The sequence below is a fragment of the Lacerta agilis genome, chromosome 11, assembly GCF_009819535.1.
Source record: "Lacerta agilis isolate rLacAgi1 chromosome 11, rLacAgi1.pri, whole genome shotgun sequence".
Taxonomy (NCBI): Eukaryota; Metazoa; Chordata; class Lepidosauria; order Squamata; family Lacertidae; genus Lacerta; species Lacerta agilis.
This window is the reverse complement of record NC_046322.1, coordinates 29338240-29465801: the sequence shown is the minus strand read 5'-3', so window position 1 is coordinate 29465801 and position 127562 is coordinate 29338240. Positions and strand designations below refer to the sequence as shown.

The 127562-nt window shown below is 43.0% G+C and overlaps 3 protein-coding genes across 6 annotated transcripts; 1 reads left to right on the top strand and 2 right to left on the bottom strand.

Annotated features, from left to right (window-relative positions):
- Window positions 1–12356: 12356 nt before the first annotated feature.
- On the bottom strand, window positions 12357–64623 carry MRPS27 (mitochondrial ribosomal protein S27). Of its 2 annotated transcripts, XM_033163734.1 has the most exons (12): window positions 64500–64575; window positions 62993–63043; window positions 61332–61409; window positions 54328–54398; window positions 50088–50146; window positions 27506–27620; window positions 26002–26080; window positions 24826–24941; window positions 24540–24642; window positions 20575–20717; window positions 18425–18571; window positions 12357–12804 (listed from the first exon to the last, which is right to left on the bottom strand). In XM_033163734.1, exons 1-12 carry the CDS (start codon window positions 64558–64560, stop codon window positions 12565–12567), a joined length of 1263 nt encoding a protein of 420 aa, XP_033019625.1. In that variant the 5' UTR covers window positions 64561–64575; the 3' UTR covers window positions 12357–12564. The 2 variants fall into 2 exon arrangements, with proteins under 2 accessions (XP_033019625.1, XP_033019626.1); XM_033163735.1 differs by lacking the exon at window positions 62993–63043 and having other exon boundaries at window positions 64500–64623.
- Window positions 64624–64631: 8 nt separating this feature from the next.
- Window positions 64632–79187, top strand: PTCD2 (pentatricopeptide repeat domain 2). The gene is made up of 10 exons (XM_033163736.1): window positions 64632–64822; window positions 66596–66688; window positions 68416–68545; window positions 69602–69719; window positions 71053–71131; window positions 73427–73518; window positions 75429–75542; window positions 76676–76750; window positions 77978–78091; window positions 78905–79187. Exons 1-10 carry the CDS (start codon window positions 64717–64719, stop codon window positions 79127–79129), a joined length of 1146 nt encoding a protein of 381 aa, XP_033019627.1. The 5' UTR covers window positions 64632–64716; the 3' UTR covers window positions 79130–79187.
- A 19505-nt stretch (window positions 79188–98692) lies between these two features.
- On the bottom strand, window positions 98693–127295 carry ZNF366 (zinc finger protein 366). Of its 3 annotated transcripts, none has more exons than XM_033164410.1 (6): window positions 127119–127295; window positions 111751–111819; window positions 109629–110950; window positions 108471–108662; window positions 100759–100933; window positions 98822–99339 (listed from the first exon to the last, which is right to left on the bottom strand). In XM_033164410.1, exons 3-6 carry the CDS (start codon window positions 110937–110939, stop codon window positions 98822–98824), a joined length of 2196 nt encoding a protein of 731 aa, XP_033020301.1. In that variant the 5' UTR covers window positions 110940–110950; window positions 111751–111819; window positions 127119–127295. The 3 variants fall into 3 exon arrangements, with proteins under 3 accessions (XP_033020303.1, XP_033020301.1, XP_033020302.1); XM_033164411.1 differs by lacking the exon at window positions 127119–127295 and adding an exon at window positions 119904–119924; XM_033164412.1 differs by lacking the exons at window positions 111751–111819; window positions 127119–127295 and having other exon boundaries at window positions 98693–99339; window positions 109629–110939.
- Window positions 127296–127562: the final 267 nt, after the last annotated feature.

Below are 127562 nucleotides of genomic sequence, written 5' to 3'. Positions count from 1 at the left end.
TTTTTTTTTTAAAGTAGTTTTGTAAGACAAGTGCGTAATGTTATTTTGAGGTTCTGGTGAGAATGAAGTACTGTATTTATTGAACATAGTTAACTGCCGATAATAGTTTTGCAGGGAACACACTAAAAAATGCTATTATGTGTCAGTGATTAAAGAACCCGAGAACTGAAATGCAGGCTGGATTCCTTTTCGCCAGGAGACGGCCTCGGTTCTGGGCTGGCCCAAGGGCACAAGCACTTGCTTGTGGCAATGTTTTTTTGGGAGGCGGGATGTATCAACGAAAGCAGCTTGTGATTGGCAGTTGCACCGAGGCATTCTTTGGGATGCTGCTGCAATGCACTTCTCCAACTGTTCAGGGCTACTAGTTGGGGCAGCAGAAGAACTGGCTCTACCTACTGTAGGTTTTCCTTTCTCCTGGTACTGTCTTAAAATTAGCTCAAGCAAGTTCGTGCTCCCAGTATTTACAGATCCCTTCCAAAAGAAAAAAAAAAAACTAGGATTGTGTGAATGATGCAATTCTGTGAAGGGTGCAGAAAAGCTGATTGCAGAATTCAACTTTCTGAGAATTTCAGCGCTCTTTCTCTCTTTTTAACCCTTGTGGTTACAGGGAGGACCCAGAGGAGTGGCTGGCAGGGACCTCAGTACCCTGTGGAACCTTTTGCATTTCCCCAAGATTAGCAGTCAGAAAATTAATTATGCAACATAAGAGAAGTCATGCAGATGTGCATAATTTATGCATCTTGCAGAATTAAGCTTCAGTTGTCACAGAATTTGTGTTACCTTGGGGCAGAAGTTTTGATTTTTTTAAAAAGCCAACCATCACACATAGCTTGAGGTAAGCCTACTCATTATTAAGACAGTTGTCAAAGAGTTAGGGCATCACAGAACCTGTGGTAGTACCTGAAGCTTCATGGAAATCTTACTGGTGCTGGTAGAATATCTTGAGGACGGGGCCCCGTTATCACTGCATCTAACAATCTCCATTATGCTTTACTTTGTGGTTTTGTAAGGAATTTACACGGCCGCCATAATAGGAATTTGCTTTGTTCTGTGCCAATTGTTTTTTGTTTTGCAGAAGGCTTTGATTCCCTAAATAGTGGATTTTATATCGTTTTATTTTCTATTATAATTTATTTCAATGGTTAACATTGTTTATTTTTATTTTATAGATGTGTATTTGCACTGCTAATTTTTAAAAATTATTTTTTCATACTACTACAACCCCCCCCCCCTTTTAATTTGGGCTGTGTTAGCCCAGTTAATGCTGTGAAATATTGTTCGTTAAATGTTTTGTGCATTTTTTTAAAAAAAAAGTTTTAATGTTTTATTTTTGTTTGACTTTTGTAGTGATGCTACTTTATTTATTCTTTCACCCAGGTCATTCAAAAGCTTGTGTTCTTGTGGTCTCTTTGATTTTATTGGAACAATATACATGGAAGCAACTAGTAGTAGTTTGGGACTCACGTCCTTAAAAATTCCATATGATTGTGGTACGAAAGACAAAGGGAAATGTACTGTGGGAAGAGGCCGAATTTGTATGTACAATGCTTCTTTCCTAATGTGAACAGCTCAAACCTAAAGAGGAATTTGCACCACAGCACAGAGTGATTTGTCCTAGTATAGTTAAAACAGAATCCTGAAATGGGGGAAGTTAGTTCCACTACCTGTAATTTGAAACTGCTGGCATCATGAAGCTGAAATGCTACATAACTGATGAGCTCTGAGTATTGCTCCTGCTTGCCACTTTTGCAGCTCAACAATAGCTTTTCGTAGCCCAGCTACACAGCATCTCTGATGTGGTGCATCTTGGACTGTGCCCTCATCCACACTGGATGAGTTAGCACAATACCATCAACAGCACATTAACTGTGCTGATGCGCTGGCCACAGCTGTTACTGCACCACATCCTGAGCTCGCCTTGTTAGCAGAGGGTCAAGGAGGATCGGCCTTTTACAGTCTTAATCCCGTTATGGATCGAGCAGCAAGTCTTGCTGAGTGCAGTGGGGCTTATTCCCAAGTAGGTCTCCAGGGTTCTCTGCAGCTTTGGGTCTACCAAGTTACTAACACAATATTCCATTTATCAATGAACTGTGCAGAACTTATTTGTTTTATGATCTGCCCCTACTTTATATGTAAGGAGAAATTAAATCATTTTTAGTGGGAGTATATTTTATAAACATCTTGCAAGCAAGCAAATAAACAAATAAATAAATAAATGTCGTTAACAGCAAGCGAGTATGTGAAAGTAGCCACTTGGCCTGTTATCAAACAAGCTGCTTTGTTTAATTAAAAAAACAAAGACTTTCTTTTAGTTCAGCCCTAAATAGCAATATTAAATGAATATGTACAAAAGAGAAGCTGCCATCTCTCCACGCCCTCCGAGAAGTGGCAGTCTTTCTAGTCATAAACACACCAGCAGTCCCATAGGAGATTAGTTGAAATCAGCATAGCAGTGCAGTCCTATGTATGCCTAACTCAGAAGTAATCCCTACTCAGTTCAAGCGGGGCTTATTCCCACACAGGTGCATGTAGGATTGCAGCCTCAATGGGGTTCAAATCCGGCCTTAACATTCCTTCACTCTAAGAACATCCTCAATCGTTCTCATACATATTTTGTTGTAGGAACAAAAATTTAATCGGGTATTTATGTTGGGTGCACTACTTCTTCTTTTAAATGCCTCAAAAATGCTTGATAGCCCCATTCAGCTCTTGGATATCAGTAAACATTTTCCTGTATAAAAAAAATGGTACTCTGTATGGCTTTGTCTCAAAGATCTCATTGTGCATAAGCCATGTCCCTGACATAGCTGTCAACTTTTCCCTTTTTTTAAGGGAAATTCCCTTATTCCGAATAGGATTCCTCGCAAGAAAAGGGGAAAGTTGACAGCTATGGTCCCTGATCAATCTGCACACAGAAACATGTGCACAGGTCTGCAACCCAATGTGCTTCTTGAGAACTGGCTCTTAGGGGTTCGAGAACCCTCTGGAGCATCTTTTCAAGGATACAGGGCGATGGAAAGTGTATGAGATGGATACCCATCCCCCCACCATGAAGGGGAGTGCCTTCCTCTTGTACAACAATTTCTTGGATAGCCTGTGCTATCCGTTTCAGGATTCTGAATAAGATTGCAAAAGTGGGGTATAATTTTTCTAAACAAATCTGCTTTTTACGCACACACAAGTTTTAAATGGCAGCCAATTTTGGTGTTGTTTTTTTAATAAAAAAAATCTCCTCTTGACCAAATTAATGCCTTTCTTGCCTGTGCAACTAGCCTAATTGTGTTAGTTACAGCCATACACAATTAGCTTATTGACAGTCAATCAGGAAATGCCATGGATACTGATACTGAGCTCTGTTGCTCAGCACAGATTACTAGGTGCATGGTTCAATATTGATTAGCCTAATTTTAATGTGTCAATATTTGAGTGCTGGTAGCACTCTAGAAAATGATGGTATTACCCATTGGTAACATTCCCCTAATCGTAGTCTTTATGATACTATTCCATTGAATGAAATTCAGTGACTGTTGAGGCAAGATGACAGTCCATTTCCCAACTTGACAGTGCAGTCCTATACATATCTACCCAGAAGCTAATCCCCAGAGTTTGGTGGGATTTACTCCTAGGTAATTGTGCATAAGATTGTAGCCTAAAATGGATCTTCTTTTGCATGCCTTTTCATCTTCATATGGTGGGTCTGGTTACAACAATTCCTACCTTTTTGATTCCATTCCCATTCTTTGTCTCTGAGTTATTTTTAACTTCTCATACTGTGGTGAATGGATCCAAATGTGTATATGAATGTATTTAGCTGTCTGCAATAGCTTAAGCAGTTTAGGAACCTAAAAACACTGAACTGAGAAAATAAATTTGCTAGGGGAAAAATCCAAGTCTCCCTGCCCCAATGCTTCCCGCTCCAAGGAGACGCTCTGCATTTTAAATTTTATGTCCTAGGCCTCTTCTTTGTAACCAGAAGTTCTTGCTCAGAGGAAAATAGTAGTTTTTGTGGTCTGGCATTATTAAGCAATGGGGGAAAATACTATCTTTACACTTACAGAACAAAAAGAGAGTTTCTGTAAGTGATAATCTTTTCACTTAATAGTTGACAACTCCCCCCCCCCAAAAAAAAAACACCAGTCCAGGGACAAGCAGTTCTTCAAAACGCATTTGCAAATTGCATTATTTGCCTTGTTAAAGATGCTTGCTATTTTAAAAGAAGCAAGTTCGCTGTGATTTTAACAATATAAATAAATAAAAATGCAGCATCTAAACCTTGAACATTTATGGGGGGGGGGAATGCTTCTCTGCACTTAATTAGCTTTAGGAGCTCCATTCTATTCATACAAGACTGGGCTGTACTCACATCGGTAAAAGCGCAATTCTGAAGTCCCAGGATGCTTTCACATGTTTGCATGCAGCCATTTATTCTTCCAAACCATGGCGAGAAAGTCTTGTTGCTGGCTGAGAAGCTCCTCACACACTCCTCTCTCTCTTGTTCCGAATGGTCTTGTTTGTGTCGGTCTGCAGCTGTGTATGGTTTTATGTCTTATAATCCTTCATCACCTCTATTCTATCCAGTCATATCTAATGTAGAAAATTAGTTTCCAGTGAAAGTAATATGTAGTGCTTTTATGATATTTGTGTGCAATATCCCCTCTTCTGTTGAGGATATTTGATGTAAAGGAAACAAGCTCAGTTCCACAATAAAATACAAAAATAGTTATAAGTGTCATTGTGGGGTTTTTTTTTTTGTATTTATGAGGATGCACTTTAAATTCTCTTCTCAAATTACATTCCTGGAAACAGCAAAGGAAAGAAAGGGTTGCAAGATGTAATTATTCTGTAGCAGATGAATTATGTTAGTAGATATGGGAGACAAATGGGATGGAGGTGTGTGGAATAGCCATCACAATCACAGCCTACCTGTGAGCTTCCCGGGGCATCTGACTGGCTGCTGTTGGAAGTACTGCAGCTGTCATTGAGTGGTTGGATGCAGAGGTGTGGTGGGAGGAGGGTTCAGAGCCCAGGGATTGGTGGTGCGATGACAATGAGTGGTCAGAGGAAGAAGAGGGAGCAGACTGGGAGGAGGAGGTGTCAGAATCCAAAGAGGCAACAGGGTTTAGTGAGCAGGAAGAGGCTGTAGCAGAGAGCAGTTCAAACTCAGAGGCAGAAGCAGAGGCTGGAGAGGAAGTGGACCAAGAGGCAGTGATGAGGCAGGCTGCTGAAGAATCTAGGGAATCTCTCCCTCCTGCAACCAGCTTGCCTCCCCCACAGGTCTCCTAGAACATGCAGAGAAATGAAAAGAGCAGAACAGAGATTGGTTGTGCACAGACACCATGACTGCTTGGGAAAAATCCCTGGAGAGGAGGTGACTGTGGGAAGGCGGGGACCTCACAATTGTGTCATTGGACAGTTATGATTATGGCTGTTATGATCAGTTTGGCACATAAAACCAGTAGCGGTTACGATGAGTTTCCCACACAAAACCAGTGGCTGCTGTTGGGGGGCGGGATAAGAAAGATTCTACTCCTCATCAGCTACAATTGGTATTATTCTTCAATATATACACTTGGGGGGGGGGAGGAAGGAGCCTTCCATCCAATCAGTTGTAATTTGGATTGTTCACAAATTCAGGCATAAAATAAGCTGGTAAAAAATGCTGGTTGTGCCTGCCAGTATCTCTTTCAGGGTATGTGAGATCCCTTCTGGTCTTAACTCTATTGTTGGACTGTCCCTGCTTGAGTAGTGAGTTCATAATCTGGATACCCTGGCTAGCAAATGTGGATTTTTTTTGGGGGGGGGAGGAGTGAAGGAGCCGAGGGTTAAACAGCAATATACACTCAATTAGCTTCTGCCAACCTGATTCCCTGCAGATGTTTTGAACTACAACTCTCATCAGGCTACCTACTACAAAACATCAGGACACCAACTTGCTGAAGGCTTCTAGGCATCTCTTCACAGATTTCCAACCAAAATGATGTATTGATCTCCGTTGGCCCTGATCAGCATTGTAAGACCTACAATAGAATACAATAGAGGAATGACTGCATCTTTTGATTCAGGGCTTTAATATTGATCATGGCATGTTTGCGATGTATCTGCAAGATCTGTCAGACATTTCAAGTCTGCACTTGAGACTGCAGCAGAGCTTTCAGAGGGTGGCAATGGGGGATTTCTCAGGTCCTACTGCTCTCTCTTTTAGATTCTGTTCCCTCAAGGTTTTATGTCATCCCCTTTTCAATGATGAAACCACTGAGCAAAAACCAGGTGCTAACAGCATGCTGAGGACACTCAAGTTTCCTCTTTCCTTCCTCTCCTTACTGCTCCTGAGAGCTAATTCTGGCAATCTAAACCTGTTTAAGCAAATCTGGCGGGGGGAAACCCCCCCCCCCCAAGATTGTGACAAAATAGATCAGTAGAAATAAAATGTATTTGACTATCTGTCTTGCACATACCACCTTGCACCCAAAGATCTGTAAGTGGTGCACAATAAAAGGAATAAGAACATCTAATTCAAAACTAAAATTGATTTAAAAAAATACAAAGGACAGGAGCAAGAACACCAAAACAGCACCTTTATTGCTCAAATAAAGCTAAGAGCCAGGCTTTCAGCTGGCACTGGAAGGCCAGAAATGCAGGTGCCAGTTGAATTTCAGGAGGAAACGTGCAGGAATGCTTACTTACAATATGCATATTTTAATCTCTATTAAAAAGTACCGGTATATACTGACCTATCAAAAACCATCAGGGGGGCATACAACAAAACAGAAAACACCAATATAAACAGTACCAATAATAATCAGGCTTATACATCGACTGCATAACACAGAATTGACTCCCCATTTTCCTGGGATCTCAGTACTGAAAGATGCTTAAATGATTGCAGTTCCAAGTATGAAAAGATTGAAATAAAATTGCCAGGCTATTCTTGGGGCTTTAAGATTCTGGGTCCACACAAACCGACATCAGTGCAAAGGACAAAGGCAAAATGATACTGATCGATTCAACAGCACCTAGAAAAAAAGCCAGGGTACAATGCAAACTGTCTGGCACGCCAGTCATATTCTATTTTAACCAGCTATAATATCTGGAGGCTGGATCTTGCTGTTTCACACTGTTCTGAATGTGAACAGAATTATTAATGCTCTTTTACCAGCTCTGCTACTACTGTATCTTGATTCTACGACAGGGAAATACAGACTAGCCTTGATCTGAGATGGAGGGAATTACATGTGCAATTTCCCTCTTGTGAATAATGGATACTGACCTTCTCTATTGGATTGACAGCACCGTGAATAATGAAGGGAAGGGAGGGAAGTTGTATATTTGCTTACCTACTCATTAAAGTATTCGGAGGCTGCTGCGAATTTGAATCAGCAATTTGCATTTCAAATGAAACAGAACTCTTAGTATGCAGATATTTTGTATGCATTGCTGGACACACGAAACACCCAATAAAAAGCTGCCAATGCAGATTGAAGCAAAGAGGTTTCTTTAAAGGCAGGTTGCCCTTACAACTACCCCCACCCATCTTGTAAGACGTGTTTGTTTGTTTGTTTAATTTGTATACTGCCCTTCATCCGCAGATCTCAGGGCGGTTCACAGCATAAAAATACAATAAAGGTAAAGGGACCCCTGACCATTAGGTCCAGTCGTGTCTGACTCTGGGGTTGCGACGCTCATCTCGCTTTATTGGCTGAGCAAGCCGGCGTACAGCTTCCGGGTCATGTGGCCAGCATGACTAAGCTGCTTCTGGCGAACCAGAGCAGTGCACGGAAACACCATTTACTTCCCGCTGGAGCGGTACCTATTTATCTACTTGCACTTTTGACGTGCTTTCGAACTGCTATATACAACATACAATACAAAACCACAAAATACATGATAAAAACAAGAACCAGAAACCCCACAAAGAAGAGTTTGGATTTGATATCCCGCTTTATCACTACCCGAAGGAGTATCAAAGTGGCTAACATTCTCCTTTCCCTTCCTCTTCCACAACAAACACTCTGTGAGGTGAGTGGGGCTGAGAGACTTCAAAGAAGTGTGACTAGCCCAAGGTCACCCAGCAGCTGCATGTGGAGGAGCGGAGACGCGAACCCGGTTCACCAGATTACGAGTCTACCACTCTCAACCACTACACCACACTGGCTCTCACAAAGGAATACCACCACCTCCCCCAAAAGAGACATGTGTTCTTTCTATAGCAAGCTCTTTGCTTATCCATCTGCCACTCATGAATACTATGGATGGAAGAATACATTCCACAACTTATAAAAAGATAAGAGGGAAAAGGCTGAGGCTACAATCCTGTGCACAGCTAGGGATGGAGGAGAAATTAAAACAGTCTGCATTTTAATAGGAACTTACCTAATAGACGCTTCTATAAACCAGAATAGAGCTAATCCTTAGAAATTTGCACTTACCTGAATTTAGTAGTGCATCCCAAAATTGGGAACAAAAAGAAAATGCACAAAAAAGAATGTACAAGGATGCTTACAAAAATGTGTGTATTGGGAAACTGCAATTGACAGATACAGCTACCCCTAAGCACACTTGCGTAGCAACAAGTCCCACTGAACACAGGAGAACTTACTTCCAGTAATCATGTATATTATTATTACTACTACTGAATCCGTACAAGCTCTTCAATTAATTTGTAGTACAAGTATGCATGTCTTCATAAAACAGGATTATTGTTCCAACTTTAAGAAAGGCCAAAACCAAACGAATAGATTGAATACTAGCACTGGGCATGTATTTCATCCTCAACCAACTTTTATGCCGTTATTCAGTGATCTCCATGAAAATGCTCACATTCTACAAAACTGGCTCAGTCATGCAAATTGTCAACCAGCAGTATTGCTGCTCCATTACTATTTATGGTCGAAACAAATTACACACATATGCAGCCCATTCTATGTGCCTGTCACTTTGCACAATACAAAATGCACTCCCTGAACCCAAGGCCAAACCAGGGTTACCAAAACTTTTCAGCAGACCCTTGCAGCTATGCTTGTTAACCGAGGCATGATCTGAAGAGAGCTGGAAGTGGGGAAGTTTATCTCTCTGCTATGTACCGTCATATCTTGTGTTACGTACGCTGCGGGATGCGTACGTTCGGGATATGCACTGCGGTGACCTGGAAGTAACAGAACGGATTACTTCCAGGTTCACTGCACCGCGCATGCGCAGATGCATGCAGTGACGTCACACACATGTGCAGAAGCGCCAAATTACGTCGCACACATGCGCAGACGTGGCACTTCATGATACGGACGTCACAGGTTATGAACAGGGCCCCGGAACAGATCCCGTTCGTAACCAGAGGTACCACTGTAATGCTTTCCTTATGGAGTCCTGAAAAAAAATAATCAAACTTCTGTTAAAGGAACAGGAACAAGCCAATATCTCTGATCCTACATTATAAATTTATTGGTGTGTAGGTAACCATTTAAACATGTGGAATAAATACACAAAATCTGGTAATTTCTGAATTGGCAGAGAGCTTTGCTGGGCAAAACAGGGCCAGATTTCTCCTATGGCCTTCATTGTCCATTATCACAACACTAATGTGCAAATGCGCTGCTCTTTAAAGTCTCACATTAACAGCATGGAGAGCCATGTGAAACTTGTTACTGCTGTGAGAGACGTTTTTGAGGATCATGGTGCTTGTGCTATCTGAAAGAGGCCGTTCAGGGCTCTATGGAGGGTATGAAGCTGCTAGAGGAAGCAGAGAACCTGGGGCTTTGTGGCACCTAGTCTCTGTGCAACCTGTAACCACAGGCAGAAATTCCCCAGACATCTTTGGAAATGCTGGAGGACAGAATAATAAACACATCATTATGTAAAGAAGAAGGCATGGCTGTTAATTCCTGTAATAGCACCTGCACAACAGACCGCACAAGGGCTGGCTTAGCATCTTCCTTTTAGTAGTAAAATTTGCATCTCAAAAGGGTAGGATTAATCTGCTAGGCAAATGAGTAGCATCCACAAGTTCTTCACCCAGTGAAAAGTAGACAAATGCAAAGCAGAAAACTCCATTGTATAGCCCGAGTTCTCTGCTTGTGGATTACATCATCCTTATGTGTACATTAGATGACTGCAGTGCCTAGAGACAGACAGGTTGTGTATCCATATCAGTGACCAGAGGAGGAATGACCGCTGAAAGGAGCGCAAAAAGAAGAAACCTTGTGGTGGATCTGCAGCAGCACAACCAGACACCTTCATCTGCCCCAGCGGCAACAATACATGTCACTCTTGTATTGGTCTCTACAGCCACAGCAGGCACTGCAACCTTCCAACAGTTTTTTACCCCCAAAGGTGCACTCCTCCCGAGACAGATGGATGCAAAAAATGTGTACATTTTGTTGAAAATTTCTCCCCAGAAACTTTATTGTACTGTGGATATTGCATGTCAGTGTCGCCTATACAATGGTCGTCCTCAAGGGATCTGGAACAACTGGAGGCAGCTGTAGGAGACACCATATGCACAGATCAGATGTCCTCACCCAGCACATATCTCCTAAATGAGAAGCATCCATGCAGCTAGATGACTTCTCTCTCCACACCAAGGAGCTTTCAGTGTCCCAGGGCCAAACTGGAAGCCCCACTCTGTAGTAAGCTTGCCTTAACAGTTGACCCAGGCAGGAAATATATATTAAGTATGTGAGTAGAAAGGAAAAGGTTTAAAGGGAGTCTGAAATGGGCAGTGGGGGCTCATGGAAGGTTTGGGAGAGATACAATCAGCTTATTTGGCTGTGAAGTTTTCTGAACAAGGAAACACCCAAGAAGGCTTATTCTTCTATAAGAGGTGGGCAGAAGGGACGCGGGTGGCACTGTGGTCTAAACCACTCAGCCTTGGGTTTGCTGATCAAAAGGTTGGCGGTTCAAATCCCCGCGACAGGGTGAGCTCCTGTTGCTCCTACCAACCTAGCAGTTCAACAGCATGCCAAAAAGTGCAAGTAGATAAATAGGTACTGCTCTGGCGAGAAGGTAAAACAGTGTTTCCGTGCGCTGCTCTGGTTTCCGTGTTCCGTTGCGCCAGAAGCGGCTTAGTCAGGCTAGCCACATGACCCGGAAAAACTGTCTACAGACAAATGCCGCCCCCCTCGGCCTGTAAAGCGAGATGAGCGCCGCAACCCCAGTCGTTTGCAACTGGACGTAACTGTCAGGGGTCCCTTTACCTTTACCTATAGGAGGTGGAACACTACAATTACTGTAAGACTGAATATATGAAGATATGAAGAAGAGTTAAAGCTTTAGCAGACAGGCTTCACCCTAAAACCGCTATCTTTAATAGTAGTTATTAATATGATGCAGCCTGCAAAACAAGTATAAAGGTTCCAGAGTCCCAAAAGTTCAGGTTTACCTTACAGGAGTGACAGATTTGCCACTCCAGAGTAGCTCCATCCCACAAAGGTCCATTAACACACAAGAACCATGGGGGCAACGAAGCTGATCTTGTGCACTGAGAATAGGGCCTGATGTATCGTGACAGGTCTAATTACATTTACAGTCATGCACATAGACTGCTATGTGGGTTGGAAAGTACAGCCACAGCAAGGGGCAAACAGCCAACAGAAAAGATAGAAAACGAACTGCAAGAACATTCACTCTGTATGCACATAATCTGGACATTTTTGTTTGTCTAAGCCATAGAGCTGTGAGAGTATCAATCCATCTTGCTCACTGGGATTATAGGTACATTTAGCCCTAATAGTAAAAACCCAATGAAAAATGGGTTTTCACCCGGCATCTAAAAGGCTGAAGAGAGATTACATACCTGTGGAGTCACCACCAAAAAGGCTCCTAAAAGGCCTGTGTCCTATTAACCCTGGGGCAATGGCTCCTGGTGAATGAACTTTCTACAGGTGAGGCCCTGCTGCAGATTCCATCTTAAAGGTAGGCTAGGTCAACTTCTGGAATAAACAAAATATTTTCTATCACAGCCCCCATCTTGTGGAATGCCCTCTGCACAGGGAAGTACCTATGGTCCTTTACCAGCTGACCTAGCCTCCTGCTGCCGTATTGACCGGGCATGGAGAAGAGAGCAGCTCAACGCATGGTGACAGCTTCCAATGCCCAGGATGCCTAATAGCAGGACTAGAAAGACCCTGCCTGAAACCCTGGGGTGCTGCAATCAGTCTGAGGTAGTCTGACCTGATACAAGGCGGTTTTATGTGTGCTGCCTCCAAATCTCCAGATAGACTCCAGATCTTAACTCACCTGGTTACTGCTTGTGATCCCTTGAACAAAGCAAGCAGATAACATTTTGAACTCCTGTTGGCATCCTTTTTTAAACAGCAGATACTGACTGTGGCCAGAGCATTTGGAATGTACTGTCTCACCCAGCCTGTTTTAGAAATGAATCACTTTATTAGATGACAGGTAGACATAACACATAACAGGCAAAACTGAGACCTTCAGAGAAACAATCATAATTACAGTGGTTTTTAAGGGGGTTGGGAAGAAGCACTTTTGCTGCAAGATGGATCTGGAAAGGTTCCATCTGCACGCAGTCAAGGCCACACCACAACCGAGCCGCTAAGCCGATCTCCTGCGTTAAAGAGATGCTTTTGCTGCATTCTGGGCTTCCAGCTCCTGCCTGGCCTTTTCCCTCAACTGCCTCTCCCTTTCAGCCAGCAGCGTCCGCTCCTGCTCCCACTCCTTCAGCTTCTCCTTGTGTTTTGCAATGTCTTCCACTTCAAATGCTGGCTGCTTTTCCTCGACAAGCTGGGTGGTCAGTGTCAACAAGCTTGCAGATTCCACCTTGCCAAGCGACTGCAGCTTAGAATTCAGCTCCTGTCGTAACAGGGGTGAGGGGGAAAGAAAAGAAAAGAATAAATAAATAAATAAATAAAACCCGCTAATCAACCAGTCGCAATACATCAACAATCCACTTGCCCAGCCTGGGTAATCTGCTCTCCCCCCCTTTCAATGGAACTGGAATGTGAAATTCTCTACAAGTCGGCACCGTGCAGCTGACTTGCGTTTTGTCCTGGAAAAACGTGTCAGCTGCATTAAAGGAGCGCTTCTCCATTCCTTCCCTCCTTCCCCAAAAGAAAAAGAAGAAGAAGAAAAGGTGGGGTGATGGAACAAGCAAGGGGCAGAAATGATTTATAACTAGATTTTTATGATCTAGCAATAACAAAGCAGAAACAAAAAAAAGAATCAATCTTTAATTCTGCTAAGTGCTGGGATAGCTGAACTTGCACGATGACTGAGAAACTTCATTAATAAAGACTTGTTATGGTAACAAATGATGAATGGCCAGCCGGCAATCTAAACATCCTAGGGCTCCCCCCGCCCCCACTGCTGATCCAAGGACTCGCCTTGAGTCTCTTTGGCTAACCTTCCGCTCAACATGGGAATCATTTAAATAGGCTTGTCCTAATGGCATACTAAACAGATCCCACAAGCCCCTGTGCAACTGCCCAGCATACATTCCTCTATGGCCCCCTTTTTACTGGCTCCTGTGATTTCAGGCTCAGCTCACTGGATGCAGCCCCTTTACTTCACTCTGATTCTGCTTGTGGGTGCACCGGGGTGGGCTGCATGTGGGGGTACTCCATTGCAGGAAAGCAGGATTCGGCCAGGCAGCTGGGCAGTATATCACAGCAGAGTTCCACTTCTATCTGTGGTGTAGTGCTTCTTGTGACACGCCCCGATGCATCGTAAAAAAGTATTAATTCACTTAAGTGCTTTGAGATGCGGGGCCATTTGTGGTTATGGAAGTTTTACTGGACAGCTTGATGTTCCCCAGACAAAAGGCAAATTAATTGCCCTAATGGAGAAGCCTCCAGGAAAATGAATGGGAAGAGAGCAGCCCTGGCTAGGAAGGATGCAGCATGACAGCCGGAAGCTTCTAAACAGCCCCGCTTTAAACCAGGAATAATATTATCCGCGGAAGTGCCTTTGTACCAAAACTAGAAGATACCCATAATTTAGAAAGATACAGGTTAGCTAGAACTTACTATTAATGAGGTGAAATAAGATGCACAGTGAGCAGGACTCATTTATTTATTTGTTATCCCATAGAGGAATTCAGGATGGCATCAATCAGGGCTGCAGAATCTGTAGCTCTCCAGATGCTGAACTCACAACTCTCATCAACTCATGCCAGCATGGCTGTTACTTCGGAGTGAATGTTTTGGATCTTTTGATATTAACTTTTGTATATCATCCCCCCCAAGCTTTAATAAAATCTAATTTGGGGGGGGGGGAGTTGGCATAGCCAAATGTCAGGGGCCAATAGAAGCTGAAGACCCAGAGCGCTAGGAAATTGCTCAATCTCCCCCCCCCTTTCCATTTTATCCTCTTTAGGCTGAGAGATAGTGACTGAGCAAAGGTTAATCAGTGAACAACATGGCAAAGTAGAGACTTGAACCCCTGGTCTCTCCAGTTCTAGTCTGAGGAAGGAATTCAAGGTAGGGTTATAGCAATCCCTGTTAGTGTGTGCTTTTCAGCTTGCCAGATCAAACAACCCCCTTCTCCTCCCTGGGGGTTTCCCCTCCTGAGCCAGGAAATGTGGGGGGGGGGGAGAGAAGGGAGGGAAGTCCCATTACAATAGTAGAAGTCCTTGTGTGGGCATCTGCTAACGAGACTAGTTAACTGAATCCCACCCTGCTATCCCACCCTTGTGAGATTCACGTGCAACACAGAAGAGAAAAAACCTGTCAATCCACAGGGCAGTTCTACTAAGGAGAGTATCTCTAGACTGCAATTCCTGCTGTCAACAAGAGTTACCACACAGGCTGTTTCAAAGACCTCCTGGGCTTCTCCACTCCCCCCATTCTTAGTTCATGTAGCCTATAATTTCCATAAGCCATGCAATTTCCATCTCCATGTTTACTCACAACCACCCTCCAGCATGGGGCCTGGACGCAGTAGAGAGCTAAAGCTTTGTAGCCGCTGCAAAGCAGAACTGTCTGTTATGCAACCACTGCTTGGGCCTCCCACCCAAGGAAACATCATCGGGCAGCTCCCACGGGGAAAGAGCAATTTTGTCATGTTCTGGACCATTGACCTTCACCAAACTATTTGCTGAAGCAACAGGCTATGTATGAATTCAGTCGAGCAAAACCCGAAGATAAACAAATGCACAGAGTTGGCCAGACCCACAAGAGAACTGCACCATATTGGAGTGTTTCAGAACAGTATCGGTGGAATATGGAAAATCCAGTTCGTATGCTGGCAGGTTCTATAGAAATGATACACTTCCAACTCTTCTCTGGCTGCAGGGCTGAGGCTGCATAAACCAACCCCCAGATTTTTTTTCTTCGAAGTAATTTCCATTAGTCCTCCCCCACTCCGTAAGTAATCTTCTTGATCCTTTCACTCTCCTGGCAGAAAAGCATTTGCACATCTCAGTGGCCAATAGCAGGGGACTTTACCCTTGCACAAATAATATAATGCAAATTTAGAAGAAGAAAAAAAGAAGAAGAACTGTATTTAGTTTAGTGGAAATTATATCCTCTTTAGAAAAGTGACCCTGTTCAGAAAGGAAATGAGCCATCACACTGGGCATCTTGCTGAACAAACATACCATTAAACCTTGCTCAACTGCTATCTGAGTCTTATTTTTTTTTAAATTGTGCTATTCCTGCTGCTGTTCCTCGGGCTTTGTGGGCAGAGTGTGAGAGACACGGCTTTGAGCAATCTTCCCAGACAGAGAGCCAGACCATTCTGCCATGAGGGGCATGTCTGGAGGAGAGCGGATCAGTGCAGAAGACCCAGATGAAAAAGTTATGCAACTATATACAGCGTTAACAAATGCATTTTCACTTTATAATTATTAAACATTAAGTTTAGTCTATAGCCTGACAGTTATCCTTATGCCTTTCACTCCTTAGCATAGAAATAATCCAAGGCAGCTTCTTACTGTGTCATTGGGAAGAATGTTGCCTCCGCATTTTTTGTTAATCTTGACAAGCAAGAGGAACAGAAACTTATTTTTACCTTTAATGAAAGCTGAAATTTCAGGGAAGGGGCATGGAATGATCATAGCTGTCAACTTTTCCCTTTTCTTGCGAGGAATCCTATTCGGAATAAGGGAATTTCCCTTTGAAAAAGGGAAATGTTGACAGCTATGGGAATGATCCTGCAAACCCTCATCCTGCCCTTTCAGTGTTTCCGGCCTGGTAGAAGCTGTTCATAGAACAATTAAAGGTGAATCATAAATCCAGTTACAGGTGGGTAGCCGTGTTGGTCTGCCATAGTCAAAACAAAATCGAAAATACCTTCTTCAGATAAGGTATCTGAAGAAGTGTGCATGCACACGAAAGCTCATACCAGGAACAAACTCAGTTGGTCTCTAAGGTGCTACTAGAAAGAATTTTCGATTTTGTTGTGAATCATAAAATTCAGCTGCATACTGAGTCACTGGAAGCTACAATTCCTTCCAAGCATGCATGTTATCAAACCTACTGCTTGTCTTGTGACAGAGGCATAAGGGTGGACGGACTATCACATTTCTGTAGGCTTCCACTGCATTTGCAAAGCTGAAAAAAGTATTACTTGGGCAAAATGGTGCAGAACTCAAAAGACACAAAATACAATGCTAACTAAATAGCTTTAATCCAGGGGCAGGAAGTGTGTGGCCCCTCCAGATGCTGTGGGACTCCAACTCCCATCAGTCCTAGCCAGTATGGCCGATGGCAAGGGATAATGGTAGATATAGCCCAAAACGTAAGAGGACCACAGGCTCCCCATCCCTGTTCTCACATTTTACCACTGGGGAAAAAATTTCCTTATCTACTGCCGGCCTATACTAACCAGTCCACCAGGTCTCTTACAGGCTCACTAATAAAAAGCTTTTCTTTTTACCTCCTCTACGATGTAATCAGAGGAGTCCCTCCCTGGTTCATTTCAGAAAGAAATGAAGCCTACATTCCTAATGCACACCCAATAAAAAGGCTTAACATCTGTATAATACATTCCAGTCTTCAAGCTCTCTTCACATGCACTATCTAGCTGTAATCCTCACAACATCTCTGTAAGGGTTACAGATGGAGGGAGCGTGTAACTGAGGCTGAGAGAAAACAAATTTCCCCCAGCAAGTTCATGGCAGGGACAAGATTTGAACTGGGGAGAAATTTCCTGATTCTTAGCTCAGTCTCTACGTGGCAAGTCCCACCGAAATCTGTGGGGCTTACTTTCGAGGAAACATATGCAGGATTGAGCTGCACATTTCATTCAGCAAACCTGCCAAGACACAAGCACCTCACCAAGGAACAGAGCCTTAGAACAACACTGAAGATATAAATCTGTAGAACACTCTCTGCCATTTCTATAAAAGGGTGCTTTTCCCAGTGACAGGGGGATAAATCAAGCAAAAACCACAATGAGGGAAAGGGAATGCAGGAAAAGGCTGGGTCTCAAAACAAAACAAAAACCCCAGGCAAACCACCTCATTTACTCATTTAGTGGACCTTCTTAGAACTAAACACAGGACCAAAATTGCAACCGCTTTCTTACAGTCATTAGCAGGCTGCGTAAGGGGGAAAGACCTATTAAACCTGCATTGACCCAAAGAGGGGAATGCATCTAAGCTGTGCCCATAGATGCCAGAGATTGTGCAAGACCAAGCAACTCATCAGGAGTGACACTCCATTTTAGTTAGCAGGAGTTTGGCTTACCAACTCTGATGTATGAAATGCAAAAATAACATCCCTGGATCCAGGCATCCCATGGATCCAGGCATCCCATCCAGGCATCCCATGGACTGCAAGAAGATCAAACCTATCCATTCTCAAAGAAATCAGCCCTGAGTGCTCACTAGAAGGGCAGATCCTGAAGTTGAGGCTCCAGTACTTTGGCCACCTCATGAGAAGAGAAGACTGCCTAGAAAAGACCCTGATGTTGGGAAAGATGGAGGGCACAAGGAGAAGGGGACGACAGAGGATGAGATGGTTGGACAGTGTTCTCGAAGCTACTAACATGAGTTTGGCCAAACTGCAAGAGGCAGTGAAGGATAGGCGTGCCTGGCGTGCTCTGGTCCATGGGGTCACAAAGAGTCGGACACGACTGAACGACTGAACAACAACAACAATCCAGGCAGCAGACAAGGGACACTTTTTAGAAAGGCAAATTCCAGTTTGAAGTAGTAAGAAGATAGCTCAGTTGGTAGAACATGAGACTCTTAATCTGTGGGTCGTGGGTTCGAGCCCCACGCTGGGCAAAAGATTCCTGCATGGTGGTGGAGGGGGGTTGGACTAGATGACCCTGGTGGTCCCTTCCAACATGACAGTTCTATGAATTCAATGTCAGCATGCAAAAGCCCCAATAGCATTCCAGGTGGGACACCAATGGAGCCTTAGTATCACAGAATAAAGGAGAAGAAAGGTGCATTCTCTTTTTTTGCTACAGACAATAATGCTAATTAAAACCAGCTGGGAAGAGGGAAAGCTGAGAAGCTGCATACCCCAAATCGGTTCAAGTACTCAGGCAGTCGTGACATCTCTGCTTCTTCCAATTGTGCTTGCTTTGGTGTTTCTTCTGAGTCCTTGGTGTCCTCCGGGGAAACATCTGTCACAGGGGTGGGCTGCAAAGTGGCTGCCAGAACATCAATCTTTGCAACAGAAATGAGAAAAAGATAGTAAGTGCCGTTTAAAAAAGCTGAAGGGCATCATTGTTGCCTAAATTACAGGGATGGTCAATATGCTGCTCCTGTGGGCCTTTTTATGCAGCCTCTGGATTCTTGTTAAAATTCCTGAGAATACCACCTTAGTTTAAAAAAGGAGGGGCATTTCTAACCTTTATGGATCAAATTTGATCACACAAGAGCAACAAAGCTAGAGGGTCATAAACAGAAGGCCAAGCAGACAATACCCTAATTCACTGCTTTTCAAATTCAAGACTTTCCTGTCCTATTAAGGCTGTACATTTTTTTTCTCCAGGTCCTACGGCAGAAAAATAGCTCAGGGTCTCCGAGACTGTCTACTGTAGACTGAATGCATAAACTTTAAAACCATAAAGGCACAAACAAAAAACGTAACTTGATAGCATCAGCAGTGAATTATTTTACCATTGCTACAAAATGAAACCCTGGGAAATTAAAGGCGAGTCTTGTTTTTCTTTTTTTGAAGTGCCTGTACGGTGGCCCAAGTTAGTGAGAGAAGCTATGTGATTAAGCTCAGCCTTTCTGGAATTACTATTGATTTTATGATTGGCTCTGGACAGATCACATAGGCTCTTACTGAAGATGAATCAAATATTCCACAATTATTACATGTATATTGGAAGAGATTATTATATGCTTATGTAAAGTCAACTGGCATCTCAATTCCTGTTTTGCTGAAATGCATCATGAGCTCATTGTGTTCATTTGATTTTTTCAGTGGATTCATCTATCTGCTCCCTCTCTTTGATAAGGGACAGGAGAGAAAGGCAGGTCTGGATGGGATGCGGTGAGCAGACTCTGCGATGAAAACTACCTGGGGGACAGGGCAAAAGTTGTATTTTGGACAAGACAGAAATGCAGAAGAACAGGAACCTTGCAAAGTAGCTGCTGTTCCCTTTGTTCAATGCCAAATCCAAGGTCACTCAATGAGGCCATGTGAGGAGTATGGTGGATGTGGTTATCCAGGACTCTCCTGGGCCATGCCCCCTCCCAAGTCCATACTCGCCTCCAGCCCTCCTGCACACCCTCCAGTGGTTTCACTTGGCTGGAATGTGCCCTTGATCTGTGACAAGGCCTCTTGCTTGCCCCGGGTTTGTGTGTGTACATGGCTGGCATGTTTCCTACTGCACAAAGATAAGAGTTGCATGCCTGTCTCTGCCCACTCTTGCCTCTGGCTCCGATAATCACTGGCACGCAGGATGCCCAAAAAGCAACATGGACCAGACTGAAAGAGGTTCCCCAGCCATGCCAACAGGAGAAATGATTACTTCATACATCTCAGATGTCTAGAGAAGTTGGAAGGGGAAATCTTTCTCTATTAACTTTACTCTCCCTGCTGAAATATGAGAGGCCCCATCAGCATGGGCATTCCATGGGCTCCTAAAGACAAACCTGTTTAGACAAGCATTCCTCTGATGCCCTGATTTGAACATCCTGCTTTATTTGCTGTTTTAACTCTTTCAACAGGGTTGTTTTACTGTACATTTCAACTATGGCTGTTTATTTTAATGCTTTGATTGAATTGTTTTATGGGTGTGTTTATATGTTTAGTATTTTTATTTATTTATTTGTAAACTGCTTAGCAGCAGTATAAATAATCTAGACTGTGTTTTGACTTGAGTCCAGAATACCCCATTTATTCTCCCCACTACATGAGGAGCAGAGGGTGAAAAGGAAAACTCTGCCAGGCACTTTGCCTCTTTGGCACCCTCCAAGTCAGAAACAGAAGAAGCTGAAAAGTGTGCACCTCTAGTCTTTTGGAAAGGATGTTCCTCCTCAAGGTGAAGAAAAATGCCACTGAATGCAATCAGATCAACAGAAGTTTGAGCAATGCAAAACCTTAGGGCAAACAGCAGTGGCCACCAGGCTGCTGGTCTCCTTTGAAAACCCATAGGCTCTCTTCTAAAAAATGCACAAGGCCCTGCTTTGTAAAACAACAGTTCTCCACTTACAGCTTCCTTGCAGAGCTTTGTATCATCAGGAAGCAACGTCACTTTCTCCATCACTTGCAAGGCTCTGTTCAGGTACCCGGGGGTCCAAATGAGCGGCATTTTGTGGTACACAGCTCGTAGCCCCTTGTGCAGCTCCACTTTTCCTGTTGTTGTTATTAAAACAGACACTGTGAATGTTACTGCATTATTTAAAGTAGAAAGCACCGTTAAAATTGGAAGCCTATTTCCCGTACTCAAAGTAGACGAGATGCTAAACACATCACTGTGAATCATGTCAGTGTCTTTACTTGGACAGCAGATCCAGGGCGCCTGAGTCTTCACTGGGGCTACAGCATGTTGGAAGGGAAAGCTTAATTATTTTCTCCCCTGCTGTGGTCCTGATGAAAATCTCCACTTGTTTGCTATCAACATAGCACCAAGGGAAGAGTTTTGTCAGGACAATGGTGTGAGAGGAAAGAGTTAAACCTCTGCTTCCATTCCCACCTCAGTTTGGCCTCAAATAGTGGTTGTTTGCCCCTGGAAAATGAGTAGAAGTCAGTCAAAAAAGCAACAATGGTGTCTTCCTGTCTCTTTCTTGCCACATTACCCCCCTCCCCCACAACAAAAACCCCTCTTGAGGCCAGGTAGACCTCAATAACAGCATGGAGGCTTCAGCTAGAGGAGTGGGAATCCTTACAGTCTCCTTCTCTGCTTGATCATATTTGTAAGTTTCCTGAACTCGGAAAGAGCAAAGCAATGTTCAAAATATTCACACTAGTTTGTGTATGGTGAGGGGAGTTGGAGGATAGTGTTAGACTTAACTTGCACATGACATATTAGCGTCCTTTATTACCTAGAGACAATATTTGGTTTCCTTGATTATTGTATACTCATAGCACCAAGGGCTGCAACACATATTACTGTTTTCCCAAGTACAGGAAGTTACACAGATGTCTTCAGGCACATATCTGTTTTTCTATATTGAAAGACCTTGTAACACTTCAAGTTGTCCTAAACTATGTGTGGATTAAAACCTGAGCAATGGCTAACCTAAAATTATTTATTAGCAGGATCCCCCCCTTGCTGTTGTCTCTCTGGTGAAACCCAATCATTGATGTTAAACATTTCAGATGTGGCCTTGCTCGTCTTTCTGGAGTTTCTATCACCTTTAACTGTCTACGTTAATCACAAAGGTATATCTAACAATGCAAACCACTGTGACACACCTTCATCTCTCTTCCCCAAACAGGGAGGCCACAGAGAAGCACGGGAACGTGTGTGCAAACAAAAGCTCGTTGGGCGATTGCTAAATATAAACTGCTAAGGTGCTCCAGGCCAGTCTATGCCCACAGACATCTTTCACTCTTTGCAGAAGTCTAGTCCATTAGATCTGGCAAGACTGCAGAATGCGTGACATAGCAGAAAATAGCTTTTGATCTTCTGAATCTCAATGTCAGCGGGGTCACTAGCACACAACAGTAAAATGATTTGCTAAGTGCAATGCCTTCCTAAATTATTTGGGCTATATTTAAATATACATACATACATACATACATACATACATACATCTGCAGTAACCAAAGAGGGGAGGAATGCATTTATGTATCAATAGCTCAAGGGGGGGGGGAACCCCACAGTTCTGCCAATTTGCAGCAGTTTTCATCTTGGTTCTTACTGCATCTGCAGTTTTGTCTTTAAGTCAGGTAAAATCAGAATCAGCGCCCTAATCCTGACCTGTCATGGCCATTATTATCATTGTTAACAAGCTGTGAAACTTAGAGAGAGAGCAACTATCCAACAATTATTATTATTTTTTTGACAAAAACTGTATTGCACCTAAGGGTAAACATGCCATTAACAGCTAGGAATGGAGAAGGGCAAAACTTTCATGGACTTTTAACCTCGTATGAAATAAAATCATAATACAACATAAGAAGGGTCTTGAAACACGGGACTTCAGACACCGTAGCCTCAGAATTAACCCCCCCCCCCGCAAAGGTGTGGAATCTCAGTGGGTTTATGGAATCATGTGGAGAGACAGGATGAATAATTGCTCTGAAGTTGACACCCTTCCCTTTCCCTCCATGTCAATATATGTAGATTCTTATACCTGCTATTGGTATTCTGATGAATAGGAAGAAAACCATTCTTTATTTTAGGGATAGCGTTTCCGTGTGCTGCTCTGGTTAGCCAGAAGTGGCTTAGTCATGCTGGCCACATGACCCGGAAGCTGTCTGTGGACAAATGCCGGCTCCCTTGGCCTATAGAAAGAGATGAGCGCCGCAGCCTCAGAGTCGTTCGCGGCGGGACCTAATGGTCAGGGATCCCTTTACCTTTACCTAAGTTTTTAAAGGTGTGAATTCAAAATGCACCACAACCTGAAAAATCTGGTCCCATTCTGAGCTGGGTCCTGCCTCCTTCAAGCTTGGCCCAATTCAAAATAAACGCCACACCAAACCTCTGCTGGTGCTCTGCTCTCCCACTTTTCTTAAGGAATAAAAGGTCTTAGTCTGATACAGAAGAAACCTCACAAGGACTCATCTTAGATGCAAATGATGCCTAGAGCGTCATCTACTGCTAGGGATCATGGTGCTTGTAGTTTGAAAAACGCAAAAGGAAGGACTTCTTCACAGCACAATTGGGAGTCACAATATGTAGCAATAGCCACCAACTTGGATGTCTTTAAAAGGGGATTAGACAAATTAATAGAGGATACAGCTATCAAGGACTGCTATTTTTTATTAAAGTTGTATACTGTCTACACCTCTAGATCTCAGGGCAGTTCACAACATAAAATCAAAATATAAAAAAAGAAAATACATAATAGAAACAAAAACAGACAACCCAACTAGTCCTAAGGACTCAAGTACTTAAAGGACAATTACACAAACACACACACGCCATACCAGGTGGCCTTGCTCATGATTCCCTCGATGGACATGGTCTATAGGGCTGCTACACATGGCAGGGCCTTTTAAGTAGTGGCACCGTTGCTGTGAAACTCCCTCCCCACGGAGTTTCTTTTGTTGTTCAAGTAACAACTTAAAACACATTTATTTCATCTGGCCTCTGGACAAAATCAGAATTACTTTACTCTGCCATATCACTGTCTGTTAATACTATATCCGATGTTTTATTTTACTGTTATGTTTAATTGTGCATTTTTATGATGACTGTTTTTAGCAACCTCTGAGCTCAGCATGATGAATAAATAAGTGACCTTTGGTATCAAAGGCATCAGTGTATCTATGAATATCAGTTTATGGGGAGCACCAAAAAGGGGAGTGATGCTCAGGTCCTGCTTGTGGGCTTTCCAAAGGTATCTTTTTGGCTACTGTGGGAGGCAAGATGCTGGACTAGTCTTTTCTTATGTTCTTACTAGCTGCACACCCAGAAGAAAATGGCACCCTGTACATCACTTGCAGTAGCCTTGTAGGCCCTGTTCTGTGTCGAAGTGAACCATCCATCACTTGTTACCCTTTACTCGTTTTCCAAGGTAAGTATTCCTGCCCGCCCCCAACCTTGGGGATGATGGGTGGGGGTAGAGAAAGAGAGAGAACTTGGCAGGAAGCAGGGTTCATACATACAAAGCTCAGTTGATAGAGCATAAGACCCTTAATCTCAGTGCCGTGAGATCAAGCCCCATGTTGGGCAGAAGATTCCCGCATTGCAGGGGGTTGGACTAGACGGTCCCCATTGTGGTCTCTTCCGACTCTACAATTCTATGATTCAACCAACTGGGATTTTCATGCATTCAGCAGAAATTTAAAGCAGCAACAACATCCAGTTGATTTTTGAACCTCACACATCTCCGATTTATTTGGACTGCATGCCAAAACACAAAGCTTGATTTAGTTCTAATTTTGCAACCCGTCAAAGGCTGTAATAGAATTTAAATCAAAGAATCTCACTAATCCAGCTACTTTTAATCAACTGATTACAAGCAGCATGGTAAAATGCTTGTAATTAAACACTATATAACTTACCGAGAAGTGCTAAGCCATACAGCTGGGAACTGAATCCGACCGTGTTCGTCTGCTTCAGGCCTGCCAAGAAGAGGGACGCTCCGAGATTCCTCTCTTCCTCCCACTAAAAATAGCAAACATTGCTGTCACATTCGCTGTCATATTTGGTGCTTGGTTTTCACCACCATGCAAAATATATTCTCTGATACAGGCAGGCCCACATTGACTCTTCTGTAATGGAAGCTGCTAGTCAGATGAATGGAGCACGTACCCCTTTGTGTATCTTACCATCTGAGCCACAGCTTACCGTAAGTTCTGATTTGGTTGTCAAATACTTGTACATCACGTAGAGTGAGAGAAGTTGTGTAGAAACTTCATCAAAACTTTCCTGTATCATTATCTCAGTGACCACAGCCATCGCATCTAACAATAAACAAAACATTTAAAAATTAAAGGAGTGGTTTGCCAAGAGACTCTTCTTTCCACATTAGTTTCAAAAGACACGAGTGTGCTTTCCTCTTTTACACCGGAATCTTGATGTGCAAAAAAAATGCAGCATCAGAAGAAGAACTCATTTGCCTTTTTGCAGAACCAGGAAGCACATAAGGAAAACATCTGGAAGCAGTCACAAAGCTGGTGTATCTTATCTATGCAACAGTTCCGCTCTGTGCCAGGAGACCTTCCTCAAAATTAAAATGGGAGTGAGAGAGGGTAAGAGTCATGGTACGCAAGTGGGAGGCAAGACCACAGTACTTTACACATAAGGACTTTAAACTCACAAACACCCTAATCAAAGAATACTTCATGGACTGTGTTAACAAAGCTAACTCCAAAATGAATTCAGGGGCTATCAGCTTAAGGCAAGGTCTCTTGACAACAAGCCCTAAGTCTGCTGGAGGGCACAGCATCTCAATACCAGCAACAATGCACAAATTCTTGAATGATGTATCATCTGGAATTATTTCCTGAGTGGCTTTAGAAGTGCTTAAAGAAAGGATGGCACTTTCCACTAGGAGGCCGTGTCAGCTAAAAAACTTTGGAAAATAATGTTGCTACAGAGGAACTCTCAGTCAACCTTTGTTGAAATGCACTGGGTGATTTGATTACAGTAATAACCCCCCCCCCCCAACCTGCTCGATTTTAACCTCCTCTCTTGCAGAAGGGCTACAGAGGCTTAGTAGTAGACGAGATGCACTAGGCATGAAAAAGATCTCTGGCTCATGATTGGCACTGGGGTTGAGAAAAGAATCTTGCTGGAAACTCTGAAACGCTGGTGCCAGTTGATGTCAGAAATACTGAGCTGGAAGGATCAATGTCCTGACTTAGTAGAAAGGCGGGTTTCAGTGTTCTTTACTTTTTTTGGCTCCTCCCATTAAAACCATGGCAAATCAGATGAACAGAAAGAGGTCCAAAGGCAGCCATATATAAATAAGAAGAAACAGGGAAGATCATGATGACCAGCAGCTGACATATGCTTACTTACCTTCAAAATTCTCATCCTTTATAAAAGAATCCAACAATATATTGAAGGTAAAATAATCTGGGATAATTCCATACTGAACCTTCAAAAAAAAACAAGCAGAAAGCACAACAGTTATACTTCTAGCATCTCATCTCATTTTGGACTATGATACAATTGTGTAACACAGTACAGCAAGGCCAAGGGCATGCCTGGACCAGTAAATCTCCCACTTCTACTTGTCTTTCATTGCTTGAAATGGGACCAGGATGAAGAATGTCCTTTGGAACATACCACTGCCCAATACTGACCAGGCAAGTAGAAAACTGCAACTGCATGTAGCTGGCCATTCATCCCTTACTGCCTATCCACTTGGGCCTTCAGGTGTTCAAAACTGGTAGCACGGATTGTTCTGAGCTTTGTTCTTCAGGGGCAAAAAAAACCTAGTAAAGCCAAGTTTGCCGACTTACAGCAATGTCTCTGCTCTTAAGGTAGTCCTTTAACAAGAAGGAAGACAGAGCTCTACATGCAGCAATGATACTGCTGCCACAGCTTTTCTTCACCACCATGAAGTCTTTGTCTTGCTTTTCATTGATCTGGAAGGTGCTCTGGGAGCCTTTAAAGCTGAAGAGCAGGGTTTTAAAAACGCTTCACAGAAAAAGCAGTTGTAAACTTGTGCATTCATGCAACTAGCCCCCTGTATGCATGCATCCTTCCACCGTTCCCTATAGTTACAATTTTGCAGTAAGATTGCACAGGGATACATTTAGCGATGTGCAGTGTGGAAGAGCCCTTTATACTCTATGCCAGAGGCAAAGATTGCTCAGGGATGCCTGTCATTTCGCTGGGTTTCTTGCCAAACAGTACATTTTAAGGGTATGGCTCCTGCATAATTTCCCCCACAAGCCTTTCTTTCGGTCCTCTTAAGAATGTCTCTGCATCACTAAAGCAGGAGACATCATCCACTGCCAACTTAAAATCTAAGCTAAAAGGAGAAGCCAAAAAGCTAAACAATAAATGCTGCAAGGATCATGTGCCTCTGGGAATGCAAAGATGGTTATCTACGGGCAATTATTGCCCACTCCTGTTCAAAGCATTTCTGAGTTGGGTAGAAAATATCTTGTTGATGCTGCCTACAAGGCTCACAGCAGTTTCCACAATGCCATACTCGGAATAAATTAAATAATTCATTCAACACAGAACTTTAAAATAAGCAGTGGGCACAATCCAGACAATAAAGAACATTTTCAGGTCTGACTGATTCCAGCAGGAGATAAACATATAAGCATGGGTTTAACTCCCCACCCGCACCCTGGAAATAGCTGGGACTTGTTTAAATTTGGCTGGTCAGCTCCACTACGAAAAGGAAACAGCAGAGATTGCATGAAGTTTATTCAAAATTCCACACTTTCATCGTAAACAAAGAATGCAGTCTTCCGAACGGGAGACACATTCACACAAAGGTTTCAGATGTAGCTAACTTATGTATGTTTAACAACATTTGAAAAATGTCTTGTTAAAACATCACCTTATTTTGCAAAGTGTACAAAGCTTTATCCTTTCCCCCAAACTTCAGACATTGCCTGATCCAGCTATGGATGATCCAGTCTCTCAAGTAAAAGCAATTTGGGCTGTGGCGAAACCTAAGGGATGAGACAAAACATAAAGAATTCAAAGAGACCCAGGCACATGCTGGCCTACAAAGGTGTGTTAATTTATTAAACATAAGCAGTATAAAACACAGATTTTCTTTGTAGTTTCAGGGGGTAGATCTATAAAGAGAGCTGGATCCAGACTTATCCATATTTAGTGCAGACCTATTAAACAGGGCCTTGTTTGTTTAAAAGGAAGGGGGAAACATGAGAAAACTCTCTTCTAGCCGGTGTCATATAGAAAAGCACCACCACCCCTGCCTTCAAAATGCATTTTCACCTCTACCCTTGTGGAAGTGGCAGACATGTGGTGTGCATGTGTGAGCTTTTCGGCCCAGTGCCAGATACCTCCATGTTGTTTTTAAATGGCTACAGAAGGACCTAGTGCGGAATTCGACTAAGTTGTGTGCATGGAACAAGGTCCACTTGCATAATTGGCTTTCCCCCTTCCCTCCCTCGCTGCAAGCCTCCCACGACCTAAATATGTTCTGGAGCGGGATGGGACCCATAACAAGTTTAGGGGGCACATGGAGGGGGGGAGAAGAGTCCTGTTGATTTCATTCTGTATACACACACAGAGAGAGAGAGAGAGAGAGAGAGAGAGAGAGAGAGCGCTATGTTGAATTCTACCTTCATGTTCTATGAATGAGTTAGTATGTAAAGGTAAAGGGACCCCTGACCGTTCGGTCCAGTCGCGGACGACTCTGGGGTTGTGGCACTCATCTCGCTTTACAGGCCGAGGGAGCTGGCGTACAGCTTCCGGGTCATGTGGCCAGCATGACTAAGCTGCTTCTGGCAAACCAGAGCAGCACACGGAAACGCCGTTTACCTTCCCGCCGGAGTGGTACCTATATATCTACTTGCACTTTGACATGCTTTCGAACTGCTAGGTTGGCAGGAGCATGGACCGAGCGACAGGAGCTCACCCCGTCGCGCGGATTCGAACCACCGACCTTCTGATCGGCAAGCCCTAAGCTCTGTGGTTTAGACCACAGCACCATCCGCATCCCCTGAGTTAGCATGTAGGATACATCAAAATGGAGTTATGCAGGAGATGTACAAAAATACTGCCTCTCACATGTTATTCAGTTGTGAAATGGAAGTGCTTTGCAAGTAGGAAGCTGTGGAAACTTGTATGACAGCAGCATAATATGGAAGTTATTATCTGAAGCGCCTTCCTAAACTGAGGTAGCTATTTAGAAAGCGGGATAACAAAAGAAACAAACCTATTTCAGAAAGGTAATACTAATATTCCATAAACTATCAGGCTAAACAGCCCCTCGCATTGTCAGCTAATGGATTTTAGTATTCAGAACAAGCTGCAGCAGATCAGCTTCTGCCATTGTGATCTATCTATTATTATCACCGTGGCTAGGGTCAGGGGTTCGGCATTGCTGGGCACTTGCCAAGGCTCGCTGCCCAGCAGGGGCCCACTGCCAATCCCGTCAGCCTTCTTGAGCTGCTGTCGCCGCCTGTTTCCTTGCCCTCTCTCAAAAAGCAAGCAGTGAAATGAGTAAGGAGAGGCACTAAGCTCCACGTGTCTTCTCCTCTCCCGCTAGCAGCAAGTGCAGACTGGGCCCAGAGGGAGAAGCAAACAAAGGAGCAGATCAAGGTGGGTGAACTGTGCACATTCAGGGAGGGAGGCCTTCCGGGAATGTATTTCCCAAGGCAACCCTTCTCCCATTCCTTCCCACTCCAAAAAACAACAACACCCTGCACTGATTGTTGTAGCCTATTCTGTGCTGTCTTTTTATTTATTGTTGGCTATATTTTCGAAATAGAAGAGAAGTTACTTCCCGGTAGGGATAGTATTAATCGTGAGATGCAGCCCTGTTAGGCTTAAAGGGTGCTGTGGCAGGATTTATACATTGCACGCTCTGGCATGCGCACCACCAAAAAGCTTTTCCCAAATGGGAGAGCACGGCCTGTGCTGAAGCAGCATGCATTTGTGTTTTGAGATTTCTCTGTGCGGTTTACACCTCAACAAAAATAAATGTGCATTATATATAAATACAAATCTCACCTTCAACTCAGCTTGATTGCATATGCTACCATTATAGTGTGTGAGAAGCCTTTTGGCAGCAAGATGCAAAGCTTGAATTGGGCCCCAGAGCCTAGAATCAGGCTCTTTGTGCAAGACAATCTACAGAAGGTCAAGGCACAAAATCTGGTAAACCAAAGTAATCGCCCAGAGGAAGTCATCTTTCATGGACAAAAGAGGTCCAAAAATAAAAACACCACCAACAGTAGTGTTGAAATGCCACAAGGTTTTTAAGGCTAGATAACTACTTTACAGTGGACGCTAGTGGTTTCCAGACTAGGATTTAGAAATGGAAATGTTGGTTTAGGTTGTAGAAAAACATATAATTATCTTCAGTGTTCCAACAACTTTCTCATAAACTCCCATGCCCTTAAAGTGTTCCTAAAGGACACAGTTTTACAATTGACAGTTAAATCCGGGACTAGAAAATGCCAGACTGTATAAAGAAGAGCCACAACATTTTATGGGGGAAATTAATGGAATAAATTGTGTTTAATAGTAGGAAGGAACTGGGAGGCGGATGGGTAGGGCTGAAGGGGAGAAAGAACTCCCTCAACATTTGTCTCCATCATTGTCTGAGCATCAGACCGAAGAACCTAAAATCTATGTAACCGTGAGCAACAAGGGCTAGGAAGCATTAGATCAAACCCCCAGTGAGCTCTAGCCCAGACCTCTTTTTGAAGAACATCAGGATGAATGAACAGCACTAATACGCAGATGCTAGCAGCCTGGAGCCAAACTGCAGCACCATTTAGTGGTAGGATTGGTTCTTCCATCTGAATGAGCATGCTTTCCAGAACATTTATCAGACTATTATAGCCACCAACCCTTTTCACTTCCCTCTAGTGAGTTTCTGAGAATTGTCCCTTATGGCTACCGGCTATACAGATTACCAAGGGGAGGAGGGAGGTTGTTGCAGTCTGCAGTGTTAGTAGAGACCCAGCTGCTAGCTAAAGGATGTATATATGCTATGTTGTAAGTGACGGATTATCTCCCTTCATATTAATGCTAGACTTGTGTTTTTTTTAAGGCACATTTAAAATATCAAGCCATGAATGTCCATTTGGTTGATCTAATTGGTTCCTACACTTCTCGCTTGAACTCTGATATTAAGAACAGGAAGATCCTATATTTGCTTTCATTAGGGGCCTGGCTCAAAAATGCTTGCAGGAAGCATCAATTACAGGCAAACAGGCTGAATCATATTATGATGGATCAACTACCTAATTGGTACTGACTGGCTCACTAGCTAGCGAGAGAGAGAGAGAGAGAGAGAGAGAGAGAGAGAGAGGTCAGACACCAAGATCTGCGTCCAGTCACAAAGCACGGAAAATCCTGTATGGGGCCCCAATGATCTCCTAAGTTTCCTGTTCCAAACTGGCAAGTGTACGGGTGTGGCGATCACCCAAACTTAGGTATGGCATAGAAGGAGTTAAAAGGAATAACCAGTAAGAACCTTTAGGGGGCGGAGTTATGTGGGCTATATAAACCCCTCCTGGGGAAGGAAGGGGGGTCTTTTCTCTTGTCTTATGGTCAGGGTCTGGGTCTTTGTCTGGGGGTTTGTTGTGGGTATTGAGAGGCTGGAAGGAGGGTGGCAAGGGAAGGAGTAGGAACAAGGGCGGGAGAAAGCATTGGGCACTGTTGTTAACAAGAACACAACGAAGAAAGAACTGTTTATTCAGAAACCACATGCTTATGTACTAAACTTCAAATAAAATAGTTTTGTTCCAATATTCTCCTTGACTGAACGGAGTGAAGTAAATACCAGACAGACTGGTTGGTGGCAGCGGTTAATTAACAAAGTGGTGAGCGCAGGTATCAACGGACTGTTAAACGTCTGGGGGACCTGTGCAGGTTGAGCGAACCGCCACAACGGGTGAGATAGCGAGTGGTCAGAATCGTGGATAGCAGGACTGCAAGGCTGGATGCAAAAACAGGATGGGCCACAAGGTTCACTGTTAAGGAGGGAGTGTTGCTCCAACACTGGCCTGGAGCAAACGGAAAGGTCCTACAGAGTGAGGTGCATGTGAAAACAAGAAGCCTAGCTGAGAGTTGAAAGGACCACACACGGGCCAGAGCTGGAATGCTTCCTGCAGCCTTGGCTGCAAGATGAGATGCAGGTGGTGAGCCCTTTTTCTTCCAAGTGACTACCTAGCAGCCACACTTGACAGCCAGCCACCTGTGGTAGTTTGTGAATCCAGTAATCTTTGTCACGACATATGCTGCCTTCAGTTTCTTGAAGGAAGGTGGAGCAAAAAACAACAACAACCAATAGTTAAATAATCTATGCACATACAACTGCCTGCACAAAGGGTCTGGTACATGCAATTTGGAACTCAATACATTTAAACATTGCTGCATGCTAGCAAACTGTAATGTCTTGAAATATTTACTTGTATTCTAAAAAAAAAAATTCTAACAGAAACAAATTTAAAGCTTTGAATTCATTTAAATACAACATTTAAACAACACTAAGCATAGTTCTCCATTGATTTTCCCCTCTACTCCATTACTTAAATGCTCTTGGCCATTAGCAAAGCTCTTGAGATATTTATACAGCATGTAAAATTAACGTTCTGTACTCTGTGAAGTTTGTTGGCTGAATATATCATGTTGTTAAATCTGATCTCTAGAAATTTAGGACATTTTGCAGGGGGAGGGGGGGAATGAGTTGAGGAAACTTACAAGTCCCCAGTCGGTGGAGATGCTACACATTTGTCTTAAAAATAAAAGTATTTAGAGTATCTGTTTACCAGCAGCTTAAAGCACAGATCTGATGACAGGGATATGCTTTAGAGAGCACTGCATAGTATTGCAATTAAAACATAAGAATATATTTACTGCTAAGAAAACCAGAGTTCAGGAACTGGAAATCTGATTCCTCAGAATTTCCAAACGCTGCATTTTAATGCAAAACACACACCAAACACTATTTGCAAAGGGTACCACCAGCTCCCCTTGGGAATGGAACAAGTCACAGTCCTGGGTGGCCACAAGAGGAATGGCTTGGGAAGACATGAATGATGTCATGTCTAGTATAACTTCTCCCTAGCAACAGGATTAACATTTGAAAAGGGGAGGAGGGCTTCAAAGAAAGGAAAACAGAACCCACAACATACCGTATTTCCTAACTGCCCGTGGGTGTGTGTGGGTGTGTGTGTGACAGGCCTCTTGCTAGTTGTGACAGACAGGAGCACACAAAGAAAGTAAATGCAAACATACACACACCCAGCTGACAAGTGGCTTACAATAGTTGGGGGTGGGGGAGCATTGGGGGGACTTACTAAAAATATGAATGAGCTAGGCAGCTTTGATTAACCAAACAGCAACACCAGAGCACTGTGGGTTATGTTCATGACACCACCTCCAGTTTCATATGCCTCCCAGGTATCACTTTGAGGCACAGCAGGGCAGGAATAGAACAGATACAGAAAGAAAGAACTGCCCCTACTAAGAAGATGTGGAGTTTTCAGGTCCATGCCTTTTCCAACAGGAGTTCTGTCTGTGGCCCTTAAATCTTAGCATTAACAACCGTATCAGCCCAAGATACCAGCCCATAGTGAGCAACAATTCCTACTGGGTATGTCAGTTTCTAGACCCAACAAGTAGCTTTCACTCAATATTCCCCTGTCACAACGTAGGTAGTCAAGGAACAACTGGTGAGATTTGTAGCTTCAAAAGTTATACAAACATAAAATCATGGTTCATTTGAATCATGAATAGCTACTGTAGAATCAAGGACATATCACCAAATTTCTGGACAACTCTACAGCCATTTTGAATGTTCCCCATCCTGCCCTCACTGTGTGTGTGGAAACATGTGAATTCTGAAACATGGTAGGAAATCCTTCAAGAAAAAAATATTCTCCAGTACTGTACCATAAACTTCCTACAAAATTCATTTGTTCCCTTACTAAGGTTATATTGCAGAAAGGTTGGCTGACAACTGCTTTGCTCTTATCTACAAAGCCAATTTTGGGGGGGGGGCTCATTTTGCCCCTCATATTCTTAAGCCAGAGGATTCTTTATGATTTAGGATTCAAGCTGAAATGGGAGGTTTCAGGGCCTTTTTAAGAGCTGTTTCTATGGTTGCTTCCTCTCTCTTTTTGGTTGTTGTTCCTTCCCCCTTTTCTCTTTATGTTGCCTGCAGACAGAGTTCATCTGGTTTTGTCTTTCCATGGCACCATTTTAGATGCTGGATAGATAAATATTATTTTTCTTTAAGCAGAGAGAACAGTTTTGTTTGCCAATATCAAAGCATGAAATTAAACCAGTCTTGTTACTCTGGTACATAATAATAATTGTCTCCAGATAACCAGTCACAGCCATTGCCAAGGGAATGGCAACCAGAACACAGTCTTCTCCCTGTGATAAATAAAGGCTGAACATCCATCCCTCTCTCGCCCTCCTCTTTAGCCTGGGCTAGGGAAGAGATATTGGATTATTCTGTAAAGGAAGGATAATGGATGTTAGAAGTAGCAGGATCTGGCCTGGGTGGGGCAAATGCCACTGGCAAATAGAGCAACCAGTGGGCAGCAACGGTCCCTTCCAACTCTGCAGTTGTCAAGGTGATTAACTGCCTAGAAATTCACTCTGGGGCGATTATGCCTGTTTAAAGTGCTATTTGGGAAGAGTGGCCGAATATCAAAGCACCAAAATGATTTTTTAAAACAACTTCAGGTGGATTCAGACAAACAACTGAGGTAATGATTGAGACAGTGACTAACCACTGGAAAGCCAGTGTGGTGTAGTGGTTAAGAGCGGTAGACTCGTAATCTGGTGAACTGGGTTGGCGTCTCCGTTCCTCCACATGCAACTGCTGGGTGACCTTGGGCTAGTCACACTTCTTTGAAGTCTCTCAGCCCCACTCACCTCACAGAGTGTTTGTTGTGGGGGAGGAAGGGAAAGGAGAATGTTAGCCGCTTTGAGACTCCTTCGGGTAGTGATAAAGCGGGATATCAAATCCAAACTCTTCTTTTTCTTCTTCTAACCACTAAAGGCATGGATCACTCATGTGACTATGTGACTCATCACTGTCAAATAGCTATGGTGTAGAAGTCAAAGGAACTCTAGGTAACCTCACCTTTTGGTGGCTGCGGCAGACACCCCTTTGTGCCTTTCTGCCTTTCTGAATCAATCGTCAACTGGTTTCATTTGGGCTGTTTCCAGCACAAGTGACTGAAGGATTGGGATGATCACTTCTCTTGTTGATAGCTCCATCTATATATATAAAATGCAAGTGTCTCTGCGTCCAGTCCGTGTGTCTCTGGGTTTGCGCTACTGCGCATGTGCCCCAGGGACACAGGGATTGGATGGAGAGAGATTGGGCCGCGAGCAGCGTCGGCAGTTGAAGCGGGCGGTTGAATCGGAACTCTGGCTCTCCAGAAGATTGGGGAAGCTGAGGAGGAAGGCCACGCTGCTGCTCCCACCGCTACATTCTTCCTTGACATCCGCCGGCCTTGGGGAATTCTGACGGGAAGCTGCTGCTTCACTCAGCCTCAGCGTGTGCCCCCTTGCCTTGGGGGGCATCATCCTGCATGCCCGCCGCCCTCTTTCCCCCTTCACACAAAAATGCCTCCCCAGGCAGGCCCCACTTCTCCCAAGTGTGGGGCAGCACCCGCCGCCCGGCCCCTTTCCAGCGCGCGGGGCTTACTCACCGGGACTCAGACACACGAGGAGGAGGACCAGCGCGAGCGCAGCCCACGAGAGCGCCCGCCGCCCGGGCACCATTTTGGCGGGAATCTCCTTCCGGCCGAGTTTCGCCTGGCGCTGCTCTCTCCCTTCGTTTGCAGGGAGAAAACCGAGAGGCGGCTGGTGCTCTGGACGCGGGGAGGAGCCGAGGAGGGTCTTGGGCCGGAGGGGAGGGAAGGAGGGAGCGCGCGAAGCAGCGGGCAGGGCGAGCCAGGGGCTGGCGGAGAGGCTGAGCTGGGGGCGCGGTGGGCGAAGCGACTGCAGCCCACCTGGATATGCATGGACGTTGCCCAGCATCCGTAGAGGAAGGGGGGGAGAGAAAGAACCGCTCGGCAGGGTGTTTGTGTGTGTGAGAGAGAAGGGGATTTGTGAAGCAGCAAAGCGGCAGCTGGTGTGCTTCCCACATTCCAGATGCGTTTCGTTTGGTCGCTTCGGAGCCACCTGCTCAATGCTCATTGAGCCTCCGTGGCGTTTGCATAAAGGTTGTGCGACGCCTGCTGCTTATTGAGCATGTATGCTGGGGTTGTTATCATAGGAGCCAACTTCTTGGGGGCCGAGGTCCCTGTCCCCCCCTTGAGATATTTGAGGGTGCTTGCCCCCGACCACAAGATGATGGACACTGCCATTCAAATCATAATAATAAAGGTAAAGGACCCCTGGACGGTTAAGTACAGTCAAAGGCAACTATGGGGTTGCTATGGGGTCTCACTTTCTAAACACCACCCCCCCCCCGACAAAAAAGAAGAAATATTTTTAAAAACTGAGTTTTTTAAAAAAATTCACCACATATGTTCTAGCGCCCGTTATTTTAACGGGCTGAAACCACTAGTCAATAATAATAAACACCAGCATAAGTAGAGAGAATGAGCTGTACTCACGGCAGAGCCAGGTTTGGGTACTGTAGGTTACTGTGCTCAGGTGACTGTTGGTAGCAGTGTGTGCATGACCATGTGTAAGGCTCCCTAAGGACCCAACACTCCATTCAATAAGGGTCTGGTTCCTTTTTGTCCATTTTAGTTCCCCATGACCTGGATGAAAACTAAAAAAAATGGCATAGTAGATGCTTTTAAAAATATGTATTACTACTATTACTATTATTATTAGTCAACTGAAGGAATTGTTAGTAAATCTCTGCTCAGAAATCTCAATAACAGGATATACCGGTAACTAGGCTGTGCAATATGTACAAGGACCAGAGGAAGACCGAGGGTGGAATGCGTAATCTATTTATCACAGTCCCTGCACAAACCTTACTGAAAGGAAAGAGAGCTGTGTGGAACAGTGCTTGGTGGATTGCATCTTAAGACTACAGGAAGCCAGCTATGATAAGCGAAAGGATACCCAATGAGTTAAATGAAGAGGGGACCCCCTGGCACTTCTTGTGTACTGAATGGAAAGACCATGAGGTTTCCCTGTGGCTTTCTGCTATCTTTATTCCTCCACATTCCTTATCACCTATTCTTTCAAAAGGAAAGATCCCTAAAGAGCCCCACTGTAGCTCTGGCTTTCTAGTCTTTAATATTTATGCAAAGAAATCAATCCGACAGATCCTCAGAGCCACTGAACTGGAAGGCATTTCCAAACTCTACCTATCAAGCAGCGGAGGATGACTAAATCATAATCACCCCAGGATTACGCTGAAATTTCTCCGAATAAGATAGAGAAAGCTCCATGTAAGAAACACTGTCACAGCCTGTGAATTCTTCAGAAGACCACATTTCCTTGATCAGCTGCATCAGCTGTCAAGGCTTCATTCTCAAGCAGCAGCCAGGATTCGAGCACAAAAGAAAAGCTCACTGGATGAAGAGAACCAGTGGAGCAAGACACAGAGGAGCTGGTTTCAGAGCCAAGCCCCTTTAAGTCAGAGACCTCTGAACTGAGAATTCCCCTAAGACAGATTCTTTCTACACCCTGAGACTCCTCAGTGCCTGAGCCCCATCCCAGCAGGCACAGACTGAGAGGTGGCAGAGTGCTAGGCCCTATGCCAGAGGACTACTTTTTTTAAGGCTGTCCATTGTTGGCAAAGAAGCAGAGTCTGGGAGGAGCAGCCTGGGTCAAGAGGGGTAAAAGGTCTCCCTTGACCTCCAGGCTTGTCTGAGCAAGTTGACTGCTTACCTCTAGAACTAGCCAAGGTCCTGTAACTCAAGCCTGACTATGCGACCCTGGGACGTTACACCAAAACTTAAGTGCAAAGAACATGAATGCAATACCGGGTCTGGAAGGCCACAGCTCAGCTTTTTCCAGCTCTTGGAGCAGATGAGAGAAGTAGAATGTGCTACCTGCCAGAAAGTATTAAAAAAGGGGACCAGACCAGAATCTCTGTTTCAACTCTGTAAGAGGAATGGAGGATCTGATATACACCGGTGATTGAGAGTTTGGAGCCACAGCCAATAATTCACTGAGATTAGTTGAAGAGGAACAAGAGGATATAATTTGTGTATATGCCCTTAAAAGCAGAAGAAACAACACAAGGATCAAGGTAAATCAGATCCATGTGTCTTAGTGAAATGCAGTGGCATACATTGCATGTATGCATTCCAAAAATCTGCATGTGAGCATTTATTTTTCTAAACAGATTTCCTGTCCTACCTCCACCCCGGTTTACTTCAGATTTTAACATAATTTCAGAGGAAACTAGACAGAAAACAAATGCTTCAATTGCTGATGAAGCTTTCAAACTGCCAGAAATAAGCTGATCTACTGGAATGAATCCAAAGCCACTTCACTTTGTAAATGCAAGTCATAGCTCTGTGAGTTAAAGCTTTAGCTTTAAAAAAAAATAATGCCACGTTCTCTCTTCCCAGGCATATTTTTAGGTACAAAGCTTAATAATCAAATAGATTCCAGGGAGGCTTAGTATAGAAACTAGAGGGCTTGGGAGGACACCACCAGGAAATCTCCTTTGTCTGCCATTTCAAGCTGTAAGCAGTGGAAGAAATCCCCTGCATTATAAAATAAAATATAAAATAAAAAAGGCCCAGGAGCACTGATCACGTCTCACTGTCAAAAGAAAACTGCCCCACAAAACCCTTTGCTTCTTGAAAGTTGGCTTTTAATCATCCATGAGTAAAAGAAGCTTTCCTTTTATCTCCTGGCCTATGTCAACCTTGCATCCATTTATATGTATGCATGCACATGCCCCCTCCTTTTCAAATCCTTGTACAACCTATTCAGTGCACAAGTTCTTATAGGAACAGTGCACACTTTAACTCTACATGCCAGGGAGTAAAAGAAGGGATACCCTCCCAACCCAGCTTTGTAAAAAATAAAATTTCCAATGGCATTTAAGGAAACATTTCCTCTGCGCAATGTGTCACAAATCTATTTAACAGCGATGGCAATTACTACTATTATTTAAACCTTTTACACAGCTACTGAAATCAAGGGGAAAGGAGAGAATTTCAAACCAAATAAGGACAAAGAAGTAGCTTTCTTCTTTGTCCGCTTCCCCACTGAACTAGGCCTGTTATTTACATTTTCCAGTAAATAAACTATGAAAATGCAATCATTATTCACCCACTCTTTGAAGAAAGGCTATCAGACCTGCAGGGGTTTTTTTAGCCAAGATTTTAGAGAGATAACATTAATTTTAAATATTTTGTTATAACCACTAAAATGGAACATAAAGGCTATTTAAAAAAACAAACAAAAAAACAACCAACCTAATCTACTGAGTATCGAAAGGAAATTTCCTTCAAAATTATGAAATGTAACCCAATAAATCTGCATATAGGATAGATTTGCTATCTGTTTAATTATATGGATCTCAATGTGGGCAATCGCTGGATGATTTGGCCCAAATTAAACACATGCTTGAATTTGGCTGGCGCTTGCTAGATAATTGCATCTAACGTAGTACAACAGCCCATATAGAATAATAAGAGTTGGAAGATACCTCAAGGGTCATCTAGCCAACCAAATCATCTAACCAATGATTGGCACAGTCGGCTTAGACATCACTTCTCATATGTTGGGGCAAGGGGGAAAGAAGGGTGAGTTGTGGTATAAATGCCTAAAACTCCAAGGTTCAATACACACATCCTTTAGAGACTGCCTCATTTCGTTGCACTGTCATAACTGTACCATTTATGCACCAAGCTAAAATGCAACAGCATTATCAGCTGCTGGCCACAGTTGTGGAACTACCGTACCTCCAGAGGTCTGCCCAAGCCCACTCCCAAGCATCCGTCCGGAACCCTGAATCTTGTAACTACTAGCTGCATGGCCTCAGCCTCAACACTAGCCTAGCTGAAACTAGCCAATCAGAAACTCCTCAGGCACAGGATTATGATATGTTGCCTCTGGAATAAAACACAGATGCATCAGACCAGATGTGCTCATGCACAGGATTTCCCTATGCAGATGTCAACTCCGGTTCAGTACTGTGCAAGATGCTGGCAGCTAGGACCAGATGCATAGTCCCACTGCTATGCATGAAAAATACCTGAATAGGATCAAACCCTTGACCGTAGCATCTAACCCACAGGTCTCCACAGGTACAAAAACACAAGCAACAGTTTGGCTCAGTTTTCCATTTTCTTTACATCTTAGGTTTATTATTATGATGCAAGAGAGTTTCAGGATTTTGCTTGTTTGTTTTAAACCCCCAAACATAGCTTTGGAGTCTTCTTTAAAAATTAAAAAATCCTCAAAGGATAGGAAAGAAGAAGAAAGACCAATGTTTCTCTTTCGTTGTCATCATTGTTCAGTGATGTATGCCTAAAGAACAAACATTTTAAAAACTAGTTTCCCTGAGGTTTTGCTCTCCTGTAATCTCCCTCCCATTCTTCCTCTCCTTCTGTAAATATATGTGTGTGTGTGTGTGTGTGCTTTTTTCATGTATAAATAAATATTGGATACTGTTTTCACTGTAAAGCTACAAACACTTTGAAATACTTAAGAAACCAAACTGGGAAATGTCTTTCTTTTAAAAACAAAACCAAAAAAACACTACTCACACTAAAGAAAACCGTCATTGAGGATTTCTTCCTCTTAAAAATTACTTATGGGCTTCACCCAGTTGAAAATGACTGGATTTGAATACAAATTCCTTTAATAATCTAGTGTTAGAGCACACACTCTGATAGGCTTGTGAAAACACTGGAGGATGATGGAGTGAGCTGTTACTATAGCAACCTGAAAAGAGATTCTCTGGTGCTTTCCATAGTCCCAGCAAAACTACAATAAAGTCTAATTTACAGCCAGACATTTGCTTGAACCATATTTCCCCCTGTTGTTTATGTCATGTATATTATTATTTTTAATGAGTCATTCAAAACATTTAACTTCTTACTTTGGAAACATTATCCAAACATCAGCAAGTCTGTAATGCACCAGATAAAACTCATACAAGTACTGTTTCCCCCCAATAATGCTTAAAAGGTCAGGTTTACTAGTTAGCTGCATTCCTTCTTCAGTGAAAATTATACAGAGCCATAACCGCAAACAGGATAGAATCGGTATTCCAATTTCTCCCCTTGACCCACTGTAGATGTATGTAGTTAACCAATTCCTCACTATAATAAGGGCACATTGTTGTGGCAGCTATCAACTCTGAATGAGGGCACAGAGCACAATTAGAGAGGAAGATATATCTGTTCAAGAGCAGGCAGCAAACAAGTCTACGCTACTAACTAATCACATACTTAAGCTGCAAACACTTCATGCAGTGTCAAATAGGGCAAGTCATCAATGTTTAAACAAGGCCTCTGAAAAATGCCTGTATTTTTTAACGACATGAGAGCCTGAAATGCTGAACTGTTTCTGTAATTACCAGAAGAAAGCAAATAATGTAAGGGTAGGAAGCCTTCAGAGATATGTTTTCCATATCTCTGGAAAATGTTTCCCATGGCATAACAACACAACAGGTAGACATTGTTTGTTTGTTCGTTTGTTTGTGTGAATGAACAGGATAGCACATCCTAGATCTTCAGAGTTATATTTCATGTTTTGAGCTGAACCGTGATGTAATTTTCAAATTCTAGTTGTGCGCCGTTGCTGTTTTAATGAGAATGGCAATCTTAAAACAGTTTGGAAAATCCCAAACCCTAAAGTAAAAGGCTAATAAAAGTTCATTAGTAGTACTAGTAGTCTTTCTATGACTTTGTTGTTCCATTACTTTTTGGATCTATCATTTTCAAACATACTGAGGGCTGACTGTGGCAGACTGGAGTTGGAGCCCAAAATCTTTGGTTCAGTAGATTATAAACCTGATGACAGGACCTGCGTTGTTATTAAATCTTTGTACAGCACCTGGAAAACTTAATTTAAAAACTTGGTAACTGAATTTAAATTTGGTATGATATAATATGAAAGGAACACGCATCACATGGCTCTGCTATTAGTTCAAAAATGCTCATTTGTAACTACATGACTTTTTTAAGCCATGCTAGTGTGGTATCTTTTTGTACCCTCTGCCCCTCATTACTTCTGTACAGGGCAGCTGCTGCTATACTCGTTCGTTCCTACCCACTTAATCTCCTAATTCTTCACTATGACAACCATATTCCACTGTGTGCGCCTGCCCCCAGCACTGCACCAATCAAAAATGCCAGAAATATAATGGATGAGATGAAATGTCAAGAAAAACAAATGGAGGTCTTGTATTAAAAACAAATCAAGTCTCGCTTCTTTTTACATTCAAACACAGGTTAGGAACACATGGATCTGATGTTTTGAGGCTTCGAACCCAGGGGAATACGGGTGTGCAGGGCATACCAACAATGCCTTACTCCTGGGAAACAGTCATGAATATGTTACCAAAATCAGCATCTCTGATTAATGATGCACCCAAGATGTCTACCTTCAAGCTGTGCTGCAGCTCATGACTGTGAAGTCACATGTCAGGTTCATCATGAATACGTAATTAATTTTAAAAGCCTTATTGTATTGAACAATATTACACTGCCTCGATTATACCCAGGAGGTAATAGGGCTCTAACAATAAATTGTTGTACAATTAGCTCCATCTGCCTCCTTTGGTTATTAGCGCTGGTGACACCTTTCTTCCTATGAGTCAGGATTAGATGCTAGGGAGCTCTCTTTACTGGGAGAATGAAGAAAGCAGAGCCAGCCTCTCCCTCTGTGTGTGTGTGTGTGTGTGTGTGTGTGTGTGAGAGAGAGAGAGAGAGAGAGAGAGAGAGAGAGAGAGAGAGTGCAAATGAGAAAGATGGTGAGCACAGGTGACTATATTTTAAGTGAGCACATGCAGCGGAGAGGTGTGCTGGGCCATTTGTGAAACACTGCTGGTAGTAAAGTACCCTGGGAGGTGAGGGAAAGCTCTCATTAAATTTCTGATAACCAGCTGCTATTGGATGATCCCTCAAGAGATAAGAGTTTTACAGCAGTGTGGAATAGATAAGGGAGCTGGCCTAAATCAACTTAATCAATTAATCAGTGGTCTCAGCCAGCTCTGCTATTATGCAGAGTAGGACAGCCGCCTTGGGCAGCTGACTGTGGGTATCATGCAAATTGCTAAAACATTTAATTTATTATTATCGTTATTGAACTTCTACTGCCAGCGAGGAGGACAGATGCTGGTGGGATTTCCTGTCTCAGGTGCCAAAAGAATATGACCAGCTTTGGATATTATGCATAGTACTATAGGCAGCCCTGACTAGGGGCAATTGGTACTCTTTTCCTTCACTCGGAATGAGCATTTTGAGGACTAGGATATTTACCGTATTGGCCTGAATATAAGCCGCACCATTTTTCCAAATTCTGACAGTGAAAAGTTAAAAGTGTGGCTTATATTCGCAACCTTCGTTTCCCCCAACAGCTCTGGGGAGGCTTGGGAGCAGCAGGCAGGCTGTGTGCCGTTGCCCTGTGCTCCTCTCTGTGGGGGGAGGGAAGGCCGCTGCCAAAATGGCGTAGGGAATGTCTCCCCCCCCCCTTTAATTTTGAAGGTGTGGCTTATTTGAGGGTGCGGCTTATATTCGGGCCAATACGGTAAATCAGGTATGTCTAAAGTCCGTTTTGAAGGCCTAATCCGGTCCACCGGTCGATTTAATCCGGCACCCATGGCAGTATATGTCCTGGGGTAAAATTCGACAAAAAAGTTCAAGTGGTAATTTGAAAGGGAATGAGTCACTCCTGAGAGAAGAGACATTCAATTCTTGATGCTGACTCAAGATCCAGATGAGAGAATTCCCACACAAGAAACCAGAAGTAGCTTAATGTTTCCAGGAGCTACTACAATTGCACTTATTGCTAGATTTGTGGGTCTTGTCTGAAAGCATTTTAATGGGAAACTTCATCAGTCAGCTCCTGTAACACAAGTAATTAAAAGGACCAGCTCCTGCACACATAAAATGATCTGTACACATAAAATGGCTGTCATGCAAAGGCTGCTTTAAACAGATTTCTTAAGCAACTGCATCCAGGCAAAACAGTGCAGCAGTTTATCATTAAAATGGCTTTCCATTTATATGGGGCACAATCCAGCCAAAAGCTTAGTAAGTGCTTAATTCTCCCACTTAACATGTTCAATATGCTTCAGGTGCTTTATCTATTATCCTTACAACAGATAAATACAGCTCTATTACAAATACAGCTGCACAAATGTAAGATGGGGGGGGGAGACCTGGTTTACTAGTAGTACAGTGCATGTGAAAAGGACCTGGGGATCTTAGTGGACCACAGGCTTAACATGAGTCAACAGTGTGAAGCAGCACAAAAAAGCTAATACTATTCTACGCTGCATCAACAAAAGTATAGTGTCCAGATGAAGGGAAGCCACAGCAGCACTCTATTCTTCCTTGGTCAGACCCCAACTGGAGACCTGTGTCCAGTTCTGGGCGCCACAATTTGAGAAGGATACTGAAAAGCTGGAATGTGTGCAGAGGAGGGCAATCAAGATGATAAAGGGCCTGGAAACCAAGCCTTATGAGGAACTTAGGAGGAGCTGGGTATGTTTACCCTGGAAAAGAGGAAATGTGATAGCTGTCTTCAAATATCTTAAGGGTTGTCACATGGAAGATGGAGTGGATGGAGCAGCTTCTAATAAATAAATAAATAAAATAAAATGATTATATATTTCATTTATATCCCACTTTTCCTCCAATGAATTCCAAGGTGGCGTACATAGTTCTCTCCCCCCCGCCCGCCCCATTTATCCCTGCAACAGTGAAGTAGTTTAGGCTGAGAGACTGTGACTGGCCCGAGGTTACCCTGTGAGCTTCATAGCTGAGTGGGGATTGGAAGTCTCTCAGGTCCTAGTCCAAAACTCTAACCACTACACCACACGGTGTACAGCTTCTGGGACATGTGGCCAGCATGACTAAGCCGCTTCTGGCGAACCAGAGCAGTGCACAGAAACACCGTTTACCTTCTCGCCGGAGCGGTACCTATTTATCTACTTGCACTTTGACGTGCTTTCGAACTGCTAGGTTGGCAGGAGCTGGGACTGAGCTGGGACTGAGCTCACCCCGTCACGGGGATTCGAACTGCCGACCTTCTGGTTGACAAACCCCAGATTCTGTGGTTTAACCCACAGCACCACCAAAACAACATGCAAAACACTGGCTAGTTCATCCCACAGAGAGAAGTCATGTTCCCTTTTTCCTGCTCTACTTACAACTCAGGCATTTAAACAGAAAGAAAGAAAGTTGAGTGAACTGTCACTGATGAAAAGGTGGCAATGTATGTGCTATAAATATCACACTGTGTTATACAAACCTGAGAAATATCTTTCTCCACTTTTCTTTTCCTTGGCACATGGCTGTAGCTGTGCATTTCTGCACATTTTTATTTTCTTTAGAATTTAGAGCATACTTCAAACAGCCTAGAATGTTTGCATTTACTGTTTCATTACCATTGGGAAGCAAGGTACTAACTGAAGCCCTTTCTGACTTGCAAAAAGGAATTACATGAGTTTCTGAGGTTATAGATCCCATCTCACTACCATTGCCGTACAAAAATGCATTAGGTGATATTCAGCTAAGTTCCACTCGGAGAAGACCCAATGAAATTAACCCACATGACTAAGCTAGGTTCATTAATTTCAATGGATCTACTCGGAGTAAAACTCAGCATTTCTCCTTTCATTTATTGGAAGAGGTGCAAAAGCTCAGAACACCACACTCGATGGTGCAGTATGCAAGGTTTTTTTTTGAAAAATTTATTAGACCAGCTAGGCCCATGTATAATATTCACCAATTTCTCTGAGCTGTCAATTAATTTTGGGGGGTTGGGCAATGTGAGCCTTGAAGCTATTTTGCACGTGGGAAAAAGTAAGTTTCACACCAAATGTTTATTAACAGCAGCCAACCACAGCTCCCCAAAGTGTGCGCCTGTTACCCTTTGTTCTCTTTGTTTTGTTTGATGTTTAGGAAAAATGAGTGCAATCATAACTAAAAGCTAATCAAACAGTGACGTTACAATATGGAAAGAATATGCTACTTTTAAGCAAAGGGAAATATGTTGCATTAAAACAAAACAAAACCAAAAAAACCTCAAAGATGAAACACCATTATTCCTGAGATGGCTGAGCAGTTCACAAATTCTAAAGACTGATCAATTAGCACTTAGGAAAATCTTTCCATTTGCCAGTTGGTGCTCAGGCTTGCCTCTTAATTAGCCCTTCCAAGCAGGCCTATTTCCACGACATTGGGGGTAATGGACAATGAAATATCCTTGTCCTCCCCCAGCTCCACAGATGCTTCCCCTCCAAACTTCTCCACGAAAGACTTGGCCATTTTGCCATGATCATTTCCATAAATCTCATTTACACTCTGTGCTCACAGGTCCCATCACTCTCCTCCTGCCCACTTACGGCATCCCTTCACTGCCCATGCTTAGGTGAGGCAAGACAGCTATAAAATCATAAATGAGTTTTCCCATGAAATAACAGACCAAACAGGTAATTTACAGGTTACTAATGAATCCAAAAGAGCTTGCATTGAAAAAAGAGAAATCTGTGCACAGTTACTCACCTGTACTAGGCAGGGTGCCAGCCATGTTTACTGTACCATCTTGGCTGCCATCTGTATTTTCCAGCTACTGCTGACCTTTCTACAACTTCTAAACCTCATTTCCCAGCTGTTCCTACATAAGCAGGATAGCTAAGAATGAAGCAATAATTAAATGCTTCTGATGCCAAGATGGTATGCAAATGAAGATCATATCTAAGGTCCTAGCCAGCGAGATGTTGGTATTTTTGAATACTGAGTCAGTGGTAGCACTTTCATGTTTAATCTTTCACACAGCCTTTGACATTTGGCAATAAAAAAGTGGTGCATATCTTTTTTAAGGGTAAGTGAACAAAGCCATGAATAAGTCACTACCAAAAAGCTGCTGCGTAAGTACTTTTTTTTTTTTTAGCCAAGTGAGGTGGGTGTTCTTTTTTAATAATTTATTCTTATTGCTTTTTAAAATATACAAAAAACAGAACTATAGCAACATATACTGACAACGTAAACTATCAGCTAATCAGAATGAACATTTTATTAGAGACACATAACATAAAGAAAAAGAAAAACCATGCTATGTAAAAGCAAGGAAGGAAGGAAAGAAGGAAGGAAGAAATTCCAAATTTATCGCATTTTGTTGGAGGAGTCCTTTGATGTTCTTTTTTCTCTAATAAACTAATAAAAATCATACCACCCTCCAATATTTGTTTCTGAATTAGTTTCTCTACTAGACCTTATGATACCAGCAGTGTTAAAAAAACTTACATAGAAAAGATAGGAGCCAAATGGCTTCTGGGACCTGAGTTGTGGGCACCAAAACAGAATCTTTAGTCGCCACTTTTTGTGGAGATTGGCAACATTTTTTATTTATTACTTTGATAAGCATGAACTAATATGCCATTCACATAAGAGACACATTGTTAAAATCACATTTTTATCAGAAATTGTTAATACATGTTTAATTTGGTGTTTACAATAAAAAAAAATCGGTCCCATACTTCAGTTTTCAAAACACTCTACTCTTTATTGTTAAACTTCTTAACATGTTGTCTATCTTTAACATACACTTCGAGGCTTCAAAGCACATACGTTTCAGTAATCCTTGAGTGTCGGCCAGGCGCAAAAAAAATGGCACACAGACTTTTTGAGGTGCTCACAAATGAAGAATCTTTAGACGCAAAATGCGCCTGGCACCCTGCTAATTTCGATCCCTGGATACAGGAATTCAGTTGTAGCACCTTTCATGTGCCTCCAATATATTGCTACTGTGAGATGTGTCATCAGCAAGAGATGCACACTTGCTTTTAATTGGTTTCCTGCATGAGCAGCGGGCTGAACGAGAAGGCTTTTGAGGTCTCTTTCAATGCTATGATTCTATTGTCGTAAATAAAGTTGGAGTTCTTATTACAAAATACACTGAAATAAATATGATTAAGAACTCTGGCCGATTCTATTGTCAGCAAGGCAGTTACTATGCCCTTTGGTTTCTGTGAAGCCTTCTAGCTGTGTTGGTTAAAGGGATAATGAAACCTGCATTTCACTCAGAAAGCTACACTATTAGAATTCTCATTGCACCATTAAAAATAAGAGTGAAAAATATAGGTATAAAACTGGACCAACCCATTTTTCATAATATGTAAAAGTCAAAGAAGGAGCAGTGTTTGCCTTTTGAAACTCTGTCAGCAACCCTCCCTATTGGCTCTTCTGACTAATGCAATAGACCCAGAAGTAGCCTGAAACTCTCACAAAGACACACGAGACCTCAAAAATAGCAGTTTTAATTAAATTATGACCTGGAGAAAAACCAAGCAGAAGCAGAAGCTGTGAACAGGCATGTCATTCCCACATATTTTATTCAAGGCAAAGCTGGTGGCTCTGTTTTAGCTGCTCAGTTGCACATCTACATTCTGCAACAACAGTCCACTGCCAGAGGATAGCAGACCAAGTATCCAAAGCAAGACTAAAGGTTATTTAAACACTCACAACTATAGCTGCAAAAGGGTTGCCAACATGATGCCTGTTGGTGCCAGTGTGCCCACAAGGGCCTCCTATGGCACCTGCAGGCCATTTCAGTAAATATCGCCTCAAAAATCTACAATGCATGGGAAACTTGTTTGCTCTTCCTGCTCAGTATCTGTTTGCACTGGCTCTGACTCTCCTACGTTTAACACACTGCTTTAAGCAAGTCCACATTTAATTACTGAACACTCATATTCCCTTCCATTCTGAATACAAGAGATGAGGGAAAGAGCCTCTCTCTGTAAGTGGCTGATATGTGTGCCTTTTGTTTCTTCTTCTTTTTTTTGAGGGGGGGGGGAGGACGGAAGGGGCAGGCATGCCTGCACCATTTTGTGTTCCTGAATCCTTTTCTGTTACTTTGGATGTGGCAGCCATTTTGTGTTATGTCACCTCCGGACACAAATCAGCGTTTTTGTAACTGGCACCCAGGGACCTCCCTCAAAAGTCCAAATGCAATTAGTAATCTGCAGGAAATAAATGTGTTCGGCCGAATCAGATGTACCAGATTCTTAATGAAGGGAGAACTCTGAAGGAACTACCTTTGTTGGTTGTAATTAACTAGTTTTACACTTGAAATCATACATGAGTTTCAACACTATAATGAAAAGAGAGTTTGACTTGAGTATCATTTCCAAAACACAACTTAAAATCACATAATTGGCCTTTGGTCTTAAGAAAGTACCTTCTTTTGCTACCATGGTTCACTTTACGTAAAATGGGAATAACAGCAGTCTACCTCAAAGCAGTGTTGTCAGAACATAAAATGATGATGGCTGTAACACACCCGATCCATTAAGGCTTCAATCCCATGCATACTTATCTGGGAGCAAACCCATTAAACAAACAGAGTCTACTTCTGAGTAAATATGCACAGGACCGGGCTGCATAATTGGTATAAAAAGTGCCACAGGGAGAGCCATTTGGGTGTAGGAGTTAGGGCTTCCCACTCAGCCATCAATGTCGCCACCATCATGGTCTGCCAGCCTCACCTAACCTGGAGGGTTATTGTATGGCTAAAATGGAAGCGAACCACATATGCTGCCCTGAATTCCTTGCAGACAAGTTAGAATAAAAACATCAATAATGCTAAACAACATTTTGCCACATTTGCATCCAAAATTACCATACCACAACCCCAAGCACACCTAGCAAGGTGAGACTGCTCAGTGTACAAATCTAGCAGTGAATGAGTCTAGAGGTTACCACGCTGGGCTACAAACAGCAGAAAGGCACGTCATTACACCCCATATTGGCCCCTGTCAACAAATCTTCACTGGATTTGGCAGCTGGCATTCTTGCCGTGGCCCCCCACCCCACTTCCGGAGGGGAGAGGGCCCTCTGACATTATGCAGAGCTTGAAACTCAGGACAATTGTGAAGAAGGGCAGGAGTTCAAACCCACCTTGCTAAGCTTCAAACTATCAAGAAGCAGCAAGGAGTCTAATAGCTTTCCAAGTTTCTGTAACACTTACTGCAGCATCAGAGAGGGTCCCTGCCATTCTCCCATGCTCCTAAAGTCAATGTGGCATCATGGAGAGTCCTCACACTTCTCCAGGTGCATAAGAACAGTGAGGGCTTTTCCTGCTCCTATGTTCTCACCAGAGGAAAAGATTTACTCCCCAGGGCTGATCTGGTTAATGCATTTATGGATCCTTGGTCACCTATTGATTGATGATCTGCAATATAATTACAAGTTACACCTAACTGTCCCCAACCAACAGTTTGACACAAAAATATATTCAATAGCCTTGATTTCTTTTATCTCATAAATCATCGTTTGGAAACAAAAAAGGTTGCTTACTTGTAAAGATAATACTCAGCTTGATCCACTTGTTCACGTGAAGTAATGTTGTCTATAAACTGAAGGAGAAAAAGTCTTAGAGATGATCAGCTCAGAGTGCAGAATGGTGCAAACCTAACTAGTTTTGTGAATGGTTCAACAAGTGTTATGATTTCCAACTGAAGAGCATTACAGTTCCAATCTCTTGCCAGGTAAATGGAACATCATATGATTGTACTGAACACAAACAGTCAGTTACAATTGGGACATACGAAGAGTAATTTACAAACCAGTTGTAACTAAGTTAATCCATTCTATTCCCCGTTCCACCTGTTTTCCTGCCTCCACCTTACAACTGTCAGTCAGCAATCCTTGGCCTCTGAAGCTCACTCAATCCTCAATGGCCTGTTTTTGGGCTTCACCTCTCTTAGCCCTCCACCACAAAATATTTGTACTTCTACAAACTTGGGGGTTCCCCCAATTCTGCTAATGCCTCTATCTTGTGCTGTGCAGAACAGGTGTCATGCAACGGCACAGACGTCTGAGCATCAGAAATAGAAGGAATGACTCCACATTATTTATGTAGTTGTTAAATTTATATGGCTGCCCATCTATGCTTTTTTTAAGATTGTACATTTATGAAGATAGGCTCAAAATACAGAGTAATACTGAAAGGGAAAAATGGCTGGCAAAATCTTGGGAGATGAAACATGAGTAGGACATCCAGTGACCATCAGGTAGGGCTCCAATATATTGCATAGTTCCTTCAACCTTTCTTCAAGCAAAAGCAAAAAACAAATTATGTAAAACAGTTGAAATATGCGAAACTTGCTTGATTTGCATAATCTATCCAGCTCTAAGTACTCCACATTTTTTGGTAACGTGACAGAAATTCTTTTTTCTTTTTTCAAAAAATGCAAAGTGCATGTAGCGCCATCAGAAAGCATCAATATCAAGTATACCCTTCATGTTTTCATTTATCATTTCCTTCAGAAACCCCAGGTCGTTCCCCATTTCTAGGACATAGTGAAACATGAAATGCTGGGAAGCCTGTGAGGGAGCACAGCAGGACTTCATCAAAGGCAATGGAAGCTCCTGAGAGAACTCCTGAACAACAGCAACTATGACTACTAATTAATAAAAATTATTACTGTTGTTTGTTAAATTCGTTAGTCACTTTATGTTGCCCAAGGCAACCCAAAGCAACTTACAACCAAACTTCTAAGCTGAAGAAGAAGAAGAAGAAGATGAGGAGTTTAGATTTGATATCCCGCTTTATCACTACCCTAAGGTGTCTCAAAGCAGCTAACGTTCTCCTTTCCCTTCCTCCCCCACAACAAACACTCTGTGAGGTGAGTGGGGCTGAGAGACTTCAAAGAAGTGTGACTAGCCCAAGGTCACTCAGCAGCTGCATGTGGAGAAGCGGGGACGCAAACCTGGGTCACCAGATTACAAGTCCACCGCTCTTAACCACTACACCACACTGGTGTAGCTTCTCCTATCACTACAACACCATGATGGGAAAAGTCCTATATGGTGAAATCTTACTGGGTTGGTGGATCCCTATTTTCCAGTATCTGTCAGGGGCAGGGAAAGAGCTACCCACTCTTAAGTCCTTGGATGTCACTGAAGAGCAAGCAATCATCCATTCTCTTGACTTTGGGGATTAAGGACACATGTCCAGTTCCACATGAATGCAGTATATTGAGCTATGTATAATTATCGGTGAACTGGAAGAAGCCAAATGGAAGCAGCTGCTTTCTCTTTGATGTGGTACCGGAATTGGAGGAAAACACCCAATTAAATGAACAAACAGCATGTGCTGCTCTGGTTTTAAATGAAATGCTTTTTTCACAACACACTTAGCTGACCTATGGAACTTTCTTCCACCAGCTTTAGTTATGGCCAACGACATAAGCCATTTTTAAAAGGGGGATAGGGCAAACATATTAATTGAAAACAAAAGTACCGTATATTCCGGCGTATAAGACGACTGGGCGTATAAGACGACCCCCAACTTTTCCAGTTAAAATACAGAGTTTGAGATATACTCAACCACAGATTTTCCACCCGCCGTATAAGATGACCCCCGACTTTTGAGAAGATTTTCCTGGATTAAAAAGTAGTCTTACATGCCAGAATATACTGTATCAACAGTATTGATATAGTTCGTTTTTCCTCCATGCAGAAAAAGCACAGCTGTTGGTAGAGCAATTTCATTTTCAGAAGGACCCCGTTTCAATCAACTGAGTCTCAGGTGAAAAGAATCAGGAAGCATACAATGTGCAAGATTTTGCCTGTGACCCTAAAAAGTCACTGCCAGTCACAAAATAGATCAGAAACAGGAAATTGATAACTCCCAAGATGTTGCAGACTACAACTCCCATCATCCACGACCATTGGGTATCTGGTTGTGGCTGATGGGAGTTTGAGTCCAAAATAAAATAGACAATCCTGGCCAAGCTGGATAAACAGCTTGACCCTGATACAAGGCTGTGTTCCTATCATATAATATCACAGGTTGCTTATTTTAAGATATTCCATAATTTATCTGGACTCTTTTCAAGCCAGGTTCAGGCCCAGGTATAGCAGCCAAACTGATCTTTGTAGGGAGAGGTCTGGGAGAACGACAGATGATTCTCTTTGAGGGGCACGGCACTGCAGTGGTTTCATTTCTATATATGAGACCACAGCAATGGGAAACTATTACTTGACAGCATGTGAGTTAACTTGTGGTGTCCCACAGGGATCGATCTTGTCCCCCATGTTATTCAACATAAAGCTGTTGGGAATGTCGTCAGGGGTTTTGGGATCACACTGATGACACACTAACTCATCTCTCAATGCCATGTGAATCAGGCGAGGCAGTTGAGATGCTGGGCTGCTGCCTTGAGGTGGTAATGGGCAGAGTGTGGGCCATTAAACTGAAACTGAATGCAGACAAGCTGGAGGTGCTGAGTGTTGTGGTCTCCCCTGAGTGTTGTGTACTCCCCTGGAGTGATCAGGTCCATGGCTTGGGGTGTGGGTGTGTGCACCTTGAACCAAAAATTGTCTTTTCATCTGACCTCATCATTGTATATATTTCAAAAACAGGTCAAGATGCACATTTTTGTCCAGGCCTTTGTGGGTGGAGGACGAGACCAGAATATCCTTCCCATTGCAGTGCTGTGGTTATTTCCAACTGATTCTTTAATCTGTGGTCTAGTAATGTTTATGCAAAACAGTTTATTTGAATTGAGCAACATGTAACCCTCTCTGGGACCATAGGCCCCAACTCTACGGGGTTAAGCAAAGCTCAGCCGTCCCAAAGTATGCACGGACGGGGCTGAGCCCCCCCCCCCAATCTTGAGGGGCAGGGCCGCACCAGGCCTCCCCGCAGTGGCTGAGGGCCACCCTATGGCTCGCGGCCTCCGCCCAATGCGCATGACATCACACATGTGATGTCACAAACACGCAACGAGTCCCCCCATGTTGTCAAGTGGAACTTGGCACCTTTGTCCAGGACTGTGTGGTAAAGGGTGGGCTGTAAATGACTACAAATAAATAAATGAATGAATGTAACCCACCAGAGGCTGGGATTGAAAGACAGGGAATGGAATATTGTATCAGGCTACTGGTTTGATAAGCTATTAGTTGCATAATGCCCAGTACACTTTAATATGCAATACAAATAATTAATAACCATCATGTCTCCTCATGTTTCCACATCTGGACACTACAAGAACATCTGGCCTAGTACGGCTACAATGTGCTTTTCCAGGCAGTCTTATCTTTCTTTCTTTTTCAAAATCCAATTCAGTTGATTGCCTTGATGCTATATTGACATGCATGACCTCCACATGCCAGCAATACTTTATCGACACTTTAGAACTTGGAATCTTATCTCTAGGCCTGGGGGAGTTAAGAAGTAGAGCTTGTACTACAAAGCATTAGCGTTATAGCCAAAGAAGGTCAGCTCAATAGTGAGACAAATAATGTAGATTAAAAAGTAATAACAAAGGTTGAGAAGAAAGATTAGAAAGAAGGCAAATCACACTGAGGCAAATCATCTCAACTCATCTCAGGGCTTTAAATGACTATCACTGTGCCCTCAGCAAAATACTAACTCAGTAACTTTAGATCACAGTAGCATAAGCAGCAAAAGTATTTCAGTTCAAGATCTCCTGGAAGCAAAGAGGTTATATCGGACTAGGGGCTTTTTAGTGAGGGTTGGGGGTATTGTGGCTTTCATCTTTAGCCAAACTGGAGTTTGCATTCTTACCCGGGATACAGTTAAGGAGCTGACAGGAAGCTTTCTTTCATAGGTTCTGTCCATCAGAGTGGCTAGTTCAACTGTAGAAAGAAAATAAAAATGTTCAATTCTCACTAATCATTTCTGAGAAGGGGGGGAAAAACCCAAAGGAGTATAAGCAAAGTTACTCAGCGATCTGGACTAAAAGACAGATAAAAGTATTTAATGTAAGCCTCCATTTAAAAATATCAGCCATGGAAATGTAATAACTTCTCCTCACTCCAGCGATGGGATTTGCTGCTAGCCGACTCAGCAAAAGTTAGCACTGCCTTCTCAGAGAACCGTGGAAATGGAAGCTAGCCTTTCTTCCTACTACCATAGCTCTATGCCAGGCTTGCTCAAACTTGGGTCTCCAGCTGTTTGTGGACTACAGTTCCCATCATCTCTGACCACTGGTGCTGCTAGCTAGGGATGATGGGAGTTGTAGTCCAAGAACAGCTAGAGACCCAAGTTTGGAAACCCTTGCTATGGAAACTGTCAGGAAGCCCCCCTCGCCGCAGCGGGAAGCAATCCCGGGGCGTCTGCAGTACAGGGAACCCCCGTCCCCTCTGAGCAGTTCGTCGTCCTCCTCGAGTGGAGGAAGCGATCGCTCTTCCAGTGGGGAGAGGGAGACGGAGGCAGGAAGTCGGAGCAGGGGCTGTGGCAGGGATGGAGAGCCTCAGCACCAAGCGGGAAGAGGGGGAGAGGAACCCTTTCCGTCGCCCTGTTTGGACAGAGAAGAAGGGCGTAGAAGGGGGAGGCGGGGGTTCAGGATTCCGCGCCTTTTATGCTGGACAAAGAACCGGAAACGGACATTCCCGGACTCTGCAGAGGGATGAGCTGGACATCTTTATTTTAGCTCCACTGTAAATATCTGCACAATAAAGAACTTAGTGTTTAGAAGTTCTGCTTTTGGCTGATTTCTCATGGGCAACCGCTGAAACACCTTACAGAAACACAGCATAAAGCTGCATAAACTAGAACTATGGCTTTTGAATTGGACACAGACTTGAAAAACGTATGTTCCTAAATTATCAGAATGGAAACTGAATCTGCACAATTTATTCCAGGTGTAGACTTCTGATTTTCTATTTCTGAACATTCAAACCTCTTGGGCAAAGGGGAACCTTTGCCCCTCCAGATGCTGTTGATCTACCGCTCTCATAATCTCATAAGCCATTCTTGCTGGGGCTGATGGGCTTTGTAGTTAGGCAACATCAGAAGGGCTAAAGGCTCTCACACCTCCCACACAGTAAGCACTACTACAGCAGGGATGGGGAACCTGTGGTCTTCCAAATAATGTTGGACTCCAGTTTCCATAAACCCCAGCCAGCACAGCCAAGGGTCAGAGATGATGGGAGTTATGATCCAGCAACATCAGGAGAGTAACAGGTTCCCCATCCCTGCAATACAACTTTGTCATGCTAATCGTTGGTGCGTAAGACTCTTTCTTTGGTAGAATCATAGATAATCTGGTCTAACCCCCTGCAATGCAGGAATCTCAGCTAAAGCATCCATGACAAACAACTGTCAAACCTCTGCTTAATAGCCTCCAAGGAAGAAGAGTCCACAACCTCCCAAGGGAGACAATGCCACTGTCAAACAGCTCAAAAGTTTTTCCTGATGTAGCCTGATCTCTTCACAAAGTACTTGGAAATCTTTGCTAGAGCTTTTGCTCCAGTATAAAGCATGCTCTGCTGACACACATTCATCAGCGCCATCATGAAATGCTTCAAAAACAGGTAAGTAGAAACTCTAGTTGTCATTTAGTCAAATTGAGTTTCATGTGTCAGGTAACAACAACAACAACTTTATTATTTATATCCTGCCCATCTGGCTGGGTTTCCCAGAGAAGGCCCTCTGCCTCATTCCCTGTAACCTTGCTTCTCGCAGTGAGGGAACCAGCAGAAGACCCTCATATGAGGACCTCAGCACCCAGGCTGAAAGATGGGGAAGGAGACACTCCTTCAGATATACTGGGCTGAGGCCTTTTAGGGCTTTAAAGGTCAGCACCAACACTTTGAATTGTGCTCAGAAATATACTGGGAGCCAATGAAGATCTTTTATGACTGGTGTTATATGGTCCCGGAGGCCACTCCCAGTCACCAGTCTAGCTGCCGCATTCTGGATTAGTTGTAGTTTCCGGGTCACCTTCAAAGGTAGCCCAGCATAGAGTGCATTGCAATAGTACAAGCAAGAGATACCTAGAGCGTGCACCTCTCTGGCAAGACAGTCTGTAGGCAGTTATGGTTTCAGCTGGCATACCAGGTGGAGCTGGTAGACACAGAATTGACCTGTGCCTCCATGGACAGCTGTGAGTCCAAAAAGACTCCCAGGCTGCACCTGGTCCTTCAGGAGCAGTCACCTCATTCAAGACCAGGGACTCCCCCGTACCTGCCTGCCCCCTGTCCCCCCCAAAACAGTACTTCTGCCTTGTCAGGATTTAACCTCAATCTGTTAGCCACCATCCATCCTCCAACCACCTCCAGACACACACACAGGACCTTTATTACTTTCACTGGTTCAGATTTGAAGGAGAGGTAGAGCTGGGTATCATCTCCGTACTGGTGAATGCCCAACCCCATTCCCCTGATGATCTCTCCCAGTGGCTTCATATACATATTAAAAAGCATGGGGGAGAGGATGGAGCCCTGAGGCACCCCACAAGTGAGAGCCCAGGGGTCTGAACACTCATCCCCCCAACACCACTTTCTGGACAGGAAGGAAGGAGCATAACCACTGTATAACAGTGCCCCCAGCTCCTAACTGCTCTAGATGGTTCAGAAGGATGTCATGATCAATGGTGTCAAAGGCTCCCGAGAGATCCAGCAGGACCAGGAAACAGCTTTCACCTTGGTCCCTGGCCCGCCAGAGATCATCGACCAGCATGACCAAGACAGTTTCAGTCCCATGATGAGGCCTGAATCCCGACTGGAAGGGATCCAAGCGGTCCACATCCTCCAGGCATGCCTGGAGATGTTCAGCAACCACCCACTCAATCACCTTGCTCAAGAATGGAAGATTTGAGACTGGGCAATACTTTTCCATATTGGTAAAGTGTATGTTCCCAATATGAGCAAGACTATTCTCATCAGATGGTAACTGGCAGACTCTTAATTTAGCTAGATCAGTTCTTTATCAGTATAGCAAGATTACAGGTGCCCTGGGTACAGAAGGCAAATAATATTTCCTTTAAGGCAGTGTTTTTCTCAAACTTGGGTCCCCAGCTGTTGTTGGACTACAACTCCCATCATCTTTAGCTAGCAGGACCAGTACTCAGGTATGATGTAAGTTACCGTCCAACAAGTTTAATAAACACTGTTTTAAGGGCTAGGGAGAAAAACCTACCAAAAAGCGATGTCAGGCACCTCTGGGCTGAATAGTTTAGGCCAGTTTCCAACCTCCCCTTTTCAGTGTGGGTTGCTATTCAGGAGAAAATTGTTAATCTTTGTCTGGTGTCTGCTGTCTATATTACCTATGGTGTACAAAAATATATATATTGTCCTTCTACAAAGCCCAAATTACTGAAAGTGGTATGGAAATCTCATGAATCAGCCGGAGAAAGTCATACAGTAATTAATTCTAAATTCAGAGTGACATCCATCCAACAACTAAGCATAACCTTCCAAAATAATGAGATCTAAGATTGCCTATTGATGAAATTTGCTTTACCACTGTCTGTAGAGATTAAAATTCCCAGTCCCTATAAATGGGTGACTCAAGGGACTAGTAACTAGGAATAAAGCTTTTCAACTCCCAAAATTGCTGGTTCAAATCTGGCTCAGGTCAGCACCAATCAATGGAAGGTTATTGTATAATAGCTGCTTGGTATCCTCTTTGAAATAAATCAGTGGTCTCATGTTTAGTTTCTAATGGACAGGAGGAAAAACCACTAGCACAAAGAGGTACTGTAGATTGCAGGGAGTCTCCTTAAGGATGTCAGTACTCTCATATGGCATTCAATATTTAAACGTGTCAATATCCTCATATGGCATTCAAAAAACCACTGTTAAGCAGTAAATATCTCCTGTGGTTTAGACAAATAGTGGGATTTTCATAAGTCACATCCGAGGCCTCGTGTGACCTCCAATGCAACTTCTGGTTTTCTACCGGACGTTACATCAGAAGCTTTGCAAGGCATTGCATGTCGCTTGGGCGGTTGTATCGGAGCCCTGCAGTCTAAGCACCCACAATTTTTTTTTCCCGTGGGACCCTTAGAGTTGGCACCAGTGTTTGGCAAAGGGGCACAGCCCTCGCCCCATTAAGTAGTAAAGAAGAACCCTGCTGGAACAGACATAATGGCCTATCTAGCCCAGCATTCCATTTCCCATAGTGGCCAACCAAAGGCCTACAAGAACACAAAACGTAAGGGCAATAGACATCTCCCTTCGTCGCTTGCCTTCTACCTGTATGCTACATCTGCATCTGACTCTGGAGAAAGCATATAACTAGTAGCTGCTGACAGCTAATGGCCCATCTAATAAAGCATCCTGTCTTCACAGTGGCCAACCAGATGCCTATGAGGAGCTCAAAAGCAAGACCTGAGCTCAACAGCACTCAGAAGCCTCTCACCATGAAAGCAGAACATAGCCATTGTGGTCAGTAGCGACAAATAGCCTTATCGTCCACAAATGTGTCTAATTCTCTTTTAAAGCCATCCACATTGGCAACTATATCCTTGTGTCTGTGAAAAACTATTTCCTCCCCCCCCCCCGACTCTCCCTCCATGCAGTTTGATTGGATGACCCCGGGGTCTAATATTATGAAGGAGGGAGAAAAACCTCTTTTTCTCCACTTTTTCCACATCATGCATCAATTTCATGAAGCTTGCTTTATTTACTTGAAAGCATTTATAAACTGCTTAATATTTTTAAAACCTCTAAATGTTGTACAACGTAAGAACAATTAAAAAAAATCAAAACAAAAAACACAACATAAAACTTGTAAAACAGTAATGTGAAACTTTATAAAATCAGGAATTCAAACTATTTTTTTAAAAAAAAACAAGGTCTTAACTTAAGAATCAGGGAAACCTTGGGCAAAAAAGTGTGTCTTTATGAGTTTCCATCCCCACCCTTCAATGCATGCATTTTTCTTTTTTATTAGACTAAAAAGACCCAAACATTTCAATCTTTCATAGCCTAAGAATTGTTCTAGTCTTTTGTGTGTCATTTTCTGCACCTTTTTTCTGCACATTCCATCCCCTTTGTCAACACCGAGCCCTGGAACAATCCCATGATTAATGCTTGCTTTCCCTTTTCGAAATTAATAAACCTGCTGTGTAATCAAAAAGGTGTTTCAGAACCACAACCCATTTTAATGTTATTTTTAAAAGAGTGGTGAAATCCAGGCTTTAACTGCTATGGCTGTGAACAATAGCGCCTTTAAATGGTGCTAAGGGAAGATTCATCCACACCATGGGCACTTCATGCGTAACTCCCCCACCCACCCACCCACAGGAGAAAATGCAGAGCAGCTCCTGAAAATGGGAAGCCCCTGCAACATCCACGCTTGTGAACATCACACAGCACCAACATTTCGCCCTTACAGAGAGATTATCTCCATCATGTGCAATTGCAACGCTTCCCTGAGTGACCATTCTTGCAAAACTAATGCATCCCTTGATTGAGAGTTGCCATCATCTGCAAAGACAGCACTGCCATCTTGTGATCAAATAACAGATAATGCAAGATTTCAGTTTGCAAACTGAAAAGTCCAGATTTTTTTCAACCAAATACAGACAGGAATTGTTACATTCCACATCCAATTATTTATCCCAGTCTCTATTTCTTTGACCTTCTGTCCATTCAGAATCATGACTTGGCAGCTTGCCTCCTGGGTTTTCTGCCCATTTTTCCTTCAAAGTTATATGGTCAGCTATTTCTTCCTGCCTAAATAACTGATTAATGCATCATCTTTTAGCATTAATCCTGTGGGATTTGACTGCCCAGTATCACAAAGTTGTGTTTGCCTACCCCTGCAGGGCACAGCCATTGATGAGGAGCTGGGATGTGGGGTGTCATGATAAAACCATGGGGTAAGTTATGTTACATGTTATGGGAAAGAGGAGAAACAACTTGCCATGGAAACACCATTTGCAATAGCAGCCCCCGTTCTGCTTTGAAAGGCTCTTGGATTCTGCTACCACAAAGGCCACATCTACACTGCACATTTAAAGCAGATTCAAACCATTTTAAACAGTCTGAACTGTAGCTTGTTAAGGGTCCTGAGAGTTGTTAGGGAGACCCCTATTCCCCTCAAAGAGTTACCATTCCCAGAGGTTTTTTTTTTTTAACAATCAATCCCTCTTCCAAAGGAACTCTGGGAATGGTAACTGTGAAGGGAATAGGGGTCTCCTCTCAGCACCCTGAATACACTTTCCCTGGGCTCCTGAAAGATATACGATACTGCTTTAAACATATAGTGCAGATAGAGACAAGGACTAACATAAATTCTATTCCAGAATGTCTGGACAGTTCTCCACTTCCTTCTCACATACCTCACCCTCAACAACTCAGGTGTCTTGCTTTGGGAAAACCTGGTGAAGACCAACAATGAATGTGAATTTACAGGGCCTTTTGGCGGCCCACAGCAACATTTGGACACCACACTCCCACCCCAGCCCTCACACTGCCTTCCCATAGCCAGGTAAGTGAAGTCCTGGGCTTTGGGAAGAAGGCATGAGGGCTGTGATAGTGCCCTAGAGTCCTCCCACCTCCTTCCCAAAGCCTAGCTAGCACTTTCCCAGATTTAGGACCCTGCCAGAGCCATATGCTTCCTTCCCAAAGTCCAGAGCCTCTCTTATCCGGCTTTGGGAAGGCAGCATAAGGGCTGAGGAACAGTCAAATTTTGGCTTTGCTGCCCCCACCCCACACGACAAGGCAAGTGTGTGGCCGCAGATTCTGTGTCTTGCAGCCCACTTGGTATGAACAGTTGGACTGCCCTGATTTAGACAATAGTTCGTCATTATTTTAGACTCCAAAGTATTTCCTTACCCAGGCTCTGCTTATCTTTTTCTCTTTGTTCCCATGTTGAGCTGTCCACATATGCTGCTGAAAGAATACATCTTCTACCTAATTAAAAAAAATGTCAATATCAATATATAAGCACTATCATTTAGAAAGGTTTCAATTTCTCTAAATGCACATTTTATTAGTCACCTTCTTTTTTTAAAACATTCAGTTCTCTAAATTAAATGCAATAAATTGCCATCCAGCTTTGGAATCCAAACACTGTAGAATTGAGAACTCTGATCTCCCTGTCAGCTTTACTGAATATGGATTTAGGGGTGTCCTGCCACCACATCATAAATCAGATCTCCATGAAGCACAGGCTGATCTCATAATTCATTGAATATTGTCTTGTTATTAACAGGAGTACATAAACATGATTCCCCATCTAAAAGGTGCTGATTAAAAGGTGAAATGCTAGTTCCTTTCAAGTAACACAAAAGTGGAATCTGAAATCCATATGCCTAAAGTTAATGCAAGATCTTTGTACTGCCAAGACTCCAGTATTTTCCAGCATTACAAGTGAATGTTAGATGTTAAACAGCATGGGGGATAATTATGAACCCTGCCAAACCTCACAAGGAAGGCTTCACGGGGCCAGAGCACTCCCCAAGCATCACCCTCTCGAAACAACCATCCAATTAGGAGTGGAACCACCGCAAAGCTATGCCACCTACCCCTAACTTGGACAGCTGCTCCAGAAACATACCACGGTCGATGATACAGAAAGCCTCTGAGAAGTTGAGGAGAATTAACAAGGACACATTCCCCTCCCTGCCCCCCTCTCGACATAGGTTACCATACATGGTGACCAAAGTGGTTTCGGTGTCAAAACCATGTCTAAAGCCCAACTGAAATGGGTCTAAAATCAGTTTCCTCCAAGAGTGCCTGGATCTGGTCTGTGACCAGGTCATGCTCAAGAACCTTGCCCAAGAAGAAGAGATTGGCAACTGGCTGGTACCTAGTTACTTAGATTTTCTGAACCTAGGGAGGGTTTCTTGAAGAGTAGTTTTACCACTGCCTCCTTCAAACAGGTAGGGACCAGCCCCTCTTGTAAGGAAGCATTAATCGCCTCCTGGCCCAGCAGGTTGTCTCCCTCCTTGCTAGTTTTTCACAGCCAATAGAGAGGGGGCTGTTTAGCCTTGGTGGGGTTGAAAAAGCCTACAGTTGCCCCAAACCCTTCAAACCACCTGGTTAGAAAATGGTCTAGGTGTATATTTTAGGATCGTAGAGTAGGAAGTATGCTGCCTTCAGAAATAAATCTAATGCTGGACAGTGTACTTAATAGTCCTTGCTCACTTAGTCCTCTTTAGTGTGCAAGGGGGTCAGACTAATGCAAAGGAGTCAAATGAGATTTGTAACCATAAACCTGACCGGGCAACCTATCTTCATTCCAATATCACATTTTTCCATTCCCCAGGACTCATTGCAAGCTCAACAACCATAATTCCAATGTCTTGTTGCTTAAGATATCACACTGGGTTTTCCTGGACATTCTGACATGTCCGAGATGGTCAAACTCCAAACGCAAATGTAGAATATGAATGCTTATACTCAATGTCATTCTGACATCTTAGATGTTCAATACATTTATTGCATTACAAATTCAAAACCAAACCAGAGTAGGGGTTAAAACAAAGGCTCACTTTGTTCAAGGGAGGTGGGGAATGGGAAAACTCCAGCTTTCATCTTCAACCCTACTCCCTTTTCTCATGCTCCCTGGAATCTGGAGCTTCACACTGAAATACATTGTGGAAAGGTACTACAGAATGTTTGAGGATTCCACATCCTTTCTGTCTCTCACGAGGCAGCTAAGGAATGGAAGAGGGAGAAGTTTAAAACAGCTATTTCCTCCCCACCCCCTTTCTGTGTCTCTCGCCTTCTTGCTGTTCAAAAATCCTCCAACGAGGACTTAGCTCTGACTCCATGCAAATCCAGGATTATAATGCAGCACTACAAATCCCCAAATGGAGGCTACATGATGATGGCTTTATAGTTTTATGTATACAAGAAGAAAATAGCCCTTGTCAACCTGATGCCCTCCAGATGTTGTTGAACTCCCATCAGCTCCAGCCAACACAACACCTCGAGGGCACCAGGTTGGCAAAGGTATAAAATAAGCAGCCAAAAGGCCAAAAACATATTTGTTGGCCATAGTCACTATGCTACTGACATAAAAAAGGAAGGGTAACCAACTCCCAGTTTAAGGACATACCGGTAATAACCCCGAGCATATTTTTCTAACCTCCAGGTTCCCAGTGATTTTGGCAATGACAGCATATATGTATATACGTGTGTGTGTGTGTGTGTGTGTGTGTGTACACAGAGAGAGAGATAGCAAGGAGGGAGGGCAACCAAGAGACTTCATGGAAATGCCAAGTGGTCAACAGATAGATCAAAAACTTTGGCTCAACCTTCCCCGAAAAAAGCTCAACTCCAATGGGTAGATCACTGCCATTTTTTTAATAAAAAAATTCCTTCCAGTAGCACCTTAGAGGCCAACTAAGTTTGTTCTTGGTATGAGCTTTCATGTGCATGCACACTTCTTCAGTTGGAAGTTGGACGCGCCTGAGATAGATCATTTGACCAGAGGAGGGACAGAAAACCCCCCTTCTCAGCTGGCTGAAATGTATACAAGAGCACTTTGGCCAACTCTCAAAATGGATGGTCAAAAGGAATGTGGATGGGGGTCATAGAATCACAGAACTGTAGATGTGGGAAATGATCATTAAGGGTCATCTAGTCAAACCCCCTGCAATGCAGGAATCCTTTTGCCACACACAAAACAAAAAGCTGCCCCAGAAGTGACCTCAGGGCTCCATTGATAACCATGAATCCTTCGCAGCGCTGGATGAATTCTCTAGCAGCTAACACGGAAACCCTAGGAAAAAACCTCATAAAGCGGCAAAGGTTGTAATGACACGAAAGTCTTTTCAACTCGGGCAGCCTCGTTCAGACTCAGGCGCAGGAAGGTCAAACGAGGAGGCTGCTTCAAGCCTGACGCCCATGTGCTCCAATACCTGAGGGCATGGAGAAGAGAACACATTCCGGGGCGCATCCTGGCCTCCCGCAGACCTCGCCTGCGCTGCTCTCGGGCCCCCTGGAACTCAGTCCCCGAAAGACCCGCCTGGCGGCCCCAGAGCCCACACCCACCTGCCGCAGCCCAGCTCCGAAGCGCAGCCTGCAACCCTCGCTGCAAGACGGGCGCCGCCATCTCGGCCTGCACCACCTCTTCGACGGGGGTGGAGGAGCCTAGGCGGCGCGCCGGTGCAGCCCATTCCTCTCGCTAGCGAGGCGCGGGAGATTCGGCGAGGGCGGTCCCTGCGCATCCCTCCTGCCGCGGCCGCTCTTGGTACATTCCGGGGACAGAATGGCAGCGGCAGTGGGCAGTTCCAATGGAATCCTGCGAGAGACCGTCCGGTGCTGCATGCGGGGCACGCTCGTCGCGGCCGGCTGCCTGAGCTGCCCGCAAGGAGGTGCGTGAAGGGCTACAGGTGGGGAGGCTGCAGGGGAGAGAAAGGGACGCTCTATGGAACGCGCTGAGCCGACCTTGTAATCAGAGAACTGCATATCCCATCGTCCACTGCGGCGCCATAAGCCAAAGTTTTTTTTTACTATGGCGGAATGGTGCACGCTGGGGGTTGTAGTCCCGAACGTGGCGTCGCAGGAAAGGCCTGAAGTGCTCAACCCGAGGTCCTTTAGGATGTGAGAAGCTGCGTGGTTGCGCTCCGCGTGTTTCAAGCGCCTGGCTTTCTCTCTCTCTCTCTTGTTTAATCACCTAGGGATGAATGTGGAACGCCCTAGGTGACGACTGCGATGGAGCCTGTTGCTTGGAGTGTGTACAGCCTGTGAGATCCACAGAGATCTTCCATCAGGCAGCAGAGAGAAAGTGAAAAGGCGCAAACAGGGATAGCCGCAAATAACTTAAACCGGCGTGTTTCGTATTTGAGAAGAGTTTTAACTCATTTGAAATAAATGCTGCTGCCTTTCCCAGTGAATTCAGAAGGGGATATTGTTCAGTGTCGGAGCACTCTATTTCTCAATAAACCTCTGCATGTGCATAAGCATATTTAATTATTGCATTCGCTAGTCCTGTTTAGGGAAGCTTTTAATGTGCGAGAGGCAGTGAAGGATAGGCGTGCCTGGCGTGCTCTGGTCCATGGGGTCACGAAGAGTCGGACACGACTGAACGACTGAACAACAACAACATTTTAATGTATTTGATTTTTGTTGGAAGCTGCCCAGAGTGGCATAATAATAATAATAATAATAATAATAATAATAATAGTAATAATAGTTGCTGCCCATGAAACATCCTGAAGAAACTGAAAAGTAAAAACATTTTCAAAGCATAGTCATATCCAGTGTTAGCTGAAAAAGCCTGCTGAGCTAGTGGAGCAGCAGCGTTGGCTATGACTCCGATGACTTTACTCTGAGTAGAACCACAGTTGTCTACTCAGCATACCTTTTTTCCCTTCTACCTGCATTGCAGGGGGTTGGACTAGATGACCCTCGTGGTCCCTTCCAACTCTACAAGCCTATGATTCTAAGCTTCTGTTTTTAGCCCTGTGCACTATTATACTTTTCTGTTCTGGCTTACAAGAACTAGTGCTTGCTTATGATCACTTGATGGTGATGGTGGTAGTTAGACAAAGGGAAGCTAATTCTAGGTGTGCCTCCTTGGTCCATGATGTCCAGTCTGTGACATCTTGTTTCAAACAGACAAGTTATTGAAATAGTTAACAGTTAGCAAGGGAATCCTCTAACTGGAGCAGGCCTACTTATGGTACCTTGCAGAAGAGGAGCTGCAGAGAGGGATGCTTTTCAGCTGTGACTTTCAAAAGGCATGAGCTGTGAGGTGAAACATGGGCGAAGCAGGAGGTGTAAGTAGGGAAGGATAGGAAGGCATCAGTCAATATAAGTCTGCACCTGAGAAATAAAAATACGGAAAAGCAAACATATTTATTGTGTCGTGCTTTTATGGGTTAGAGCAGACTTTCTAAGCTTATCCAAATATTACAAGAGAACGTTTACAGTCATTGAGTAGAAGAGTATTATATCTGCATAAGGGATGTGAGTCCCCACCATTCTCCTTTATGTTAGTAGATGGAAGTATGAGCATTTCTGAAACTGAAATACAAATCATCAGCTTCCTTCACACAGCCTAAGGTTTAAATAGATACTATTATTGAAACCTTAAATGTATGGTGTATTCTGAATATCTCTCTTTTCCTCCCTTTCATTTTCAGCCAAACGTTATTTGTTAACAGAAGATGTTTTGCAATTACATGGTTTTCAGCAACATAAGTTGGAAGTGGGATATAAACTATATGGTGAGAAAGGTAAGCCCTTCAGGGAAATGTTGATCTCCCAAGGTGAGAGGCTGGGAGGAGAAAGAAAAGGTCCCAGATGGGAGCTGGGAGGGGCTGCGGCCTTCTGTGGGTGGTAAGGGATAAGAACGACTTTTAAGAGGGGATTCTGTACTCTACTTGTATTTTTTGTAGCTGCTTTTGTTTTTAATTTACATTAGTTTTCTGTATCTTACTGTATCATGAAATAAAAACTGATAAAAATCTTAAGAGAGAGAGAAAAAAGAAAGAAAGGTAGGCCTTTCATGTATACCAGAGGTGGGGAACCCGTAGCTCCCCAGATGCTGTGGGTCTACAGCCTCCTGAAAGCCACCAATTCCCCACCCCTGGTGTGTATGCTTTACTTAACCATTCACAAGTCAATGTTGCAAAGCTTAAAGGCAATCAGTGGTTTGTCAGATACGGTTTTGCTAGTCATCACAGGGTCAGAGCAAAAGCCATATTGAGGCTTCTCATAGTTATTGTACATTGAGGAATTCTATGGTGTTTGGTAATGCCCTCTGTCCTTTGCATAACTGGTGTATGCACAAACGTCTCTTTATTTGCATCAGTGTTTCCATCCCTTTATTTATTTGTTTGTTTATTAGGAGTATTTAAACATCACAGTAATACTGTAGTGTGGGGATGGGGAATCTGTGTCCCTCTAGGTATTTGTTCGACTCCAGCTTCCATCAGCCCCAGCCAGCAGGGCCAAATAGCCAGGGATGATGGGAATTGTATTCCATCAACATCTGGACTACATCCGTGCCAGAACAACATTGGACAATAAAAACCAAACATGTTCTCAAAAGAGGGGATGTTTTTGTAGGAAACGGCAGCTTCTATCTTTGTTTTGAGCAAATACAGTATTGGCCCGAATATAAGATGCACCCGCAAATATGTCACACCTTTAAAATTACAGTGGTGCCTCGCAAGACGAAATTAATTCGTTCTGCGAGTCGTTTCGTATTGCGAAAAATTCGTCTTGCGAAGCACGACCATAGGAATGCATACGAATGCATAGGAATTTAATTCCCATAGGAATGCATTGAAATTTTCGTCTTGCGAGTCGCGCCCATAGGGAAATTCGTCTTGCGAGTCACCCTTTCATTAGCGAATGCCTTTCGTCTAGCGAGTTTTTCGTCTAGCGAGGCATTCGTCTAGCGAGGCACCACTGTAAAGGCTTATTTGCAGATGCGGCCCGCCTCCTAGCACTGCCACCCTGAACGGGGGGGGCGGGGCGGTGCTGGCGCTCAGTTCCAAACGGGCCTCGCGCCCGCCTCCCAGCACTACCACCTCCCCCGTTCAGGGTGGTAGTGCCAGGAGACGGGCACGCAGCACTTGGTTCCAACTATATGCTGCACTTTGACTTTTCACAGTAGGAATTTGGAAAAAAAGTGTGGTTTATATTCGGGCCAATGCGGTATGTGTTAAATGTCCCTTGTGGTTGGCTGGGGAGCAAGGGTTCATCTCCCTCCTGGGCATCACCCAGGCACTAGGGTCCAGGCACTAGACTTTCCCTCAATAGATGATGACTATTTAAGGGCAAAGCTATTGCAATGTGACGTGTGAGGGCAGAAGTTTTTGTTGGGGTGGGTGGGTATCCTCTACAACTAATCCAGCCATGACTACCGTAACTGGGATAAGGCATGTAAATTGACAGCACGATTTTTCTATATAACCTAAATACAAATAAATATATACTATTAATTCTGTTTCAGACACATATTTCAAAACTATTGAAGACAAGTTAGCCAAAAATATGCTAATTCTCAGAGATGAATTGAAATTGTTGCTGCATTTGTGCCAGACGAAAGATGAAGTGGAAATAGTCAAGAGGGTGATATACAGGTAAAATTCAGAAGAAGATATTCTAGTTCCTTCTTTTGCATTTCCTTTAGTCTAGAATATCCTGGAACGTTGATATTTTTTAACAGGATCAGCCTTAACACAGTTACACTTCAAAGTGTTCAGTCCATGCCTGAGGTCATTGGGTTGTACTCAACATAGCACTAAAGTGGACTTTCCATCAGTGCAAAGGTTTGTACTTATGCAACAGCATGATCTCCTCCTCCCCCCCCCTTGTGCCCCTTAAAACCCTCCAGAACAAAATTGAGATGGCACAGGGCATGCATAGGGGGATCCCAGTTTGCTGGCAGAAATATTTTGTTGAATAGTACCCACTGGGCAAATGCATTAGAAGCTAAGTAAAGTAACATGATTTGCTTGTGACTTCCTATCCAGGTTTGTCATCCTGAAATGTTGTCGCTGTGAAGCAAATGCAATTTTATCATAAAGTTAATCAAGTTGATTAGGTTGAATCAGCCAATAAACGCCTCTGATGTCAACGAAGAACAGCAAATTGGGAACAGAATTACTGTTCAGTCTGCAAGTAGATGTTGTGAAACACGAAATACTGACTAGAAGAAGATAATTAATTAGAATCCCGTGCCATCTTCCAAAATTAGCATTATGCCTATGACAGAGCAAAGGATTAATTCTGAACAGGGCTGGCCCACTCTTGAGGCAAGGTATGGCAACCGCCTTAGGCGGCAGGATCTATGGAGCAGCAGATCTTCACTCCCCCATTGTTCCTGATGTAGCTCTTCACTAACCCCTTCTTCCCTGGTGGGGAAGGAGGTGCCGTTTTGTTGTTCACCTCAGGTGCCAAAGTGTTTTGGCCCTGCTCTTGAAATATATCATTTCTCCTCTTTGTTATGTTGCATCACATGGTAATTCTGTGCAGTGTCTCTGATTGGTTTTCTAGTCACATACAAGCAGGCAGCAAGTAACTCTGTACCTGTAGGTTTCTCTCATTTAGACCACCTTGTTTCTGCATTTATCTTTCCCTCTGCTCTTTAAAACTAGATTGCCACACACACAACAAATTCCATGTCTTCTCTACAGGTACCATGCTGAGAACAAAAATGTGGCCTTTGGTGGTTTCAGATTTGGTCCTCTTTTTATGAGGCTGTGTTATGAAATGAATCTTGAAGCAACGGCACTGGAGCTCATCAAAGACCAGGTAGAATTCAGAAACACACCCCTCTCTTTTCTTCTCTAGTCCAGTGGGAACTCTTCCCTATACCAGCTCCCTTAAATCCATTGGTAGTTGTGAAAAGTATATAGATAAATAATAAGCACAGAGACTTCTGGGAGAGGGTCACTTTGCTCTTACCAGAGTTCTGAACTGATCCACCCCTTCCAATGGCTTTTTCCTCCCACCCACCTTCCTCTCCCTTACTCCCCCTGCTTGTATGAAATTAGGCTAAAGATTGCAAATTCCTCACTCCTCCTCTGTGGACCCATGAACACCCATTTGTGTGTGGGGGGGGTCCCTCTGCTATGGTTTACATGCCGTCGTGTAATATGCTTGTTCTGCAGTGGAAATAAAATTCCTGTTTCCCTTGTGGATCTTTCCCATTCTTACATAGGATTGTTTTCAAATGTTGGGAATAAAATCACTGGAGAAATGTGATGAATATCATATTTTTCTCTCTTAATATGGAGGTGTAAGGCTGGAACCCAAAGGTCTTTGGAGCTTTGTGGTTTCTGAAAGCTAATCCTGAAGGCTGGAGGAAGTGCTATTTTTTTGTTTGTTTGTTTAGCAACAGATTTGCAGTATTTATTTTTTAACCAAAGCAGATATCTTTATTCAAAAAGCACAAATGAAGAGAGTGAGATCAAAGGAGAATTTTAAAAAAAGTTAAAAGAAGAAAGAGAAACAAGATAAATGAAGAAGAAAATTAAAGCTTTGCATTAATTAAATGGGAGGGGGAACTTCTTTTTTAAAAATATTTTTTTTAAGCTGTTGTCTCCTAAAGGTAAAGGTAAAGGTACCCCTGACCATCAGGTCCAGTCGTGTCCGACTCTGGGGTTGCGGCGCTCATCTCGCTCTATAGGCCGAGGGAGCCGGCGTTTGTCCGCAGACAGCTTCCGGGTCATGTGGCCAGCATGACTAAGCCGCTTCTGCCGAACCAGAGCAGCGCACGGAAACGCCGTTTACCTTCCCGCCGGAGCGGTACCTATTTATCTACTTGCACTTTTGACGTGCTTTCGAACTGCTAGGTTGGCAGGAGCTGGGACCGAGCAACGGGAGCTCACCCCGTGGCAGGGATTCGAACCACCGACCTTCTGATCAGCAAGCCCTAGGCTCAGTGGTTTAACCCACAGCGCCACCTGGGTCCCTCACAGCGCCACCTGGGTCCTGTCAGGAGTTTGAAAAGGAAATTTTAAGACCCTTAATTTTGCCTCCCAAGCTTTGAGGGTTCAATGGCTTCAGTTTGAACTATTAATTGGGTGTTGATATAACCAATATCTGTGAGTTGTCCCAAACTGATGTTATTTATATTCTTCAGGCTTTGCACGGCTTCTTTTCAGAAAGCTCATCATTCAATATTTTGATGGATCTGCTCTTTACAAAAGGTCGTTATGAAAGTAAGTAGCGTAAGATGCCTCAAAAGGAATATATTATCGACAGCAAAACTGTCTTTCTGATATGAAAAAATATAATACTAAAGTGCTATAATTGACACTGAATTGGTTGATCTTTTGAGTTGGCAAAACCTGATGTGATCACTCATGGGTGTTAAAAGAGCTGAAACACATTTTGCAAATATAATTGAAGAGTACTCTTGACTGTGTACTCATTGAGCACTTGATCTCTCTCATCAAATGTAATCATACAACTCATGATTAGGGCTTTTTATGGATCTTCTTTAGTAACACTTTTTCATCTTCTAACTTCCTGCCTTTGCTCAAAGCCAAGCAGCTGTCTTTTGTGAGCCTGGGGATTTTTTTTATCGCTGCAAGAAAGCATGCTATATTTTCTGAACACCACATATTTTCTCCCCCTCCCCATCTCGCCCATGTGCATTGTGATGTACTTGTCTACTTGGAGACAAGATCCTTTGAGTTCAGTGGAGTTAACTTTTAGGCAAATGTGCATAGGATTGCAACCTAAAGATTGCATTCCCTGCACACACTTGGGAGAAAATGCCACCAACCTTTTGAGGAAGTACATACACAAAGGAGCTGCATGCTGGGGGGGGGGTGTTTATTTAAAATCGTATTCCTTTTTTCTTAACATCTCAGAGCTTTGTACGTATTTTCAAAACAATAAAAACCAAAACCACAGTTTTAAAGTACAGTTACATACAACAACCATCAGGGAAAAAACAGTAGAGAACAAAAGAAATCAGTAGCTCAGTGGCAGAAGGTTTTCTTAATCAGAAGCATCTCAGGAAGCAATCCTATGGCAAGATCCACTGCAATGAGCTGCTGCAACAGATCTCAAGCTTAGCTGGTTGATTCCATGCTCAGCTGGCATTAGTCCCCAGTCCAGCTGATGATGTGTGATTTGCCAGTGAAATTTGCTCAGCTGGGGTTTATCGGGGCGAGGCTGATGCAAATCCCCAAAAGGGAGTGTGGTGGGGGCATGGTGGGGGGTGGGAATGGGGGGCTAAGGCTAAGCCTGTTCAGCTCAGTCGCATGACCTGGCAACCTGGCACAGAGCACTATTTAGAAGGCTTGTTTTCCCTCTGCCAGGTTTAGGCAGAGCAGCAGCAGCCTGTTGCCAAACATAGTTTGGACCTGGTATGCCAGGCTTGCTTGATGCCAGCTTCTTATAGAATCATAGAACTGTAGAGCCAAAGGGTCACCTAGTCCCACCCCCTACAAAGCTAAAGAATCCCTGACAGATGACCACCCAACCTCTGTTTTAAAAACCTCCAATAAAGGAGAGTCTACCACCTTCGATAGGTGTCCAGCCTCGGAGGTAGTCTTGTGAGTAGGGTTGTTCCCTTAATCTGTCTTCCAGAAGACAACAGGGAGGGAGCTCTTTGGAGACAGATTCCCAAAGCTTCAGAACTACTGCATTGGACTCTTTGCAAACAGTACACAGATCTGGCCACCGTAACCTCCTCGTACAAAGAACATGCACATCACATCATTGATGAAAGGTTGATGCGCTTGTGTAAAATGTGCAGTTTTCTTCTTCAAATAATCATGAGTGATTCAAAACGGATCCTTTCCCAGAACAAGCCATGCAAGTTGCTAAAAACCATTGCTATCATTGGGGTGGGGGCAGGGGGAAGGTTATTATCTTTGTCACTTATCACTGGTGCAATCCTATGTCTGCTTGGAAGCAAGTGGTAGGACTGTAGCCTTAATGCGCTAAGCTAAAAACTATGACAGTCTAAAAAGGCCCTTGACCACCTTTCCTAATTTGTGTGTGCTACTTTAGGTGTGTTAGGATGAAACCATTGTATCCAGCTAAATCATTCCCCTCCCGTGCACCCTTAAAATCAGTTCCAGGGGTTCCCCCAGCCTTTGTGCAGATTTGTGGGTGGGAAGGGAAGTTTGGTTGTGCTTGCACAAATTGCTATATGTGTGCAATGATTTAGTTAGATTCAACTCCAAGCATATAGTTTGTATGGCATTATGTTCAGTCAAAATCACAATTGCTAAAAACTTTATCAGTGAAAATTAGTATACCTAGGATTTTCCTTTTATCTTGGTTGAACATACTATAAAACTTCCATTAAATTTGCATAGCCTTAGCAAGTGGATTATATAAAGTGCTATGCATCTCATCTGAAAAGTTCCCCCCCCCCAATAATAATATTTTTTTTCAGAACTCAGCTTAGGGTTCTCAGAAGTGTTATTAATTAGCAGTTAATACACTAATCAGAAAATGATGGAAGTAACAATAACTGAAAGTCTGTTTGACAGGTGCTCTGGAAGTGCTGTTAGAAATGAAGAGACAAGGTGTCAAATTCAGCAGTGATACCTATTTGCTCGCAGTTGCGATATGCTACAAGCTGGTAAGAACACATAATGTTAAAGAATTGCTTCTAGCATTTTTTAATGCAAGAAAGTTGAATATTGGAAATGCTGTGAAACCTAAAAGTGGCTTTCTTTTCTTTTCTTTTCTTTCTGGAATATTACTTATTGATTTATATTTATTTCCAAAAAATAATAATGAATGTAATATATGGAGACAGTGTACAGTCAGACACCGTAAAACAATCTAATATTAAAAACAATACATAAATAATAACCGTAAACATGACTGGCTCACCCTGAGAAAGTTTAAACAACTCTATAGGCCTGTAGGCAGTCTTCAAGAGATAAATGGAAATTATCGGTTTGGATGATGGTCAAATCTCTGCTGGAAGAGTATTCCATAGCATGGGACCAGTGACATTAAATTCTTGACTTCTGGTTGAAACCAGTTGGACTTCTGAACCACAGGGAACAATTCACTGCCATTCTCAGGATGGTCTCAGTGATGGAGCTGGGATATAGGGGCTTAGGTGGTCCTTAATGTAAACCTGGGGCCAAGTTATTTAAGTCCCTTGTATATTAATACAAGACCCTTGAATTTGGTCCAGCCAGGCATATGTTTTAGCAGAGGTGTTGCATGCTGTCAGCCACCAGCAGTCTAACTGCTGCCTTTTGAACTAGCTGTAGTCATCCAGTCTCAAGGTCACCAGTGCCTTGACTAAAGTGGCCAGACTTTCCTGATTCAGATATGGCCATAGCTGGTGCACCAGGTGAAGCTGGTAAAAGGCACTCCTAGCCACAGAGGTCATTTGCATCTCTGATGAGTAAGGTGTATCCAGAAATAGCCCCAGACTACATACCTGCTCCTTCAGAGGGGGTGCAACCCTCTGCAGGCGGGCAGTTGGCCTGGGTATCAGACACACAACTTAGCAACTTTTTTAGTAAGTTTATATCTCGTATTTTAAGCACACACCACTTACGGCAACTTAAGAGAGGGCATGCACAAGGAATAGAGTTGAACATTGAAAAGAATGACAACCAGCAGTAGATAATAAGACTGCTCTTGACTAAAGAGATTATGGTTTACAACCAAACAAGTGGCAAACGTTTGTTTCAACAAAAAGTCTTTGATTATAACGGGAAGTTTTTAAGATCATTTAAACTTACCAAATGCTTTTGCATTCAGGTCCTGTGTTGCCTCTAAGCATCTGATTGGCCACTGTCAGAACAGAACGCTGAATTAAATGGGCCATTGAGCTGGTCTTACACACTTACTGTATAAACATTTTAAAATTGGGAGACATTCCGTGTTTACAAAATTAATTTAATTTTTTAAAAAAAGATTGGGAGCCATTTGGGGGCAAAAGAAAAGTGCATGAGATGCATGTCCAGATATTTATTCAGTACTTCACAAGTCATCTGGGTTTGCATAAAGCTCGTGATGCACAAGAGCACATTCCTGTTTACCCCCCCCCCCCCCGGGCTCAGATGCACTTTAAAATATTTATGTAGGAATGGTTAATATAAACTGTTGCGTTAACCTTTTTCTTTTTATGTAAGGAGCTAATCCCTAGTATGCATATACATCTATATCTCGTACTAGTAAATAAAGCTTACATTCCAAAAAGACACATGCATATGTTCCTTTCTGCATCTGGAAGTGCCTTCTTCCCTCTATTCCAAGTCTAAAGAAGCGCTAAAACTTCCACAGCCCATCATTCCACCTCATGCCACTTCAGGATGGAATGCTCATCACTTTTGGCATTGGAGTCTACAAAGTATCACATTTTCAAATTCTGTAATCAGTGGGCTTCATGTGTGTCTAGTGTAAACTTTCTGGAAAGCTTCGAAGTACCTTAACTGTTGGCACTCAGTCAGTAGGGCGGTGTCTTTATCCCGTGAATCTGAACCGTAAGTCATTCATGCATTGAAATCTTTTATTCTACAGAACAACTCGGAGTCCAGAAGAATTTGTACTACGTTACTTGAAGATGGGCAGCTCAAAGGAGTTAATATATCAAGAAGAGTTTACTACTTTGCAGTAGCATTTGCTCTGAAACAGGTACTGGGTTGTTTTGATTTATTGTCAGGGTTTCTGGAATCTCTGCATGTAACAATAACATGCACTCCAGGCTTCCTGGCTTCCCGGACCCATTTCTCTCTTCCCCCCCCCCAGCCCCATTCCTAGGGAAACCTGAATACACTGGTACTACATAAACCTTTGTGGTATGTCATATGCATCATACATCATTTTCTTGAATATTTAGGGGGGAGCAGGGGGAGCTTCCTACAGTACCCGTTTTGTTGGGATAGGAATCAAAACTGTAACTGCATTTAATATAGCCCATCAGCTTGAAAAGCAAAGACATCACCTTGCCGACAAAGGTCCGTATAGTTAAAGCTATGGTTTTCCCAGTAGTAATGTATGGAAGTGAGAGCTGGACCATAAAGAAGGCTGATCGCCGAACAATTGATGCTTTTGAATTATGGTGCTGGAGGAGACTCTTGAGAGTCCCATGGACTGCAAGAAGATCAAACTTATCCATTCTTAAAGAAATCAGCCCTGAGTGCTCACTCGAAGGACAGATCCTGAAGTTGAGGCTCCAGTACTTTGGCCACCTCATGAGAAGAGAAGACTCCCTAGAAAAGACCCTGATGTTGGGAAAGATGGAGGGCACAAGGAGAAGGGGACGACAGAGGATGAGATGGTTGGACAGTGTTCTCGAAGCTACTAGCATGAGTTTGGCCAAACTGCGAGAGGCAGTGAAGGATAGACGTGCCTGGCGTGCTCTGGTCCATGGGGTCACGAAGAGTCGGACACGACTGAACGACTGAACAGCAACAACAACAATCAGCTTGAAAACTCAAAAGTAAATAAAAAGAAAGGGTCGCAAAACGAATGACAACAGATGGCTAGCTGGCGCACTCTAGATCAGAAGTGGCCCCTGGGCCATCTTTATTTGGCCCCCTGGTGGCCTTTATGTACCATGTTTGTAAGCATTCTGGCAAAGGACCTCAGCCAGTCTGCCTCTCTGTAAATCAGATACTCAGTCCTCAGTCAGAGATCTCAAAGAATCCAAGCTCACATGCTGTATAGCTGTGAGGTCCTTAATAATACCAACTTCAATGAAATGCTGAGCACAGCTTTATTTTATGTGCACAATTTGATTTATTGTCTCTGTTTATTCTTCCTAGAATGATATTTCCAGGGCTCGCTCCTTTTATTCTCACATCATAAACACAGAAAGCAGAGTTTGCACTAATCTGACAGTAAGTCTGCTGGATTTTGTATGTTCCTCCTGAGCCATGAATGGGAAATGCATTGGGTTGCATAGAAATTTAATTAGTTAATTAATAATAGTAATAATTAATAAAAAAAATGTGTGGTTTTTTAAAATTAAAAAGTAAGTGTCAGGGTACACCATGGTGTTGCTCATGAGTAACGACAGAGTCCTCTTACACTTAAGGACTACTTTATTGTGCATAACTATTTACAGTGCAGAGCTAGCTAAAAACATGACCGCTCAGTCACTAGCAGAATCCGGAAGTGCCCCTCTCCTGTTTTCTGCCCAGCACCATGTGGGAAATAAATAGAGCAACAGAGTCAGGTGGTGGCTGGCACAGAACTGAGGAAGAGGAAGGCAGAGGGGATGGGAAACGGAGGAAAGGATGAGTAAATGAAAGTGAAAAATACAAATCGGCTGTATGCTGTTGGCAACGAGTGAGGCGAGCAGAAGACTGGAGTAAACAGGCTGCAATTAGCTAAATTAGTAGCAAGTCCTGCTTCTTCTTTTCCCACTGCATAGCTGTCAAGTTTTACCTTTTCTCATGAGGAAGCCCATTCAGCATAATGGAATTTCCCTTAAAATAAGGGAGAACTTGACAGCTATGTTTCCCAGGCATCCCCCCGTCCCACTCCACAGTATATAATTCATAATCCTTCTGACTTGGTTTGTTAGTACATACTACTATACAACCCGTATGCAAAGCCGTTTTCCTTCAAAGTAATTTATTTAATTTCATTTAGGCACATTTCCTCTCCAGGGAGGCTTCAAAGAATATTTTTGGGGGAGGGGGGATTCCTTAGAGAATGTGCCATTTTCATACTTTTATTTATTTTTTATTTCACGTTTATATGTCTCTTGATTGTAAAAGTGGTATGCAAAAAGAAAAAAACAATAACATTACCAGTGGTTTGGTTTTTGTTTTGGTTTTTTTAAACCAAGTATTTAAAATATCATTTTCTTTCACCTGGGCCATTGTGTTATCTACAAGGGCAAAGTATTTGTCTGTTTTCACTGTCCCCTTTTACTAACTATTTCTAATCCTCATGCCTCTTAGAAAGGGGGAAGGGGGGGAAAGATCTGTATGTGTGGTGGGGAAAACAATCCACCCTCCTAACCTTTCTGGTTTCAGGGGCGTGTTTTGTTTTTGCCTAATCCAGAGCTTATTAAAGCTTTACTCATTAATGTTTTGTTATGTTTTGTTTTGTTCAAGATTCTTCTTCAGGTTGCAACTGGTGACCTAGAAGACCTTGTCCAGAGACTGAAAACGGCTTCAGAGCCCAGTGTTTCAAGTTTTGTAAAAAAACCAGAGTTCTGTATGGAAGTGGTAAGTGGATGGTTACTGTGGAAGCCAGTGGGTGACCGTCAACAGTCTTCACAGCAGAGGTAGGCAATCTGTGACCTACCAGATGTTGTTGGACTCAAACTCTAATCATCTCCTATGAGCATGGCGATTGGCCAGTAATGATCGGAGATGTAGACCAGCAACATTTGGAGGGGAGGGTCACAGGATCTCCATCTTTGCTGTATGTTTGTTCCTTTGTATGCCCTATTCTGAACTTCTACCCAATAAAACGTTTCCCTGACCTTATAGCATGGGTCCAGGCAGTGGTGTGTGGTCAGTGAACTAGGGGGACTAGAGTAGCCCCCTAAATGTTCCCCTGGCGCCACCTTCCCAAAGCTTGGGAAGCTTCTGCCCAGCTTAGGGAAGGAGGTGTGTTGCTAACTTGTGTGACGTCACAACGTCACACACATGATGTCAGCCCCCACAAAAAAATAACACCTCAAACTGACACCTCTGGCCCTAACTGCCCCCCAACAAAAAAATCACCGCACCCCACTGGGTCCAGGAACCCACTGCTTCCATTATTTTATATGTTCAAGACAGCTGGGTCTACTCCCTCCCACAAAGATGATTGGCCACATCCTGAATCATACCCTCTCGGCGAGCTTTGATCAGCCAAGAAGGTCAAGAGGTGTAGAATCATAGAATCATAGAGTTGGAAGAGACCACAAGGGCCATCCAGTTCAACCCCCTGCCAAGCGGGGGGGGGGGGGGGAAGCAGGTGTAGTGTTGGGTGTGTTTAAGGTAATGTTTCTGCTTCTAGCTGCTGATCTGTTTGCCATTGTTTTCTCATAGCTGGCTACAGCCAAAGAGAAGCTGGAAGACATCCCAGCTCTCTGTGTCCAGTTTGAAGAAATTGTCGCCAAGCTGCAAGCTTCAGGACAGACCATTCCTCAGACTCTGGATGACTTGCTGTGTCAGCCGCCGCGCTCAAAGAAGCACCCCCTGCAGCTGCTCAAGCTAAACCAAATCAGCCGTCGGACTTTGAAGCCTATACACTCTGCTCTCCTGGCTGAGTAGATCCATCCTTTCCCCTGTTAGAATTTCTGCCCAATAAAACGTCTCCCTGGCTTAGAAACGTGGTGTGTTTTCTGGGATGAATTACGATGCTCCAAACAAAATGTATGAGTGGACACCTGTGCAACCAAACAAGTAAGGGAAAGGCTTAGATCTGCTCAAAGAAGACAACTTGCAAGCATGGTTGTTCAGCCTCCTGGGGAAAATAGTTACTGCTTGATGCAACATGTATAGAAAGTTTTCACAGATGGTGAATGACAGAGACCGCCTCCCCCCCTTCTCTCTCATCTTTATATTATCTCTGACAATATTCAAGATGGTTTATTGCTTGTACCTGTTGGGGGGGGGTCACCAGGAGGCAGGGCAGGCCCCCACGCAAATGAAATATACGTGCCAAGAGTATATGCCAGGGGTCAGCAAACTTTTTCAGCAGGGGGCCGGTCCACTGTCCCTCGGACCTTGTGGGTGGCTGAACTATATTTTGGAAAAAAATATGAACGAATTCCTATGCCCCACAAATAACCCAGAGAAGCATTTTAAACAAAAGCACACATTCTATTCATGTAAAAACACCAGGCAGGCCCCACAAATAACCCAGAGATGCATTTTAAATAAAAGGACACATTCTACTCATGTAAAAAAACGGTGATTCCCGGACCGTCCGCGGGCCGGATTTAGAAGGCGATTGGGCAGCATCCGGCCCCCGGGCCTTAGTTTGGGGACCCCGGTATATGTCAACAGTGGAATGCCAGCAGTACCAAACACCAATTGTTTAACTGAAATCTATCCTAAACTTGTTGATAAGTGTTAGAAACGGAAAAGAAAGGTATATGGAGATGCGATAGAATTAGACCATATTGGGGAAAATATTGAAGGTTATAGAGAATAGTAAAATAATAGGTTGGAGTCACTAACTCAGCACCTTATTTATTAAAGTTATATACTCCCTTTCATCTGAAGATCTCGGGGCTATTCACAAGATAAAAATACAAGGTAAATCACAAATAGAACAAAAAATAAACAATAACCTCCCATCCCACAAACACAATGATCTCAATAGGTATCTCCTCAGAACTCCACAATCCACTGCCAACAGTTTGGTCTTCCTGCTCAGTCCGTGTTTGCAGTGGCTTGGACTCTACTATACTGAATACACTCCTTAAACATGCCCAAATGGGAAGGCAGAAAAATGTATAAAAGTAGAAGAAATAAACACAAATTTGCCTCACGCACCCATTAGATACTGTTTCTCAAAGACATTTAAAAACTTTATTTTAGAAAATGAAATGTAATGCTAAATTTTTGAATTCCAATAACTTGTCAAAATACTACACAGCAGACAGTAGGGGGCACAATGGATCATGCAATGAACAATCCATCTAGCTTGAATATAAGGAATGTAATAAATCTGCAGCCAACATCAACAGTCCTGTTATCACCAAGAAGCTCCCCGAAGTAGCTACAGTATATGTAAAATTTTGAATTCGTATATTTCATTACTGACATAATCCATACATTTGTATGTGTGATTTGCATCTTGAATTGCATGCATGAGAGGCCACCTCTTCATGCTCAAAGAAGATGCATAGGCTTAATGAGGAGATACCTTCTGGAACCTCATTAGTGGCACTTGAAGCTACGCTGGAATGTAACATTGCATCCAAAAATAAAATGCTACAAAGGAGGAGTTCCGAATGGAAACAAAATTAGTTTTAAGGCAATCTCAATGTGCATGAATTTTAATATTCTTTTCATAGTAAAGTGTTTATGCAACTAAGATATCTTCCACTATGCCTTGATGGTTGGTCTTGAGAAGGATCTGGCCTTGCAGGGTCTCTTGGTCAACAGTTATATACCAAAGAATCATTGCAGTCCAAGTAGGGGGGGAGGAGGTAAATGATCCCTGGGTGGTTAAGTCCAGTCAAAGGTGACTGGGGTGCAGCGCTCATCTCGCTTCAAGCTGAGGGAGCTGGCGTTTGTCCACAGACAGCTTTCCAGGTCATGTGGCCAGCATGACTAAACTGCTTCTGGTGCAACGGGACACCATGACAGAAGCCAGAGCGCATGGAAACGCTGTTTACCTTCCCGCCACAGCGGTACCTATTTATCTACTCATGCTGGTATGCTTTCGAACTGCTAGGTTAGCAGAAGCTGGGACAGAGCAGTGGGAGCTCACCCTGTTGCGGGGATTCAAACCGCTGACCTTTTGATCAGCAAGCCCAAGAGGCTCTCTGGTTTAGACCACAGCATCACCCACTTCCTTAGATCCAAGTATCAGGTCACAAAAGGCCTACGAGGAAAGGTTACAGAAGCTTGGCTTGTTTAGCCTGTAGAGGAGAGGTGACATAATAGCCAATAGAAGCTGGTGCTATTGAACCATTTCTTCATCTTGAGCTTATTTCTGCATCAGGCAATGCCCTTTGTCCTTTTATCTATACAGTATAGCTGTTAGAATTCCATTATCTTTCATCTCAGGAAAGAGGCATTGACATGAGGTTTTGAAAGTGTCTGATTTACCGGAGAGCCAGAAGAGAGGTCAAGAAAAACAAGCAGATAAATACCTTCAATTAATAATGTGTTGCGGTATGAGGGAGAAAGGTATTTCTCCTCAGCTTAAAAATAAAATTTACAACACTTTGAAAGCAACAAATTTTTATTTTTTAAAAAATTGCTAGAAACTGAGTTTTAATAAAAGCCCATTTTTGCACATTCCCAGTTGTATGCAAGAGCCTCAAAGTAGAAAAAAAAGCTACATTTAATAATTTATATGCTTGCTTTAAGACCATTTTCAGTGACAGGGAAACCAAATGTAAAGCAGCTCCTCTGTCTGTGGGAAATGGGAAATGGGCCTATGGGGATTTTGTTAATACAGTAGATTTTTGTGTCTGGTCTGAATTTTTACCCATTACCAATAATGATACTTTTTTGCTTTTAAAAAAAGATAAGCTGGAAAATGGGGCCTTTTGATTATTCAGTCTTCTATAAGACCATACATCCCTTAATCCTTACCTACCAATATTTGAAGCTGTGTTGACAAAGAAGATTGGTTCTTCCAACATTAACTTCAGTTGAAGTCACTTCAGAAAATTTACCTGTTGCTGTAGGCTCTCGCCAGTATTACGGTATGCCATAAATTAATGCTTATATCTAGCCTGTAAATGGTGAATTTCAGGTACTCAAAGTAATCTGTATTCGTAATAATTACAAGTGGACCAGTAAGTTTGGCCAGCCACCATATTATGGCTGAGGTTGATAAAATAGTAGCCTAAAACTTCTAATATTGGAGGGAAGATTTGGACTCTCAGTTCACTTGCTTTGCATATTTCTTAACACACAAAGCTTGTTATCAGATCAAGATCATAGGTTTGTGCCTGTGCAGTTGACCTTGTTGTGGTCAAAGGACCCATCAGGATGGTGCATGATTGAGTTGCCCTTTGTCCACCCATGTCCTCCCATGTCTCAGCCATGGAATGATTTTTGCAATATCATTCCACTGCATCTCACAATGGTGCCTGTTGTTGGCACTTAAGTCTTGATAGACTTGCTGAGCCAGCAACATCCCAGGCCTGCTCATAGCACTGGCACATGCCCTGGCACATGCCCTGCCTGCAGGAGGTCCCTGGTTCCATCCTGGACAGGATTCGCTTAGTCAGTGAAAGCTTTGTGAAAATACTTCCACTTGGGGAAGTACAGCCTTCTCCTGTCTCTTCTCCCAGTCCCCCCAACATCTTCAATTGGCTTGGGTGGAGGGGAACTGGGAGAACCTTCAGAACAGCGTGCAGGGGGAGGAGGGAGCACAGATGGGACATTCGACCAAGGGCAACTTGGAATTCCACTCTCCCTGCCTAAAGCCCTGAAGGGCCACAGCCAATCAACATAGCTGATACTGAGCTAGATGGCCCATTGGTCTAACCTGATATAAGGCAGTTTCCTATGTTCCCGTGCCATTGTACATCATGCAGCACACATATGGAACATAAGAACAAATCAGTTTCCCAGAAGCGTCATTTTGCTGTTCTCAAAGATGTGAGTATTTGGACAGGGGAAGGAGAAGGAGAAATAAAAAAGAGAATGGTTTTGGGAAGGACTTCTCCTTTATGTGTCAACTTTTGTCAGTTCCCACATCAAACTGCCCAGAAAAAGAGAACTGTGATAGGGAAAGATTGATATATGTACAAAACCATTTCTGTGGTTAAGCAGTTTCAGGGGAAATTTAGACCACAGAATTTGTTCTTCTGCACTTTTACTACCTTTTGGAGAGGTGCTCATTTTAGAAGTGGCGATCCGTAGAGGCTTTGAAGTCTCACGCATCTCCAGTAAGACCAAAATAAGCATTCCCTCATTTAATAAGAATAAAGACGTTTTCTGATTTTCATCTTGTCTTTATTTGTTTGTTTGTTGTATTCAAAGCCTACCTTTTTCTCCAAGGAGCTCAAGGTGGTGTACTTTGTCTCCCCACTCCTCAATGAACCCCCAAAACAAACCAGCGAGGTTGGGCTGAGCGGCAGCGACTGGCCCAAGTTCACTCAGCAAGCTTCATGGCTAAGTGGGGATTTGAACCCTGGTCTCTCAGGTCCTACACACAGAGTTGTAAGAAAAGGTCTTCAAGCTTTTCGGTAGTGGCGCCCTCCCTGTGGAATGCCCTCCCTTCAGATGTCAAGAAGATAAAGAATTACACAACTTTTAGAAGACATCTGAAGGCAGCCTTGTATAGGGAGGTTTTTTTTTATTATGGCTTGATGTTTTTATTATATCTTTAGATATGCTGTAAGCTGCCCAGAGTGGCTGGGGAAACCCAGCCAGATGGGCAGAGTATCATCATCATCACCATCATCATCATCATCTGAAATGCAGGTGTGAGCTTATAATACCTGCCTCAGCTCTGGATCAGGTTTGCAGCAGGCCACCACACAGTTAATACAAGGCTGCATTCAGTGATGGAGCCAATGCCCAGTATTTGCATTGTTCAGACACAGAGTATTTTATTTTCTCTATGCAATGGTATGACTTGGGTACATGGCTGTCTGGAGAAACCCTAGTGTGAGCTGGCTATTTTACCTGGGGACACCCACAGCAATTTCTGTCATCGCTGCACACATCACAGAGTTAATTTGTTCCTCCAGTTTAGCTGCTGATCAAATGTCAAAGGATGAACTTGTGCAAGGCATGTGGCTGAATGCACATTCTAGATCAGGCATCCCCAAACTGCGGCCCTCCAGATGTTTTGGCCTACAACTCCCATGATCCCTAGCTAACAGGACCAGTGGTCAGGGATGATGGGAATTGTAGTCCAAAACATCTGGAGGGCTGAAGTTTGGGGATGCCTGTTCTAGATCAACTGTCCTGCATGTAAGCAGATGCCACACAGGAAGTTCCCTCTGTATCCAGCACTGTGGCTTGGTTGCCCTTCCTGGACAGCCCCAAAGAGATGTTAATCTCTTCCAAGATTAGACCACACAGATCAGCATTTAAGGGAAGGGCCATCACTAAGTGCCCAAGCATCTCCAGGTAGGGGTGAGGAAAACGCCTGCCTGCAATCAGTGTAGATGATTGTAAATTTGATGGGCCCGTGGTCTGACACAGGATAAGACAACTTCCTTGTTCCTAACAGTTTCACACAGTGATTTTGGCTGAGCTCAGGTTCTTCTTTTCATTCCCTCAGTCAGAAGATTGGGGTTGGCACAGCTTTGTTAATCATCTGTTTGGAACTGCTTATGCAAATATTCTAGTGCAGGGGTAGGCAAACTAAGGCCTGGGGGCCGTATCTGACCCAATTGCTTTCTAAATCTGGCCTGCGGGCGGTCTGGGAATCAGCGTGTTTTTACTTGAGTAGAATGTGTCCTTTTATTTAAAATGCATCTCTGGGTTATTTGTGGGCCTGCCTGGTGTTTTTACATGAGTAGAATGTGTGCTTTTATTTAAAATGCATCTCTGGGTTATTTGTGGGGCATAGGAATTCGTTCATCCCCCCCCCCCAAAAAAAATATATAGTCCGGCTCCCCACAAGGTCTGAGGGACAGTGGACCGGCCCCCTGCTGAAAAAGTTTGCTGACCCCTGTTCTAGTGTATACAGCATTGAATCATAGAATCATAGAGTTGGAAGAGACCACAAGGGCCATCCAGTCCAACCCCCTGCCAAGCAGGAAACACCATCAAAGCATTCCTGACAGATGTACACAGCAAACAAACTCACTGGATCATCACCTTGTTGTGGTGAGTGGGCTTGCATGTTCTTATGACCCTTGTGAGCGAAGCCGTCGGGAATCTCGTACTCCCAGCAGGGTCACCCAAGGCGGTGAGGTCAAAGGGAAGGAGCTAGACAAAGAATGATCCAAGAAGTCCTCAACAGCAGAACAGGCGGGTGATAACAAGCGGTATGTTACAATGGCTGTGAAGGTGGATGAAGGCTGCAGCAGATAGGAATCTACCGGTTTGTCATGACTACTTCATTCCATCAGAACAGAGCCCTACTGCGAAGACTGTGCGTTGGTTAGCGTGCACTGATCTACACACATAAAACAAATTCACGCACAGACATCTTCCAAAAACCCAACCCAAACCCCAAAAGTCCCATGACGATTGGCAAAAAAGAAGAAGAAGCAAACAAACACCTATAACCATGTGACTACAAGCAGCCAGAATCAGCTGTGAAATTTTCTTTAGATGATTGGAAGATTCCTTGAAGGGACAGCCAATCTCTCACAGTGGCATCAAAGAAAAAACACGACTTAAATGAACTCAAGTTTACTTTAATGCCACAATATGAAATCTGAATAGGTGTGCGCGCTAAATGTTCCACATCTTTTACAAACACCTGACTCCACCTTCCTCAGTCTATGACTGCCTCTGTAACTGGGGTAGCATTAGACATCTGTCCTCAGCACACTAGGAAGGAAGGCCTGTGTGTTTCTCTGAAATTTGTGTTTTGGCAGCTCATTTTCACATGCAACTACAGCTGAGAAACATGCAGGTTTGTGTGAATAAGGCTGAGGTCCTACACACCCAAGACCTATTCTGAGTAAAAATGCACAGGAATGTGCTGCACATGCTCCATGCTCAAAGCTAAATATAACAAGGAAACAGCCATCCATATATCACATGGGTCATTCAAAACATGATGTATGGGTTTTTCAACATAAAGGTCAAGCATCTTGACCAATTATAATATGCAGATGACATGACATTTACTTGGACATTTTCATGGACTTCATTGAATGAAATAGGTTCAACATTTAATGTGTACTTCAAAGAAAAACATTGCATCAAATCTATCTAGAGAGCTAAGCAAAAGGCACCAATCATGATACTGTTCTGCATCCCAAGTATGGTGTTTAAAGTTGTCTTCTATCAAAGATGAATAATTTTTATTTTATTTTTTTATTATAAGAATTTTATTGGTTTTTTACAAAACAAAGAACAACAAAACACATACAACAACACATACACAAAGATGAATAATTTTTAAATGGACTAGCAAAGATAACAAAAAGAAGGGAGCATATTGACATTTCAAACAAACTGCACAGCAAATGTAGTTGACATCAGCTGCTTTCTTGCCTTGCCAAGATAGAATAAATGATCCTTGCCTCCCCACACCTGGAGGGCCAAATTCGGCTGGTGGACCATAATAGTGATGTCAGGTGATGCTGCATTTTTAAGGACATTTCAAAGCATACTGTGGGGTTGTTTGAAAGCCCTTTTGCAAACAGTTCCACATGGCTAATTAAACCTTAAAGGGCAGTCTAGGGATGCTTGCAAAAGGGCTTTCAAATAGCCTGTGCTGCTCTTTGAACTTCTGCTGCTTTGACTGTGTGTGTGAGTTTCCGACAGGGGAGCAGGCATGTGCTGCTAAACCCCTCATTCCATTCATCCGAATCAATGCAGAATCAATGCAGAATCAACACAAAATCATTCAGCCGATGCAGAATCAACCCCCCCCCTGCAGTCAGACACTGGCTGGTGTCACTCCTCAAGGGAGTGACATAAGTTGATTGCAGGTGGGAATGGTTTCTGAAAAACGACCACACAGCCATTTCCCAGCCCTACATTAGTGCAAGGATTAGCACAAGCAGTGCTTTTTCTGGGGGGTACGTAGGGGTACGCATAGCCCTAAACATTTTGTGAATCTAAGTTTGGCCTCATTGAGAGGCAGTATTTCATTATGAGTAGGAAAATGAGAGTCCCCCTCTAAACATGTTTTTTTTGGGGGGGGGAAGCACTGAGTGCAAGCTTATGTCCTTGTGATAGTGGAGCAACTTCATTGAGTACAATCCCTTCTCTCTATCAGTAAATGTATTGATACCTGATGTAGGTGCCATTTTCCATGGGGGGGGGGACCTGTTGGGGTGCAACCCTCCACCTTCCTGTGCTCCTGTTTCTTTTTATTCTCTTTTACTCATTGCAGCCTTTTTGTCCTATGTCACGGCCCTCAGCAACCATATTCCAAATGTGTGCATTGGTCCAAAACAGTTGGCAACCCCTTGATTGTGTCAGTAGAGAGATAGAAATGCAGACATTTGAAAAAATGTCTAAGAAAGTGATGACTGCTGCTGGCACTCTTGCATGTGTTTAGCATGTCCTGGACTGTCTTGTGATGACAGCACAACTTCACTGCAACAGGAGACTTGCAGCTGATAGGATTATGTTTTGGTTCTGACTGCATTGATGTTAATTGTTCAGCTTAAATCTATTTGGGCCTCGCTGCCTTGCAATTCACTCTGATGGTGCTTTATTTGCAGCAGTTTCAGAGCTTTCTACTAAACAGACAATAATCATCAGCCTCGCCACCACTACAGAGGCCATGATTTGTTTCAGTCATTTCCTCTATTTTATCTAAGCATTCCAGCATTTTCCCCAGGAAATTCTTTCCTATTCATTTTGAGTGTCTTTCAGGGAAGCCAGCAACATGAAAGTTCTGAAAAATGTTGTCTTATTTTGACATCATAATCAGATGTTTCCCCTTTCTTGCAAGCTACGGGAGAAGCAGTCCTACAGACCTTGGTGCGAAAAATGAGCTATTAAAGATGTGAGTGAGCACTAAGCTAAAATATGAAATTTTAATTCAGCTGAGGTGTGTGTATGTGATTGCATTTTATTCCTGCCATCTCAAATCTAAAACAGGAGGCTTATTTTTAATTCTGGATAGGGTGACCAGTTGTTGTTGCTTAGTCATTTAGTCGTGTCTGACTCTTCGTGACCCCATGGACCAGAGCACGCCAGGCACTCCTGTCTTCTACTCCCTCCCGCAGTTGGTCCGACTCATGTTGGTGGCTTCAAGAACACTGTCCAACCATCTCGTCCTCTGTCGTCCCCTTCTCCTTGTGCCCTCAGTCTTTCCCAACATCAGGGTCTTTTCCAGGGAGTCTTCTCTTCTCATGAGGTGGCCAAAGTACTGGAGCCTCAACTTCAGGTTCTGCTCTTCCACTGAGCACTCAGGGCTGATTTCTTTAAGGATGGATAGGTTTGATCTTCTTGCAGTCCATGGGACTCTCAAGAGTCTCCTCCAGCACCATAATTCAAAAGCATCAATTCTTCGGCGATCAGCCTTCTTTATGGTCCAGCTCTAGTTAGGCATTGCCAAATGCATCATCAAAGGACAAGCGAACAAACAAAAAAGACACACAAAATCTGCCTGTGATGCATATTTAGGGGCACCTCTAGATTGATGGTGTTTTGTGGCTGTATTTTTCAACGTGTCATTGGCACATTAGGCTGTACCGTCCATGCATCATTCCTCTTTATTAGTTGTCCTGAGATGTTCCCCATTGCTACTACATTATTGCTGTTATAGTGCAATAAAAGCAGGACAACCCCTCGCAGTCCCAGAAACACTCTGGAACTTGTGTGGTATGAATACCTACAAGATTTCAGCAGGAAGCTATAGGACATGTGCTAATTGGAAACAAAACTGGATGTCTGCCCTGAAACATTTGCAGGAACAAACAGTATTGAAAGAGGGACCATGTATAACTACTCCAGTGCCATCATGAGCACGAACAATCATGAATGCACAAAATGAAGGACTCTGGAGGGGCCCCTTAGAATTACTATAATGTAAATAGAGTCCCAATGTGGGGCTCAAACAGACGACCCTGTGATTAAGAGCCTCATGCTCTACCGAACAGAGCTATCCACAGGGCTGAAATCAGATGAATTTAAAATTTAAAAAAGAAACAATGTGCCCTGTGCTTACAGCACTCTTATGAGTAGACAGAAATTAGATTAGTTCCAGCTAACAAACCTGGAATACAACCTGATGAAGTGAAATCTTAGCTGGCAGATATATAAAGGGGAAAATGTGGTAACTGAATAGCAATCAGATTCAAAGATTACAGTTAGTGATACTTAGAACTGCAGTGTATATTAAATACTGTAGGCACAACTTTGCAGATTGGCAATCATTTGCTCCGCATTGCACATGTAGTAGTAAGGCAGACAACCATTCACAAGGGACAACATGGCAGAAATATCCTGTTATTGGTAAGCTGATTAGCAATGAATGGTTAAGATTCTAATAAGTAGTTCCTGCAATGTTACAAAAGCCAATGAGAGGTGTGCTACAGAAAACTAATAGCAGAGCATTGAGTCCTATTGCAATAGAAATACATGAGTGCATCATGTTCCTGAAAATATTTTGCCTATTCAAGGTCTCAGATTGACAGGTGCAGATAGCCAATCAAGAACAAGATAGATAAATAAATAAATCATGGCAACTGTCTGGGACTTCGTGTCTTCTGGATCTTCCTAGTATTAAAAGATGTATTTTACTATTAGAGTTCTACGAGGCTGCTGTAATGCAATAAAGGAGTAGGGTGTATACCTTCTTCACATCATGGAACTTTTCTGTTGCTAAACTGGCATTTCTTTCGTGTGTGTGTGTGTGTGTGTGTGTAGATATATAGTATACAATAATATACACATAATTGTTGCCTAGTTCCCAACAGAAGGAGGAGGAGGAAGTTTGTACATCAGAAAAATTGCTTCCTATTGCAGCGTGAATAACCCAACTGGTAGCAAATTGGCTGTTTGCCACTCAAAATTCAACTGCTGCTGAACCGCGTCCCACTTGTTCTCTGTTCGAGAGCTGATGCTATCTAGCCATAACTCCAGCACAACTGTTTATAGGCTGCCATCTGTTCAGTTCTGGATCAAAAAGGACAGAACAAGGCAGACGTTTGCCGGGCGGCTTTTATCTTCCATTATCTGGCAGCCAGTAAGTCATTTGGGGTTCAAGGGTCTCGAGACACCTTTGCTACATGCATCCAGCTCCATAGTCAACAAGGCAACTGTGCATTGACAATCACTTTTTCACCTACCCTGAATATGAGGGATGCTGAAACTTTCTCATGCTAAAGGCTATATGTTTTAGTGAGGAAGGAGCTGCACTTGGAAGCAGTCAATGTGTGGATAAGAGGAATCAGGAAGCTGGCTAGTATTAAGTCAGACTGTTTGGCTGGCAGAGCCAGCCCACCCATGCGGCAAAGTGAGGAGACTGCTTCGGACACCAGGATCCGCAGGGGCAACAGATCCAGCCTCCAAGAAATGTGTTGCCCACTGCTGCCACCGCAGTGGCAACAACAGCTGTGGCACATTCCTTGAAGGTCAGATCTTCCACCTCCTTGGCAGCCCCACTCCCAGCATGCCCCCTCTACAGCGGCCACTTGATGACTAGGAGGTGCTGCTGGTCTCCTCCCACCCTTATTCCCAATGTAGATCTTCACTCACACCTTCTTCCCCAGCCAGTGGAGGCGCCATTTTGTGGTTTGCCTCAGGGGCCAAATTGACATGGCCCAGCCCTGGTTTCTGGATCTCAGACATGGTTGTTTCACTGCATCTGCTACCAAATTCTATTGCCAGGATTAGAACCTGGAATCTTCTGCGTGCAAAACTCTGCCACTGACTTGCCACCTTCCCTGCATGGAATGTGTGCCCTAATCCTCTGTCTCCAGGCTCAGTAAACAAAAAAAGCATTAAAAAAAAACACTGGGAGTTGTCCTGATCCAGAAACAGTCAGTAGCAGATAGCATTGGGGGGAGGGGTGCTCACCTGACCTCCAGCTGAACACATTTCTGCTGCTTCCCAAATGAAACCTTTACTAGTGATTTGTTAATTAGTTTATATGTTTTATGTTGTGGTTGTGATGTTCTACTATGTAAGCCGTTTTGCGACTCATGTGAGTGAAAAGGGGCATAGAAATATAATAAACAAAAATGGATAAATTAAATGATGTATATTGTGCTCTAGGAGGCCTTGTTTGGTTAAAATTGAGTACACACTTCCATAGTTAACACTAAATACATTCGTTTTGGTAAATGAGCCACCATAGCCGCTAGAGGGCCATGAAAATTTGTGTCATGGGATTTTTAGACTCATCTACCCATGTACTATCTGAAACCCAAGGGGCGCATTGGTTGCCAGAGGTGACATATATTGGCATTATTTTCAGCTCTCATACCCCACTAATAACCCTTAAGCCCTTAGTCTGCTGACCAACAAATGAGGCCAGAACCTGCTTCCCTTCTTCTCTCCAGTCCCCCAGACTACTTGGATTGAGAACCGAGGGCTCTCTTTGGCAGGACTGGAGGGAAGATATTTCTTGACAAATCTGAAGAGGCACTTTAAAAATAATTCTTACATGGAAATCTATTGCCTTTCAATAAATATTAAGGAACAAGAATCAGAGCAGGCTGCATTCAAGTTGCTTAAGTTTCAGGCATCAATGGTTAGACCCAGGCTTGGGTATGATCATGCACAACCCTATATGTGTCTACTCAGAAGTAATTTTTCAATGTGCTCAGTGGGGCTTACTTCCAGATAAGTGAGCATAGGGTTGCTTCCCTCCCAGTTAGTGCCTGCATTTGCTTTACATAGCAATACATCTGCCTAGGAATGTGGATGGAGCCTGGGTGGAGTTATTTTTCAAAACTGAACCCGAGATGTACGTGAGCACTAAGACTGTTGATGTTGGCAGCTGAATACTTGTATGTTTGCAACGCGCAGCTGGAGATCTCTGCTGGTCCATTTCCAGCTATGAGAAGGTGTTTGATCGTGGTCTCAAAGAATAATCATACAGATAAATTATAAACTGAAAAGAAAAACCCTTCCTTGGGACTAAGCATTTTCATCCCATCATTGTTACAAACTAAAAGTCTAAGGCGTGAAATGTGTTTGCACCCATTTTTTTAAGGCAAAGATCCAACAAGCTCCTGGGGCTCTGCACATAAGTAATAAGCTAGCTACAGCAGAGGGTAGTATCCCCCTCCACTGCATTATGTAGCAGTATTGGAGAAGCATCTGTGTCAGTACATCCCACCCTACCCCCAGATGGATCTCACTAGCACTCACTATGCTGGCTAGCTGGGTCTGATAAGAGTCCAACAGTAACTGGAAGTCCACAAGCTGGTCACCCTTGATATACGTGTTTGCAGTGGAGAACAATTGCTGCTCTTCAAACCCACACTGAGACCATGCATGCATGCACACAGCGCAGCTGTGTGGAAGCTAAGGAGACCTGGCTGTAGTCAAAGCATGGATGAGGGACAGGCTGTGATCTCCTGTGTATGCCACCTTGAATTCCATGAGGAAAACTGGCATTTAAAACTGGTGTTATTTAATTAATTAACCAGCGGGATTTATATGCCGCTTAATCGTCAATTAATTTGTAATTAATATTTTTCATCCATGGGGCAAAGGCAGATAGTGTTGGTTGCATATCGCACTAGAAGTAACCCACCTGTCCCATACGGGGGATTGAACCAGCAGCCTTGCCGTCATCAGCACCACACTGTATCCAACTGAACTACCCAGAGGAAACACATTTCCCAAAAAGTGTGGATGAAAGAAGGAGACACTGATTTACATCAGTTTTCATTTGTTGATCTAAATGATCGTCTGCTATAATTTAAACAACAGCAATGCATCATGGAAAAAGACAATGGCCAGGTGACCCAAACAACTGTCCAGTCTGATGTCCCACTCTATCATTCTGTAAAATAAATCTCCCAGTGTTAAATAATGTGTCTGAGAAAAGTAGTTGAGAAAGAGGGACTGTGCTTCTCTACGCTCATTATCCTAGAGATCGTACACAGCCCAGTTCTGTACATGTGGTGTGTTCATGAGGATCTTTCTATAGCAGTGGGTTAGATTTCAGGCCATTTCTATCAGTCCTTTATGGGACTAACCTACGTCTGTTAATTTCAGTGTGTAGATCTTAGCTGGACACAACCCTATGATTCAAGGTGGACCCAGTTCAAGTGTCAACAAAAATGACACTAGTAAATCATGAGAAAAGGGGATCAAGTGCCTTTTCCCCTCAAAATTTGTTGTTGCCTTTAACAAAGAGGAAACACCAAGAGCCACTGATACTGAGCCACATGGGACTGAGCTGGTCACTCCCAGCTATCAAAGACACAGAGCTTCCTCCACATGCTGAATGAGTTTACAGTGTTCACAAAACACACAATCAAAGCCTTCCCCCATTCATGTTGTTCCCTGAAATGAACTATGCACAGAGCTACAATGGCTAACCTTTGCCTCACAAATGTGGAGAGGCTGAGTGTGTTTCGTCACGTGTGTTCAGATCATTGTTTAGATCATGGTTTTTTTCATGGTGGATTTTTCAGAGCCCCAGCCAAGCTTTGTTGCTCTGTAGAGATATAAGCAAGTACTTTAACTTTGACACCGTAAATTATCTCCGGACAGAACCTGGAGGGAGGGTTCCAATGAAAAGCCAGGGCTGCATCCTGGGAACATACATAATAACATAAGGAGAGCCTGCTGGATCAGGCCAGTTCATGAGCAGCACCATGGGGGGGGGGTGCATGTGGCCAAAAAACTATTTTTCTGGTGCCACCACTGGGCCAGTGACCATCTAGTCCAAATTCCTGTTCCCACAGCGGCCAGCAAGATACCTATGAGAAGTCTGCATAACATGAGCACAACATGAGTCCAATCCTGAGGTTTCTAGCCACTGCTATTCAGAAACATGCTGCCTCCAACATTAGAGGATTAACATCAACATCAGTGTTAGTAGCTACTGACAGCTGTATCCTCCAAGAACTTGTCTAAACCTCTTTTAAAGCCAACCATGTCGGTGGCCAGCACTGCCTCTTCATACCCTCCAACACGATGTGGCCCAAATTCGGGACACCATCTTCCAGATCCGAAATCCCAAATGGGTCATGTGACCCGCTGAGATTGCGGAACTGGGGAAAGTGCTTTTGGTGGGCGCAGCACCCAAAAATGTGTGTTTTGGGGGCACAGTGCAAGATTGCGGACTCGGGGCAAGATCTCAGCCCGAAATCACACAAGAGCAAGGCATCCAAAATGGCTGCCATGTGCTCATGGGGGGGGGGGGATTTCCTGTGTTTTTTTCCTGAGGCAGTTGATAGGTATTCCTCTTTTGCAGGTGAGGCCTGGTGAACGTTCACTTTTCGTGCCCATTATTTGGCCCCATGCAAGTCAATGGACAGATACAGCCCTCTGGCATCTCTGTTTGGTGCACCTTCTGCCTTTGCAGGTTTCAGTAGACAAGCAGAGCTGCCAGAGCCCCACACTAGCTACTTGGCTTTGAATCAGTGGGGCCTCATAGTCACCAGCTTCTTCATCAGTGTTGAAGGATGGCTTTCTCCTAGGACAGAGATAGTAAATGTAGTGCCCTCCAAACGTTGTAGACTACAACTCACATCATCCCTGACCATTGGCTATGCTGACTAGAGCTAATAGGACTAGTATTTCAAAACATCTGAAGGGCACAATGTCACTGTAGATTAAGACCTGGACACAGATGATGAAGCTTATGTCCCCTAATCAGGCCTCCACTTCCTGTTTCTTCTGAGGAAAGTGAGTACCTCTTTAATGAGGGACTCATTATACCCCCCCCCCACACACACCAAGTGTTCCTTGGGATGTTTGGCCAGAACATTAACTACAAGTAAATCTACTCACAGGGGGGGAAAGAGCTGAGTATGCTATGGGAAGTAGCTTGCAGCCCGTGGTTCCAGCTTGGCATTTTATAAAAAGGCTGTCAAGTTATTTTGCCAGCCTCTGCTCCTGTGTGTTCCTGTGTTCGCTAATATAGTGCATTATGTATGTTACTTTCTTTAATAGCATGTTTCTCCTAAAATAAGACACTGTCATATTTTTCCCCCTCAACAAAACACAGTATGGCTTATTTTCAGGGGATGTCTTATTTTAACCGCGTTGCATCGGTACGTTGCATAGCACGCCTCTCCAGGCTGTTTTAATGGGAAGTGCCGCGTCACTATGGCTTATTTTATGGCTATGTCTTATTTTAGGAGAAACACAGTATCTTCATTTTTGTGAACACTTTCCTCTCATACAGTGGTACCTTGGGTTAAGAACTTAATTCGTTCTGGAGGTCTGTTCTGAATCTGAAACTGTTCTTAACCTGAGGTACCACTTTAGCTAATGGGGCCTCCCACTGCTGCTGCGCCGCCGCTGCACGATTTCTGTTCTCATCCTGAAGCAAAGTTCTTAATCCGAGGTACTATTTCTGGGTTAGCGGAGTCTGTAACCTGAAGCGTCTGTAACCTGAAGTGTCTGTAACCCGATGTACCACTGTATAAGCATTTTTGTAACCACCGTTTGGTTGAAGAAATTATTCAGTTAAGTGCGAATTTTGAAGGTTGGCTGTGTTTCGATTCACATATTGTTTGGGAAAGTATGAATTTGATAGATTCCGCTTTTAATGTGTGCTGAATGGAATTTCTCCGACACCCCTAAAGGCAATTAATGCATAAATAACCCCTGCTCTTGCAAGGAGCAACACAAACATTTAGCAGAGAAAGGGGAGCCAAACTTGAGTTTCCCCTTCTTTCACTCAGGATAAGGTACACAGGGAAATATCCACAAAGCTTGTGTTATTCTCACTCGCCCTTTCCCTTCCAACGCTATATCGTTGGCATTTGACATTTCCTAAATAGGAATAGAATTGTACAATCCATCACCTTTAGTTTATGAAGTTGAAGTGCACCAGCGCTCTGAGAGGTTCCTTCTCTTCCTCAGGCCTCACACTGGTTCCCCCATTGTGAGGTGTAAGCACGCTTACAGTTGTCGTGTGGCTGGGCCTATATAATTCTGTTCTTTTCAATTGCACACTGTCATGGAACCTCTTTGCAAATTTATTTACTGGTTTTGGGTGCTAGGTGTGTCAACCTGCTCCTTGGCTAGAGAGTACATACCCACAGGCTTAATTCCAGGTACCTGTACCAGTCTTCCCCTCAAAGCAGGGTGCCTATTTGCAACTCCATTTACTTGTGAACCTTGGAGAAAGGTTGTAGCTCAGTATTAGAGCTTCTGCCTTGTATGCAGAAGATGCCAGGTTCAATCCCTGCCCCCTCCAGGTAGGGTTGGGAGAGACTCCTGCTTGGAACCCTGGAGAGCTGCTGCCAGTCAGTGTAGGTAGTACTGAGGTAGATGGAACAATGGTCTGACTGAGTTTAAGGCAGATTCCTATGCTCATAATGTTCTTTGTTGATGAGGTTATGACTTTTTTGTGACACAAACAGGGCCCTCATTGCAACCAAGTAACTATAACAGTTATGGTGTAGGCAGTTGATTTGCTGATTGTAGAAGTCCACCTATGCCCATCCTATATATTTGTAAATAAATTCATATATATATATATATATATATATATATATATATATATATATATATACACACCTGCCAAAAGAACACATAACCAGGTAAGTGCTGCTCCTGGAACATCTCCCAATTGGGAAAGTAAGGAGCAGCATGTAACAGTATAACCATGAGAAACATGGACCAGTTTTTCTATCAGGACAGAGACAATTGAAATTTCTGGGAGGGCTTGATGCAAACTACAGCAGCACCTTTGATATGTGTGTGTGTGTGTGTGTTTGTTTGTTTGTTTGTTTTAAACTAACAAAATATATTTCAGATGAGCTACTGGCTATGAAGAAATATACTGGAATTTGGGTTGTATCCCACTTGTCAGGTGTTATTTAAAACACACACACAGAAAAAAAATCAATGCACAGATACAAGAATACATACTGTTAATGCTGTTATTTCCTATTCAGCTAAGCAGACGCAACGTGTTATTGTACACCTGGCAAGACTTTATTAAATACTCTCCTTGGCATAATAAATACTAAATTTTAAATTGCACTTTTCAGATTTGCACCGTCTACAGCAGGGATGAGGGACCAGTGGCCCTCCAGATGTTTGGAACTCCCACCTTATCTGAATTCATCTGACCATCGGACATGAAGGCTGGGGCTGAGGGGACCTAGATGCAGGTTCCCCACCCGTGATCAGCAGCCAAATGCAGCAACACTATGGAAACAGGAAGATGCAAAGAAACTGGAACCAGCGCAAAGGTCTCAAGAGAAGAGAAGAGAAGAGAGAAGAGGAGAGGAGAGGAGAGGAGAGGAGAGGAGAGGAGAGGAGAGAAGAGAAGAGAAGAGAAGAGAAGAGAAGAGAAGAGAAGAGAAGAGAAGAGAAGAGAAGAGAAGAGGCTGCAACAGACTGAGACAAATAACTTAGAAATAACATGTTGAGGAGAGCAGGGGAGCAAGGGACAAAAATATGACCAGAGTAAATTCATAATGAAATTCATTGGGACCTGACTGATCTTTTATCACATAATGGGAGATCCTAAAAAATGTTGATATACTTCAAATAACCAGAAGTTTGCCTTTGTATTGCATAGCGGTTTACAGTGGACGCAGGTGATCTTTATTTTTTTACCAGTCTCCAAGTGCATCTGAGCTCTCCTGAGTCAGCTGTTCTAAGGCCAAACCCATTTGTTAATTGATCATCATGTTACTTATACCCTTTGTTGTCCTAGCCACATCCTTTCATCATGAGCTATGATCAATATTTCCTTTGAGTTTTCCACTTGTCTGCTCTGTTCTGCTGTACCTTGCAGAATCCTACTTAGCTTCCCAGAACCTCTGTGTTATGCACCGCCTGCTCTTAGGTAAAGCATTCTGAATTTGCTAAGCATTTCAGATGTTTCTCTAAGGCCATATCTACATTACTGACTTCTGTTGGTTTTACACCACCATGGCTTCCCATGAAGAATGCTAAATAGTATGGTAGTTCTGTAGCAGTGTTGCTGTGAGGGAATGCAAAGCCACTCACAGGTCTGCTAGCTGAAATGTCCATTGACCATAAAAAACTTAAGAAGAATCTAGTCCAGCATCCTGTTTTCACAGTGGCCACCCAGATGCCCAAGGGAGTTCCTCAAGCAGGACTTGAGTCCTGTAAAGTACACCTGACAGTTAAAACACCATAAAGTTAGAGCAAAAATATGGAATAGCCAATATCTTTAAGTAAATAAAACAACAACAACAAAAGGTTACAGCACATCCAGGAGAACATTCAAATCATGACGCCTCATATGCAATCTATTCCACTATCCCAGGACTCGTTCATTTCACTCTGCTGCATGCATGGACCAGGTCAGAATGTTGAGGGAAATTATTGGAAATAAGCTTATAGACTAGATTGCTATATATGCCATCATTGTATCTATGACATTATTGTATAAAAATAGGGACAAGTGAATGACGGATGAAAATTGCCTTAAATTATTTATGCTTATTCTCTTTTTCATAATTTGCTAGTCTTGTTAGATTACAGCTCATGGTGATGAAAACTATGAAGGAACTTCTCTTTCCCAACGCTAGGTTTACACGTGTCCTTTTAGATACCCAGAAAAACAGTTTGCTTTTCCATTTTCCTTTCCAGCAGCTCCTTCAAACTCTTGTTTCTATGTTGAAAATACAAGTAGTCAGAGAGAGACTGAGTGAGTCTATTATTCTCAAAGTGGCTAAAGCCCATATGCCTCCCCTCATTATTTGCAAAGTCTCTTTCTCCTCGGCTCTGGTTCCCGTTGTTATCTTTCCTCTCCTCACATTTTGAATCCAGCATTTTCTCTTTCTCGTCACAGTACGACTCTCTGAAGTCTTTCATCTTGAGTCCTGATTGGCTGGAAAGATCATGCTTGCTGTTGCTGTGGTACATGGCAGGGCTCTGCGGCTCCACCCCGTAGCAGTTGTCTTCATCTTCCTCATGACACGAGCTTCCTTTGGCACTTTCCCCATCAGAGTGAAATGAAAGTCCTTTCCCTTGGCCTTTTTGGGAAAGGTCAAAGGGTTCTTCCTGTTCCAGGCTCCTTGAGGCATCTGTTTGTGATGTTCTTGTTCGTTCCCTTCCATGTCCTATAAGAGGGTTTTTTAATATAAAAAAAGATGGTTGTGTTAGCAAATATATTTGCAGCCCTACACCCATTTTATAGTCAAAATAACTCAGAGCTGTGATTCTAGGATGAATATTTCAGCTTGTGTCCCTTTGTTTCTATCTCTTTATCTTGCAAATAATAGAAGGGGGGAGGTAAGGGGGGCTTCCTGCTGATCTGCTTGGCATCCCTAGCACAGAGGAAAAAGCATCTGTCCCAGCAGTACTCAGTACCAGCTTAGACTGCCATGGAAAAGGCCCAGTTTCGTGACATATGAAAGCACAGCAATGGTGTCATGGTTGCATTGGTTGTCGAACACATTTAATTCTCTGTTCAACAAACAATTCCCAAATGTGTCCTTTAAATTTGCAATGTGAACATCATACCAATGTGAAGAGGGAAAGTGGTATTTAGGGTTCCTCCCCATTAAAAAAAAGTAAGTCTTAATATTTTGGATTATTAAGTCTGAAATCCCATGGGTTGGGGTGAAACAATCTAATTGTATGATCTGGGGGGAGGGGGGGTCAGTAAGGTGATATTTGTAACCTGTTCTGCCATAGTTCTGCTTGGGCATACTGGAAGGAGTGCTGGATTGGCTCAACTGCTGTGACTACAAAGTCTCTGCCCTGTTGCCGCTCTACCCCATCCAGATAAGCAGCAGCATATTGGGAGGGTGGCTCCCTAGCACCATGCTGGCCACTCCTGAGTCTGACTCCTAAAGTTTTTCGACAGCCTTAATCAGAACATCCATTTAGACATCCACCTTGATTACATGGGTAGAAAAATCTACAAAGCGGACTGAGCTCTAACATTTGGGAGCCAATTTAGACCATTCAGTTTTATCGGTCAAATCCAGCTACCTCAGCCAAGCATTATGGTGTGATGTCAATAATACTAGCAGCTTGATTTTATAGCTGCAACAATTCACAGAGCACAGCATAAATACAGTAGCATTCTTTGCATGGTGAGTGGGTGAAAATCCATGTTGTTTGCCTTCACATAAAATGCAAGGTACATTTTATAAAGTTTACAACACAATATTGGCATCTTGGTCCTGAACCGAAGATATGACAATGCAGAGCCTGACTTGCAATAATTTACTACAATACCAGACAACCCTTTAAGTGTCATCTCAACACCTGAAAAACCAGAGCAGGTTATGTGATGAACTCTGACCCTTAATCGCTTCCGGGTCGTGCAGGCTTCTTTTATCTGTGCAACAACAGGACACAATTGGGTCTGTCTTTCTTCCTTAGACTTGGCTAGCCATTCTCTTACTTAGCAAGGTCTGCTTCAATTAGGCTTACGCAGATACACAATCTGCCTTTTAGATGCTACTGTATAAGTAGTTTGGAATTATTAAATCTAATGCAAAAATCAGCCCAGCTTGCTGGTCATTTACCTTGAGACCGAAATCCTCTTTCCATCACTCCGTGTTTGACTTTCATGTGTCTGGTGAGGTTCCCCTTCAAGGTGAATTTGCTGGGACAGTAGAGACATTTGAACGGCTTGCTGTCTGAATGCAAGTGCATGTGCCCCATTAAATTATGCATTCGATTAAATTCCTTTCCGCACAGCTGTCAAAAGACCAAAGACAATCAAAGTGATTTATTCTGCAGATACACAGGGATCATTTTATTTTCTTGAGATAGGACCCCTTGCAGCTGAGACAGCTTCTCGAGAGTTCCACAGCTTATCATAGACTGTGCTTACAGGGGGAATCCGAATAGTTTGTTCTTCCTAAAAACCACCAGGAGAACAATCCCATCCCATCCCCCCCTTAAAGCTGGGTTTATGAATGAATAGGCCCCACATCAATGTAAGGCTATGTGCATTTAAAACACTTTCCAAGCACATTTTCTCCCTTCAAAGAACTCTGGGTGCTGTAGTTTGTTAAGGGTTGCTGGCAATTGTAAGTGTGAGGGGTAGACTACAGTGCCCACAGTTCTCTGAGGGAAGAAATGTGTTTCAATTGTGCTTTAACTGTATAGTGTGTACACAGCCCAAGTCTAACACAAGGAACTGAGGTGTGGTGGGGTAGCATATAGATTTGATGAATGAATGAATGAATGAATGAATGAATGAATGAATAAAACTTGATTTAACCAGGCACCCAGTTTGTGGACGTAATTCTATAACAGGCCAAAATTCAGCTAAAGCTTCTGGATAGCAGGGCTGACCCTAACACGAGGCAGACTGAGACAGATGCTTCAGGTGCCAGATGTCGTGGGGTGGGGAGTGGTGGCAAGATGTTAGAGGATTGAGCTTGCTATGCCTTGTGGCCTTCCCCACACCCCCTATTCATGTTACCACTGTGAAATTAAGATTCGACCGCTGACCCAGTCATCTTTGGAATATGGAATGGGGCGTCATCTTGTCCTCTGCGCCAGGCAGCAAAATGCCTTGGGACATCCCTGAAGGAGCTAATGGCTTTCCATGCTCACTCACTGAGGATTAGGCTGAAAGTTACACAGGAGCTACTGGAAGTGCACCTAAGTACCTAAGATTTTAAAACCACATCACAAAAAAATGCAAAATACGAATATAACAAGCAAGTGTTTTAAAGCAAATGCCGCTGTGCTAATCTAGCTATGGCTACTTGAGGGAAGACCTAGGTTTGTTGCAGTGCAGTGTTTTAAATGGCCTCTGGGACTGTGGGGAATTTCGTAGAGCCAATCAGATATACAGACAGGGCTTAATCCTAAGAGCAGAGCTGCCTCTTTCCAGGAGATGGCATATGAAACTGGGATGAATGTGGCCAGAATCAGGACCCCTATTGTCAAGGGAAAGAATGTCTGGAATGCTGCAGGAAAATAAAACAGATGAAGAGGAAGGTTATGTATTTCCTCTTCAGGCATCACGACGCCTCCATTTCTTCATTACTCCTAGATTTGGTCATGCTTCTGTATGTGGTGGTGACCCAGAGCAGCCCCACCCAAAGCCATTCTTTCGCCATCTATCGAGCCTTTTTCTAGGAGTCCTTAACAGTGTCTTTGCTCTCTTGGGTGTGCAGTTATTTGCCCTTGTTGTGAAGCAAAACTTTTGAATGTCATGGGAAGGAAGCAAGACGAAAAGATTATTGGCATGTTATTGCTTATACATTTATTAACCACTCTTCACCTTAGGTTCCAACATTATGGCAGAAAATCTCTGTGTGGATTGTTGGGCATAGGAAACTGAAATTATTCATATTCATTTTAGTTAAATTGATGTTGTTTTTTGGAGGGGGAAGCTAGTTTTTGTAAGGACTGGCAACAGCTCCCACCAAGTCTTGCTGGAGAGAAAATGTGTTTGACAACATGCAGATGACCTCCTCCTCTTCCTTGTTGGCAGGAGGGTTGGATGGGGTTAAAAATGCACAGGAGCAATATAAGATTTTGATCAATTCGGATTATGTAGGTGATCCATGTGGTGAATGAGAAAAAAGGGTCACTTCTGCTTAAAGTTACACACATGCACACAGAGAGAGCGCACATTCATGCTGTAACATATACATACATGTATATCATATGTCTGTAGTCGGATAACTAAAATTACACGAACCAAAATGTAGCATCGGTTACATGGCCAGAATTCATGTTATGAAACAAACACTGAAAATTAAAAAAACAATTATGGAATCTTATGCAAGTGAAGCATGCAGAGATGAAAGGACATAAAAAGTAGGAAAGAGAAAGAGCTATAAAGCCTGATGGGCACCCATCAATTGTAAAAAGGGGGGGGGACTGAACGAAGTGAGACAACATCTCTTGTTAAGACAACACCGTCATTTCAATGCTGTCTTTGATTTTCTTTACTACCACAAGATGTGGATGCACTACTGTGTGTGGAATTCATTGACAGAGACTGGATTGGATGGCTTTAAATTTGTGGAGGACAGGTCTACCACAAACGAGTAATTATCATAGTTGCCATGTTCTAGTTCTTTTTGTTTAGGATTAGACAGTCAAATATGATGTATGCCCACACTGCGTAAATCAAGACACATTCACGGCTAAGTTATTTGTGTCTGCCACCAGTGCTGATTGGTTATTTACCAGGAACTGAGGTTGTGCAGTGCCATGTCGAATATGATTATGTAGTTAGGAATGAATGGGTAGAAGTAGCTTTTATACCCCCAGGGTGAAAGCCTGCTCTGGTATAGAACTGGGCTCTTCTCAGTTCAGAGATGGGGGTGAAGTGTCAGATGGTCCAGTGGGTGTAAGGACATGACTCCATTAGTGGGGAGAGTATCTTACATGTGTTTGCTTGGCTGCAATCATTTGTATGTGGATTGTAATATTCTTGGCAAACAAGTGGCTTGTCTATGGCTGGTTGGTTGGTTGGTTGGTTGGCAGACATAATGCATGAGGTAGCGAATGACTGAAGTGGTTGAATGGAATAGACAGCAAGTAAGATGGGTGGAGTGGTTGTATGAACAATGTGTATTTTGTTGGTTGAAAGTTTACATTATACTGCCTCGGAATGTTTTCTGACTTATATAGAGAAAGTTTGTTTCATTTTTTCCCCACGTAAATAATTTGACATGGGTTTTGTTGCACTTCTTATGCATATATGTGTGTGTGTGTGTTTTTTATCTATTGTAAACCACGTTGAAATCATCAGATAGTAAGCATCTCTAAATGGAAATAATAATAATAATAATAATAATAATAATAATAATAATAATAATGGCTAAAACCCATAAAACACTCGCAGCATAATTCAGTGGGGCATGGATCCCACTGAATTCAGTGGGGCATTGATCCCACTGAATTCAGTGGGACTATCTCCCAAGTAAGTGCATACAATGTTACAACCTTAATGTAAGATAGCTACAGACTTGCTCAATGGATTTTTTTGGAACTTTTAGGAAACTGTGACAAAGGACTGCAACTTTGCAAAATATAGAAGCACCTAACTTAGCACCAGGTCACAGTGACTGAATGTAACTCATTTTCAAGGTGCAAAGCTCAAGTCTTTGGCAGCATTGACAAAAGGAGTGAGTCAATGGCAAAGGATTTTATAATATAATTCATGTGATTCAGAGCTGCTTCAGTGGCAGCCTTGTATTAGCAAAACTGAAAGTAAGGGATGAGCAAATTGGTCAATTTCAATTTCTTTCAGTTTCTCCTTTTCGCAATCTTAATTTCCACATCAGTTTGTGCAACTTTTATATATTTTTTAAAAAACCTCTCCTGAAATTTCATAAGCATATTGGCACAAATTTCTCCTAAGGTTAACATTTTCTATGTATTTTTGCCAAATGTGCACATTTTCAAAAACAATTTTCCCTAATAAAATGCATTTTATGTTATTTTTGGCACTATTTGTATTCAATATGTGCAAATGAGCACACATTGCTTGGCCGGAAAACTGCACAGCAAAATCTGGGGAAGTGCAAATTTCAAAAAGTGACTAGGTTTCAGTTCACACCTTGTTTTGTAAGCTGTGAATGGGAAAGTTTGCGGCGTTCATCTCGCTTTACAGGCCAAGGGAGCTAGTGTTTGTCTGCAGAGTTTTTCCGGGTCATGTGGCCAGCATGACTGAGCCACTTCTGGTGAAACCAGAGCAGCGCACAGATATACCGTTTATCTTCCCGCCGGCAAGGTACTTGCACTTTTTGGTGTGCTTTCGAACTGCTATGTTGACAGGAGCAGGGACCAAGCAATGGGAGCTCACCCCGTCATGAGGATTCGAACTGCCAACCTTTTGATCGGCAAGCCCAAGGCTCAGTGGTTTAGACCACAGCACCACCTTTACTTCGAACAAAAGCTGTAGGGAGGTTTTTCTTTAAATAAAGAAATGAGACATCTAGATTGACTTGCCCCAAAAGACAGTGGGCAGCAGTGCTTCTGAGAGAGAAACAGCTCTGCGGCTGAGGAAACATGACTGGCAAAGACTTTCTTCTCCCCTCAAGCCACGTATGGGTTCTGTGTGGCCATGATTAGCTCTGTAGGAAAGACGGGTGTTTTCTTTTCCCCTGAGAAACAAGGCCAAGAAAACTGCAGCCTGCCATGAGGCAGAAAGGCCACTGCTGTGTTGTCCTTCCTTTGTATCCTTTTTTTCTTTCTTTCCTTCTGTTTTTTTTTTTTTAAAGAAGGTTTAATAAGAAGGGTGTTCCTTTCCTGAAAGTAAGAGAGAGAGAGCAGGAGAAAGACTGTAAACTGTCCAAAAGGGCCGTGAGAAAACAGGAAGCTCTGAAAAGTACAAGAGAAAGCAAGATGAAATCTATTTGCAGGCCATTCCCTGGGGACATGCAGGCCATTGTTAAGTAAGCGGTTCGTACAGCTATATCCTTCCTTCTGCTGAGGAGGAGCTTGTTGCCAAAACAGCGGCTATCTGGTCATTGCCTTAACTCACTGAATGCCAGCCAAAGAGGCTTAATGGAGCCCAAACTCCTTAAGAGGTTCTTAACGTCCAGGAGAGGAAGAGCCTCAAAAAGCTGATCAGCCTGATTCTCCGCTCCCTTGTTTTCCTTCTGATTTATTTGTTTAGCCATTCCTTTATTTTATCACTTTTTAAGCTGCCTGTCTGGAACAGGATGCTCAGGATTTAACACGAACCCAGTGCTGGGAATACAAGTGGCGTATTAATTTATGCCCTGAGAAATGGGCATCTTTTAGAGAAAAGGTGACATGATAGAAGTTCATAAAAAAATATGCGCAAAAGGTTTTCTCCTCTCAAAATGCTAGAACTTGTGGACATCCAATGAAGACGAATGCTTGAAGATTCAGGACAGATAAAAGAAAATATTTCTTCCCAGGGCGCATGGTTAAACTGTGGAACTCACGCCCACAGGAAGCAGAGACGACCTCCAATTTGGATGACTTTAGAGAAGGATTAGACAGGTCTAGGAATGTACAGATCTATTCAAATTCTAGTTTCTTTCAGTTTCCCAGTCTAAAATTCAGCTTGGAAGTTTTCTGCATAGGGTTGCATTTATTTATTTTAAGTCCTCAAAAAAATTCACCACCATTTAAGTGTGCATTTCCCCCCAATATAAGCATTTTTCCATGCAATTTTGCCCAGCAAGTTTACATCATATATTGCATTTCTTTATGTTGTTTTCACAAATATACTATGCATTTTTACACTCACTTTCTCTTAATATATACTTTCCCTGCATAGACACTGCACCACTTCCCAAATGGCTCCAAACTGTGGATCATGCGGAAGTTGTGAGTGCCTCTTCCATCATACAACAGGAAGGACACATTCCAGCTGATCCCTGGAGCAATATAGTCTATGCATATAAACTGGTCTGGGTGGGGGTTGAAAGCCAAAATATCTAGGCACCTGGTTGGCAAAGGCTGCCATAGCAAATAATATGGGTTGAAGTGGCAGTGTACTTAGAAGGAATTGCCAGCTAAGGGGACAGCTGAGCAATGGAGATAAAGTGCAGGATTGCACCAGTGTGTTCTTCTCCTGCAGCTCATAGCAAAGCTTCGGCTAGTCTCATGAAGCAGCAGATACCCAATTCTGGGAGTTTAATTTTTATGACCCTGCAGTGCAGATTAAGTGGGAGTTTAACTAATTTCCTTTATCCTGTTTGAAATATGATAAAACCCTATCCAATCTTGTTAATATACACCCAGCCTTAAGGTATGAGCATCATTTGTATTGGGTTCTGATAATAAAAAAAAACAACCTTCCACACGCCTGGATTGATTCATGTGTTTAGCCAGTATATCAAATTGTTAAGCATCCTTGACCTCCCTTTGGGATGAAATGTGCTATGCAAATGTCAGATATATTTATCATCAGCAGACGAGCAATTATACTAAGTGCTGTGAAAGTGCAATCTTGAGATGAGGAATAAAACTGAAAGGAAATAAAAAAGGATCAAGTCTAACATTTGAGCTTCAAAGCTTCCTCATTTGAATGAAGGGCATGAGAAGCAAACAAGAACACAACTAAGCCAGTGGTCCAAAAGTGGTAAAACATTAAAAAGCAGCATGGAGGTCTTCTATTGTTTGTTACAGCCCATTCACATGCTCTTTGCTTAAATGCGGCATAATCTGACCATTGGGAAAACACTCCTAGTCCCGCCCCTGGCATCAAACGCACTTCCTGGCTCTGGCTCTAGATGTCCACATGTTAGCAGACCTTTCTGCAAAAAGGGGGGGGGGGAAGAAGAAGAAGAAGAAGAGGGAGCTTCCATGCAAACATCAGCAGTATTTGGGACATTATAACCTATCCCATTGTCTGGGAAAAGTGAAAAGTCTTCACCTGCCATCAAAAAGACAATATGTACAGCAGAACACACATTCAGCTGAAAACTGGCTTTCTTTTTGTTTTCTGTCTCTCTTAAACAGCATTCACACCAACGATGTGGAACAAATTCTAAGGCCCTTTTTAGTATTTATTGTCTGTGAAAACTCCATTAAGATTTAGGAACGGCTCATTTATGGTGATGAATAATACCACAAGTTTTCTTAACTCTTAAGAGCTGTCAGGAATTAGTCTCTTCTCAAATATGCAAGTGTTCCTCTTTTTAAGGGACTAAGTGTTCAGTTAGGTTTAATAAAGCAGACTTGGGCATCACTAAAGGGTGGCAGAACTATTGAATTTATTATTATGCCTTTAAACACAGAGAAGCATATTGAGCTCAGTGATGGAAGAAAGGAGGGACATAATGAAATAAAAACAAAAAACAATGTAGATTTCATATGGTCATTTGATAAGTTGTTTGGCTTTATGTGTTCCACTCTGCGAGTATATTTTCCTGAAAAGTGTAGTAAGATACAAAACTAATTCATTAATTAAACCCATATTTTCTGCTGAGGAGCCAAAATGGAGTCTAAGGCTATATTACTACTATTGTTTTTGTTATGTATTTTGTGTTTTTATCTTGTGTTTTTATGCTGTGAACCGCCTGAGATCTACGGATGAAGGGCAGTGTACAAATAAATAAAAACAATACCATCGCTTGCCAGTTTTCACCTGGTTGAATCACTATGGAAGCTACGGGAATTCAGTCAAGAGTTCTACCTAAAGACATTATATTATTTTACAACTTTGCTATTTACTGCGCAATGCATTCCTATTTTTATTCGCCATGCCTTCTACTGGAATGCCTTCTACTTGGATGTCATTCCATTAGACTGGGTCGCCTGTCTTTGAACCACTCACCTTACATTTGAAGGGCTTGACATCTGAATGGACAATCATATGGGCTTTGAGCGTCTGTTTCTGCACGAAGCTCTTGAAGCACAAATGGCACTGGTAGGCCCTGATGTTGGTGTGAATTAATACGTGCCTCTTCATATTAGCGAGTAGCGTGAACTCTCGGCCACAGATCCCACACTTGTGCTCCTTCACACCCTTGAAAAACAGAACAGCAAGGAAACTGAAACATATAGCTATTTTAAGACCGGCACAGCAATTCCCGATTTCTCACTTTAGTGGGTATGACCACCTGCCACATCCTTTCCTTGTCTTTTCGTTAAATGTGTTGTTGCACTTCAGCTCCCATCAGCCCCTGCTAGCACAGCCAATGGTCAGGATGGTAGGAGTAGTAGTTTGCCATCCCTGGTTCAAATGCAGGTACATTTAGCAGCTCACCTATACCCCACTAGTTGGGAATTGTTAAGTATAATTGTTTAACTGACACTGAAATGGAGAATGCCTATGTGTGTTGCTGAAAGGGTTTAAGTGGAAAATTCCATTGAAACTAAAGAAAAGCAAGAAGAGCTCTGTGAGCTGCTTCACGAGTTGACAATTGCTCTCTGGTAGCTATGATGAGGTGTTTAAGTTTAGATCACATGTGAGGCTATTGAATTGCAAATCTGCCATCTTGGAAGGGTGGTGGCTAGAATCTTTGTCCCCAGGGTCCGTGGAGTATGGATGTGTAAATGGCTGTCCAGGAGCACACAGCCTTAGGCTGTAAAGGAGGCCGGAATGGAGGAGAGACAAAGTTTTGATCTCAATCCTGTTTAAAGCTATTTTTAAGAGACTGAGCCTATGCTTGAATAAGCATATATTTTATGGAATTGTTTGGATGTATCTTTGATGTTTTTATTCTGTTTTGAAGAAAGTTCTGCAAGTAAAGTTTTGTATAATATTGAATGGGTCTGGACGATGTTTCGCTCCAAAAAGAACCAGTTATAGGGTGGTGGGTTTTGTTTGCTGTTTTTATTTATTTTCATGGAACAGAAGATAAATGTTGATGAAACAATTGTTACAACAGCAAACAACAAGTAACTTGTCCTGACCCATTTTTTATGCATCCAGCTGCTTAAAGCTGCACAATATTAATATCTGTGACAGGAATCACAGACACTAACTTACCTTATGAGTCAAGGAGTGCTGCTTGAGGTGATGGGGCTGAACAAACTCCATGCCGCATTCGGTGCAGATGTATGGGCGGATGTCCTTGTGCTTCATCATGTGATTCTGCAGCTGGCTTGGGTACTGGAAGGTCTTATCACACTCTGTACAGTTGTACTGTATAGGGCCTCGATGGGTGGTCAGGTGCCTCTTCAGCTGGGCCAAGGTCGGGAAGTCAAGGCCGCACTCAATGCAAATATTCTCCCGGCCGCTCTCATGCTTGGATTCATGGGCTTTCAACTCACTGGGGTAGGCAAAACCTCTCCCGCAGATCCTGCAGCTGTAAGGCTTGACGTCACTGTGCTGCATCATGTGTCTCTTCAGGTGGCTGGTTTGGGTGAAGGCCTTGTGGCACACTTGGCATTTGTGAGGCCGGGTGCCCTGGTGGGTGAGCATATGGGTGTGCAAGTGGCTCAGCTGCTTGAAAAGCTTGCCGCAGCGAGAGCAAGCGTGCGGCTTGATGCCGCTATGCCCCAAAATGTGGGTGACCAGGTTGTATTTGGATGTGTAGGACTTGTTGCACATAGGACACTGCCAGCGCTTTTGTTCCCCTCCCACATCGACATAATAGCTGTCATCGATCTGAATGTTGACATCCACCCTCTCCACCTTTTGTTTACTTTCAGCTTGTTCTCCTAACTCCGTCCTCCTGGAGAAGGAAGGCTCCGGAGGCCTTTTCAGTGGGAAAGGGCTCCTGAAATGAAAATCTGGGGGCATAAGAAATGGAAACATCATAGAAGGGTGAACTTTAGGATAGTATGGATAGGGCATCTGCAGAAATGGGGCTGGTCCAGGCCAGAGCACATTAGGCTTGATGGGTTCTTCCTTGATAGGCTGTGCTCCAAAGTGTTCCAGAGTTCTGTAGAACTGAAAGCCAATGTTGCACAGGTCAATCATGTGGGCATTGTAGTTTGGCTGTGTGTGGTGGTGCTGGAATATTAAAGGGAGGTCAGGAGAACCTGCAGTGGGGATGTCTTCAGACCTGTGCAACGGGGAGGTGGGCTCTCCTGGTGAGACGGCAGAGGGCATTTTCGTGGGCATGCTTTTACGCTTGCGAGATCCCCCTTCTAAGGAGCCCTGGAAGTTCTGCAGTTCTGCAGGGGAAGGGCCATATCCAAACTGGGCAAGCTGTGCTCTGAATTCTTCATTGAGGGGTGAAGCTATGTCTGACTTCACAACAGGGTCCAAGCAGTGGGGAAAGGGAAGGGTTTGTATGCCATCCATACTGCAGGGAGCTTCCTCTTTCTTCATCGCATTTAATTCCTCTTGCATACTCTAGCTTCCTTTAAATAAAAAGTAAACATTTTTAAAATTCACTCTTGTTCCTGTTTGTTACACCGTATTTAACCTTAATGTTTGGTGCCTTTTGGTGTTCAAGTGGAGGCCCCAGAGTTCCAGTTTGAACAGTGGGACCTCCCTCTAGAGTGCCCTGAACATGCACAAATGTATTTCTTTCGAGCATTGAGCAGCACCCATATCCAGTCCAGTACACATCTGCACTAAGGGGCGGGGGAGTTTTCCTGACCTTTTTCTTCCTGTTCTGCCCATGAGCCAAGAAGATGACAGTCCAGCCAGGCCTTAAAATTCTAACTGGCTGGACTCCCAGGAAAATAGGCAGTTTGGTTGGCCATGCTAGCAGGAGGGGGAATAAAGCACCCTGGAAGACTTCTACACTCATTGCTAGTTTGCAGCTCTGTGGTAGAGCTCACACTTTATATGCAGAAGGTCCCTAGCATTGTCAGGTAGGGCTAGGAAAGATCCCTCTCTAGGTTTCTGGAGAGCTGCTGACACTCATTATATACAATACTTCGCCTGATGGACTCCGTATAAGGCAGCTTTCTATGAGTCTGTGACCTGATTCTGCCTGGTCCCAGAAGACAGTCTTGCTGGTGCTGAATCAACACCCGCAGTGCCCTGATTTGAAGCCATCTGATATGTCCTTCAATGTCTGGGTTCTGCTGTTCTCTGTCCAGCAATTTAAATCAAGCCTGGAGTGTGCATTAGCTCTTTGCCCTAATGTACAATGTCCATTGAAGAAATGTGCATTTAGCATAAGAATCAATACTGCAGGATTTGTACTTACATTAATTCATCTCCTTTGTGCCAGATCTGCTTTAAATGCATCTGCACAGGCTCCAGGAGGCATTTGTGTCTAAGGAATAAATAGAGAACAATCATTCTTTAAACTGTGTTATAGTTGTGACAGTCGTTTTATGCTCGATGTTCTGTTACTGTTTTATGGTGCAAAGGCGGAAGCAATAATAAAATTGTCTCAGGACACAGTGTGCTTTCTTGTTGTCCCCCCCCCCCCAAATACTTGTAAAGTGGTTTTGAAGAAAGATATAAGGCACAATGCTACAGTGGCTGTATGTTTTTTTTTATTGGACTGTGAAATGCAAATGAGTGCTGAACGTTCCCTTCTCAGAAGTTTCACCCTATATATCAGGGTGGGGGTGCAGGGTGTTGGTTTTTTTTCTTCCTCAGGTCCACATGCAAGGTTGTAGCCAACCCTCCAAGGGCCACATCCCAGCAGTGGTGGTAGTGGCCAAAATTCTCATGTATGCACTGCACACATCACAGGCCACACATGCACACTCACAACAACACTCTGGTAAGGGCAGAAAGGTGAAACTCTCCCTCCCCAAACTTTGTCATCACAAAGCTTCTCAGCTCCACCTACACCTGCTATTTACATTTTTCAAAGCGCATGTTATCTACATTCACACAATTAATGCCATGTCTAGTTTGGCTCGGAGATCTTTGATAGAGACCTTGCTTCACAGACCCAGGAGAGCAAGGCTTTCTTAGTCATGGGCGCCAAATTATTTTGATCATTCTGTGGTTTCATGATTATTATATACAGTGGTACCTCTGGTTACGTACTTAATTCGTTCCGGAGGTCCGTTCTTAACCTGAAACTGTTCTTAACCTGAAGCACCACTTTAGCTAATGGGACCTCCCGCTGCCGCTGTGCCGCCAGAGCACGATTTCTGTTCTTATCCTGAAGCAAAGTTCTTAACCTGAAGCATTATTTCTGGGTTAGCAGAGTATGTAACCTGAAGCGTATGTAACCTGAAGTGTATGTAACCCGAGGCACCACTGTACTCTATGGGTTTTGGACTACAGATCCCATAATCCCCAATGACTGGTTCTAGCAGTATAGAGTGGGAATGTTGTCTCTCGACTTCATTGATACCATTTATAACATGAGCTTTTATTGTGCCCCCCACCCCCCTCTTGGCCTTCATTCTTTTTCCAAACTAAAGTCTTTGATGCTTTAGTCTTAAGGAAGATGCTCTAGCTGCTCGATTATTTGGCTTGCAGTTTTACTGGCCCGATTTTTTTTATTTACGGTATTAATCCTGGCTATATTGGCTATGCTCCAATTCTCTGGGAATGAGGCTGATTCCTTTTTTGATTGGCTTATCAACCACTGTTCGCTGTATTTTTCTCATTTGGGCAAGAAATTCACTTTTAAAAGCAAAACATTATTCCCTTTCATGACTCTTTTGACACTGTTACTTAACCACACCAGCACCCTCTTGAACATACTCATACTTTTTCTGATCTATGACATGTGTTTCCTCTGAGTCATGATTATAATGGTTTTAAATAACCTCCAAGATTCCTGAAAGAATTTGACACTCCTCTAACGCTTTCCAACTTCTTTTTGAGAAATCCCCTCACTGTTATGAAATTTCTTCTTCTGGGTACAATAGGGCTGCCATATGTCTAGATTTTCCTGGACATTACTGGCATTTCAAAGGTGGATTCGACATCCAAAGGCTTAATAAATTTGGGGATTGTCTAAAAGAAGCTCAACAACGTTTGGGTTTTCCTAAAAACAGCTCAACAATTTTGGTGGTTTCCTTTAAAAAAGCTGCTGGTTTTTACTTTTTGAAATATGGCAACCCTAGGTAAAAAAAGGAAAAGATAGTGTTGAATTTTCTAGACAATTTCCCACTCATTCATATATATTGAAATTGAAAGTGTTGTGGTCACTTTCCCAAAGCGGTTTGCTAATGCTGACACCTTTAACCAGATTCTGGACACAGCTAAATATTAAAACAAGTATAACATCCCCCTGCCTACCAAGCAGTTCGAAAGCACACTGTGCAAGTAGATAAATAGGTACCACTCCAGTGGGAAGGCAAACAGCGTTTCCGTGTGCTGCTCTGGTTTGCCAGAAGTGGCTTTGTCATGCTGGCCACATGACCTGGAAGCTGTACACCAGCTCCCTTGGCCAGTAAAGCGAGATGAGCGCCACAACCCCAGAGTCGTCCACGACTGGAACTAACGGTCAAGGGTCCCTTTACCTTTAGCTAACATCCTCCCAAGTGTCAGTGACAGTCAGGCCTAAAGTGGTTATTCAGAAGTAGATCCCTTATATTCAATACAGTTTACTACTAATTAGTACTTGAGTTTTTTCCTTTGTATCTTCGTCTTGATCTGGCTATACAACATTAGGGTGACTGAAGTAATTCATTTTCAGTTTTCAGTCCTCCCACAATACTTTTTTCCCATCTCTGCATCAGCTTTTTTGGGTCTGCTATTTCTACGCACAAAAGTTCTCTGATGTGCAGCACAATCCTAAGCACCCTTACTATACTAGTATAAGCCCTAATTCACACCAGAGGTTCTTTCACCTGCTTAACTGCCAATGTCATCATTTGCCAACAATGCCCTTCTGTATTTTACACAGGACAAACCCACCAGCTCAAAATGAGCACCTATATGACACCAGTGGCATGCCCAATACTTTGTTTCTATAAAAAGCATGTGAAGTCTTATTTTTATTCATTCCTATTGCTTTAGTCTTTCAAAGCCACCACGCTATGTTGAGCTTCTGACTTCCCCAGAGCTGCAGAATGGTTAGAACCCGGCTGCCCTAGAGAGTCCAGAACGTCACTGTGAAGTTATATTTGGCAACAGGCCAATATCATAAGGTCACTGAGCAGAATCCTGGGCACCACACGGAAACATACTCTTTCAGATTAAAATAAACTTGTAAGGTGGAGACCAAGCAAAACGTAAAATGAACAAATTTCACCTGTGGAAATTAGACTTCCACCTGATTAAATCAGCGTCTCTGTAAGGCCAATAAACGAAGGACCTTGGTATAGACTTCTGGTCCTACATGAAAACCTCTAGGTCCCAATAAAGGACAGATTAATAGGTCAGTTTTGGTTTCTCTCTGGTTGTTTTTCCACATTTAAGTTCAGTTCTCCACATTTCCACATAAATTTGCAGCCTTTTAGGCTCACATCTTTGTATGCAATTTTACCCAAAACAGACATTTTGGCAAGCCATTTCTTTGTCGTCTTCCCCTGCTGCCCCCTCTCCAAATATGCATTTTTGTACAGAAGTAGCCAGCAACGAGGGCAGCAGCGCTTTCCTGACCTCCCAGTACTGGAGTTGCTGTGTCTTACTCCAAGGGAGAAGGGCAAGGTAGGGAGGTCAGCACACTGCAGATGCTTTGGTGGGAGCACCAGGTTGGTTCTACAGATTCATTCACACCATGCAAACTTCCCCATTGCTTCACCCCTCTCCCTCTCCTTCATGGCACAGCCTCAATTACATCAGTGCCCGGGGTTTGGGAGGCAGCCGGGCACCACCTCTCCTCTCTACCAGCTACTCCTCTTTTTATGACCCTCTGTTGGAGGGCCTGCACCACACAATTCAGAGGAGTACAAGCTTTGAAGGATAGCAGCAGTGCTTTGGTTCAGGTGTTGTTCCGGGGAGAGCAGAGATGGTAAGTTTGCATCATTTCCTTATTAAAATATTGATGAAGTGTGCTTTCATACCAAATACCCCAAGGCGGTATGCAGATGAAAAGCACAGTGTTGCAACAAAGATAATAAAAACATAAAATTCATCTGTAGGAACTGCTTGTCAAAGAATCACAGGGTTTTTTTGGGGGGGGGACTTATCTGAACAATACAGTTTTAAGAAGACATCAGAGCTCTGTGGGCAAGGATCTCCAGTCTCAGCCCTGGTCAAGGCCTGCAGACCCTGCTTTGCAATGTGAAGTGAATTTCTCCCCGTCTCTAGCCCCAGTGCATCCAGGTTGTATACATAGCCCCTTGGTAGTAGATCAAGAACAGTACCTGCAGCAATTGCCACCAGCTTGGGTGGCTTTAAAAGAGAATTGGACCAATTCATAGAGGACAAGGCTATCGGTGGCTTCTAGCCAGGATTTCTCTGTTCCTTGTCCACTGCCAGTGGCATTGTGGCTCTGAATACCAGTTGCTGTTGGTTGACCACAGGAGAGGAGAGTGCTCTTGCGATAATGTCCTGCTTGCAGGCTTCCCAACAGCAGCTGGTTGGCCACTGTGAGAACAGGATGCTGGACTAGATGGGCCATTGGGCTGATCCAGGCGGGGCGGAGGAAGGGGGGTACGGTGGGTGCGGGTCACCCTAGGTGTCACTACTGAGGGGGGTGACAAAATGCCGAGTGGCACTCACTGTGGGGCCTGCAGCACACCCGAGCCACGCATCTCTCCTGGGAGAGATACGGTGGCTTGGGCGTGCGCAGGTTCTGTGCTGCCCAAACGGTCTGCCCTCTGCCTCCCCCCAGCTATAGGGCAGCTGAGTGGGAGGAGGCAGGCAGATTCTGGAGGCCCTGCAGTGTGCCCTGCCCCTATGGGCACTCACCTCGCCCCTGGGTGCACTGCCCCAGGTGCTCAAGCAGCTTCGTCTGCCCCTGGATCCAGCAGGCTTGCCTTAGGTTCTTGTTATCTTATCAAATGGCCATCGCCATTTGGAATTGTGTTGTGCCTGGTTGGGAATTTGCTTTCACTTTGTTGTACATGAGCAACTTTAAATCAGCACCAACATCTATTATATAATTGAACTAAGTTAGAGAGTCAGCTCTACTTTCATGGTACAGATGATTACTTGAAAAAGTAGCTGAACTCACTGTGTGTGGGAGGTGTGCAGATAACCCAGGATCTTTAAATTATAGGCTCTTATTTCCCACAGAGGGAAATGCCAGGCTTGCGGGAGGGGGAACAATCCTTTCCTACAGAGATATAAAATTACAAGAAAAGACTATCTGCTTCTGATGGCATCCACAGATGAGGCTGCCGCCTTGTACAGAATGGGGTCATCATTTTGCCCAATCCTATCTCTGGTGACAGCAACTCCCCTGAGTCTTTCTCGGCGCTCCTTCCTGAGATCCTTTAACTGGAAAGGCCAAAGAATGAACGTGGTGTTTTATGCATGCCAAGCATGTGCTCTGCCACTAAGCTCTGGCCTATTCTTAAGGCAGCAAAAACTCCCACAGTGCACTGAAAAAAGATGTCACAGGCAAAGCAAGTCTCTGACAAAGTGAAATGGCTACTGAGGGCCAAACTAGAAAGGAAAGACGAGTTCTGAGATTTGTTGCAGAAGGGCAAAGTGATGTGGGTCAGTGGTACAGTGAAAAAAGAGAGGGGTTTTTGCCTTTAGCCCTACATCAGTTCCTTGGTGCAAATGGCCCCCGTGAAACTGCCATTAATTTCAGAGGTTAAAAGACACAGACTCCCATATTAATACCTGCATGTTTTTTCTTACATCATAAGAGCAGTTGGGGGTGTGTGTAGCCTGTAGCAGAAAATCAGCATGGGAGGCAAAGGCGTAATGAACCCGTACCTGTGCTCAGACTCAGTCCAAATCAGGGGCATATGCAGATGTTTTTTTGGGGGGGGAAGCCCTCCGAAAAGGAAAAGAAGTCTTTTGTAATACCTAATTTGGCCCTACATGTCTTTTGTATAGCCACAGATCAGCAGTCCAATTAATCCAGGGGTGGTCAATCTGCAGCCTGCCAGACATTGCTGGACTACAACCCCATCACCCCCAGATCATTGGCATTTCTGGCTGTGGCTGATGGGAGTTGGAGTCCAACAACTTATTTATTTATTTATTTTATCCCACCTTTTCCCCAGTGGAGGACCCAAGATGGCTCAAAGCATAAATTATAACACATAAAACTAAAAACACGCAATAGATATAAACATTTTTAAAATGAAATAAGTAACGCTTATGGAAGGCTGTAGGTTCCCCACTCCTGAAGTCATCTTGTGCATTTGATTGGAACTGATTGGCGTTAACTGCTTATTTATTGCTATTTATATACTGCTTTTAATTCAAAATCACAACATGGCAGGGGGAGGGCAGTGAAATAAATGCAAGGGATGTTGCAAATCTGTGTCGCATTGTAATTAGTATTATTATTTAAAGCAAGTTTGCATGACTACTTATCAAGTTCTGCAAATAAATTGAAATGTACTGCTGGGTCGTGAACTATGTAATGAGTGCTTTAGGGTCAGCCAAAATGCATAGTGCTTCAACACTGGAAGCAGAAGTCATTGCCTCCCATACAACAACGGATTAATGATTTGCACTCCCTATCCTTCCATGAGCTGGCAAAGTATCAGCGTGACCACAAAGAAGAGAAATGCGAGAACATCTGGCCAGCTTTCCTTGAGACATTTGTGATGTGGTTAGCAGTCTGGTATATATTTGAATTAACAATTTATACAGTCACCTTAGCTCCTGTTCCCCTTTCCTATTTCCACTCTCCACATTTTTATCTCCCGAATCTGACCCAACATTCAGCTTCATTGGAACTTCACGAGGTCTAGTGTTGTGAGAGATCCATTTCCTGTGTCCATGTTCCCTATGCCATGCGCAATTCTATAATCTTACTTGCCTTCCCTCTAAAGTAAAAAGTCCCAAATACTGTGTTTCAGTTTGCATCTTGTTTTGGGAAATGAAAATTAGGAAAGTTCGAGTTCAATGCAACCTGAGTTGAATTTCTCCTACATCCCTCTTCTGCCTCACTGCCATTCCTGTTGATCTCATTCATTTCTTAGTCTTTGCCACACAGGTTGAGAATCTCTCCTCTGTTTGTTGCCATTCTGGTCATATGTAAAATGCCACTTGGAGTATAACACATCTGCCATTCACATATTCAGCCTACAGGGAATTAATTCTGAAGCCATGTCTCAACCCCCTCTTGCCTCTGTTCTCTCTATCCTCCTTCTATTGCTGACATTTCCATGGAGATTTTAAGCCACCCTGAACCAAGTGCAGAGGCGACGACAACTTTAGCATATCTATCCCATGAAGCAAAAGGAAGCACAGCCTAATCAGAATAATTTTATTTCATCTCAATTTTTTTCACAAAATGCCTTAGGAGTTGTTATCACATTAGGAAAAGCTATCTGAGTGACACAAGATCAAGCACATCAAGTTCTTCCAGAAATAAAGTCTGCATACAGAAATCAATTTTTAAATATAGGTGTCAAGGATATCCGCACATCACATCTGGCACATCCTTCATAAAAGATGCTGACTATATATTTAGGGATGCATATTCAGTCCCAAAGAATTCTTTAGCAGACTAATTCACAAAGCACTTAAGTGGGTGGACTTGGCTTTAAGCCTGCAATTATAGTCAATTGGGGGTATTTCACCTTTTAAAATCATGAGTATTCCCAGTTTAAAAGTTTGCAGATTAGACACTTTTAAATTTTTCAGTTTCTTGTTTACAATATTTGCAGCCTGCTTTGCAATTTAAAACAAAGCTCTCGGTTAATATCAAATCAATAATTTCAACCTTAAAACAACAAGACTATGATATTAGTTAGCAATTTAGTTCTCAACGGTCTCACAGTTTGATGTTCACATTATGCTTGCAAAACAGGTCAAATATAATAAGAACTGGTCTATTCAGGTCTAAAGCAGAGCTGGATTGAAAGGTTTTGTATTTCATAAGTTGCTGAGTATCCAAATGTTGATGTAAAAATGTAACCATTTGAAGTTTGAAACTAGCATTTGACATTCAAATGTTGTCTTTTGTACTGGTGAAATCAATGATATCAATATAAAATTTACTAAGGCTGCAAATCCTATGACCCTTGAAAGGGTATACCAGAGACCATTGGGTGTTTTTATTTTTTATTTTTTTTATAATTTCTTTTATTGGTTTTACATAATTTTATACATTTTAACCTTAACCATTTCAAAACATTAAAATAAAAGGTTATTTCAGACTTTTGGACCTCCTTCCCTCCTTCCATGGGTTCTACATTATATATTCTGCATATTTTACCATTATCTATCTGTTATATATCCATAGTTAACATAGTTCATTTCACATTACAAGTGTCATTGTATCCCTGCCAATGATTTTAACTGTTTACAGTGGTCTTTTAAATATGTTAAAAATTTATTCCAGTCTTTTAGAAATACTTGATCTTCCTGATTTCTGATCTTTCCCATCAGTCTCGCCATCTCTGCATACTCCATCAATTTAGTCTGCCATTCTTTTCTGGTCGGCACTTCTTCCTCCTTCCATCCATTGAGTGTTTCAAGTCTCCTCCTCTGAGGATGGTCTGACATCAGAAAGGGATATACAACTTTGTAAGACTACTCCTGCCACCATGAAAACCTCTGCAGCCTTGACTTTACTGATGTCAGAGTTCCAACACTGCTAAAGACAAAGGGGCAGAATGTGTCATGACCCCAGAAGCAAGCAGTGACCAGGATACTGAGACAGAGTCTACAGGGTCACCCGCTAAGGAGGCAGACCATGTTTTTGGCCCCAAGCCCAAAACTTATGGGACCACTGAACCAGAGACTGGCAGGAAGGAGCCCACTGAGCCACATGCCAAAGCACCAGGGCCTTCAAAATTAGAGCAAGGACCTAAGTTCAGGGGTGCCTTTGCCTGTGCCTCTCACAGTACCTCATCAGTCCAACAGCACAAAGAGCACACCGGGCTACAGACCATGGAGCTTAGAAGAATTGTCTACCTTCTGGTCAGAGGACTGGCTCTTTAAAAAACTATAGACCTCTAAAAGGGGACAGAGGTGGACTAGAGGCAGATGCTCAAAAGACTTAAGTTCACTTGTTGGAACAAGTTTCTCACTAGGAGCTCTCCTTAGTGCTGAAACAACTAACTTGCCTTGCTCTGTGGGCTCCTTTGGGAGACCAGCACATGACATAGTGTTGAGGGTGGATCAGGAATGTGTTGGAGTGGATTTAAAGGAGACATAAATCTACAGGGTCCACAACTTTCTCAGTCACTCAATGCCCCTTCCCAAAAATCTATATGGGAGTACATAATATTGAACACAATATTGAATCATACTGAACACAATCAGTACATTTTTTATGTTGCTCAGAAGTAAGTCCTTCTGTGTTTAGCAAGGCTTACTCTCAGGTAAATGAGTTTAGGATATTCAGACAGTGGGACTTAAATGTGGTGACCTCCAGATGTTGAATGACAACTCTCATTATGTTCAGCCAACACAGCCAAGGGTTAACGGGAGTTGGAATTCAACAACATCTGAAAGACACCACACAAGTTGTTATGCCATTGTCTAGTTCAGTGTTCTTCAACTTTGAGTCCAAATGTTGCTGTACTATAATTCCCACCATCCATGCCCATTGGCTGCACAATCTGGGGATGGGTGGAGTTTTGGTCCAACAATGATCTTGGAACGCAAGGCTGAAGAACACTGGTGTAGTCTGTTGTGCTCTTAAAGGGTGCTTTTTTAAGGGGGAAAGAAAATGTGATAAAGAAAGGGAGTATTCCCCAAAGAAAAAAATGATTTTCATAAATAGAAAAGTATTCTTGAATTGATAATGTATTGGTATGTAAATAAGTTTACATTCTTTCCAATGGAAAGGGTTTCAAGATCAGTAATAGATATGCATACATCCTTCATCTATATAAACAAATTAAGTCAGTTGTGTGGAGAGGTCAGCAAACCTAAATTGTAATGTTCCTATATCCTTGCTTGGGATTCGGGCTTGTCCCTCAGTCCTGTCTCCTGGTTTTGTTCTCAACTTGTTCTTTGGGCTTTTGGTCCCCAGCTGGTAATTCATCCCAGTCCGGACAGTGGAACAGCAGCAAAAGAAGCAGTGCTGTGGTGAGCTGCTCACACAGCAGTTTTTTGTTTGTTTGTTTGTTACATTTCTAACCCCTCTGTTCTTCCCAAATGAGCTCAGGGTGGCATCAAAGGAGCATTGCTTTAAAGTTTGCATTTCTTTAACTGTTTACCAGTAGAAAGCTGCTCATGCCCATGACCTTGAATTCGTTGAAAATAGACAGTAGTAAAGTACACACACACAGATGTGCCCAAGGAAAGGCTGACTGATATCTCACTTCTCTATTGGAAATTACCTTCAGGTACTGATTTGGCCTACAGAATAAGGCATTTTCCCAACAAGAACCACTTCCTATCTTCATTCAGTTTCCATCCACATTACTAAAGTGAAACTGAAGACGTGACAACCCTTTTAAGGGTTGATGGAGAACACAAATAAGAAAGACTCAGGATGACTTTAGCAAGGCAGCAATCATGTCCATCCAAAACAATCACACAGAGCAGTACAGTTTAGGAAGAATTCACCATTCCAGACCAAGTGTGCATGGACCAGGGCTTTTTGGCTGCTTCCAGCGACAATTTAGTCACACAAAGGTGTTTGTGGGTCATCTCAAAGGGCATGGTGCAACATAAAGGATGCTGACACAATATTCTACACAAACGCTATGCTATAGAACAAAAGAACATTACCCTCTCATCTCTGTCCCTCCCTCTCTCTCTTACCCTTTCTCACCCCCCAACTGCATGCAATCTAGAATGGTAGTGTCTCAAATAAAATGTAAACAAACTGTGAAAAGACTCCATAAATAAAAAAATGAAGATGCTATATGTACTTTTCCCTGCTTGTTTTGTGACACAGGAAAATCTCTAATTAAACTTTTTTTTAAAAAAAAATGGACCCACAATATTGAATGCACAGCTCCTGGTGGATATGAGCCTAGGGGACCACTAACAGGGACTCCCCTCAAGACCTGAGTGATCAAACAAGGATATAAAGCATTAGGCGGTCCCTGAACCTTTCAAACACTAAATCCATTTGAAAACTGTTATGAATCAAGCAACAAGCTGAGACAACAGATCTTTAGGAAGCCTTCCGGGCTCATTGTGAAACATTTCTGTCCCTTTTTGCTATTCAGCATGGTTTTAGGTTTTCTGCTTTCATTGCTTGCTATTCGTTCTTTACTGCTTATCATTTTATTGTGGATTTCTTTTTACTTTAATTCCTTGTTTTATATTGTTGGGTCCTTACAGGTGCAGTGGTGGGGTGTAAACGTTTTAAATCAGGAAATGAACGATCTACCTAGAGATTGTCCATATTCTGCACGGACAACTACACGGCTGTTTCCCCTCAAGGAACAGCTACTCTGATTGTATTTGGCACTAAATCTTCCACTCCAGTTTCAGAAGATTTTTTTTTTTTTTGAATGAAATAGTCACAATCTCTGCAAGAATCTACAAGCTAATGTGAAATACTTAATAAATCATTTAATATAAAAATTATTTTTTTAAATATTAAACATTTTGGATATTAAATGAAATGTAACAATAACAGCAAGAACACATTTCTCTAAAGTGACTGGGGCTACACATTTTGGAAAACTCTCTCTCTCTCTCTCTCTATATATATATATATACCAGTATATACACACACACACACACATTCCAGTATCCATACCTAAGCAATGATACACAATATGTTGTTGTTGTTTTTCTCCCTCTCACTTTTTCTTCTTTTTTAGTAGAAGGAACAAATAAGCCCATTAACCAACCAACCAAGTAGTCTTATGCACCTTTAAAATGAATTCGCCCCCCCAAAAAAAAACCCCTGTTAAATGCCAGCAGATTACTCAGAAAGCAAACCAAAGATCTAGCATGAAGCCTGCATTTCTTTGACACTAGTTCTGTGACTCTCAGGGTGTTTCCAGATGGGGCTTTCATACTGTAAACAGATCACTAGCAACAGAGTCATTTCGTTTTTTGTTTTGTTTTTTAAATCAGGATTTCCCCATAAAGTGTATGTCTGAATTTTGAAATTTTTTATTTGGTCAACCTGTTCTTAACTTCCAGCTTTTAATCAATAGTTTTAATGTATATTTTATATTTTATGTAAATCACTTGCATTATTTATGATTAAGTGGTGTACAACTTCTGTTAAATAAATAAATATATATAAATGGGGACTGGCACACACCCCCGACAATGTCATGTGACACTAGAAAAACACTTGTACTTATGTGGATCACTGATCCCTTCCCCCCCCCTCCATAAAAAAATACCAAATCTGCAAGCACACATACACACCAATCCTGTCTGCTTGGCTGCAGTGAGAAACAGACTATATGGACCTTTGATCTGATCCAGCATGGAATCCTTTATACCAGAAATGGGGAATCTGTGGCCCTTCAGATGTTGGTCCCATCCCTTGCTACAGTTCCCATATCTCCCTTACCACAGGCCATTCAGGCTGGGGCTGATGGGATTTGGAGTCCACCAACATCTCAAGGGGATTCTTCCAGAATCTTGATAATACTTGGGGTCCTTTCCAACTCTACAATTCTACAATACTATGATTTGTTTCCCATTCCTGGTTTATACCATAAACCTTAACTACAAGGCAGAGGTAATTACTTGCTCTACTTCAGGGCAACACTGATCCAATTCTTCAAAAGGAAAGGCACTGACATGGAAATTCTTAGCTAGAAAACTATTACTGTATGCCATTATGTGATATGCTTCTAAATATCAGTTACTGGGGTTCAGAAGCAGGAGAGCACTATTGTGTCCAGGTCCTGCTTGTGGGATTCCCATAAGCATCTAGTTGGTCACAAAATGCTGGACTAGACAGGCCTTTGATCTGAACATTACTATGTTCTTAAGTTGTTTGTTTTGAGCCCAGGTGGTTGCTATGAGGAAAACAAATTCACAGAATGCTCTGCAAGGGGATAGGATGGGCCTCTCTGCTCCCTCACCACCACTGCCCTGTGCTTGGCAGACCACATTAACCATGTCCTTTTGTGGCACTGCCATGCCACATCAGGCCAACAAACAGCTGCTCCCTTTGGGAAATGGCTTCCACTTTGGGGATGAAGGGCTGTAGCTCAGTGGTAGACAATCTACTTTCCATGCAGAAGGTTCTAGGGCATGGGTAGGCAAACTAAGGCCCGGGGGCCAGATCTCCCTTTAGCAGTATAGCTATTTTGGTAATATCTAATGCTGCTGTTATCTAATATAGCAGATAATATGTTTTGGACCACAACTCCCATCAGTCCCAGTCAGCACGACTGTGCTAGCTGCGGCTGGTGGAAGGCATAGCTGGAAACATCTGGAAAGCACTGGGTTGAGGATGGCTGTATTCATCAACACAGTCTGGTTAGCTTTGAACAACATCACATCCTTCCAATAAGAAAAGACTCAGTGCTAGATCTCTGGGGCAAATCTTCATCAAACATATACAGGTAGCACCACCCTATGCAAGTTTATTTGTAAGTGTCCTGCTGAGTTCAATGGGGTGCGCTCCACAGTAAGTGTATATAGGATTACAGCTGTAATGAAAACACAGCTCTATCCTACAACAGGCCCGTTACCTGGAGTTTGTGTATCATATGAACAATTTATACTGAAATTTTAAACACCTTCATTGCATCATCTCCCATAATTGCAGCCTTTTCTATTAAGTCACATTTTTACTGCACCTCAGCTTCATACCATGTAATCTGTAGCTGAAAAATACCTCTAACAAGATCCTGGTATGGCACAATTAATAACTGAGCATACAAAATCATAATTTGAAGCCTTTATAATGCAATCCTATACATTATAGGATTGAGTCCTGTTGAGTTTAATAGGGTTTACTGCTAGGCTAATGGAATGCAGCCTTAAAACTCAAATTTCCTTGAGAGAAATATTACCATTGATCAATATATTGCCTTTTTTTAAAAGACAAACACAACCGCTTGTAATTGTTTTGGTACATAACAGAGTTCCAAAAATCCCTGCTTACGATGCAGTTCAGAAGGTTCACTGGTGTGGTACACTCTCAAGAATGAAGACACTTGAGATGTGAAGAATTAACATGTGAAATGCCCTGTTGTTCCCATATTATATCCTCTGCTTTATCACAGAAGTAGTAGGGATCAAAACACCATTCAGTTCTTCACAAGTCAGCCACAAGAAAAGAGCAGATGCCCTCCCATCAGATGTCAAAGAAATAAACAACTATCTGACTTTTAGAAGACATCTGAAGGCAGCCCTGTTTAGGGAAATTTTTAATGTTTGAAGTTTTATTCTGTTTTTAATGCTCCGTTGAAAGCCATCCAGAGTGGCTGGGGAAACCCAGCCAGATGGGTGGGGTATAAATAAATTATTATTATTATTATTATTATTATTATTATTATTATTATTATTATTATTATTATTATTATTTCCCAGGTGTTGTGAGCAGGTGAATCAAGGCATACTACGATTCTAGGCAAGGCAACCCTACCCCTGCTCATTCCGGATATATTCACAATGCACACATCTACACACTTGACCCGTGGTTAGGTTTCTACTATAGCCAAAATATAACAAGCCAGTTCCTGAGCCTGTGTAACAGCTACCTACTACTAGACTCCCAAAAGGAACTAGGGAATTAAATTCCATGCCTCCAAAACTTTTCTACTTTCCCACTATTTGGGGCACAACAAAGCAAGAACAACAAGAACAACAATTTGTGGTTTCAGAGCAGTGAAACAGTTATATGATTTAGATTTTTCTAGAACAGATGTTTGCAGTACTAAAGGACACTGGTGCTGCTATGGGGACAAGCAATCCCTTATAAAGAATGCAGATGTAACTAGTGATAGAGGAGAAATTCAATTAAGTTTCCATTTAAAGCCAAATGTATCAAATTCACACTTAAAAATAATAATAATGTGAACCAGAACACAGCTATCCTTCAAAATTCGCACTTATCCTAATGTTGTGATGCAGTTCTCCAACCAGCCGGTGTTTACAAAAATGCACATATTATGGGAATGTGTGAACAAAAATGAAGCTATTAGTGAAACTAGCATGTAAAAATGCATTATATTAGAAAAATATATTGTAAAAAATGTATATAATAGTAAAAACTGCATATAAAAATATGTCTATTAGGAGAAATTCACACTAAAATGCAGAAGAATTTTCATGAGGATTATTTTTTTATTTAAAAAAATCACAACTTGCTGCAAATGTAGAGAACTGAATTTAAGACAGGGAAACTGAGAAAAGAACTGAAATTGACAGATCCTTCCATCTCTGGCCATAATATTCTGTAATCAAAATGCTCATTCTGTTTTATGTGGCTGGGGAATGGGAAGAATCCTTTAAAATAAGAGAATCTGGCATTGTTAAAATACACCGAGAAACTTTTAACAGTTCCCTTTTTGCTAAGATTATCCATCTTCCTCTCTCTTAGATCTCTGAACGCTTGCTTCAGTAAATAGAAAACTGGAGCGTAGTCCAGCCCAAAGCAGCATTTTCTTGTGATATCTCCTGAATTTATTAAAGTTCCACATTGTTACCTTCAGTACATTGGGAAGTTTAACTTACCAGCTGCTGACACTGTTCTGGTGCCTGGTGGCCCAAGTTCTGTACCTGCTTCCTAATTGGCAGCCTCTGTCGCTTCTTGAGTAGGGAACTGTGGTTGATTTAGAAAATAAGGAGGGACAGTGTTTCAAATGACTTAAGAAAGAGAACAGGAACAATCACTTCGTTCTGGGGTTGTTGGTTTTTTTGTGTTTTTTTTCCCCCTTTTCGTTTTCTTCTCTCAGATGAGTTCTGTACCTTCAGAAAGAAGGAAGGAAGGGAGGGGAGAGGAAGTCAACAGCCCTTTAGCTTTCCTGCAAAAAAAATAAGGAAACGGCAGATAGCCATCTCATTTTCTCTCAAACAAAATGGTTGGAAAAATAAATATCACTAAACCAAAAGAAATTCCTCAAGTATTATATCTTTATGATGGATTTCGTAGGGTGTAATTTATAACTCGATGGGTGG

Coding starts and splice junctions, on each gene's coding strand:
- PTCD2 (XM_033163736.1), top strand. CDS start 64,717: ATGGCAGCGGCAGTGGGCAGTTCCAATGGAATCCTGCGAGAGACCGTC. Junction 68,546..69,601: donor GTCAAGAGGGTGATATACAG/GTAAAATTCAGA, acceptor TCTTCTCTACAG/GTACCATGCTGAGAACAAAA. Junction 78,092..78,904: donor CAGAGTTCTGTATGGAAGTG/GTAAGTGGATGG, acceptor GTTTTCTCATAG/CTGGCTACAGCCAAAGAGAA.
- MRPS27 (XM_033163734.1), bottom strand. CDS start 64,560: ATGGCGGCGCCCGTCTTGCAGCGAGGGTTGCAGGCTGCGCTTCGGAGC. Junction 54,399..61,331: donor AAAAGATAAGCAGAGCCTGG/GTAAGGAAATAC, acceptor TTCTTTCTACAG/TTGAACTAGCCACTCTGATG. Junction 20,718..24,539: donor GTATGGCTTAGCACTTCTCG/GTAAGTTATATA, acceptor TAACAACAACAG/GAAAAGTGGAGCTGCACAAG.
- ZNF366 (XM_033164410.1), bottom strand. CDS start 110,939: ATGCAAGAGGAATTAAATGCGATGAAGAAAGAGGAAGCTCCCTGCAGT. Junction 108,663..109,628: donor AGCACTCCTTGACTCATAAG/GTAAGTTAGTGT, acceptor CTGTTTTTCAAG/GGTGTGAAGGAGCACAAGTG. Junction 99,340..100,758: donor AAGAGGATTTCGGTCTCAAG/GTAAATGACCAG, acceptor ACCCTCTTATAG/GACATGGAAGGGAACGAACA.